At 44.2% G+C, this 131,722-nt stretch overlaps 2 protein-coding genes and 1 long non-coding RNA gene across 3 annotated transcripts; 1 reads left to right on the top strand and 2 right to left on the bottom strand.

Moving 5' to 3' along the window:
• Positions 1-32,321: 32,321 nt before the first annotated feature.
• Positions 32,322-78,884, bottom strand: LOC146174011 (uncharacterized). Its single transcript, XR_014702054.1, has 4 exons — positions 78,616-78,884; positions 46,187-46,219; positions 36,106-36,138; positions 32,322-32,459 (listed from the first exon to the last, which is right to left on the bottom strand). It is a non-coding gene; the product is annotated as an uncharacterized LOC146174011 (long non-coding RNA).
• LOC146174012 (acetylcholinesterase-like) lies at positions 59,309-74,084 on the top strand. Its single transcript, XM_084584248.1, has 4 exons — positions 59,309-59,657; positions 69,427-69,616; positions 71,196-72,203; positions 73,946-74,084. The coding sequence occupies exons 1-4, from the start codon at positions 59,309-59,311 to the stop codon at positions 74,082-74,084; spliced, it is 1,686 nt and encodes a 561-aa protein (XP_084440374.1).
• Positions 78,885-96,590: 17,706 nt separating the features above from the next.
• LOC146174010 (uncharacterized) lies at positions 96,591-118,216 on the bottom strand. Its single transcript, XM_084585695.1, has 5 exons — positions 118,013-118,216; positions 117,512-117,669; positions 116,453-116,535; positions 102,202-102,291; positions 96,591-96,829 (listed from the first exon to the last, which is right to left on the bottom strand). Exons 1-5 carry the CDS (start codon positions 118,163-118,165, stop codon positions 96,675-96,677), a joined length of 639 nt encoding a protein of 212 aa, XP_084441821.1. The 5' UTR covers positions 118,166-118,216; the 3' UTR covers positions 96,591-96,674.
• Positions 118,217-131,722: the final 13,506 nt, after the last annotated feature.

Below are 131,722 nucleotides of genomic sequence, written 5' to 3'. Positions count from 1 at the left end.
AAATTTGGGTCCTTTACTTTATGCGTTATTGGTAAGGAAAGCAAGAAATAAAAAAAATATATATACACGGGTTGAACACTGCGGAACCGATTGTGGAGCGAAAGCTTTGGCTGCGGGTGACCGAGCGCTGCATCGAATACATCGCAGCATTCCGTCGAACGCATCAAAGTTCGCTGTCGTTTTAGGTGGTTGTAGTAAAGGCATTCATTGCATCTAAATATGGGGGAAACGTAAGCTCCGCCGTTAAAGGCATGACGCGACAGCGTACGTGCCTTAGCGACCTATAGAGGAGTAACATGAATACCAGGGTTCGGGCAGGCTGATTGTGACATAACCGTCCTATGTTAAACGAGACACCCAAGTTGACAGCTCCTGCTACGGTGCCACATGAAGGCTTGAAGACCTACAGGAGTGTAGATTTCGCTACAAAATTGCTAGCTCACTGGTATACCTTATCCATGTGAAGCAAAACAGTTCTAGTGCCATCTACATTTTGAAATCGAAATCAGTATCTGAAAGCCATCATTAGGTTTACGACTGGGTAAGAATATTACGACTCTAAGGTTTTGGAGGGCATTTATCGCATGAGCCCAAAATAGCAGCTCTCTAAGAACCTGGATGCTTTTGCCATCTGATTTTGTACCAAAGTAAAGTAAGTGAATTGAATTGAATAGTTGAAAAACTTTGCGCTTTTTTTCTAGTGGGCAGTGAATTTCGCGAACGAGGTATATGACAGGAGATGCATCATTGTTGCAAGCAGCCAAGCACTCGGTGCACGCTAAGCAGCCGCATGTCCAAATGCGGGGCGTGAGTGGAACTCTGTTTTTCTAAGTTGGTTACCCTTATAGTTCTACGTTTGTTTGCAGTGTGAGGGTCATAGGCTTTTATTAGCGTACTCTTTAGTGGCTCGTTATCAGGTCGGCAACCTCACCAAAACCTCGCACCCGTGACTCCATAATACACCATGTGTCTCCGAAACAACTTCTGCCTTGCATTTTAGGGAAGGCTGCATTCATATTTAGCAGAAAAGTTTAAACAAAACGATGGCTGCACAACACTAAGAATGTAGGCTTGGAAGTAGTACTGGGGTTCGCTTTTGGTGCTCTCCTCTACTGAGCATCTACAAAGAATCTTAACAAAGCACGTGCAAAAAATAAGACAATAATGACGGAAGGTCGAGGCTGTTTATATATTCCAATGCTGGCTCACACGAATCGACGCAGCTCCTCAATCAGGCGGCGTTATCAATTTCTAACATCATTGCCTTCGAATTGCTTTGGGCAAAACGTCCTGTAAACGACTTTTAATGAGGAATAACAATCCCATTCAACGCAAAAAAAAAATAAAAACTCATGATGATTCTTCTGATTGCAGGCTGTCTTTTATGAATTCCTTGTTTTTTATTTTAAGTTGGGTTTGACACGGGTCTGTAGAAATAGCATTCGTAGGCTTGCAATGAGAGGCGCCGAGTCGGCGGAGGAAGTCATCAGGCGATGCATATCGGTGCACTTAGGGAACATGCTGAAACATCCGGATGAAGCGCTGGAATGAAAATGGCTGACGATGAAGGCGCATGTCCCTCTGTGCGATGATGAAACGTTAGATGCAAAATGGACAAATGAGTATTAGTTCACTACCTAATGGTTAAATAGCATGAAGACAGTTCCCCGTGGTAAGAAATATTTCCTAATGTAGGAGCCATTGCATCTGCACAGCACTGTCCTTAGGAAGGTGCCAAACCGGCCGCCGGCGTTTTGGCGTGAGAATCGAGGAAATGTTCCGCGAAAGAAAAACGCACATTTGAAAATTGTAGCTGCGCAGTTTTTCAGTTCAGGGGCATCAAACATAAAGAAATGGCAAACTGTGAGCCCTAGTTCAAGTTTAGGATTGGATTTCTGAGTGATTTCGGAAACGCCTAAAGTTTTTGGCCTGCAAGCTTAAGCTTTAATCACAAGGAGACGCCGCTGTGTCTTTCCTGTAGTTGAGCAGGACATATAAGACTCCTTTGCTGCACTTCTCTATGCCCCCCTGTGCTCATGCTTTAGGCATACACAATAGAACTCTTTGACGAGTTATGCTGGCAGGTTGCGTAAAGTTCTAAGAACACGAGAATGCATGAGGAGGTTTCAGAACACATCGAATGTTGTGGACGTAACATATCCGAATTCAGTCATGGTATCCCAATAGACGAAGGACCTTAGCAGCAGTGGGAATACTGTGAGCAATGACCAATATGAATCAATGTGTCCAGTGCCATCCTGTGCTTTAACTCTCTCTATGCCGTCCTTCAGCTCTGCAATTATTATACTGTTAACTGTATCCATAGCCCACGGACCCAGGAACAATTGACCGTGTCGCTTTGAACCATGTGATTGGTATACAAGAAGCATCTGCCACTGAAGCAATGTTGAACATTCTACAATCGATGAATTCGCATCACAATTGCCCTGTCATGTTTAAATGCAATTTCATCTCTGTAGTGCAGCGAAATGCTTGATAAGACTTCCTACATATGTAAGAGTGAGTCGGCGGGGAAATTGTTTCTGCATGGTTATGGAACAGCGCAAAGGATGAGACATAAGAATTGAACAAAAAGGACATACATGAGCGCTATCAGCGGAATTTTTATTTCGAAGTGCAGATAACAATAAGGAAACGAAACGGGGGTGGTAAATCAATAAAAGGGTTGCCTGTCACCGGCACTAAGAGGATAGTCACTCAGTGAGCAAAGCGTGTGCTTTTGAATAAAGCGGTAGTGAAAGTTTACGACAGGGGTGAGAGTGAGAGGTTGTTGACGACCGTCGCAAGAACAACAGATGAACACTAAAGGATGGTGAATTCAATGGTGCCAAAGAGAGCTGAACTCTAGAAGACCGGAAAGCGGCGAGGTGTAGACGACCTCACAGCGAAAAGGAAAAAAAATATCGATCATATTGTTACGTGGAAGATTTACAGTCCCAAAGCTGTCCGCACAACTAATGTTGAAGAGGGCACCGATTTCACAACACTCAGCGTCGTCGTCTTCTCCGAGTCTGTTGCACTTCTTCATCCTCATCACGAACAGCGAATACAGCTAAGTAACACTACCCCCCCCCCCCCCCCCCCCCGCGGGAAAAGCACAGTCCCGGTGCGGTCTATGTTAGCGAAATAGAACGTTGATGGTAGGGCTTTAGACGGGACACATGCACTATTTCGGAGGTTGGAGCTGTGGACGGGGACTTCGGAACCCCAAATTCAACTTCGTAGGTGACGTCGGTCACGGGGCGCAAAACACGGTAAGGGCCAGTGTAACGGGGCAAAAGTTTTTCACACAAGCCCACTCGACGGCACGGGAGCCACAGCAAAACGAGAGATCCAGGAGTGTAGTGGACATCACGGTGGCGGCTGTCGTACCGGATCTTTGAGAGTCTTTGGATGCAGAGAGCCTGGCATGAGCTATCCGGCGGGCATTGTGAGCGCGGGTGACGGCATCACTGGTGTAAGTACTGGTGGCGTCTGCCGCGGGTAGCGAGGTGTCGAAGGGTAGTAACGGGTGTCGGCCAAATAATAAATAAAATGGGGAGTATCCAGCGATAGAATGGACAGATGAATTGTAGGCGAATGTGACAAACGGAAGATGAACGTCCCAATCTCGATGGTCGTCAGACACATATATGGTCAGCATGTCTGTGAGGGTACGGTTTAGACGTTCCGTGAGGCCGTTGGTCTGGGGGTGATATGCGGTGGTGAATTTGTGGCGGACGGAGCACGAACGGAGGGTTTCGTCAACCACTCGCAACAGGAAACAGCGGCCACGGTCAGTTAATAGTTCGCGAGGAGCACCAAGATGAAGAATTACGTTTTCTAGAAGGAAGTCAGCGACGTCTGTGGCGCAGCGTGTCGGGATGGCTCGGGTAAAAGCGTACCGAGTAGCGTAATCGGTGGCGATGGCGATCCATTTGTTCCCTGAGGTGGAAACTGGAAAAGGGCCAAGGAGGGCAACGCCTATACGGGAAAACGGGTCAGTTGGTATGGGTATCGGTTGCATATGACCTGAAGGTGAAATTGTGGGCTTCTTCCGACGCTGACACAGTTCACATGCGGCAATGTACTGCTGGACAGAGCGGTAGAGCCCCGGCCAGTAGAAACGTCGGCGCAGGCTGTCGTATGTGCGAGAGACACCCAAGTGGCCAGCCGTGGGAGCATCATGGAACTACTCAAGGATGGTGGAACGCAGGTGTTGGGGAACGACGAGCAAAAGGTCTGTGACATCTGGTAGCATATTACGTCGGTATAGGGTGTTCTCGTGGAGCACAAATAAGGCGAGAGATGGGTCAGGGCGGTCGGAGGTAAGACGGAGCATAATGGAATGCAGAGAAGGATCTAAGTGCTGTTCCTTGGCAATGTTGGCAAAGGCGGAGACCGACAAGACATATGCATCATCGTCAGAGTCTGTAGGACTAGGGGAGTCGACGGGATGACGTGACAAACAGTCTGCTTCTTGGTGAAGCCGGCCGGACTTGTAGACGATGGAAAACGTGTATTCTTGTAATCGTAGCGCCCAGCGCCCAAAACGGCCAGTAGGATCTTTGAGAGAGGAAAGCCAGCACAAGGCATGATGGTCTGTTATCACAGTAAAAAGGTGGCCAAACAAATAAGGGCGGAATTTCGTAATAGCCCAGACAAGCGCCAGGCACTCTCGCTCTGTAATAGAAAAATTTTGTTCGAGTGTTGAGAGGAGGCGGCTGGCATACGCAATCACCCTTGTACGGCCGTGTTGTCGCTGAGCGAGTATAGCTCCTATTCCATGGCCACTTGCGTCGGTACGGAGTTCAGTATTGGCGGAAGGGTTGAAGTGGGCAAAGACTGGTGGCGTAGTTAGATCAGCAATAAGCTCTGAGAAAGCTGCAACTTGTTCAGGCCCCCAATAGAATGAAACGTCTTTCTTGAGGAGTTGGGTGAGCGGACGAGCAAGGACTGCGAAGTTCGGGACGAATAGTCGGAAATAAGAACACAGGCCAATAAAGCTTCGGACATCGCTGGATGAACGCGGAGTGGGAAAATCTCTGACGGCACGTATCTTGTCAGGGTCAGGCTGAACACCAGAAGTATTAACCAAGTGACCAAGCACTTTGATTTCCCGATGGCCGAAACTGCATTTCTTTGAGTTGAGTTGAAGGCCGACGCGCCGAAATAGCTCGAGAATGGTAGAAAGGCGGGAGAGGTGGCTGTCAAAAGTGGACGAGAAAACAATGACGTCGTCTAAGTAACAAAGACAAGTCGTCCACTTGAAGCCGCGCAGCAATAAGTCCATCATCCGTTCGAAAGTTTCAGGGGCGTTACATAGGCCAAAAGGCATGACTTTGAATTGATAAAGGCCGTCAGGGGTGCTGAACGCTGTTTTTTCACGGTCTCTCTCGTCGACAGAAATCTGCCTGTAGCTGGAACGAAGGTCGATGGATGAAAGTAGCTGGCTCCGTGCAAACTATCAAGCGCATCGTCGATGCGCGGAAGAGGATATATATCTTTTTTTGGTTATCTTATTCAAATGACGGTAGTCAACGCAGAATCTCCAACTGTTATCCTTCTTCTTGACCAACACGACAGGGGATGCCCAAGGGCTACTGGAAAGCTCGATTATGTCGTTCGCTAACATCTTTTCGACCTCCGTTTGAATGACGCGTCGCTCGGCAAGCGAAACGCGATAGGGCCGCCTGTGAATAGGACTGGTGTCACCGGTGTTAATGCGGTGGGTGACAACTGTCGTTTGACCCAATGGGCGGGTACCAAAGTCGAAAAGGTCACTGTAGGTAAACAAAAGCTTGTGCAACACAGCGGCGAATTCAGGTTGCAGATCAGCTGCAATCATGCTGTTAAGCGGATCAGGGCGCGATGTGGATGACGAGGGGTTGTTGGCAGGGACGGCAGTTGTATGATCTGTAGACAGAGCTGAAATGGCACAATCGGTAATCGGGGACAGCGCAGCTAATGAAATTCCCTCGGGCAGAACTTGAGTTGAAAAGCTGAAGTTAAGGACAGGGAGAGTGGTGCGGTTCTGGGAGATGTGAACAATTAGATGAGGAAGGGTGACGTGCTGCTGCAGCATGACATCAGTAATGGGACAAGCGAGATAATCGCCATCTGGGACGGGTGGAAATGGCGACATAGGGATGTAAACGGCTGTTTCAGGAGGAAGGCGGCTAAATTGTGCTGATCGAAGGCGGGGTGAGCAGGAGGGGTCTTCAGAGCAGAGCGCAAGGTCCAAGCGAAGTAGGCCGCTAGAGCAGTCAATAAGGGCAGAGTGGGCCGTTAGGAAGTCAATGCCAAGGATAGCGTCGTGGGGGCATTCATGTAGGACGGTGAACAACACTGGGGCATGACGGTCAGCAATTGTAACTCTCGTCGTAAACATGCCAACCACGGCAGCAGGGCTGCCATTGGCGACGCGAACTGTGGACGAGACGGCTGGCGTAAGGACTTTTTTGAGGCGACGGCGAAATGAGGAGCTGAGAACGGACAGTTGGGCGCCTGTATCAATTAGAGCAGAAACGGGAACTCCACCCACAAGGACGTCGATACGGTTATTTTGTAGGGCAGGGGTCAACAGAGGTTTTTCGGTCCAGGTTATAAATGCTGCGTCACCTCCGGGAGCTGCATTGGCTAGGTTTCCGGTACGTGGCCAGAATATGACGGTGGTGAACTGCGGTGAGGAAGAGGAAAACGCGAACGTCGTGCTTTCGGGGATGGTGAACGGTTGACAGCACGGACAGTGGAACCGGGGTCAGCAAGGGTCTGGTCGGGGCGAGGTGGGGAATAGCGAGGGGCATAGTCTCCGCGGCGGTCGACGTAGGTGTACTGACGAGATGACGTGTACCAGCGACTACGGCAGGGAAGGGAAATGTGGCCAACGCGAGAACAAGTAAAACAGGTGGGGCAATTGTCGTGGGTACGCCCTTTCATTTGGGTCGCGGTAACGATATCGGGGCGAGAAACCGGCGTTGGTTGAGGTGGCAGCAATTACTGGAGGGGCAGGTTCTGTATCCGTGGTGTCGGTGGTGCTGGTAGAAGGGAGGCCCATATTCGCAACCTCTTGGCGAACAACAGCCTTAAGTGGTATGGTAGCGAGGGTGTTGTCGGGTGTATACGACAGCCAGGCCGCGGGAGTCATTGCCTCAAGCTCTTGGTGGACAATGCGTGTCAAAGTGCTGTCGTTAGCAGGCGGTTGAGGAGTCGGAATATCGATATAGGAGGAGCTAGCAGCCGTGTTCGGCAGCCGGTCGAAACGGTGAGATATGCGCCTCTGTTTCGCCTGCTCGAAACGTCGGCACACCTGTAGCACAGTCTACGGTGGAGCAATCCCTGCACAACAGGAGGTTGAAGGCATCGTCGGCAATGCCTTTTACTATATGGCCGACTTTATCCTCCTCAGGCATGCCTTGGTCGACTTTGCGGCATAGAGACAGGACGTCTTGGATGTAAGTGAGATAAGGCTCCGCAGACGTTTGGGCGCGAGAGGCGAGCACTTTTTTGGTGGCAATGTGGCGGCCAATAGGCTTTCAGAATAGGTCGTGCAGCTTCTGTTTGCAAATATCCCAAGATGTTAGCTCGTCTTCGTGAGTTTCAAACCCCACCCGCGCGGTCCCAGCCAAGTAAAATATTACATTCGCGAGCATGAGTGTGGCATCCCACCTGTTGTGCTTGCTCACGCGCTCGTATACGGCTAGCCAGTCGTCTACGTCGACGTCGTCTGTCCCGCAGAAGGTTCCGGGGTCACGAGGGTGGGCCATTACAACAGCAGGTGCGGCGGCTGTAGAGGTAGAGGCGTCGGTAGTCATCGTGGTGGTTCCAATGTGGCGGCCGCTGCGGAGATTCAGCTTGTGACAGGGGATCGAATAGATTCACCTTCACCAAGAGATGTTATGTGGAAGATTTACAGTCCCAAAGCTGTCCGCACAACTAACAGTGAAGAGGGCACCAATTTCACAACACTCAGCGTCGTCGTCTTCTCCGAGTCTGTTGCACTTCTTCAACCTCATCACGAACAGCGAATACAGCTAAGTAACAATATAATTAAAAGCGGGCCACAAGAGGCCAATAGAGCCAAACAGTCAGAAGTTAAACGCTGAACGTAGAGATAAGTAGAGTGAAACAATTGAGTCAAGTGAGTGGTCGAAACTCATGCCTGGATCTCTTAGGAATTTCAGCTTTTTCTCAGGTAAACGGATCAACGGTATACTAACATATTATATTGCTCCTTCGTACGACGGATTTGGGTGGCATGAATTATCTCCGTAGAAGCATGGTGTTGTCCGTTAACAATAATCGCAATTTCATCAAATATTGGACTGCATGCTATACCATCATATTCTTGCACTGTTTGAGCAGACTAAGGAAGATTGCTATATAACAAATATTGCTGCCATGTTATTGTAGCACGATATTAATCTAGCTTCCTGTTTAATCAATGTATTTATTTCCCAGACCAAGGGCACCAAATAGGTGAGTCCGTATGCACAGGAGGGGTTAGGATTACTGTACGTTTGCCCGCGGCAGCGGTGAACAATCTGGTTATAGATTTTCCTGCAGAATGAGGTGAGGGTGTTTGGCAAGGACGAAACCACGAGCACAAATGCTCATTTGCCAGGTTTCTTGAAACAGTGCCCGTCGTAGTGCAGATAGGGTGAAACAACCACTTTTTTTTGCGGTCACCCTTATTAGGCCGCCCTTCTTTATTATACTGCCGGCTAGTGCTGCCAGGAGAGGGAAATGGTGCCCACCGCAAGGCTCAGCCTGCTTATGAAAACAGGTATGTAGAATGTACATAGGCTTTTGAAGGGCATTACAAAAGCCCAGGCTGATATGCCTCGCTTTACTAACTTCAAGTGGGCCGATGGATACGAAAGGAATGCGTTTTACCTCTTGGCTCGTAGGACCAGCACGTTTGAGCAGAACAAAATGTAAGACACAAGGGATGGAATTCCGTGGTAATATCTCCAGGTTATTCACATGTCGATACAAGTACACGAAAAACACCAGTCAAACATAGACTCTACTTCGGGGCGAAATGCATTTTAGAAGGTTGGAACAGTCGTCTACAAATTGAAAGATGGTCACAACGCAAGTACTGCCGATTTTTTCGTGAAGCAATCTGTTGGCAACCGATCGTTGGTTGGAGGTGGAAAAAGCCGGCGGAGCAGACTCCTGGGAATGCAACCAGGAAACATCTCTGAATATGCAATAAAGCCGCCGAAAAATATTAAAGGCCAATACAGTTTTCCCTTCCTTCCTTGTGGTTAATTTCAGTTCGATATTTGAGCTTTTACTTTAAGGAACGTCCAGAATGGGCAGAAATCTGGCTAAAATAATTCTATTTCCCATCAGAGAATTTGCTGACGCAGTAAATGTTCTAACGGTGCATTTTCACCATAGGCAGCCTGCGTAACCTGTGCCAAACGCAGATGTTGCTAAGTCTTTGTTCTTTGTACCTTCGTACAGGCAGCTTTATGAGAGAATACCTGTCAGAAATGCTAAAGAATGTGCTAAGAGAACAGAATAAATTCCTCAAAATGTTCTGTTATAATTTGCGCACATCGCTCTTACTACTTGAGACTCGATTTAAACCTAAGAAGGTGTCCGTGTCATCAACTTTGAATTGCTGCCAGTGCAATGCGCCAGAGACCATGGGAGATTGTTTTATTCCAGGTCGCTTTGGTATGCTCTGCAGGGACATACTACAATGAACACTGCCATAACACAGAGAGTTTTGCGATTTGCAGCCTCTTTAACATGGTAGCAATGTGCACTTCGAAAAAGGCGCATGGCCCTCTAGCCCGCCGCAACACCATGATCGCTAAAGCTAGTGTTTCATCTTTTGTGAACAGTGCTGGGAGGAAGTTTGAATAACTGGCTACTTTAATCCTCCTAGATATTTTATATTCCCAGTAACATGCAGTGTCAATGTATGAAAGAAAAAGAGGAGGGGGACTCATCCGGTAAATGGACTTCAGGGTAAGGCTAAAAATTTCCCTTGTCTCTATTTACGGAACCTCAAAGAAAATAATCGCATTTCATAGGTGTAGCGTGTCTGTGAAGAAACACCAAGGCCTGGGTTAAAATTTGTGCAAGCTATAGTAGGTTTTCTATCGGGAAAATTGACCACTTCCCAAAAGTATTTAATTACTGATGAGCGGTACTTTTTATTTCAAATTGGATACATATTTTATTCACTTTCACTCTACGAGAGACGTAGCATTTGCCCCTGTGTTCTCGGTGTTCGAAATTCCAGCATGGGGTCTTGCGGTTTTCATAAAATGGCCCACTTCACCAATCAGCGTGATTCACTCTCGTTCGTGATCGCCGACGCCGACTTTTATAAGACTCGGGACCCCTACGTTATTGTGTAAAGAGGACACGAAGTTTCGAGCATGAAATAAAATTTATAGCATCCCAGTATTTTTGACAGCCCGATCGATTTTTCGCGCAACGAGAATTGGCGATAGAAATGCGTGAAATGATTTCCTCCCTTTTTATTGGGTAACGGTTTACCTAATGCTGTTTTTAGTGGCTAAATCCATCCATTGGAGGACGAGACACAGCAGGGTTCAGAACACCGGATGATTTTTAGCACCAAGGATTTCTGAAGCTTCTTTGAGATCTTATCGCACTGAAGTTACAAATCACTTCTGTCCACGTGAGCGACAACGCCCGGTTCCTAACGGGATGATCGTGATTATTAGGACCATTTGACGTCTACTGAGGCATCAAGGAAAATTTACGATTAGTTTATGCAGGTAAATTGAAATAAAAAAGTTATAGGAAACTCAAGTTTTGTCATAAAGGCTCCTAATTAGACACATATTTTACACATACATACCACACGATGTGAATGAAATCGCCCGATTGCTATCAGAGTGCATGAATGTACCTTGCATGGCATAATTGAGTAACATTGCTGGCTCGCAAACGAGATGTGCTGGGCTTCAATACCGCCTAAAACGCAAAAGTTCCTCTGAGCGAAATAAATTACTTCAATATTGTAGTTTGCATGAAATACACTGTTACTTTCATTTCGCGCTAGGTGTTAAGTTTCAACCAATTGTCTATACAGGATGGCAAATTTACCCTGATAATTGTGGTGCGCTTGATAATTATGCGCGAAGTCACGTGGATATAACATTATGATGTTGTACATCATCATCATCATCATCATCATCCTGACTATACCCACTGCAGGGCGAAGGCCTCTCCCATATTTCTCCATTTAAGCCGGTTCTGTGCTAGCTGCAGACACTTGACCCCTACGAACCTCTTAACCTCATCCACCCACCTAACTTTCTGCCGCCCCCTGCTACGCTTTCCTTCCCTTGAAATCCAGTTTGTTACCCTAAGCGACCATCGGTTATCCTCTCTTCGCACTACACGTCCTGCCCATGCCCATTTCTTCTACTTAATTTCCACTAGAATGTCGGTAACCTGAGTTATTTCTCTGACCCACTCTGCACGCTTCCTATCTCTTAATGTTACCCCTACCATTTTTCGTTCCATAGCCCTCTGGGTTGTCCTCAACTTAAGTAGAACTCTCTTGGCTAGCCTCCACGGTTCAGCTCCATAGGTGAGTACAGGTAAGATGCAACTGTTATATACTTTCCTCTTTAGCGATACCGGTAAGCTGCTAGTCATAATCTGTGAGTGCTTGCCAAATGCGCTCCATCCCAATCTTATTATTCTTGTTATTTCCTTTTCATGGTCCGGATCTGCGGTTACTACCTGTCCTAAGTCGACATATTCGCCTACTACTTCCAGTACTTCGCTACCTAATGTAAACTGCTGTTCCTTCCCGAGGCTGTTGAACATTACCTTAGTCTTCTGCATATTGATTTTCAAGCCTACATTTCTACTTTTCCTGTCTAGGTCATCAATCATTATTTGCAGTTCATCCCCCGAGTTGCTTAGCAAGGCAATGTCATCTACCCTTATCCCTAACTGCTCCCATTCCAATTCTCTGAATACTTCCTCTAAGCAAGCTGTGAATAGTACTGGGGAGATAGTGTCTCCTTGCCTAACACCTTTTTTTATGGAAATTTTGTTACTTTCTTTATGCAGAACTATGGTTGCTGTGCAGCCACTATATCTTCCAGCACTTTCACGTACGGCTCGTCTGCCCCCTGATTTCGCAATGCCTGCATCACCACCGAGGTTTCAACTGAGTCAAATGCTTTTTCGTAATCAATGAATGCTATGTATAAGGGCTGGTAATATTCCGAGCATTTTTCTATCACCTGATTGGTGGTATGGATATGATCGATAGTAGGGTACCGTTTCCGAAAACCTGCTTGATCCTTTGCTTGATTGCAGTCTAAGGTTGTCCTGATTCTATTAGCGATTACCTTAGTAAATACCTTATATGTAGCAGACAGTAAGCTGATTGGTCTGTAATTTTTAAGCTCCTTAGAGTCCCCTTTCTTATGAACGAGGGTAATGTTTGCATTCTTCCATGGTTCCGGTACCGTCGATGACACCAGGCACTACGTATACAGGGTGGCCAGCTTTTCTAACACGATATCCCCCCGTCCTTCAGCAAATCTGTAGTTATCGGATCCTCTCCAGCTGATTTCCCCATTTTCATAGTTTCTAATGGTTTCTTGACCTCGTCCTTCGTAACTGGTGGAACGTCCGGCTGTTGTTCCCTATCGCCAATCTCCTTACGGTCCTGACTACTTTGGCTACTGTAGAGATCTGTATAGAACTCCTCGGCTACTTTGACTATCTTGTCCATATTCGTGATGACGTTGCCCTCCTTGTCACTTATCGCATACATCTGGTTTTTGCCTGTGCCCAATTTCTTCTTTAGCGCTTTAAGGCTTCCACCGTTCTTTACAGCATGCTCAATTTTCTCCATGTTATACTTCCTTATATCGGCTACCTTGCGCTTATTGATTATCTTTGATATCTCGGCCAATTTAATCTGGTCTGCTGGATTGGAAGCTTTCATACTCTGGCGTTTCTTAATCAGGTCTTTCGTCTCCTTAGACAGCTTACCGGTATCCTCTCTAGCTATCCTACCGCCTACTTCTACCGCGCATTCAGTAATGATATCTCTGAAATTATTGTTCATTGCTTCTAGGGTAATGTCGCCATCCTCGTTTAGAGCTGAATATCTATTCTGTAGCGAGATCCTGAACTCTTCTGCCCTCCATCTAACCGCTAATTCATTGATGGGTTTCTTTCTTACTAATTTGTTGCGTTCCTTCCTCAGATTTAGGCTAATTCGGGACCTCACCATCCTGTGGTCACATGCATCGCACTTTCCCGATTACCTCTACATCTTGCATGATTGCGGGGGTTGAACACATTATGAAGTCAATTTCATTTTTAGTCTCCCCGTTAGGACCTTTTCATGTCCATTTCCTGTTCTTCCGTTTGCTGAAGAAAGTATTCATGATTCTTAAGTTATTGCGCTCTGCAAACTCAACTAGTAATTCCCCCCTGCTATTCCTACAACCAATGCCATAGTTACCTACTGCCAGGTCTCCTGCCTGCTTTTTCCCTACCTTGGCATTGAAGTCGCCCATTAGCACAGTGTACTGAGTCTTTACTTTTCGCATTGCCGATTCTACATCTTCGTAGAAGCTTTCAATTGACTGGTCATCATAACTACATGTAGGTGCATAGGCCTGTACAACCTTCAGTTTATACCGCTTATTAAGCCTAATAACGATACCTGCCACCCTCTCATTAATACTATAGAGTTCATCTATATTACCCGCTATATACTTATTGACAAGGAAACCTACTCCTAGTTGTCGCCTCTCTGGTAAACCTCGATATCACAGTACATGCCCATCCTTCAGTACAGTATATGCCTCATTCGGCCTCCTAACCTCACTAAGCCCTATGATATCTCATTTCATACCCTCTAATTCCTCTAACAGCACTGCTAAGCTAGCTTCACTAGCTAGTGTTCTAGCGTTAAACTTTGCCAGGGTCAGTTTCCAATGGCGGCCTGTCCAGCTGTTGTACACCAATCGGAAATTTCTTTACGTCTTTAAGCACATCACAGGCTATCACTTTGGCTTTTGTCTGACACGAGAAAGGCAACATAGAGTGTAAAACGCATAAGCGCCCTTGCCCAGAAACGTTTCTGCATTATATTTTGCTTCCAAATAATGACTCCGTCCACTATTGTATTTTTCTTCATGATAGAGGCTTTGCAAAAACAATAGTGCTGATCCCCTGGGATTTTAAACAACTCGCAGTGGCTCAGAATTTCTTCAATAGAAAACAAATGTTTGTGTGATATAGTATGAGAGTGCTAGAAAGTAGATTTTGCGCACTATTAGTTGGCACATCAATAAATGCCTACAGTGCGAACGGAGCAGTTCAAGGGTACTTCTACAGTATATATGTGAGCTGTTGCTACGATGCGGTAGACTAAGAACGAGACCTGATCATGAGGCTTGTCTTAGCTAGGATATTTGCTTGTTTTTGAAACCGAAACTGTACGTCCAATGCCAACAATCCCGTCGGCACGCCATAGTTGGCGAGCTAGTACACTTAGACTTGTGTCGCCAGTTTGCTATCTTTGCGCGGTGCCCTTGAAACTCCACTACACACAAGAACTTGAGAAAAAATTACCGAGTTATCTCCCTCCTGAAAAGATCCCTTTAGATTCTTAAAAGGGCACAGGGTCAAGATCATCAAAGACAAAGTTGAAAACACCTTCAAGCAGCACACACTTCCTCTTCCCTCTTACAGGTTATTTGAGGCTGACGATCATCGACGCCGGCTACGGAAAAGCGGAGAAAAGAGGTGCTAATGCTAACAATAAAAATCGCGGCACGACATATTGTAATTCCATTCGTCTAGCGTTAGTGCGCAATTGTTGCAATCTTTTAAATTTCTCCCCTCCACATAACACAAACCAAATGCTCCAGGTGAGCCCGAGACTGGCTTTCTACGTCGTAACATACTAACATTTCAAATCGTCGTACTGAAGTTAAAATTGATAACGAGTAAGGCAGCATCTCCATCAACACAGCAGCAAGCCCTGACTAGTGCTAGAGTTCTAGCAATTATTTTTAATTGATTATAATCCCTGTTTTGCGCACGGTCCGCGAAGAATGACGTTGTTTAGAGGCGTCCTTTCTCCCGAAATCATCAAATGCGACCACTTGTGAGTGAAAAAGAAAAGGGAGCATGCTGGCAAAGAGCATTTGTCTCACGCTGTCTACAATCCGATTTTTGCTAAACACATGCCTGCAATGAACGCCACCAAATCAACGATTGCTAACCCTTGTAAAACGCGAACGTCACTCAACATCGCGAACAGAGCAAAAACGTTTTCAGACTTCATTTCTTGTCACGGTTCTTAGCTATCGAGTTACGGAATTCAATGCCATTCGTACCACTAGTAGCCAAGCTGCAAAACCACAAAGTTGATGAATAATCAAACACCTTCAAAGTATAGAGAACGCGGTTTCTATTGATTTCAGAACAAAAATTCTCATATAACGTATGTCACTGAAGCGGGCGATATTTCACGCGACATAAGATGCCAGAAAACCTTCGTAAAACCTATGAATGCCACTAAGATTACATTTCCTCTAATTTTCAAAGATATGACAGTATTCATTCAGTAAAATGCCATCCGAGGTCGCAAGATAATTTGAAGGGAAAGCCAGAAAAAAAAGTAATGAATATAAACGAAAAAAAAAAAAATTTCCTCGTTTGTTTTTCACGACATTTGGAAGCTTGAGTCTTAACAATTAGTGCATCACTTAACAATGAATACTTTGATTGCTGTTTCGAAAACGCCGGAGAGTACTCGCCAAAAATGCAGGAAGGATGATATATTGCCGTTTGGGAGAGATTTCATGAAGCACCTACAAAGCCCATACAGCAGAATGTTCTCTACAATAGCCTCCCCCTTCTAATGCGAGAGCATTATAGGCCAAATGTGTGTCAAAACAATTAAGGGAACATTTAAGCTTCACCTTTAAGTGCATGATGCCATGGCGGTTCCTCGTTCGTGCACATCTACTCGACATCTAATATCTCTGGAAGGTTGATTCTTGTCCCATCTTCCCACCCCAAAACAGCAACCCGAGTTGGCAGCTCCTCGCAACTTTCTGATATTTGTTCTCATCAAATTGCACGAATGATCGAAGAACCAGGGTCCGTCCATGTCAGCTGCCAGCTACAACCTGCCAAATCCATGTACGTCATTTTCCGCTCCCAACGCTAATGCAGAATTTTCTGGGAAAACAGGCATTTACCACTATCGCGTTAAAACTGTTCATCGTTCTTTAGAGGCCGACAAAGAGAAATTATATAAAAATAAACTAAAATGACATTAACATACCGAGATAATTGTTATAATAACCAGAATTTGGGTTCAGCACGCATCCTACTAAGCCCCCAGATGAAATGTCTAGGGCACAGCAAAATGATAGCTCTACATGCACACGGCGATGGCTCCCGTGGATGCTGGGGGCGTACGGGGCTTAGAAGAAGAGCGGAGGGTGAAACTTCACCATCGCCGCGGCAGATGCGTATAAGATAGCTGAGACTGTGCCGTGCTTCGCCCTGCACTCTTTATTGAAAGCGAGTATAAACAAATAAAAAAAGAATAGAAAAATATTATAGCTTAAGACCCACCTGATGTGATTTTAACGTTCCAACTTATATGTTGCCAACATATCAAATAGTAAATCTTCTTGTAATGTTTTTTGCTCCATTTAAAGACACATGCTTACGCCCCTTCTCCCCCATTGTTGTTATTCGCACTGTTCAAGTTTATGCAAAGTGACAGCCGTATTATATAGGCGGTAACAGGTTTTCCTTCCTTAAAATGTTAGCTGGAGATATTCCACTTGCCCCGCCGGGGTAGTGCAGTGGTAAGACGCCCGACTACTGTGCCGGAGTTCCCGGGTTCGAACCCGACCACGGCGGCTGCGTTTCGATGGAGGCGAAACGAAGAGGCGTCCGTGTGCTGTGCGATTTCAGCGCACGTTAAAGATCCCCAGGTGGTCGAAATTACTCCGTAGCCCTCCACTACGGCTCCCCTTTCTCTCTATCCACTTTCACTCCCACCCTCATCCCTTCCCTTACGGCGCGGTTCAGGTGTCCACAGAGCAAGTGTGACAGATACTGCGCCTTTCCCTTCCTATGAACCAACCAACCAACCAAGATATTCCACAGGTATAAGTACGGGAGAAAAAACGCATAAATTTTTTCGATCATTTGGAAGTGAGAAATTTTGTGTATAATTGAGTGCTCTTCACTTCGAATATTTTTGGATTCTGATAATAGACGGCCAATGGTTATCTCCGCCTCATGAAATGCAAAAAATCGCAACCTTATCATATGCTAGAATTTTTCCTTGGTAAGCCAAAGCCTTTTTTTTTAAGCATTTATCATTTGAACAAGTGCTGAATGCTAAGTTAATGAGCACCTGAATGAAGAAATTCCTGTATAAAAATTAAAGATAAACATTCACTTATCAATTATGATTTAGGCATGCGTTATGGTGAATCGCTCAGTTTCAAGTAATTTCCTTAGGCAAGGACACCATCAATGGAAAGATGCTGTAGGTGGAGATAGAAGGCCACTAGTTCAAGGCCCGGGGTGCCCCCCCCCCTTTATGTGCGCTGACTGAATCTCTAAACTGGCTTTTGGACTGGCTCCACATTGTCACGATACAGACGCGTGACCGCTTTTCGGAGCACGTGAACTGACAACGCGAGTAAGCTGCCAAGGTGTGGAAAAAAAATAATGACTCAAGCTCTTCTATGGCCCGCCCTGTTAAGAGGATTGGCGAAGAATTCAAGATGAGGCGGAATCGAAACGAAGGCGTTGTGAGGACCACAGATAAGAGCTATCAGCTCGTGATCGCCTTGAATTCGAAAGGGTGGAGAAGCGGTCCGCTGAAGAAATCTGACTAGAAAGCGAAAACAATCCTTCCCTTTCTTATACGTCCAAGAAGGACATCAAGGGGCACTCATTCTCGATGCGGCACGTGAGAGTGCTGTACGTCGTCACGTTCAAGGATGTGTGTCTATATATATTACTCCTGGAAGAAACCCGCGCAGTCGCACTGATCTCCAAACTGGTGGTATTATGTCATAATCTTACCACAAGAACGTCACATCATGCAGCGTTACATCACACTCACTTGACGTGTGAAAGCTGCTCTCCGTGGACAAGAACGCCCTCATTAGAACCCATTTGAAGTAAACGTCAAAGTGTTTCCACATCATCATTGCATGCGTACAGGCGTAACCGACGTGATCGAGAATTATCGAAACCAGCTTCCAGTGACGACAAGCAAAATTTGATATTCTAGATAATTTATGAATTTCCGCGTGCCCTCAAGGTCGACGTTCCCTGGTTTTGAAATCCCCCATTTCCCTATTCCCCGGTGTCAGGTACTAGGTAACAGGCCGTCGCTGTTTTGTAATGCCGTGACAATTTTTATTTAATTTCCAAAGGCCATCTTCATTTGATACGTTCTATTTAAACGAGATTTTTTTTTCTGCTTCTTAGCATATTTAGAACTGACAAGACTCGTCTAAGTCATGCACGTTACAAGGCTTCATAGAGATGTGATGCGCTGAAGCGTGTATATATAACAAAGTTATTAGCGGCGTTAGCTGCACAGGACATTAGCTCATTACTTAACAAGGGTTATACCAGATATCGACTTATATCTCTGAAAATTCTAGAAGCTATCCTCTTTTTCGAAGATGCCAATTCTTGCACAGCATGATTTTAGCTACTGTAGAGGACGCTCAAGATGCCGAACGTTCCATGCGTCTGCACTTATTGTATTAGAGAACTAGAGAACCCAGGAGGCAGTGCTTCGCAGCTCAGACCCTGAGCCCGAGTAGGCAGCAATCCAACTGGCCAAGCAGACCGCCGAGAACAACGCATCCCGTCCAGCATGCTCGGATGTGTTGCAGCTCCTCCTGCCCTGAGGCCTAGAGCTTTTGGAAATTAAAAGTGTATTCCTCCTCTTCCTCCTCCTCATGCTAGGTTTATTTCGTTGATGGCTTCTCGCTCACACTTCAAAGAGACTGCACGCCTTGGAACTAGAATGCTTGCTGCGGTCATAATTCAAGCAGCGAGCGTTAATTGCTAACGATTCGACTGACTAGAATAAGAGATTGACCTTTTCGTATTTTGTGTCGTATACAACCGCAACAACGTTCCATGAATAGAAGTGGCCAGCTTTGCTAGACGTGCTCATGCACTTTATGTACATAAAAAGACGTCAGGTACCTTTAGGAAACTATTAAAACGGTTACTGAGATGGAGCTCTGAACCTTTGCTGAACCCAGACGTTGCGAGCCTCATGCAGTTAGGTCCTAGGAAAGAGAGGCAGGGTCGTATTGAAGTATGCATGGAAGTCTCTAAACGCTTCAAAGGGCTCTGGCTAAAGCGATGTTATGTTGCGGAAATCTTGAAGTTAATGGAATCGGAAGGATTTGCACTGTGCGACAGATGGTTTCAGTTTGGTTTGGTTTGTGGGGTTTACCATCCCAAAGCGACTCAGGCTATGAGAGACGCCGTAGTGGAGGCCTCCGGAAATTTCGACCACCTGGGGTTCTTTAACCTGCGCTGACATCGTACAGCACACGGCTGCCTTGCTTTTCGTCTCCACCGGAAAGCGGCCGCCGAGGCCGGGATTCGATTCCGCGTCCTTGGGAACAGTAGTCGAGCGCCATAACCACTGCGCCACCCTGGCGGGGTTGTGCGGGAGATGAATGAGGGTTATTCTTCGGTACGAGGGTTATTTTCCGGTCTTTTCGGAGAGACATTTTCTTCAGGATGATGGAGAACGTACCGAAAAGACGAAAACGCTCGAAGAATGTCTTTGGAAGCTTTAGTGCCAAAAAGCTCGTGTTTCAGATTGAACTAAGCATATCACGAGCACAGCCTGCTATAACTGCCATGGTTGGTTATTTTTTCCGCTAGTCTCTGTAGGGCTCGCCAAAAACAAAAGGTACACGACGCGACGAAGCGCACTTCCGCAATGACGTGCTCGTAGTACAAGGCTTGGTTCTGTATGATTCTGCGTGGCGTTCTGCGCTTTCGGTTGCTGCCATGTGATGTGCTCGCCTCATTGCGCAGAGGCGCCTCGCTCATTCATCCATCCTGACGGGCCTCTAATTTTGTCACCCGGTACGAAGCGGCGAACGTGGCGCTGAGCGTACGCAAGCGTGAGCTCAGCTACTCACACTGGCTTGATAACGCTCTGTAGCCGATTTCCAGAGGGCTTGAAAGGAAATAAATTAGAGGGTGTTTTAGATGCTTCTTAAAGGGCAACTCCGGTGGTGTTTTCATCATTTTGTGTTTTAGTTGAATTATATTGCTCCGCACGTCCTGACTCCAACACAGAAAACCATTTTCCGAAATTCGAATTAGAAGTATTTTTGAAGAAGAAAAAGGCAAATCGAAACCGAAACTGCTTTCACGACCAGAAACAACGTCCCAGTTGACGAAATGGTGACGTCACACTCAGTATTAGAAAAACACTCGTATGTGCGTTGGATGGTCAAAATAAAGTATGGAAATCATGACGCACTGCATAAAATGTCTGAGGTAGTTCAATATAAGCCTCACAATTTCATAACTACGCGAGAAGTGGACAGTAACGCCAGTATACTGTTTGTGACGTCAGAAACTCAGTGTTGTCCGCAGACATACTCGCAACTTAAGCCATGAAAACGGCAGATTTTAAAGCCGTGTTGCGCGTGAACTAATTATCGTACGGCACCCAAATTTTGTAGAATGCGTCAAGACGGAGAGGAGAAGCTATGGTAAAATTTTTACTATAATATTCGAATGCCAAAAAACCTGCGGAGTTGCCCTTTAAGAGGACGATGGCCAAAGTCTACCCTTCCTCTCCTATTATTTCACTCTCATCGGTTGCTTCTTATCGGCATTCGTGCAGGCCGACATATAGTTATAATTGGCTTACAGGAAAGAGAAGGCACAGAATCTGTAGCATTTTCTACGACAATGTGTGCGTTTTGAAAGGTACACCATCGCTCCTGTTACGTGGAGTTTCTTGGCGTTCGTTCAAGTGCGGGATTGCGGATGGGAGGAAAGCTAGACAAGAGCACATCTGGCGGAGCCTCGCGGAATATGGCAGATCTCGCCTACAACTCTCGTGCACAGGATTTCGTTCCAAGAGCCTAGAAAGGCTCTTGCCTTAAAACCCTCTTGGAAGCTGCGTAGCTGTGACTGACACGGTGTACAAAGCACTTCTTCCTAGTGAGTGCTTAATTGTTATCTTCTTGAAGCAGCCGAATGCACCAAACGGAGCGGGCCAATGTACCAACCTGGAATTGCAGTCGTAACGAATGCGTGAGTCGGTCTTGCACATCGCCATAACTCAACTGGCTGAGCTTCCAAACATAACATGTTTGTTTCTGATGGCATGAACTGCTTAACGGCTCTTTATTTTATCACACGAGGTAACCCTACCACGAAAAGCTCCTGCGGTGTCATCTCTGTTGTTGCTGGACAGACGTTGTGCGCGTCTGATTTTGGAAATTAAGCTTTTTGGGCTGCACATAGGACAAAGGTTTCTATGTCGTTCCAGTAAGGTGTTTAAACAAGTACAAAGGAGGCCTATTTCATATTGAAGAATTTCATTGATGACAGAAGACACGAAATTTCAGTGCCAGTGCTGCTATTCTTTAAGAATACAGGGGAAATCGGCAGAAATCCTAGCCGTTGACAAACGTGCTGCCTCTAGAGGCAGCACGACGAAGCGGTTTCATTTTTTGGTCGCGGCTTCGATCCCGATAGTCTGCATTAGTTGATATCTTCGCTTATGATAGAACATTGATAATATAAGGCGCTGTTTTGCCATCATCATCAGCCTGACTATACCCACTGCAGGGCGAAGGCCTCTCCCATATTTCTTCACTTAACTCGGTTCTGTGCTAGCTATTTGTGACTGTGCCCATCGACTTGCTCTTAAAAACAGCAGACACACATCCAACGTTCAGCCGGATTAAGGCCCGGATGGCCTCATTTGGACCAAAAATGCGTATAACGTCTGGGGACGAGGCATTTCCCCTGAATTTAGTCGTAAATGCAGTTTCCTGTTTCAGTTGACTTTGACCTCACACATCGTAGCGCACCCTATTATGTAGGAGAACAACATCGTAGTCAACAGACCAGGCGATGAAGCGATGAATGTGCCACGGGAGCTCTTTATTGGAATGTTTGCGTGGCAAACAAGTGAATAAGTCCAAATCTACAGAAGCGAGCGTGCTTTGTTGTCGTGCTCAATTTCAATAGGGCCAATGAAAATTCGATGTATAGTATACCAAAAGCAGCTGCAACGATGTGAAACATGACTGAAATAGATCTTTTGAAATTATTTCGGGCAGGTATCACGCCACAGAGTCACGAAGCTACTTTAACCGTTGCTTTAGCTAGGTGTCAAAAAATGGGCAAAGCTTCGGACACTACTCTCCTCTTAACGAGCCACTGATCCGGTGCTATAACCAAAAAAAGTACGAAATAAACACTCTGATAATAAAGCCCAAAATGTTATTATACCGTAGAAAATATCTGAAGTGCGCGTGGCGTCGTAGGAGGCTGGGATTCTATCAAAAGTGACCTCACAGTCCAGTTCACTTAATTGGTTGATCAGTGAAAACCTTAAGTTATTCACTGAATCTGCTGCGGCGAATGGCCGTCCAAATGTAAACCCGATCTCTTTTGTTTGTCTCTATTGAGGGTTGTCAGCAGTGCTTGAGCCTGTCCACTCCGCAAAGGGGCGATTTTTCTTGTATCCCGACGTCCTCGCTTTAAAAGCAAGTGTCTATTTCAGCCAATCTTACCATTGCAAATATCGGCATACACCTTTCCCAATGGAACGATCACGCTTGCTTTTAAGAAAACTCTCATTTCTTAATCGGTAGCGTATGTTTTACGAAAGATTTCAAACTTGCTCCCAACAAGAAGCTTCGAGGCTTTCTAAAACAACAACAACAACAGATATAGATTGTCCGATGATGGTGAATCTGAAAGCCTGATAGGGAGCGAGTGGACGAAGAAAAGCATGTGTGTTAACCAGAAAGTTGTTCCGGTTGGCTAGCCGGCACTCGGTAAGAGGAATGAGGGGAATAATAAAGGGAAGAGAGAAGGGCGAGGAACACAGTCCCTATACGACTCAAGTAAGTTCTTTTCAAGTAGCAAAGCTCTTGAAAGCACTGAAAGAAACCGGCTGCTATGCCGCCAGTTCGAGGTTATTATTTCTTTTAATCAGCAAGAATCGAAGCAGTCCAGAGCACCGCGTAGCGCATGTCTCTCTCTCGCAAAAGCAAGGCAGTCACGTAGTAATGGTTCTATTTTCTCGGCGCAGCCATATATTTCGCAAGCAGGCCTGTCGGCTGTTCCCATCTGGAAAGCATAATGGTTAGAAAAAAATTCTAGAGTGCACTTTGGACCACCAAAATGCGATGAGGCGAAAGCTATTATAACATGGTAGGCCGTGGCCCTCCACTAGGGCACCTCGATCTCCCCCTCTTCTTTCACTCCTACCTTCCTCCCTTCCTTGTGGGCGTGTTACATGTGCCCGCGGAGAATTGTAACAGGTACTGCGCCATTTTTATCTAGTAGATCAGCAGATTTCAAATGCTGCTGATTCCTGCTGTACTAACGCCTCCTAGACATCTGGGTCGGCTCCTGTTTGCTGTGTGGTGTGGCGTTCGAGGAAGCGGCATTTGAAAGGCGCCACACTGACTCCTGAATCGAACGCCCTGCGGGGTCAACTTCGTATATGCATGATTGATTGGTTGATTGATTAGAACTTTATTTTCCACTGATTTAGGAAGCCCCCTACTCCCCGCTACTGCCAAGCAAGCATAAGGAACGGGGACTGGGAGCTGCTCAACTAAGGACTGGCGAATATACATTAGTTATTCGTGGCCTCAGCAGCCAGGCGGACGGCTCTTTGCTGGTCAGCGGGGACGTCACTTCGCAGCATGGGTCTCCCAGGCTTCTTTACTTTTAATGTTGTCCCTAGCACCCGGAGACTTCGGGCATCCCAAAGTATATTGTTGAGGTTCCTCCTTGTTTCGCAGGCTTTAAATTTATAATTTTCTCTATCATCTATCTGGATATGCAACAACCAGAAAGGGGTTGGGAAAATTTCGGCTTGTAATCGCCGCCAGGCTATGTCCTCTTTATTATTTAAGCTAAGATCCGGTGGTGGAATCAGACGTCTTCCTAATCTACAATTTTCGACAATTTCTTTATAGGTTTCGTCCATCTCCTGCAATAACTCTCCTCTCCAGCGCAAAGTTCGGTTCAAGGCAATATTCTGCACAGCAATGAAGGCAGCCGGAGCCAACGCCCCGCTAATTGTAACAGACTTCAATGCCTGCCACCAAGAGTGGGGATATAATAGGCAAGATCCGAAGGGCAGAGAGTTATGGAAAGATTTTCACGAATTAGACCGCACCCTGCACGCAGACCAAGGTTACCCGACCTGGTCGGGAACAAATGTCAGCAATGACACAGCCTCAGACCTAACGTTCACCAAAAAGATAGAGAAGCTTAGGTGGAAAAACACAGAGCTCAACTTTGTGAGCGATCCCTACGTCCTCGAAATAACGCTTAAGCGTGGAGTCAAAGTAAGACGAAGAAAGGTACTCAGCGTAATTGAGTGGGAGAAATTCAAACAAATTACGGAATCCTCAAACATAGAAGAAATATTCAAAACATCGCAGATTTGGCAGAAACACTCATGCGCCATGTTAAATCCGCTACCATCACTCTAGAGAGGAACGATGCACCGAAAACAGTAGTATATGTGTAAATCGCCTGGTGACGTCATGACCTGTCGTGATGGTCCAGCTTGCGTCCATTGTAGAACACAACCAGCAGTTCACTAAATGCACCAAAATTTACCGGCATCCTATAATTCGTTTACAGGAAAGCAAAGGCGAAGTATATGTCACTCGCGGAATCCCGCTCTCATCGTCACGGTAGACAAGGGGGTTTATGAAGAGCGTTTCATGATCCGGGGCATGGCGCAGTTGGTAAAGAGCTGGGCTCGGGATCCAAGGGATGCAGGTTCGATTTCCGGTTGAGAAAGGGTTATTTATTTCTAACTCTTGCTCTCGAAAGCTTGACACCCTCTGCCGACAGCTCCTACTGACAACGATTAGTGCTTAAAGACTTTCGCCTTAAATGAACAGCGTGCTGTAGATGGTTTGAAAGTCAATGCCGCAACTTGCGGCGTGAGAACACTGCATGCATGGAAACGAAGCAGCGCATGTTGACCCGTAACCATTAATTTCTGGTCTGGACCGAGTAATCAGGCGGCCACGAGCAGTGTTGGTTTGTAGGCCAGCAGAAGCTGTTGTGACTGTCTACTTTGTTCAAGCCTGTGTTGTGAAGAACACGTTCGTCAATCTCTCTTGCCGGATCTGGGGTTAAAGTAAGCAAGCAAATGTTGACTGAGAATATTTGGATATGCGTGCATCGGTTTTGCTAACACAGGTAATTTTTCTGCATGAAAAGTAGTTCCTCAGTTTTTCACTCTTTTCCCCAGATGGAATTACAAGACTATGCACCTTATTTGTTCTTTGGGTGGTGACTGTATGTTGAAATATAAATCAAAAGCAGGAAAGCACGAGGTATATTGAAATGCTAATCGTTACACATCTAAACGTACCGACCACTTGCTACCGCTTGCGAATTGTACGACGCCACTGATGATGCGAAGTGGCTTTTTCATTATTAAAGAACATTTAGAAGAGCTTTATGCGTTCTCCAAGCGTCTTCATTGTAGAGATCATAAAAATTACTGGAAACTTATTCGATTGACTTGCCTTTAAAAACTAAGTCCGAGCTCTTTGTTCTTTTTGGCTGCGTGGAATGCGCTGACACCTAACCTAGTTTCCTCTATTCTGCTTAATGAAACAAGTTCTGAGGCAGCAGCCAAGGGCTCACTTCGCAGGCAATGCACACATGCAGACATGCAGGAAAGCGCGCACTTACCTATCATGGCTATAAGAGAGCTACGCAAGGACATTTAAACGCGCTTTTTAGCATATAGCATGAAAACATTTTCAGCTCCGCCGAGTGAGGCTAAACTTGCTATTCGAAATTTATGTTCTTGTTTTGAACTGCTTGAGATGACTCTGCTGAGGGAAGAAGAAGCAGGTAGCCCGCTGTCTGTTCCTGCAGTGACTGGATTTATTCGCTGTGTTTCACTTATTATTCGCCTTGAGCGGCTTTTCTCGATGAACAAGGACCTTTTGTAGGGCTCACCCTGGCACGGCCCTAGCTTCGTTGAAGAGCAGGTCGTCCCCGGTGGCCGCAGGCCACAGGGCCTCTTACCAGCGAGGCCTAGCATGGCCGCCTCGAACGAAATCCATGGCCGGTCACCAAGCCCTGCAGACGCCTCTGCTGGCCTAGCCCTGGCGGGGAGCTCTGGCTCTCGGGACGGACCTCTACCACCTGGACAACTGCAGGCGCATCATCACGACGCTCATTCTTCCCTGAACTCTGAGCTGCGGGCTCTATCGGATGGTGCACTTGCCGGCAACACACATCAGTCTTCTCCGGACTCGGCGTCTGTTCTGCCGGACCGTATTCAACTCGGCAGTTCTGCGAAGGCCATGGCCCTCCACGAGGGTATAATGGCAACGATCCTGAACCCACTGCACAAAGTACAGGCCACTGCTCGTGCAGAGCTTATCACGGCCGTCAGCGAGCTATACCGAGAATCATCAAGGTTCTTCGCTGTTGCAGTTGGCGAGCGTGGACGTTCAGATGTCCTTTTCGGCAGTTTACGCGAAAGAGACCGCGAAGTTGAGGCCCTCAAATCATTGGTTGCGGAGCAACGAGTGCGGCTCACGGAGGCTGTGGAAGATTTTCGGGCGCTCCGAAGTAGAACAGCGGCTCCTCGATCCTTTGCGTCCATGGTGCGCGAGCAGCCTACTCAGGACACTTCGGATGCCGCCAGCTGCGTCCCTGTAACTCCGTCTGCTGGTCCTATTGACTCTTTTGACACCTTGTCCTCTGTGATCCCCAGTCCTGATCACGTCATGTTTTTGTCCCCCATCCAGCTCTCCGACTCTGCAGGCCGTGATGTGGACACCGTGCTCAAGGCTAACATCGATCCTGAGGCTGAAGGCATCGGAGCCGTCACTCTGCGACGCACTCGGCGCGGAGTCACAGTCGTTCCCAAAGATCGCTCAGACCTCGAACGCATTAAGGAGGCGATCAACCGTACTGAGGTGACCCGCACTTCGATAGCTGTTCGAGTGCCGCAGCAGAGAAATCCTCATGTTAAACTTGCCGGAGTGGACGCGGGCGTTGGCACGGACGACCTGATTGCTGCCCTAAACCGCCGGAACCCACCACTGCAGCTAAACCCTGCCACTTGTATGGTGCGTGTTTCGTATAAAGAAAGAGGCGGAACTTATGCACATATTATTGAAGTGGACCCGGCTGCGTTTCGCCGTCTGATGACAGCCAGAAGTGTCATTGTAGGCTGGACGTCAATCGCAGTCTTTGAGGATTTGCACGTTCCCCTTTGCACGCACTGCTCAGAGTATGGTCATGGGCTGAGCCGCTGCCCGCATGCGGACGACCTCTCAAAAGCTGTCTGCACACGCTGTGCTGGACCTCACCGCATCACATCTTGCAGTGTACGTGTGCGGGACTCCGCTGTTTGTTGCGCCGCATGCCGTGAAGCCGGGCAAATTTCGAACCATCCTGCTGGCCACGGAACGTGCTCAGTTTTAAAGGATAAGGTAGCCCGCGTTCGCGCCCGAACTAATTATGGCGGGACACCTAAAGCACAAACGAAAGTCAAAAAGTGCACCGCCGGCTTCTACCATGGTTGCATGGCAGTGGAATTCCAGAGGCTTTCGTCAGAAAAAGGCAGGTCTGCAGCAACTCGTAGAGCCTCGCGGACGCAAACCAGATGTTATCGCCCTCCAAGAAACGAACTGCGCACCAACACTCACAGGATATTCAACATTCACGCAACAAATATTGGATCCCTACGAAACACCACGCGTAGCCATTTTGGTTAACAATGATATAACCGCGATTGATTGCTCAATGACACAACACTCACACATTTCACACATTTTGCTCGAGCTCCTGCCTAGAGAAAGAGGCCATTGCAGTGTATTTGTGTTGAATGTTTACAGTCCTCCCAAAAAGGGCAAGGGGGACGTATTTGAAGAACTCTTCATGACGCCCTCAAGATTGTGAAGCCACGTGAGAACTCTTTACTAATTATGGGTGATTTCAACGCGTCCCATCCTTCGTGGGGCTACAAAACCGAAACTCCCAAGGGCCGTAAGTTGGCCCTAGCTATTGCCCGCACCCAACTGACTCTTCTGACTGAAACCGACCATGCCACCCGTATGGGCAACAGCGTGAACCGGGACACTAGCCCGGACCTGACACTAGTTCGCACGCAACATCCGTGCTCGTGGACCAACCTAGAAGAGTCTCTGGGCAGTGACCATTTTATCCTTGAAACGGCGATGCAAGTGCGAGTGGGCCGCGTGTCTGGTCGTAAGCTGCGCCCCACGGACTGGGACGCCTTCCGAAAACAATGACTTGCTTTGAAAGAAGGCGAGCGACTCCCTTTGGCTGAATGGGTGAGACAGCTTCAGATGGATTTAAAGAACGCCACCTCCGTAGTGAAGGCCACCGAAAAGGCACCTGAGATCGACCCGCACCTCCTCCATCTGTGGGAAGCTCGAAGAGGACTTGTCCGAAGATGGCGGAAGCAGGACACAATCGCAAGCTACGAAAACGTATAGCGGAACTTACAATTGCGGCAGAGCGCTATGCGGAAGAGCTCACGAGTTCCACCTGGCACAGGCTCTGCACAAGGCTGCAGGGAACACTCGGAACGGCCAAAACGTGGTCACTCCTCCGAGGCCTTCTCGACCCATCCAAGACCAGAGAGGAAACCTCTAAAGCGTTTGCCAAACTCCTCCATAAGGAAGCGAAAGATAGCACTGCACTGCTGCATGCCCTGGAGGCGCGCTATATACTGATGGGTCCCAGACCGCAATATAGAGACTACCCTCATCAAAATGAGTATTCACCCCTGGATGAGGACATCACGGAATCAGAGGTTCGAGCAGTACTCGCGAGCCTGAGAAGGAGCACTGCCTCTGGGGCGGACGGTATTACATATAAGATGCTCCAGAACCTTGACAACGAATCAATAACTGCCTTGACCAGTTATTATAATGACGTATGGAAGACCGGTACACTCCCGCAAGAATGGCGTCATACCGACATAAATTTAATTCCGAAACCAGGCAAGCAGCTCGCCCTTCAGAATCTTCGACCCATATCCTTGACGTCGTGTGTTGGGAAACTGATGGAGCATGTAGTGCTCCGGCAGCTGCACCCACACTTGGAAACCAACATCTTCTTCCCTGACACCATGTTCGGGTTCCGGCCGCATCTCTCTACTCAGGATGTTCACCTTCAGCTTAAAGAGGAAGTGATAGATCATCCCGGCAGGACCCAGGCCCGTGCTGTCCTGGCCTTAGACCTGAAGGGGGCCTTTGACAACGTGTCGCACGATGCCATCTTGGAGGGCCTAGCGAGTTCACATTGTGGTCAACGAACTTATGATTACGTTAGGGCTTTCCTCATGGATCGAACTGCTACCCTGGGTATCGGAGACGTACGCTCTGAACCGATACGTCTCACTGGTCGCGGCACCCCACAGGGTTCGATGTTGTCGCCCACATTGTTCAACGTGGCGATGGCAGGACTTCCTCCGCTGCTGTCGAGAATTCCTGATCTGCATCATGCGCTATATGCTGACGACATCACGTCATGGATCACCAAAGACTCTGACGGCCACATCGAAGACAGCCTTCAAGAAGCAATTGAGAGGACACAGCAGTGCGCAAGTGAGCGCGGGCTTATATGCGCGGATGGGAAATCAGAACTGCTTGTGATTCGTGCACGAGCGAGGACCCAAGTAGTCGACCGGGAAATCGACTTGCATCTCGAAGGAATTCCCATCCCTAGAGTGGATCGACTAAGGGTACTGGGCCTGTATCTGCAGAGAAACGGCAGAGCGACCTACACTATACAGCTGCTGAAGAAGCAATTCGCGCAGGTGGCGCACTTGATCCGCCGTATTTCTAACAGATGTGGGGGGCTCAAGGAAAGGGATACCATGCAAATCGTGCAGGCGCTATTACTCAGCCGTATGACGTTTCACGCCGCTTATCACAAGTTCAATCGAACTGAACTCAATCATCTGAACATCTTTCTACAATCGGCAGTAAAGACAGCCCTCGGACTTCCCCCGTACACCTCGACGCATCGCCTGCTTTAGCTTGGCCTCCACAACACCGCAGAAGAGCTGATAGAAGCCCAAAGGAATGGCCAACTCACGCGCCTTCGAAACACTAGAGTGGGCCGGACTGTTCTCCGTACACTAGGCTACCCGGAGCCGACAACACCGCTGCAACAGAGGTACCATGCCATCTCGCCCAAACTGGCCGCTAAGATCAGGGTCGCGCCAGTCCCAAAGAATATGGACCCCGCACTCCACACTGGTCGTAGGACCGCTAGATTCAAGGCACTCCTGCGCCAGTACAGAGGTGTCCAAACTGTTTTATATGTCGACGCGGCGAGATATCCATCGGGCACAGACGCTATGGCACTAGCTGTTACGGACGCCAACGGCTCAATTAAGATTACGGGCTCCGTTCGTGGCAGGAACTCGAGCACGACGGCTGAGGAGACTACCATAGCGGTAGCACTCGCCTTCATACACTACATGGATACATGTTACAAACATCCCACCAGTCCGACATACAAAATATTCACAGATTCACAAGCTGCGTGTCGCGCCTTCGCGAAGAATACATTATCTTTTGAGGCTTCACGCGTGCTCTCACCTATAAACTATGATACCTTTCCGATTGTTAAAATTGTTCGGACTCCTGGTCACTCCTCCCTTCCTGGCAACGAGAGTGCGCACGCGCTCGCCCGAGCAGCAACCTTCCGGGCGCTGTCGACGGAAGCGGAGGGGGAAGTAGACACAGAGGACGCCAGCACAGTTATACAGTCTCACACCCACATTACACTATATTACCGTACACAAAGAAGAACTCTGCTACCGCCGCACCCAACACTCACCAAGACCGAAGCTGTGGCATGGCGACAACTGCAGACTCACACGTATACAAATTTGTACCACAAACATTTGTTCTTCCCCACCCGCTACCCAGATAAATGCCCCACCTGCCAACAACACCAACCTAAACTATATCATTCTGTTTGGGCCTGCCCAAAGCCACCCGGCGGCATTCCTCCTGTACCCCACCCCACCCTCTCATCTTGGGAAGATGCCTTGTCCCGCACGGAGCTGACCGAACAACGCCGGCTAATCGAGCGGGCCGAGAGGATTGCCGTTGCCCATGGGCTTATGGACTGATTTGTATTTATTTTTTCTGAGACCGTTTTATTCGCAACAACCCGCAAGACCAGCGACAGCTGTTCTGGCGGGCCTGCTGGATTGAGGCGGCACATGGAGCCCTGGACTGGGGGCTCCACTCAGGAAGAAGAGGAAGTTTATATAATAAATGTTTTTCCTCCTCCTCCTCCTGCTTACTTTGCACTTCTCGTAGCCAATATAAATACTGAAATTTAAACCTCGTACCATGCATAGTCTGCTTGATCAGATTGGTACTGGTACTGTATAATTTCTGTAGCCGTGAGGTTCTGAACCGCCTTCAGTGAGAATAAGTCTATCACCTTAAAAGATTACTAGGTTATTGTTTCGAGACCCTAGCAATGTTAAATGGATTTATACGGACGATGCTGACTCTATTCAAGATCGCAAAAAAAGATCGCAAAAGGGAAAAAAAGGAAGGAAAACGTTCGCATGTACAACTTTCCAACTTTTAATGTCTAGTGCTACGTCGGCAGCATGGCGTTTAACACCTCGCTCATCCTAATCAAGTGAATTGATAGGTAGCGCTATCACTGCATTCGAAATAAAATAACTTGGTTAAAATGCAGGGCCCATTAGCCCCGACTTCTCAGCCATAGAAATCGCGTATATACGTGCCAAATACCATATGAAATCAGTAATGTCAGTGGACAAGTTTAGAACAACGTTAATGTATACCCTCTGTGCCTCTGAATAAAATTTAAGGTATTATGTATGTTCTCCGAGTTAGCTGCGTGTAATTTGTGATATTTTTTGCACAGTTTGCTTTAGCGCTGTTTTTGTTTTTTAATTTCAGTTTTGTCAATAATTGAAGTGCTCGAAAAATATGTATATTATGCTTTCACAAATGTCCTTTTTATTCTGGGAAACAGTGCACAAACTGAGAAACATGAGGCAGAGTCATGCCGTCGATTGAATTTGCTGAGCCGCTCTAGGATCTTGCCCGATAACATGGCATTATTGTAGGCATCCTGCCAGAGTCCTGCAGATAGCAAGAAACGAATTTAATGACAAGAAAAGGTGGAGTGCTGGTTTTAGAGACGTGCATGTGAACGATAAGGCATCCAGAATGCTATTACTAGAAGACACGCAAATTATGCGAAAAGGTTTGGTGCCATGAAAACATATGATTAACAGCGCATAACGCTGCTAGAAAGTATGACTTCAATCATGCAATTCGCAGAATTTTTTTGTACCACTTGACGTTTCGAGTTTTTTTCCTCTCTCGAGCGCGCCCTCTTGATTTCCGCACACGCCTCGTGTTTCCTTCGCGAAAGTAGGCTTTGAACCTCCGTGCGTTTAATCCTGAACAACTGCATCTAGCCATGCCAGAGCTATCACGCGACTTTTCCGTTTTTGAGGGCGGACTCCGAAAATCGTTTCATAGACCCCCGTTTCAGAAATAATGAATCTGAGTTACGGGTCCTGTCGTTGGAACACCACTGTCCATGCAATCTGCTTACATACCATTCCAAGGGCGTGCTCCTTACCTGGACAAACTGTCCCTTCATCTACGTGTTTTCTCTAAGTTTAGAAAAGTCACCCCTGGATCCAAGGACTCGTTTCTAAACCTAGGGATATTTGTTCTTAGGAATGATATCACATAAGGTACGACGTCACATCCGTTCACGCATTTAGCACACAGCCTTCCCTTTGCAGGGTCCTGTCACTGCGCTCATCAGGCAAGGAAGGCTTTCGGCTTAAAATTTGACGAATGCATGGCGAGATTCGAAAGGTAACACTGTCGCACCCGAGATTACGCAGAGGTCTCAAACAACGGACAACTACAGCCATTACGTTATGGTAACATCAGTATATTTAGGGCATTAAAGCATGTCAAGTCCTCGGAGAACGCATCAGAGTACGCGCTTCATGACTGCCGCTGCCACTCAATTTTCTCAAATTTTTAGCTGGAGGCCTGCTCGCCCTCTGCCCATTACTTTTACTCTGCCCGCTTGTTGCGAAATCTATCTGTGTAATCCAGAGTCCATTCTGCTCGTATTCGCATCAGGTCCTCATATTATGTCGAAAGTAAGCTTTCTTGAGCAAGTAATTAACAGGCAGTATATCATCTCATGTTCAATATCATTCCCACGCTTGCAGCTATGGTACCTACTTTAGCGGCACATGCTGACGTTCTTTTATGTACATGAATTTGGCCATTCTAGAGGTGCATTTCTCCAACGTAACGATGTGATCCAACGATGTGCGGTAAAGATGTGCGGTGGTTTGTGCGATTTAACATCTCAAAGCAGCTTACGCTATGGAAGACGTTGTAATGAACAAATGAAATTTCCACCACATGGGGTTCTTTTACGGGTACTGACATCGCACAGCACACGACCGCCTTGCTTCTTGCCTCAATCGAAAAACGGCATCCGCATCTGGGATTCGATCCCGCATCCTTGGGCACAGAGGTCGAGTGCCCTAACCATTGCACCACCGCAGCGTGTAGAAAGAGAATGTTTTGCTTTTTCACCAGGAACAATATTACTTGAAAGTGGACTTGTGCTTATTTGTGATTCTTATTTTCCTGTTATTATCCTGCCCAAAGTAATTTCTTTCTAGTCTTCACCGTGCTTTTGTCTTTATAGCCAGCATCGCTTTCAGTTCGTGGAGATAAGGCTTCACACTCGCCCTGCGTTGTTAGATATGCTGCACATAGATGAATACGCGTTAGCTTCCCAACGTTTCCACTGTTGTGCTTCCGCACGGACAAACAGACGTGGACGCACAGAGTAAAAAAGCAGCTTTCAAAACGAGAGTCCTAAGGTGTCACCTGTCTTTGGACTTGTGTACCTGGTCTCGAAGTAGTTCCGGTGGCGGTCGACAGGCAGCACCACTAAGCCTCCTCGACGGAAAAAGGAAGTCGAAACTTCATCTCACTACCGCCTAATCCCTATTTCAATTAAATATTAGCATACAATCGCTAGTTACCACTTAACGACAAAGACATGAGGCACCATTACGCATTTACTACAGTCCCTTCACTTGAGGAAATTATCCTTCGTGGTTTATGTGCGTCGCGTGTCCTTCTCGTATGCAGAGCTCTTGGGTCATGAAAAAATGAGAGAAAGGAGGTTCAAAGTCTCAAAATGCTCAGCATGAAAAGTCAATGCTTGATGGTGCTATTCAATCTTCAGTACACCTTATATGGCGTTGACATATTTTAACACAAAAATCCTCCATTGCCTAAAGTGCCCGTTTTTCAGGATTGTCAACAATATGACAGCATATTGTGTCTGCCCATAGATGTTGAAACCGAACCTGCAGTTAAGTTAAAGTTAAATTGGTTCACAGGAAGGGAAAGGCGCAGTAACTGTCACACTTGCTCTGTGGACACCCGAACCGCGCCGTAAGGGAAGGGAGGAAGGTGGGAATGAAAGTGGAAAGAGAGAAAGAGGAGCCGTAGTGGAGGGCTACGGAGTAATTTCGACCACCTGGGGATCTTTAACGTGCGCTGACATCGCACAGCACACGACGCCTCTTCGTTTCGCCTCCATCGAAACGCAGCCGCCGCGGTCGCGTTCGAACCCGGGAGTTTTAAAATTTTGTAAAAAAAAAAATATCATCTTAACAGTTGCTACTTCTCGCATGTAACGCAGTTCTAGCTCTCCGCAACCAATCTTTCATTTGAGCGAAAAGCTGCTGAACCAACAACAAAACGGGAGTAATTTTGGCCGGCGATTTTAAGTTGCCGGATACTGGATGGCTGTCATTAAAGCGGTATTTCAAAAAGCATCTTTACACTGTTTTTCAGGAAATGGTTACCGCCCATACCTGCTTCAATTTGTGAGCATGCTTAGGCAGAATGCCCCGCCGGGGTGGTGCAGTGGTACGACGCCCGACTACTGTGCGGAGTTCCCGGGTTCGAACCCGATCACGGCGGCTGCGTTTCGATGGAGGCGAAACGAAGTGGCGTCCGTGTGCTATGCGATGCTCACGCACGTTAAAGATCCCCAGATGGTCTAAATTACTCCGTAGCCCTCAACTAGGTCTCCCCTTCTCTCTTTCCACTTTCACTCCCACCTTCCTCCCTTCCCTTACGGCGCGGTTCAGGTGTCCACATAGCAAGTGTGACAGATACTGCGCCTTTCCCTGCCTGAGAACCAATTATCTCTCTCTCTCTCTCTCTTAGGCAGAAACGCTGCTCTCCATCAAATGTACTTGATATAGGCACCTCGTGTCATATATTATCGCATGGCCCAGGATCAGCAACCATGATATCGTTAATCAAACTATCCTGTTCAGTTAAAACCCGAAGGTCTACAGGACTACGCAGAGAATTCTTTTATAGAAAGGGTGAATACGCTTCGCTGTCAAGTGAACTTGAAGCATTTATCTCTCCCTTCCGCTAGCGTATTCCACGCCTAAATACTAGTGGGCTGTGGAAAATGCTTGAGAGAAATGTTTTATCGTTAACACGACCTTTCATTCCTTCGCCTTTCATATCTTCTAAGCGCCGTAGTGATAAGCCACATGTAAAAAGAGAACTTCGCACCCTGATAAACAAAAAGAGCAGGCTGTTTGGAAGGCATTGCTTGTTTTCTAATCGAAAGTTGCGGTCAGAAGTGAAAGAGCTCTTGAGGGTAATAACAAAAGAGGTGTGCAGAGAACAGAGCACGTACCTTTCAAGTTTAGGGGACATACTTAATTCCGACCTAAAGGAAATGTGGAAATACACCAAAACAAGATAAACACCAATGCAGCAATTCCGGATGTTATCGATAGGGTAATCTACAACACCGACAAAAAGCTAAAGCTGAAAGTTTTATGCACATTTTCGTGCCGCTTTCTCACAATCAGTAAGCGCTGTGATCGCTTCGCGAAATATGTTTGGCTTCCAAAGCAGAAACCTGTATAATTTTCCTAACGTGTCATCCTCTCTTTCCGCTCTGCCCGTGGTCCATATGAGATATCGAATTTTGTCCTGAAGAATCGCGATTTATCTGCTTCTCCTTTTATAGCACTGCTCTTTGAAATGTCACTAGAACAAGGAGCCTTACTCTCTGAACTGAAAAACGCAAACGCCATTCTACTCAACAAAAGCAGTGATATTATATAGAACGAAAATTAGCAGCTACAGGCCTATTTTATTACGTGTATCATGTAAAATGCTTGAGCATGTCATTTACACTCACCTATATAATCACCTACAGAGTAACTTCTTTGCTCCGACACTGCATGTATATAGGGCTGGGTACTCTTGTGATACGCAAATAATTGAATTTATTCACGATATAGCAAATGCGATTAATAGAGGTATGCTGATTGACTGCCTATTTTTAAACTTTCGGAAGTCATTTGATGCCCTCTCTCAAGCTCTTCTGTAACATAAAATTTCCCTCCTCAATATGCCGGCAAATCTGTTGACATGGATTGAAGCATACCTATCTGGTTCTCGACGGTGAGAGCTCGTCAAGTGTTTCAATATTATCTGTTGTCCAGTTTTCGGCCCCTGCTATCCCTCATTTCTATAAATGATTTTGGTGGCCCTATCACTAGCCGTGTAAGGATGTATTCTGATAATTGCTGTATTTACAACAAAGTTGCTTGTAGAGGGGTGCCTGGGCTCGGGTTCGGGCCCGGGCCTGGATCTATTTGCCATGGGCGGGGCGAGCCGGCCAGATATATACGCCAATCCCGAGTACACGCAACTTTTGCAAACGCGCGAACATAGCCATTGTGCGCTAGGCGTTTCGAATTCAGCAAACCACCCAAGGCGATAGTGTCCGATGGAATTCTCACCCGACGCTGATCCGCCTGTCCCCTACGCCCCCCCCCCCCTCCCCCTCCTTTGTTATCTGACGTTTCATGTTTCATTTTCCGCTTCGACATTTACACCATGCAGGCCACCGGTGCGGCTTGCAGAAGAGGGGCAGAACTCTTATAGTCAAAGCATCCGCCGTGCTTAAGTTGCCTCGTGATTTTTCAGCATAGTCAATGCAGTCTTGATGCGCCTTGCAGGCCACGTAAAAGTATATATCGGTATAAATATAGTGAGCGAGATGATGAGGTCATCGAATACTAGGCCACAGAATTAACACATTGCTCATAGTTATAGCTGTGTGCTTTAAAAAAAAACAAACAAGATGTGTACGCAAAACATGTTCTTGCTAAGAACGCGTTAGTCATCCTAGCCAAAAGTTAGAGCAGCGAGGAAGACTTCGACGTTGCTGGATTCATGATCCGGACTCAGGTCAGGCCATGTCTGGGCGCTGGCCTTATGTCACAGCCCCAAGTCGGGGTGGGCCGGGCAAAGGTCTTTACAGTGTCAGTCGGGACCGGGCTCGGGCTAAGAATTTCGGCCCATGCACACCGCTAGTTGCTTATACGGAGGATAGTTAACATTTACAAAATGACCTTTTTTATTCATCATGGAGAAAATCTTGGAAAATCGATTTCAATATGTCCAAATGTAACTTCATGAGGCTTACAAATAAAAAAATCTGCAAATGCTAAATAATTATGACATAGAAAGAACGTACCTATTCTTTGCATCAGGATAAAAATATTGGGGGTCATTTTTCCTGCCAATCTGCCATGAAAAACTCACTTTTGCCACATAAAATTGAAGGCGTGTCGAATAATGAATTTTCTCTGAAGAAATTTTAAGTAACCACCAGTTAATCCAAAGCAAGCGTTATTTTCTTTTGCAAATATATATGCTGCTGACCTTTGTACATGAGAGTACATAAGGCAAGGTGATATTTCGCGGTTCGCGAGATTCTAATGCCGTACATCCAGTATAAGAAGTTCGGCACCACGCTAAATCTGATCATCTCATAATCATCTCACAAGCGCATTATGAAAGGATCATAATTTTTTTGGTTCGGCTTGTGATAGTGCTATATTGATGGCGTAATTATTACCACCGGAAGTCTGATAATACCCTAGAATTTGTATACGAATTACTCTCCTTAATCAAAAACAGACACTAAACTGATCTTTAATGAGTAACCTAACCACTGTCCGGATATTCGCGGGTGTGACACCTTTTCGTTAAGGCACCATCTTCCGGCTTTAGCTAATCGGCTGAAGAGTTTGTCCTATATATATTCGGTCTTATAAACATATGCATAAAGTCATTCACTTTCGATTTCTCAATACGACTGTTTCGATGCGCCAGATTTTTTGGTAAAGTTTAACCCCATGAAGGCCTGGTTTTAAGCTGCTGCATTTGCCGGTGTTACTGGCTGGCCAATGATCAGATTATAGCGCACAACCAGTATTTTGACTTGGCTGTGTATAACTTGAATTGCACTTGTTTTTTGCCAGTAATTGGAAGGTTTTTGGCGCTTAACGTCCTAAAGCCACTAGGGCTATGCGAGGCGCCGTAGTTGCGGCTTTGGAAATTTCGACCACCTGGGGTTCCTTAAAGTGCACTGACATCGCACAGCACATGGGCTCCTTGCGTTTCGCCCGCAACGAAAAGAGGCCACCTCAGCCGCGGGATCCGATTCGACGTCCTAAGGTCCAGCAGCCGAGAGCATTAACCACTCAGCCACAATGACACTGCTCCTAACATTAATGAAAAAAGAGGGACGGCAGCCGAGATGAAGCAAGACAAGCAATAAAAGTAACGTGTGCACTACGTAAAAGGAAAAACAATTGAGAATGCTAGAGATGTGGCGCTGAAATTTTTTCGGCAGCGTTTTACACTTTCTACAAAGCAAGGTTCTTGGTCAACGCATTCATTATATAAAACTTTACATCAACGAGAAAATCATTTTTCTTATTTCAGATTAACTGGAACAGGACTGACGTTAAAGTTTAATTTGCTCAATCTATTTACATCCTATATTCCTTCTCTGGTCATGCCCCGCCGTGGTGGTGTAGTGGTTTGGGCACTCGACTACTGTGCCCAAGGTTGCAGGATTGAATCCCGGCCGCGGCGGTCCGCTTTTTGATGGGGCGAAAAGCAATGCGCCCCTTTGCTCTGCAATATCAGTGCACGTTTAAGATCCCCAGGTGGTGTAAATTTCCGGAGCCCTCCACTACGGCGTCTCTCTCATAGGCTGAGTCGCTTTGAGACGCTAAGCGCCACATAACAAACGAAATCTTTGTTGGCCACGGTGTTTGCTTGATTGCTTTTCAACCTTCACCTAAGAGAAAACTGGTCTTTAGTTTATGTTGTAGCGAACCGCATGATTAACAAAGTTTGTACCTGTTATAGAAGAAGGAGGGCCGTCACGAGGCCGCATCTAGCTGTCTTTACTCCAACGATGTCTACCCGGCTATCAAATATGGCTACATGGCACTCAGTGCTCTTCGCTCCCCCATTCCCCAAACCTCGCCTTCTTCCTCCCCGTTCCGCTTACAGATGTCTGCGCGAATCTGCAACAATGGTGGTCTCTGAACAGAATGTTGCAGGACACAGATACGCTGACGTCTGGTTTATATACATTTTAAGACGTAAAATTCACGTAGCGAAGTATCTACAGTAAATGTCTGAGCACGTCCCCCCCTTCCCCCCTCCCCCCCCGCCTACCCCTCTAACTTCACTGCTAATTTCACATTTCCACGCTGTTCCGGGAAATCGCCATTCTCACATTCGCGCTCCACCTCTCTGCTCCCTACCCTTGGTATTCACATCATGTGAAAAACACTGCCAGCCCCATCCACTCCCAGAATCCAATTCAATCTCAACTCTCAGAAACGTAAACAAACAAAAACAGCGCCCCGCCATGTATTCTGTAGGGGAGATACTGCCGATGGCCGGCGTGCCGGCGTCGGATGACCACCACGAGCGAGATATCCGATGCGCAAGAGAGAGAGAGAGAAATAACATTTATTGCACCCGTCAAAAGGCTGGTGAGGATCCGAGGCGAAGCTCTGTCCCAACCATGTCCTCCCCCTCAGCCGTCGACCTGGATCCCTTGGATCTTAGCAGCGGCCAGGGCAAGACGGATGACTTCTCGTTGCCCTTTTTCGTCCTGCTTGAGAAGTAGTGCCTCCCAGGACTCATCTGTTCGGTCAGGTTCTAAAAATCTAGGACACGTCCATATCATATGGATCATGTCAGCTATGACATTGCAACGTTTGCACCTGGGGCTAAAAATTTCCGGGTGCCACTTGCTGTAAAGCTGGGGGTCCGGAAATACTCCAGTCTGTAGCTTACGCCACATAACCTCCTCGCTTTTGGTGAGTTGCTTACACGCTTTTGGTAGTACTGATCTGCCTAATTTGTAATGATTTAGGATTTAGGACCCAAAGAGTAAATGGCCGCTGTCTATAGGCGGATAATGGTGCCGAAAGGAAAAAAGACTATCGCAAACATGTTTAGACAGCACGCCGAGTGAAAACGTCGACAGCGGCTGAGCAGCGAGAACAGACTGCCTAGCAGCCCGCCGTATACTTCTATGCCCGATTACCTCGATCCAGATACACTGCTTTCATTTTTCTGTTGCGTGAAAGTATGTCGTAACTTCGGTCCCGTTTCGAGAAAGCGCACCGCCCAATCATCTTTTCCGCTAATTTCGACGTGTGAATGGGGGACGCTTGCTGATGATTGGTGGTACGCTAATTCATATCGTATAAATAATTTATCGGTAGCTCTTACTGGTAAACTGGGTGCGTAAAAGCAGGAGCGAGAAACGCTTCGATAGCAGGACCTCTTTTGATGCCGTGAAGCGGAGACGCTGAGGGCGACGCTCTACCCCCTCCCCCCCTTGCTGTCCCCCTGCTGTCAGCACAATCACTCATCTAGTCGTAGGGAAGCAATTTCCGGTGTGAAGCATGCCACAAAACTGCATCAACATCATTGTAGTTGGCTATAAAAATATGCCTTAAGGAGACGAGCGGCGGCGGGAACTTTCTTATTTAATTTCTTCTCTTTTATCGCGCGTCAAAGCTCGTTTACAAGGAGTTCAGCGCCTGTTCATTTTATTTTTAATAAACACGGTAATAAGCTGCCAACTATCCCAAAGTGTCGAGAAGGGCAGATATATATGCTTTATGGGCAATCTATGTGACCGTGGAATAACTGCGCCTCAAAACAGTAACCATTAGCCTCTCCACATTGCAAGCAAGGCCAGACATCGACATAAGCTACGCAATAAAAAAGCAAAATGTCATGGAAAGATACAGTTGGTTTGATGATTTCTGGGGGTATTAATTGAGCCTGCTGCCTGTTAGGGTCTTGAGTCTGGGCACCCGGATGGATGGATGGATGGACGGATGGAATGTAGGAGTGTCCCCTTTGAAACGGGGTAGTAGCAGTAGCTATCATGCTCATTTTCTACCAATATCTTAATTATTGATTTAGATTGGTTAACTAAACCATCGTTCTATTTATTAAATGTTTGTTTCTACATTACTAACATTATGTCACTTCTCTGCTTTTAAGCCACCAATCTTCCAGTCGTTTTTTGCTAGTTTCCACCGCCGGTTTATTCACCCGGCCACTGGTATCTCTAATCCCAGAGCTTCAGGAACAGTGACTGCGCCTGCATCAACTTTCGGATGGATACTATTACATTCGAGTATAATATGGTGAATGTTTTCCCTTGAGTTACCACATACAGCACATGCGTCATCTCCATTGCTAAATTTCTTTTTGTAGCTGCGTGTTCTAAGGCACCCTGATCTAGATTAAAAAAGTAGGGCACTGTCTCTTGAGTTATCAAAGAAATCTTCCTTCCTGATCTGCATTTTCCACTTTCGGTATAATTCCACACTCTGTTTCTTTTCCATCAAATTTATTCAAATTTTACTTTCTGTGTTTTTCACCGGTTGCTTAATGCTCTTTATTTCTCCGTCCTTGTAGCTAGCATACTTACTAGTTAGTTTCCTAGTTTTGTTCCTCCATTGTGAGTCAACGCTTTTTAAGTACAGGTATTTAAACACTTTGGCTACCCATCTGTTACTGTCCAATTTCCTCAGGCGTTCATCATATAATATTTTACTCTTAGCTTCCCGTACTTCGCAAGATGCCCAGCCCATATCCCAGTACCGCCTCATTTGTGGTTTTGCCGTGGGCACCTAGTGCCAATAGTCCGGCGTGGGGCACTAGCGCCATCTAACGAATACACTCGAAGCTACTTCGAGGGAAGGCTGCAGCGGTAGCGGGAGTTCAAACAGCGTCAGATGTTGAGTACGGCAGCAAGCAGCACTTGGTGCACCCCGCCCCGCTTGCCATCGTTAAATTGTCGCTGGACTTTATGGAAAAAAACAGCGCTGGTAGACGAAGAATGAGAAGAAAGATATACAACTGCGCTGACACAACGATCAAGGTCAGCCGCAGGAGCTGTAATCGCCACTGCCGGAGCATATAGACAAGGTCCGATGGCGAACTTGGGGCCACACTGTAGCAGCTGCTGGACGTCCTTAGGGCATTCGTTGGCACAGCCCAAAAAGTGAACACGATTGCTGGCCGGCACGTGTTTCTTTGGCACGAACGTTCGTAGACTTGGAATATCTCGCTGCCACAGAAATTTGGTGGTCCTGTCAATTACGAGTGCGAACTCGCGTGCGAACTCCTTGCATTGGGCGTTGACGGAAACGAAAGCGGAATTTGAAAATATTGCCAAAGCAGTCGGGATTGGTGTTGCCATTCGGAGCGTAAAATCTTACAAATCCGGTTTCCATGGGCGGCGTAATGGCCAGGACCACCAAATTTTCGCTTGTGTTTCTGTTGTGATTGCAGAAAAGTTTAATGTTATTACCGAAATTTCTGTTGTCACAACAACTTTTGTGTTAAAAACCGCACAGAAATTCTGCCGTAACAACTAAAAAGTTACTATAGATTTTTTCCGACTGGGATGACCTTTGATGGGCCAATTATAACCTTTTTCTGGGATGTTACGCAGGACGTTCAGAGCTAAGGGACTGGGATTGAATGATGGCTGCTAGAATGCGCGAAAATGAAAAAAAAAAAATCTTTTTCGAAATATTAGATCATTACTGATGCGATCGAACAGGCAAGTCTCCTTAGTGAAATTTGCTCTTTGCAATGCAGGTTCCGATAGCCATGCTTTGCACTCGTTTTTTTTTAGTGCTCTTTACCAATAATAAAAAAAAATCTAAACGAACGGCATGTTTGCTAGTATCGCCGGGTAGAAGGTATACGTGCTCTGATTTAGGCGCGGAAATATATGGCATACGGCATACGGCATACGCGAAGCTTAACTCTCACCTTCGTAGTGAAGCTTTTCGCTTCAAACTTCTAGAGAGCACCTTGGACCACTAAAGGGCGATGTGGGGTAAGACTCCCGACTACTGTTCTGGAGTACCCGGGCTCGAACTCGCCTCGGCGGCTGCGTTTCGATGGAGGCGAAACGAAGAGGCGTCTGTGTGCTGTGCGATGTCAGCGCACGTTAAAGATCCCCAGATGTTCGAAATTACTCCGTAGCCCTCTACTACGGCTCCTCATTTTCTTTTTCCACTCTCACTCCCACCTTCCTTCCTTCCCTTACGGCGCGGTTGAGGTGTCCACAGAAAACAAGTGAGACATTACCGCGCCTTTCTCTTCCTATAAATCAATCAGTTTTTTGTGCTGTATAAAGCATGCCATTTCAGCGCTTGTAACTAGTGGATGGATGCTGAATCAGAAGGAAATGGTATGATACCCACGTGAACTTGTCGCAAAGAACAATTGCAGAGCAGTTCCCCGAGAATGCTTTTCGCAATTCTGGGTTACGAAGACGGAAATAACTTTTCGACCGAACAAACTATATACACTTCGCGTAAAAACGTGCATCTTAGAGGACACAGTTACAAGCCGGTATACAGCTTCCTTGCGTCCCATTAAGTAGAAGCAATGTATGACTGTCACTTCGGTGCAGCAGGGTATGACAACAAGAGTTGCAGACATTCTAGGTTCTGACAAGAATGAGAAAAACGGAAAGCAGAGTTAACTGAACACGCTTGGGTGCATTGGCCGCGAAATCATTTGACCTACCTGCCTGAAGGCGTTACTAGTTGGTTACTGCAAAGATTAAGTGGAGAAATACATCACGAATGCGCGACCTATAGTTGGCGGTAAGAAGCCCTCCCTTCGCTTATTTATATAGCATCTGAGCGAACCCATACATAGAGAAAGGAGAAAGCTATTGCGGATAAATGTTAGGCTCTTTCTTCAAATATTGTGCTAATAAATGTTGACATTGTTCAAATGAATGCAGTCCCACTATTTTAACAATAGAAACTCGGCAACCTTACATCATATAAAAGTACGCGTGATAGACTACTGAAAATGTGTAAAAAAAAAAATAAAACATGTCAGGTAGCAAGTAAGGTCACAAGCAGGTTTACATGTTATGGAGGTGTTAGATCCTTGAGCCCTTGCATCTCAATGGGCTCATATGTATATTTAGGTTATTGGCGTGCTTAGGGAGCCGTTTAAAAACCAAGCATATTAGCGAAAGATAAAAGGGTCGGGTAAATGTGCTATTTCGGGTGCAATTTGTTTTTTACTGTGGGGTTGCGCATGAATTATTTTGCGCAGTCCAGACAGCGATGCCTACGAAAAAGCCAAATGCTATGAGGAGGTCACATTTGCGCAAGCGTTTCTTCGAACGTATCGAGAATGTTAATCTCGGCTAGTTGATTCTTTCATTAACTGCAAGCAGAGCAACGCAACGCAAAGTGAACAACTTATATGAAATCAGTGCTGTACTGAAGAGAATCATCAAAGCGACGCTGAATAATTTTTATCTTGTAGTGTGAATAGAACAGGCTTCGGAGATTAGTCTGAATTTTTCTCTTTGCATCCGCTAGAACTACGATTTAGCTCCGCTTCGGTCGGCATACTGTACATTATTGCAGTGAAGATCAATACTGCATGTACAGTAATGAGCGAATCATTGCCTTGTTCTGTCTGCTCTTTCTCGCCCTGTTTTATTGCAAGACTTAGTCCTGTTCAGGTCCTAGTATACTCCATTATCCGGTTATTAGGCCATTGTACTTGGTTTGTGTCGTTTGTGCTGTCTCTTAATACCGTGCTTATTCGTCGTGCTAATTGCTTTCCGAGTTGAAAGGCCGTCGAAAGGCATCTGCCGAGGAAAATCTCGCTTTATGTCGGTATTACAAGTGCACGTGTTTGTTCTGCCAATTTAAGCCGTAAATGTAGTTGGGCGGCAGGTGTTCAAGCGAGGAGGAAGAATTTTAGAGCATGGTCACTATGGCCCGTGAGCGCACTCAAGCGAGTGTATTTCGGGCATGCAGATATCATGGCCGGTACTGTATATAGAACATCGATGTATGCTCGAACACTTCTTAGTGCACTATAAGAGAAACGTCTTGTAGCTATGCGAGAAATGCTTGATTCGAAAAATGGTGCTCCCACTCCTCTGTTCCTGCTATGAATAAAATATTAAGTAAAGTCATATAGCTCACGCAATAGTGCGGAGACAATTGTTAATAGGAGCCGATAAGCGAGCGTCAATTAAAAAAATTTTGAAGTGCAAATAATTAGAAACCGGGCTAGAGAAAACAGTTTAAAATTTTTCATCACGATAGAATCAGTTATAGTGCTGTTTTAAAACTAGCACTTAAAGTGAAATTTATTACTGCTATAGAAACAAGCGGCTCCATACTTAAAGTAACATGTAAATATATATGTAGCTTAACGAGTATAAACACTGCATTTTTGGGTTTGAGATTTTCGCCTATGTTATTAAGCATAGGAGGTTACTGTACACTCAACACCACATGACATTCGCGTATGATCGAACGTTTAATACTTTGTAATTGAATTTCACTTCTCACCTGTTGGTTTCGGGTTCAACAGCCGAGCGATAACTGTGATGTCAAAGTCATGTCCAGGGCATGTGAGGTACGAAAAAAAGAACAACAATGTAAACGTTCCTCGTCCGTTTGAATTCACTGGCTGCTAAATCCACTCTGCTATATGAACAGGAGTATAAGCGACGAGTCAGCGATTATATTGTTGGTTGTCCATGCCACGCGGCCTACACTTGATTGTGATTCACAGCCATCTCTAGGCATGCTGTAACCAAAAACCAAAACGGCCCAGGAAAGCAAATTCAATTATAAAAAATTCAGCGGTGGTAGAGGTAAGCCACGTGGGGATTAATACACAGGAATGTCTGCCGCATTATTAACAAGAAAAAAAAATGCCATCAAATGCTGGAATCTATACACCTTTAAACAGGTATATTCGCGTAAGCTATTGCTTCCGACTAAAATGTGGATGAGCCAAAATTCTGAGTCCGGGCCTGCCCCCTACCTCCGCAGCTCTCACATGGCTTTTGCCAGAGCTGGCCTTATGCGCAGACGGCCCGCCCGTTCTAGTATGATTGCAGCTCAAGCGATGACCCATAACTATTTCGGGACGATGGGTTTATTTAAGAATTCGAAATATTAAGTTCTCGTGTTTAATGTGACATACTTGTACAGCGTATTGAGGCACGACGCATACACAGCTAGAATAATATTTCTAAATGCTAACACAAGCTTTGCAGCAATTAAGGCTTGATGTGTTTGCAGCGATGTTGGATCATGAACACGGGAGCGCTGAAATTCCTTTCAGTGCTCCACCTTGCTGGTAGAGCTACTAGTACGCGCTTAGCAAAAAGAGCAAGTACTTTTTTAACAGCTTGGTTTTCCCAAGAACGTGTGAAGTCCAATTATGGGCAAGGGCGGACACTGTGACCATGCACTCAGTATGCTCGTCTCCCTCACCGTGTGCCTTTGACGGCACCAGAAATGCGGGCCGCCATGACATTGTCTGGTCTGAAAAATGATGAGATGACTGTAGCGCTACGGGTGCTTTACTATAGGTCTTATGCACCGCTTCCACTGAGGCTACGTCTAGGACAGGAACAAACCACAACTATGACGTATGAGAGGGAAACCATTGGTGTGAATCTGGAAACGTTCAGTATAATGTCTCTGTTGACTACGAGGGCGCATGAGCTAGAGACGGAGCGACGTCGGGGGAGAACTCAGATGATTTCGCGTTGGGAGAAAAACATTTAATGTTGTGAACTCGAGACGCCTAGCGCAGCGCGATCATTAGCGCTTTAGAAAAAGTCGCGTATGCTCGGCATCGGCGTGCCCGGCCCTGTCCAGCCCGAGCCCTAGGCAGAGCACTCACGAGAGGCCGAGTCCGTGCATACCTCAAATCGGAATAGCCAAACTGTGCGCTACCACAAATCACACAAAAGTGGTCGAAACGAAAGCATGGCATGTAACACGTTTCGGGTAACTTCATAAAGCATCGTATGGGCTAATGGATGGTGCGTTTCTGAAATCGAACGAATAATTTAAGCCCTACATAAACATTAACGGAGAAAAAGTGTCACTAAAGTCCAGCGAAGAGCTGCCTTGTGAATAATGCAGATAGCTATGAAATTTCCCCCGAAACTGCCTTTGTGCAAAAAAATAAAGAAAATATAATCTTCCATGGCTCTACCTGCGGCCGCCTGTTCCCCAGAGAAGTTATTCTATTAACGTAGCTAATCATAGTGTTTATTATATGGTAAACTAACACGAGAACTAATCATCAGGTTGAAGTTGGAATGGTTTTTTACAGTTCTCGCATGAAGCATGCAGACCAGATCAAGAAATCGCTAAGCCTCGATGCGTTCTCATTGACATGTTCCTTTTACTTAATGGCTTGAAACCATATCTAACTTTTTTTTAGTTTGTTGAGAGCGCGATCTTACATTCAATCATAAAATTAAATAATAAACGCTTCTATATCAGTTATTCTTCATTGCCTCCGACTATTCAACGGGTTGGTATTGAGAAAAAGCTTTCAGGCGTCGTGTGCTGGATTTTGGGAATAGAAATGAGTTAAAATAAGAAGTTGATCTAAGACTGCGGTGCGCAAAACCATTACAACTCTGTGGGTAGAATTTATTTGCTTTATCAAAACCAGAACATCGCCGTTCGTTATCTTTGCTTTGGTGTCAAAGCACGTAGGCTCGCCAGGTAAAGGAAAACGAATACAACTGCACCTGAGAACCACCACAGTACATGATGCCAATATGACTGCGTCCGATATACCTACCAGAACGAAGACTATTTCAGGTTAACCTACTCATCGAAACACAAAGTTAAAAAGAAACACTTAAGGCCAGTCGATGAACTTTCCACAATTATGTGGCCTTTTATGGCTTCATTAGACTCGTGTAGGTTTCCGGCAGCAATAAAAGGCGCAGCAATTGCTATAGAAAGGCACATGTAAACAAAAAGAGCGTTTTCCGCCGCTGAACTAAAACCCGCATGTAAAGACAAAGTAAAAGTCTCCGTTGACTCGGCAATATACCAGCTTTATTGAGAAACAGCTAATAGCAGCCACAATACCCTTGTTGAAAGTTTTGGTTTGGGTTGCGCGTAAAAGATTAGTTTCGAACAGAATTAGCTTCTCTGTACTGACAACCGGTATACTGAGACAATAAATTAAAAAAAAACGGGCTAGTTCGAGTAGTTTTGCTTTACTTGTGTCGACCTTTCGTTTTATCGCAACTTCGTGCACACTAACACAATTTTATCACCGGGTGCACAGAGGGAAGAACAATTACACTACCAGGGATCTGAAATCTGAAGGACTTTACGTCAGTATATCAAAAATTTAAACATTTTCGACTGATGGACCGAAATGCGATAGCAGCAAAAAGATCCCGGAACGAATGAAAGCTAATAGGTGAACAAGGGCTAGTCAATGATCAGATAGATGATTATTTTTCGTCAAATGTGCATATGATAACGACTGGCAACTTTGGAATACTTGCTTTCATTCACACCCTGATTGAGGCTCTCGAATTCCACTTCCCCTCATCACTCATCGTTGATTTATTTTTACGGATAATTAATCTTCGGTACACAAACAATGAAGTCATAGTGGAGTAAAGAAACAACATAAATAGGCACAAAAATGTTAATTGGTATATTTGCAGATGTGAATTATTTCTTTTCATATTAGAATGCTGTGTTGCAGAAAAGATTTCGATTTTTCAGTTGATTAGGCGGACGCAGCTGCCATAGGACTGGGCCTGCAGTAAGTGTTGTGTGAGTAGGACGATGATGACGATTATTGTATTTTAGATAACGGTAGGTGCGGGCGTTCATTTAACCTTCAAGTCATGTTCGCCTAGTTCCACAGCGCACAAAATAGGTTCCTTTAATTCGATATTTCTTATTTTATGCCCGGCATGTTATATTGATTATAGAGTCGTGGCTCATGATTTCGTAGATTTCCTTCAGTGTCTCCGGTAAAGGTGCGTATTGTGGCGGATTGAACTGCTTAACACTACTAACACAGACTAGGAACATTAATCGGCCCTGAAGTCTTGTTTTTTGCTCAACACTTTGCCGCCCTCGTGCCTTTTGAGCGTTTTTCTCATAGGCTGCTGATAACGAGAGAGCGTTCACCTACTCAATATCAGCACAAAACATCACTTACCCTACGTCTGCGTACATCTAAAAGGTTACTAAATGGGCTGAAGGGGAATAACTGTAATAAATCCAGGGATCAATTTTAAAGTGACCAACATCAGCTGAGCGCAAATAAAACAACCAGCTAGAGGAAGAGCTTCAAAATGTACTAGAAACAAAATGTAAATGTGATCTTCTTGATTGGATTGAACTCTGCATTGTAAAAGCCAGTTGTGAATTTTTTAATTTTCTGTTGCTTTTATAATTATCATACGTATTATAATAACAATAAACAGCTAATAGTGGACGCTTCACGTCCATGCAGCTCTCTGGTCGTTTATGGCGATAAAGTTCGGTTTTGTGAATAAAGAGCAAGGCGTTTACTGGCGCTTGGCGGTTTAGAAGGTGTTTAGGTTTGTTTTAAAAACGTATATGACGACGTCTTACGCAGTCGATAAACAACGCCAGATAAGCTTTTGAAACAAAGAGAAACACACACCAAATCCAGGGAAGTATCAACTGAGGGACATGGAAAACTCACGGTTGTGCGTTAGTGGCGCAAACCATCACTGCGTTCAGGTAAAAGCGGAATGTGCCAGAGATGCACATAATTTCATTTAGGTTCTATCACTTGAAGGGTGGAAACAAAGCTTTCTGATCCTAAGCATATATTGCCCTGCGAGACAGAAAAAGCTGGCCTTATAGCACCTACACCAGCCCGGAGTAGCAATAGGGGGGAATAACCCGATAACTGTAGTGAGGGCTTCAACACCTCGCGCATGGTATGAGGCTATCGCCACAACAGTCTCAAAAGGAACATTCTATATGACAGCCACAGCCACCACTGAAAAAGGACTCTGGCTCAGAAGTTTCAGATTATCCGTCCCGCACAGGAAACAATATCACAAGAAACACGTGTCATGACCTTACATTTATAGAAAAAAAAAAGTCTCACAGATGCCTTAGAACAACCTGGAAGAGGATTTACGAAGTGTTAACCAGATGATTAGCCTCTCAATCCACACTGCGAGCTGCACCCGCCAACTTGCCCAGCTCACCACAGGGCAAATTCAGAAAGATGCCACCCCGAAGGAGCATATAATACAAATGACTGAATGGGCCAAACACGTAATGGGGGTTAACTCCCACAACACTCAAGCGAACCAAAAAACCGAAGAAACGCCGGCAATTGATCGCATCTCCCCTACCCGTGGGAGACTCGAAAAGGGTTACCACAGGAGCAAAAAGCAGTCACCCAGGAGTCGATTCGCATTGCTTCACTGACAAAGCAGGCACAAGATTTTGTAACACAGTCATCGCGGAAGAAATCGGAAGACTTCTGTCAATCTATAAAGGCTACATTCGTTTCAATACAACATGAAGAATATTGAACTATATGTTGAATCAGGCAAATACTAAACAAGCCACCAACATGACATTCTTGAGGGTCACCCACAATGTTGACTGCGCAAAAGATCTGCTGGAATCTCTCAAGAAGGGAAATTTCGGACCATACGTACCCCCCCCCCCCCCCCCCTTCCCCCTATAACGCCGATGACACTTTAATCAGGCGTTGGATGCATTGATAAAGATAGCAGAGCGCTACGCAGCAGCGCGGTCAGCCACACGAATCAAATACCCAGGAGCGATTCGCATGACCATTTTCAAAAGATGAGCAACGGACATCTTGAAGCCGCCCTCACATAATCATTGAGAAGTTGTGCGTAGAAAGGGAAGTTCTACCAAAACGGCGACGCTGTAGAATAGAACTATGCCAAAACCAGTCTATTCCTCGCAATCACGACCCTTCGTCCGATCTCGATAATATGTAGTTTTAGCAAGCTATATAAGAGTCATTAACTCTCATTTGAAAATGGAAGTGTAGATCAAAGACTTCTTCCCTTAAGCAATGTTGATATGTCGTAGAGGGTTATTTGGCACAAGAAGATCCTCGAGGCACTGCAGATGAAGTTATGTGATGTTAGGAAGATAGTGAGAGACCGGAAAGCGTGGCGTGACATGGTCCATAGGGTCACGAAGAGTCGGACACGATTGAGCGACTGAACTGAACTGAACTGATGTTTTGTCCGCAGAAGGGACGACGAGGTGCTGAAATTCCCAAGCACATAAGCACTGAGAGCACCTTCTAAGAGACTTAGACTTAAAGAAGGCATCTGAGAGCGCACAGCATGAGAATTCCTACAAGCGATGAGGACCCTGTACTGAGATGAACAACTCTTCAGCTATGTAGCAAAATTAAGACTCTTCTAACGAAGGGGACAGATAGGATGTATGGAGGACACGTGCGCAGATCCCCCACAAGTACCCAACCTAAGTGCCCCAAAATGAGCTATTATTCCGTCTGCATTGTTCAATATTCTGAACAAACTCGGACGAATGGATGACGTTTTATACGGAAACGACATCAGAGTTTACGCAACCGAATTCTTACATGCACCGAAAGGGAAGCCCTATAAGAAGTGGCAGATAAGATGCCCGATTTTGCAAGCATCAGTTAACTCGAATTCTTTCTGGAGAATTTGACGGTTATGCAAACCAAGGAAAAATGCACCTTACTTCAGGGTAGCTTCACCTCTGCTTGGCATGTCGCAGAACATCAATGGTGAAGAACGGTCCTACGAAGTTGGTCGTGCACATCATGCCATCCAAACTACCCTAAGTAACATTGAAGTAATGAAGGCGTGAGATAGAGACACTGTTCGCTTAGGGAATACACTAGCAGTGAGTCGTTACACCGAAGATGTCCTGCTCGTATGCAAGCTAAGCATAGCCCTTGCGCAAAGCTTAAAGGTGGCTGCAGACTGTAATAAAACGCGTAAGGGTAGCGGTGACATCCGAGCGCTCAGATGCAAAACATTCAAAGCTAACCTCTACGAGCACAACCCAGGTGTCCATAAAACAAAGTTCACCTATTGAATACTCATAGAGTTACTCTTTCCAATGTTGCAACTGCCGTCATCTATGTACTTCTGAAGCTCATTGGCCATGCCGGCGACGCAGGGGCAGCAGTTACATGGGAAATGTTGAAGCCGCTGTTCAGGTGGCCATAGCATCGTGTTGCAATGCGAGATAAGCAATTCTTTAACGAGCATCGACAGCAGCACGACCGCTATCAGTAATAGAAGCAGGTAACATTTTCTCTGCTTCGCGACATGCTGAGGACTCTTGTAAGGCCCATCCTTCTGAAATGTCAACCCTCGATGCCTTCTGTTGCGGCTACCAATCTATTTAGCGCCTTCCCCGCAAGGTTTCTCGCCAGCGCAAATGCGCATATGAATGTTTCTGAAGAGCGAACCAGTCCCACTATGCTCTGCAGGCAACGAAGGCTGATCACAACCTCATCATCATTTTATTGTGTTAGCGCTACTGGGATTATTTAAGAGCTTCGCGGTATTGCGCTATACTACTGCACGTAGTACCTCATGAATTCAACATATGGCGCCACGTACTTGTGCAAGGCTTTTTTTTTTTTTTCATCTCGTGCTGCGCAGCAAACAGCGTTATCTTCGTCTAGTTCTATGCAGCGAACATCGTTTTCATCGTGCCCAAGCACGAGAGCCGCAGCTGATGCCTCCTCATGTAAGACTACAACACACTCTTGCGCTGCTGCAGTAGTCACAGTCGTCTTCGTCGACATCCAACTGTAAAGACCTCTCGCGCTGTGGATTAAACATCGCCCCGTCCATGGTGATGATGGAGGGAGATTGCCAAAGAAATACGATGAGGATAGAACATGTTCGGTATGCACTCATATATTATGACTACCAGCTTAACGGTGTCGCTCAGGGCGAAAGTATAAAACAGTTGCACCTTACCTGTACTCACCTGTGGAGCTGAAACGTGAAGGCTAAAGAAAAGAGTCCTACTTAGGCTGAGGACAATGGAGAGAACTATGGATTGGCAGGTTTACGGTAAAAGATAAGAAGCGTGTAGATTGTCTCAGCAAAATAACTAGTCCTATTTACGTAGTTGAAAGCAAGAAGAAATAGGCATGGGCAGGGCACGTAGTGTGAAAAGAGGAAACCGGTGGCCGCAAAGGGTGACAGATTAGATTCTACGGGAATTAAAGCGTAGCTGGAAGAAGCAGAAAGTTAAGTGGGGAGATGATGTCAAGAAGTCCGCAGGAGGCAGGTGGATGCAGATTGCAGAGGACCAGGACAGGGTTAATTGGAGGAATATAGGATATGCCTGTATTCCCTCCTACATTTAACATATGTAAGTGCGCCACAAACTAGAGCCACGTCTCTAACGGCAGGGCATAACCGTATCAAACAGGCTATCAAGACAACTGACCAACGAGGAGACTTACAACCACTTTCCAAGAAGTCTACCAAGCGTGGAAGCGAGCTTAGTTCGATGGGGCAGCAGCGACTACTGAATCGGCCGATGGCCAAAGCTTATAAAACTTGGTTCAATGAGAGTTTAATATCTAGGAGTTTTTGTTGAGAGTATGGAGCGTATGGAGCGTAGCCAAGGTCAAATGGCGATTTCTGTGCAAAGTAAAGTGCAAGCCAAAACCACCTTACCCAAGGTCTGCGTCACCACAAGGGCCGGCTGCCGTCAACCCTCTAATCCGTAGTCATGAGCTACTTGAGGTATAAGTCCTACTGTGCTCCTAAGGTAAGAAACTCGAGTTACAACTCTTGCTCTTCTCAGATACGATATTTATTAGCAAACGACCATAGACAAGACCACACGTTAGTGTGTGATGTGGGGTATAGAGTAGCATGCAAAGTGGTGCGACAATTCTGGTGGTCACGTATGTAGTGCATGTCGAATTAAATCTGAGACGATCGATGACGTGCAGCCTCCTCATGGGTTTGTTTGTACCGTCCTGAATACTTAGACTTTCAATGTAATGTATGTATCAACTCATATTTAACCTTCCATTCACAGAAGCGTTAGAGTAGATTGGTCTTATGTCACCTTCAAAAGTGCTGTTACGTTGGCGGTGACAAAAACGAACAACACACAGAATGCGGATTCAGTGGAGACAGAATCACAGCTCCAAATTCTTGCGCGCCAATAATTCGACGCCCAAGTCTGCGGAACGATAACGCACAAGTTACCAGTATCAGGTAAAACTCCCTCGAAGGTGACGTTACGACTGACCTTATGCAGGCATGCCATCCCCAAGTTGTCATTGCAGGTGTTTCCGTAGACATGGGGAGGAGTGACCATATTTTTATATTTATTACTCGGAGACAACAAGACGAAACTGTTGAAAGATACGGCCGGTCAGTGGGATCTAACGGACGTGTTCCGGAAGTCGTTGGAGCGGACCTCTGAGACCCTGATGCAGACAAAACCAGATCACAGCTTGACTTAGATTCTAGAGCACAAGGGCCAGGCGTAATGTTTAGCAACGGCGTTTTGCCTGGTAAAGGGGGGCATGCCTTGTCCAGACTTTCACTTTGCTAATTTTTCACAGCAATACCTAGATGTCTTGCTAAAGTACATAACAAAAGGAAGAGGACCATTCCTAAGGCACTTTCCGAGCTTTAATACGAATGAATGAAACGATTATGGCAACACATTGTCCTCGGATTGCTGCATGACGTCTGCTCAAAGTTTATCGGTAATGCGAGTGCGCAAAACATGTGGCAGCTGTTCCGTATCCGACCAGGGAGACAGAAATACCGTACATCGGGAGAAAACAACTGCTTTCCGCATGTGCAGAACAGCTGGACAATTCGGGCTGACGATGTGGTTTTCCTCAACCTAGTAATATACCTTAGTTCCATTTACACTAAAGGCTCCAAATCTCAAAATATACCAGGTTACTCTGCACAAAGGCATCAAGGCGACGATCCACTTTCCGATATGTCTGAGATGCACTCATTTTATCAAGTGCAAACACCTCAGGCTCATCATGGAACCAGACGGCAGTACAGTTTGGGACGTAGCAACCTTATGGAAAGCTATATTAGATCTCCTCTTCCAGACAACAAGCAACGTTTGAACGATGGTTAGAATGCCCAGCCCCTGCCTTGCATCGCTTATAATTATATTCCTTAAGTCGGGAAAGGCACACAATGAAGTTAGCAATTTTTGGTTGATATCACTGTTACTGATGCTAAGCCATAGGCATAATCGAACGCTTTTTCTATGCAGGCCGAAGTGCCAAATTTTATGGCCGTCGAGCCCAAATGAACCAGCACTCGCCTCGGGCACCGAGGCTGTGGCTGGCTGCGGCCTAAATGAGAGCTTTAAATGAAGGTGTGTTTCAATTAAATGAATCAATAACCTCAAGCATAGAGACTTAAAAGATATAGATTCCAGGGCCCGCTTGCACAAAACAATCTTAAGACTGTCTTAGCTAAGTCCAGACTTAACTGGAGTCTATAGAATAGGCCACTAGCATGGACGCTTAAGACTGGAGTCAAGACTGGGCTTTAGTGCTGACTTGAATAAGTCGCTTGTATGATTACGACTCTAGTGCTGTCTTGGTTAAGACACAAGGACGCCAGGTGTCTAAGTAGAGAAATTAGGGAAATACAGGGATGCGCTGGCACTGTCCCTGCTGTAAGATGTACACATTCCGTGAATTTTGCGTTGTGTAAAATCCGTGCTATTGCTTTTTGCGGCTTAAGATTGTGTTACGAGGAAAAATGCCCCAAGTGGTTTGAGGCCATTCTGGGAAGCCACTCTGGTGAACATGAACCCGAAGCGTTCGACGTTCGGAACACGAGCCGTCTTAAATAAGCTTGGTCTTTCTAAAGACACCATTTAAGTCTGGACTTAGCTCGGACTTTATCGTGCAAGCCGGCCCAGGAGTATGTACTCCAGACTTCAGAGAATGTCAAGTCATTAACAGAAACACGGAACAGCTAACAAGAGATATTAAGGAGGCAAGACAGATAAAAAGCCTGAAAAGCAATTGTTAGAGCATGCCTTCTGCATCACTATCAAGAAAATAATTGTTCTTTTTTTATGGTGGGAACGAAACCTAGAATATGTAGCACTACTGATTGCAGTGTGATATGATATCGAGATGCCTTCTGATGCACACACCTTGTATAAAAAGATGTCCGGCATGTAATAAATATTAATTTGAAAGTTAGCGCATGTGTTGTCTTCTTCGTGTTGTCCGTGTTTCCGAGCGCTACAGTGTTCGTTATATAGATGCCCTTATTAAGGAATTCTTCAAACCTGCTCAAGAATTCCGCCTCGCTACGAAGACAAAGATCTCGGCTCTTAAACATCCCGAGTGGAGGTCCACATTCTTCGAATATTTAACACAGTTTAGGAGGTCAAAAAATTTTGTTTACAACTCCAGAAAAAGCCTCCTTGCGAGAACGTTGCTCTGCAAGGTTTTCCAGTTAGGACGCAATAAAGCTACCCATGGTCAACCGTGGCTACTATTACACATCTTTGACACCATGCCAGTGGCGCCCATATCATATATACCTAGACGGCAGGGATCTCACGCACCACATTTGCAGGCTTCCAGGCGGATTGTCGCTATCTCACAAAAGACTAAGTGCCGGCGACCATATTGGCTCTTCTCAAATCTCCCAATACTAAAACGATTCTCATCTCATATAGCTTATAGTGATCATTCGACATGAAGGGGTCGAGGGAAGCGAGGTAGTGCATGTCAAGGAGGATATTAGCTCGATGGTTTACCAGCCCCAATTATACCGCTTTCGTTAACCAATTCACATCGGGATAAACATTGGCAGAAACGTATCAGGTCAAAGTTCCGGAGGCCTCCGCACTGACGCCGCACAAAGTTTTTCCCATGCGCGGTTTCCTTGGCATTCAGACTATCTGATTCTGGAAACAGGCAAACGTCCTCTGCCACACAGGAAACTGCCACACGGAGTACCTGACTAGCGCTTCGCACGAGCTAACACATGCATGTCATGAATGAGATATACTGTATTTACTGCACATAACCGTTTGCCTCTTAAATGACACCTGCTGCACTTTGTCACATTACCTAGGTTAACAGCTACTTGCCTCATGCAGAACGCACATACATACGAGCACTGGAGGTGGAGCTGTTGGGCGATGCCGTGGTCGTTCATGGTAGAATCGTCCACCTGGTATGTAGAGCAGTAAAATTTAACGGATCCTTTCACTAATGGAGCTCACCAATCTGTTCGTCAATTTGCCATTTCCCATAGGCTTCCTCCATCCTAAAACATTATTTTATCTTCGAAGGCCCCAACATGAAACTCATTTGATGATAAGCATGCAACCACCTTAATGGACTGCTGTAGTTATTGACAATGTATAGATAACACATTTTTCAACGAACCACATTGGCTAAGGTTAAAATTAGGCTGTGGAAAGCTTTATTTTCTATTTTCGAACGTACTATTGGCACGTTGTTTTTGGACTGATCTCATGAGCAGCTCATTTATTGTTTAATGGCATCGTCACCGGTTATCGTCGACAAGAAAGCACCTGGCGCAGCGAATCTAGTAGTGAAAGCAAATGGTTTTAGGACACTTAAGTAATTATTTATATAATATTTCCCCTGCAGTCGAGAATGAGTGTAGCCCGTTATACTTAGTGACATGGACGAAGGCATAATATTTTCTATTACTTTTGGGTAGCCTTACCATAATATATGTAGTGCGGTGGTAAAGAAGGTAAAGAAATCGCCGGTGACCAACCAAATTCGCTAAGGACCGATCGACGTAAGCTACCAGAATGTTGAAAGTCCTCGTTAAGCGTCTTGAATGGACGCCAGCGCCGTGTAGCTCTGGCCGCTGTGTTCGAAGCAGTGACATTCTGTTTTGAGTCTCTGGTCCCTAGTGGTTTCTTTATTAACTGCTGTTTTGCCACTTGTCCTAGTTCATCACGCAGTGCACATGCAACCGCCCTGGCTATTTCGCAAGACCTACAGCAAGGCTAGTTCTGCAGCTTGGCATCCTGATATCAGGTTCTTGCTTTTACGCGCCACTACTTCGTAAAAAGAAGAAACCGCCATAGAGAGCAAAACATGGAGAAACAGCTATCTCTAGTTGGTATATTATCAGCGCTGTTAGGCCAAAGATTGGACAGGAAACGCCGGCTACTTTCAGCTTTAACGAGTGCATCGTTCCAAAGGTCGAACGCGTAAGAGCCAAAGTATCGCTCTGCCTCTCGCTCTCATCATGCGAAGCTACGCGTTCAATCATTCCTGCCATTTTCGGACAACTGTACACAACCTTGGAAACAAGCATAGGACATGTGCACGGCTTTTTTACCGGTGTATTTTGAGCAATTCATACTTCCGCCATAGCTGCAGGTGCGAGCAGTGCTGAGCCAAACAGTTTCCTCTGAGCTATTATAATACTTGTTTTTATCACAGATAGACTTCTAGCTGCGGTGGAATCCAAATGCCGAGCATGGTAGCGCAGTGGATGCAAGTGCGAGCAGTGCTGAGCCAAACAGTTTCCTCTGAGCTATTATAATACTTGTTTTTATAACAGATAGACTTCTAGCCGCGGTGGAATCCAAATGCCGAACATGGTAGCGCAGTGGCATTGCAGCCTGTTTCTCTGGGCTTGCTTGATTTTCGAAATATCGACAGCGTCTAAAATCCTCTCGAGCATTGCTGGAACTGTCTTAGATGTTCCAGTTGTGAATCCACCTGTGGGGAAAATACGCGGATCAAGGCGCATAGTCGCAGCAGGAATTGAAGTTTACTCCTTCAGAGGAATTCCTTTCGCCCAGCCACCCACTGGGGAGCTGCGATACAAGAAACCACAACCTGTGGATCCTTGGGGCGACAACACGATTGATGGCACAAAGATTCCGCCCTCTTGCATGCAGGTCGACGTATTTAACCCAAGAGACCTATTGTGGATGCCCTACGGTAAGTGAATCTCTTCATATATTGCTCCTGTCATGTCAGAATTGGAGCATCAATATTGTAAAAAGAATGAAACAATATTTGCGTTTTCAAAGAGGCTCGTTATTTTGGTTATTGATTATCTCCTCAGTTACGAGTTTGAAGCAGGCTACCTTCAGTTGATTCACAAAAACAGAGATTTAAGCCATGGCCTTCGACTGTGTTATTGTTTTCTCAGTTCTAATTGGAGCAGCCGCCTTTCAATGCAGGCAAAAAGCAAGGCGCACTTAAATTGTGTGGTGCCAGTCAACGTTAAAGAACCTGAGCTGGTCGAATCTTCCGGAGCTTTTTAATAAGGTGTTCCATAGCCTGAGTGGCTTGAAAACAATACCCGGGATAAGTAAACTATGAAACATGTTTTTCACATCTTCAGTGTGTCAACTGGCTCACCTTGAAAATAAAACATAGGTGGAGGTACAACGGGAATCGATGGAGGGCGAATGGAGGGTGAACGAAAATAGAAAAAGAAGGGAACTGCCAAAAAAATATCACGTCGTTTTCTCCAACATGTTGGTGACAGAGAAGTCCCTGCGAATAGCGCACGGCCACTGAGGTTAAAATTTGGACCGTGTGCTCAGCTGACGATGGAACATTTCAGTAAACAAAATTCATGAACACACAAAATTACATATCCGCACTTCAGGGCAGTGCAGAAGGCAAAAGTGCAACCCCCCCCCCCCCCCTTCCCATGATACCTCTCAACAAATATATTCGAAAAGAATGTGTACAGCTAAATCACACAACTTCTTACAGAAATCATTTGTGTGCGCAACCCAAGCGAACTTTCCTCGAAAGCCACTTTTTGCTCATAATGCATTGCACAGCCCACTGATATGAGGATTAATGCCTCCTCTTGGTTTCACTGCCATAAAGGGTTTTCTGTGTTTTATTTTTTACAGACTTGCACTTTAACAACTAGCAGATATGCCTCGGTATGCTCCGTTATGGTTGGTTGTGCAGAAAGGTGCACATCAGATACGGTACAGAGACTAATATTTAGACGATCTTTTAACTTAAAGCAACTGTTAAGTTTTCTTGTTTTATTATTTTCCGCGGCAATATTACATTACAAAGCTCAAGGCCTTTCACATGAAATGCGACACCCTCTTTTTAAATTTCTTAAGAGGCAGGGCGGATCAAAGCATCCAGATTTAAAAGTGTATGTATTGGAAAGCTCGCTACGTTTTCTCTGACGCTATGAGAATTAGTGACATGACGTGCACTGTATATATAGTACGTCGAATAGGGCGCCGCTTGCGTAGTTGACCATACAGAATTTACCATGACTATAGCAACAATACGGCGCTCCTAAATACATTTTATAAGTGTGCAATTTCTGAACGGCGGATCAATGAGCTACCAGAAAAGCATAACAGCTATAAGTGGTGATAAAGACAACGTAAAAAGGTAGTCAACATTTTCTTGATATTTATAAATTTAGCAAAGTAATGTTCAGACTAAAAATAGCACTGGTAACTGATTTTAGTTATTAATTTCTCCATACATGAAGGTGTAGAATGTCCATACTATTCACTATGCGGCACTCTCACACACATGTATCGCATATAGGCATATCTTGGAGTTTTCGAAACGAATACCTGTAAACATAATAATAATTGCCTGCTACTTATAAGTATTTTCCTCCTTACCGTTCAATGGGTAAAAAGGGAGAAATCCAGCAGTGGCTGCAGGACGTGGTTTCAAGGCGGAGAGGGATTAAGTGAGCATGAAAGCAGTGTCTAATATTTTCAGCCACCATATCTTGCAGAGCCCGGGAAAATGCAATGCGCTGTGTGTGCTAGTAACCTTGAATAATCGTCAAATTGGCAAACTTATTATCGATACTATTTTTATGACCTGGCTTGGCTGAGGGCTGTGGGAAGGAGAGAGTGCAAGGAAGTAAGAATGAGGAACAACATAAGGGATAGCAGCAGTTCGTCAGCGGGTGCGCGTGAAGCTAGAAAACAATTTTGAACTCCGTTTTTTAAACACAATATATTGCTTCCACTACTTCAAACTTCATTGTCCAACCCTCGGTGGTATAAGTACATACGAGGACACATCATATATCTCAGTAATAATGACTGTGCAATGGTATCGAATTTCGCATTTTTCCGCCCACCTTGACTGCAGACAAGCCGCATTTAGAGGTTAAACTGATATTCTGTGCCATATGGCTCGCGCAACGGCTGGCGCAGTTCACTTAAAGTGTCGCGTCGTGTAACATGTGGCGGATAGTGACTGCGTTCCTAGACAGATGCTGTGTCTTTCCTTTTCTGTAAACGAATTATAGAACGCCGGTAAACTTAGACGTACTCGACATGGAAGCAAAGGAGAGTTTAGCTGCTGAGGAACGGTGCCGAAGACTGGCGAAATCATCATCCTCTGATCCCGCGGTAGTCACTGCTTTTTGGTACGTATATTCAGGCATAGCAGAGCTAAGCCGTGTTTAATTTCTCACTTGTCTCTGGCATTTCTCAATGCCTATATAATGTCGCGTTTTGGATATAAAAGTCCATGATGATTGCAAGGCAAAGTGTGCTAAGAGCTGGTATTTCCCTGATGGGGCCAGGACAGGTAGGTCACCGCCGCTTGAAGCGGGGGCTAGCCTGCCATAGAATTGATATTTGATGTCAGCGCACGTTAAAGATCCCCAGGTGGTCGAAATTACTCCGTAGCCCTGCACTACGGCTCCTCTTTCTCTCTTTCCACTTTCACTCCCACCTTCCTCCTTTCCCTTACGGCGCGGTTCAGGTGTCCACAGGAACAAGTGTGACAGATACTGCGCCTTTCCCTTTCTGTGAACCAATTATTATTATTATTATTATTATTATTATTATTATTATTATTATTATTATTATTTATTATTATATTAGCCGTCATTGCACCCGCCACCTTTACGCGCACCGCAACAACAGCCGTCATTGCACCCGCCACCGTTTCGGTACAGGGCACTGTAGTTTTGGTGGCGGATGACGGCTGGTGTTGTGGTGCACGTCTTTCTCTCCCTCTTCTTTTCTTTCTTCTCTATTTTTTCTTCTGTCTGCACGAGGCAGCGGATGTGGCTCCGCTACAGAGCCAGTAGCAGGCCCGTGCATTTCTTTTCCTTCTTTCTACAGCCACAACAACAACAACAAGACAAAGTGTGTGCGAGTCTTGTGTTACCCCTTGAGTCAGGTCTTTCTTTACTTTGCTATGTCTGGAAGGAATAATATTGTCACTGAAAGAATGGGCACTTTTGTAATTGTACATATGTAAACGTAAAGGACTTCTCTGAAAGCAGGAACAAGAAAATAAGGGTAAGATCCAATATTAGGGCTTAACTTGCTGAAAGAATGTCGATGAACGGAGAAAGGAAATGAGTTAATACCAGATATTGTAAACATATGTGAAGCAAACGCAGTCACTAATCAGTCATAGTGACACTTATGTAGGGTGCCCATATGAAATCCTTGTGCCCTGCTAGCTGAGCCCAGGAGTTGCTGCTTTCACATCTATACTTAGAACGGTGCGAATTCAAGACAGCTCATCAGTGTCAAAGATGATTGTTGTCTTATTAAACAATGTTCCAAGCCACACAACTAGTCTCGGAGACGCATCAGCTTCATCAATAATTGGATGTGGATATATTGACTTCTCTTGGGGTCGTGTTTTGTTCTTTTGACACCCTATGCACAAAACGGGTTATCATTATGCACCCAAATCTTTCTTACGTAGTGTCAGTGCTCACAAAGAGGTGTTCATTTCCGCCAACACAAAATGAATACAAGGAACAACCATTTGTTGACGAAGTGAATGTTTAGAAATAAGCAGACGAAGAATGCGTCGTTGGAAGGAAGGAACGGTTGTAGGGCATCTGTTTACCTGCGTTGAGGTTTAGTTTAACGCAAGTAATTTTGAAGCTCATAAAAACAGTCTATCTTGATATCCAATATAATTAGTTCGCAGGAAGGGAAAAGCGCAGTATCTGTCACATGTGTTTCTGTGGACACCTCAAGCGCGCCGTAAGGGAAGAGAGGAAAGTGGGGGTGAAAGTGGCAAGAGATAGGGGCAGAAGGTAGGGGCTCTGGGGTAATTTCGATCCCCTGGGAATCTTCACTGTGCACTGACATCGCTCAGGACATGATGCCTGACTGGCGAGCGTAACAGAGCGAGCATAACCTTCGAAATGAGACCTATTCAAGAGTCAGGCGTAACAGAGCGAGCTTAACCTTCGAAATGAGACCTATTCAAGAGTCAGTGGAAACACACAGAAGGTGATCTGACTCGCATTGCTAAACATAGATGACCTCAACAAGTTCAGCCAGAGAAACGTACCTCTCAGTACGGATATCCTGGCATAGCTAAGCTAAGCCACTGCCAATTTTTTTGGCCGTCTACCATTCAACCGAAACATTAAATGTGAGATTATTGCAGATTTTCGCTGTAATAGTGATGTTTTGCTTATTTGCTAGATACTACGATTGGATAGGAAGTACGCTATCCTCAGTGGAAGGAATGACGCTAACGTTTTCAAACTAAAGACTTGCTGTCTAACAAAGCCGAGAATGTGGCACCACAACGGGTTGCAATAATGCCGGCTGATGGACAGCTCGCTTGATACAAAATAAAGTGAAAGAAAGTTTGGCTTATCAATAAAATTTTTAATGTTAAGAAACTGTCAAGAAATCATAAAGAAGTAAAGAACTACTCGCAAATTTAAGAATTGTTGAAGAACAATGTTGATATTCACCAACATTGTTTCACACACAAAAAAAAAAGATTAACAATTTCCACGGAACTTAGACTTTTCCTCTGAGTTAAGAAAGAAAACAAGGAGGAGGAGGAGAAAACATTTATTATGTTTTCTGTTGTTTTCTTTTTGAGCTTCTGTCTTGAAGTCTATGAAAGGAAAATTTTTGGGTTGAGTGAAATTTGATATTATTTTGTGCGAGCCATTTAACAAAGGTTAGCCCTTGGAGTTTGCATCGTGCCATTTCTAAATTTTCATTTTAAGTTGTTTTCAGGATTACGATATATTACTAGTACTTACATGAATGTGAATTACAGAATTAATTTCTCGTATACTGTTAGTACGTTGAGGATGTAGTCGTTTAGAAACGAAGCGCTTGGGCGGAAATGGTTCCAGAATGCTGCCTATGCGGTGTAAAGTTTACCCATTTTTGGGAAGACTTGCTCCGCATTAGGGGGAAAAATTACACTAGTTCATTTGGTTTGTGGGGTTTAAAGTCCCAGAGCGACTCAGGCTATGAGAGATGCCGTTGTGGAGGACTCCGGAAATTTCGATCACCTGGGGTTCTTTAACGTGCACTGACATCGTGTGCAATACAAGGGCAGCTTTTTTTCGCCTCCATCGAAAAGTGGCCGCAGCGGCTGTGATTCGATCCTGCGTCTTTCGGCGCAGTAGTCGAGCGCCGTAGCCACTGCACTACCCCGGCGGGGCAATTACATTGGTTCAGCGCTGCTGAACATTTGGCTGCGGGTGACCGAGCATTGCATAGAACACAGCCAATGTTCTGTCGAACGCATCAAAGTTTACCGGCCTTTTAGGCGATGGTGGTAAAGGTGTTTATTGCATCTATATGGGGGACAGCTTAGCTTTAAGGGTATGACGTGAGAGCGTAGTCCTCCAGCCCACATATAAACCCCCGCTTTAACCAAAACATTATGAACGTATCTAGGTCTACAGGGATAACATGAATCCCAGGGTCCTGGCAGGCGATTCTGACATACCGTTTCATGGGAAACGAAATACTTAAATTGGAAGCTCCTGCCACGGTGCTACGGTGCCACGGTGCCACGATGTCACTTCGATGGCTTGAAAATCAGCAGTAGTGTAACTGTCGCTACAAAATATGGGGACATTAAGCCCCACCGTTACGGATTAGACAGATAAAACTCTTTGTTAGGTTCCAAAAGCCATGATGGGTGGACTTTCTAGTTCCGCAGTCCACTGGCCTTTAGCGAAGCTTCAGCTCTGTTCAGTAGCCTTCGCTGGTTTGTGGGTCATCGCTGCACAGCACGGCCTTCCACTGCTGTAGGCTAGCCCGCTCATTGTTTCACTACACGAACAATGTATTTGGAGCGCAGCTTTCTGGCGGCCGTTCCTGGGTTTCCCGTCGTCGTCGCCGGCGGCGTTGTCCCTCGTAACCAACTCCACTTTCAGTCCCACCTTCCTTCCTTCCCTTACAGAGCGACTCTGGTGTCCACAGAAACAAGTGTGACAGATACTGCGCCTTTCCATTCCTGTGAACTAATTATGAAAGGCACGCTTCAGATCTCATGTGGACTTTAACTTTCCTTCCTTCGCTATGCAGGTGTCCACAAAAACAAGCGTGACCGATACTGTGTCTTTCCATTCCTATGAAACAATTATGAAAGGCACGCTTCAGAGCTCAAGTGGAAGTCGTGACCACGCATGATGCACACTGCAAAATTAATAGTTCATGAATAATTGCGAGCGCCTACACCGAACTGCCGGATGACACGTGCAGTAACCGAGAATTCACGCACTCACAGAGAAAAGCATGACCCCACGCACTGCCTCCCGCAACCTCCCGATAACTTAATTGCTCTTTTCCCTTCTCCGACGACAAATCTACATAACACTCAAGAACAGTTAGTGGAGTCTTTCTTGAAGGACCCCGCCGGGGTGGCGCAGTGGTTACGGATCAAATACCGGCCTCGGCGGCCGCTTTTTGATGAAGGCGAAAAGCAAGGAGCCTGTGTGCTGTGCGATGTCCGTGGACGTTAAAGAACCCTAGGTGGTCGAAATTTCCGGAGTCCTCCACTACGGCGTCTCCCATAGCCTGAGTGGCTTTGGGACGTTAAACCCCACAAACCAACCAACCAACCATCTTTCTTGAAGGAATATGTGGGAAAAAGAAAATATTTGTTACTAATTGTACATACATGCCTTGCTCAAAATCTTTGCCTCAGTCTATCAAAAAAGATGAAACAGCTGATGAGCTACGCTCAAATTTCGTATTAGGAAGAAGCGTAATCATCGGTGCCAATTTTTTTCGTCATTTTTTTATTTTATTTGTCTTATTTTTCATACACCAATGCTTAGACTCAGCAATATAGTGGCTTCCCATTCTCAGCACTTGGACACTTTTGAGAGCATTTTTCGTCCTTCAATTGCTTCAAGTAATCAATTGATCAATTATACAATTAAAATTTTCTACCAGACTGTCCGGGTTCTATCCCGACCGCCGCTGGCTGCGTTTCGATGGAGGCGAAACGGAGAGGCCTCCGTGTGCTGCGATATGTCAGTGCATGTTAAAGATCCCCAGGTGATCGAAGTTTTAGAACCGCAGCCCTCCACTACGGCTCCTCTTTCTCTCTTTCCACTTTCACTCCCATCTTCCTCCCTTCCCTTACGGCGCGGTTGCGGTGTCCACAGAAATCAAGTGAGACAGTTACCGTGCCTTTCCCTTCCTATAAATATAAATAAATCAGTTCAGAAGCAGCGGATGAGTACCCGGTTTCGAACCCGACCTCGGCGGCTGCGTTTCGATGGAGGCGAAACGGAGAGGCCTCCGTGTGCTGCATGTTAAAGATCCCCAGGTGATCGAAGTTATAGAACCGCAGCCCTCCACTACGGCTCCTCTTTCTCTCTTTCCACTTTCACTCCTTCTTCCTCCTTTTCGTTATGCCACAGGCAGGTGTCCACGGAACAGGTGTGACAGATATTGCTTCTTTCCCCTCCTGTGAGCTAATTAATATTATTATTAAATAGCATCTTCAGACATTGGATTTTTTATTCGTACCATTTTTAACGGCTCTTAACCCCGTTTTTTTTTAATTTTTTCATTCAATATTTCGTCAAATAAGTAATTCAATAAAATAAAAATCAATTCTTTACAATAACTGTATTAACTCGAAAGGCGTCTCTAGCTAGAATGCCAAATTGAAATAATACGATTTTATTACGCAGCCCCCATCATTTACAACACGCGGTGGCCGCACCACCCACAGCTTTTCGACCGACGGGGCTGTATCGGATATCGCTGAATAAGAATAATCGATACCAATTATTAGAGCTATTGAAGCCTTATTTCTGATCCAAAATAAGTGCAGTTAATTTAATGGCGCGTACATCCTGATTTCGTATTGCACTTACCTTTTCCATCAAATCCTAATTGCACTCAGATAAATTGCAACCTAGAGCTTTCCCCGTCGGCGACGGGCTGATAGGGCGCTGAAGACGATACAACGAGCACATGTCATAAGAGCTCGGAAGTGTGCCATGCGGGGTTTGCCAGCTTCTGTGATGTGTCCACGAATGTAGACCTCAACAACTAAGCAAAAGCAATTGCTGGGTTAGTATGCGCATACTCATAAAAGGAAAGATTCACAGCGCTAACAGACACTCACAATAGACACACAGGACAGGCGCTTTAAAGCTCAAGAAGTGGGACGTTGTTGTTGTTGTGGTTGTAGAAAGAAAGAAAAGGCACGGTTCTGCTACTGGCTCTGTAGCTGAGCCACACCCGCAGCCTCTTGCGGACAGAAGAAAAAGAGAGAAGAAAGAAAAAGAATAGGGAGAGAAAGACGCGCGCTGCAACAAGTGTCGTCGCGTCCACCACAGAAGCGATGGCGGGTGCAGTGACGGGCTACAACAGATAAAAATCGGTGGCAGGTTAGCCCCTGCCACAAGCGGTGGTGACCTACCTGTCCCAGCCCCATCAGGGGTCGACACCCTAGTCCCTGGGACGTACGGAGGAGCTGTCGAGCATGTAAGAATCGAATTCTATTAGGGAAGGGAAGGCGTGGTACCTATCACAATTGTACGATTTGCAAGGCAAGGAAGGTGGCACCAAAAGAAGAGAGAATCGGGTCCCGTAGTCGAGGGATACGGAGTAATTTGGACGAATTGGGGATCATTGTACACTCAGATGGAGCTGTCAAGCAGCTGTTAATAAGGAGAGAAATGAATGCGAGGAGCTGCTTACTTTTGTGAAATCTATGTTCCCTATATATGCATTTTTCATAATTTCACGTAATTGCAACGAGTGCCCCGCCACGGTGGTGCAAGCGTTAGGATGCCCAACTACTGTGTGGAGTACCTGGCTTTGATCCCAACCGCCGGCTGTTGCGTCTCGATAGAGGCTTAGGAAGAGGCGTCTGTGTTTTTTATCAGTGAATGTTAAAAATCCCCAGGTGGTAGAAATTACTCAAAGCCCTTCACTACCGCTCCCCTTTTTTTCTATTCGCTTTTACTCCAACCTTCCCTACTTCCCATACGGCGCGATTCAGGTATTTACTGAGCATGTTGGGATAGATACTGCCCATTTACTTTCCTGTGAAGCAATTATAATCAATAGTAACGAGAGGCGCACTTTGTCGCTTCTTGAAGTATGACTTTTTTTCCGAAATGACCGGCAATTAAACGTACTCAAAGCTTATTCCAGCTTTCAGGGTTTGTATGTGCGCGACATTTATCATGGCATTGACTAAGTAATTTTTGGTACCACTTTCTGGTACCTTCTGTCTCTGCAGCATGCATAGCTTCTCGGGAGTGTCAGTAAAAAGCTGAGCCTGCATGTCTGTTGTTTTGCTAGAATTAAATGCATTACCAAACGAAATACTGTGTAAATGGTGCAGTTTTCATCCAAGGCAGGAACCCTTGGGTGAACTCTGTTTAACAATAGATATCAGAGAAATTTCCGCGGATTGAGCTACCTTACATTTTTAGCCAGCCCTAATGCAGCATCAGTTCTTTTTGCAGGTCGAACAAAGAGTGAAGACTGTCTCTACCTTAACGTGTGGACACCGACGCTTGACGGATCGTCACGGCTCCCAGTCATGGCTTTTCTTCATGGCGGAGGGTTTCAAGTAGGATCCGCTGCCATGCAATTAGATGACGGTTCCGTATTGGCAGCTCTTGGACGTGTGGTGGTTGTCACCATTGCCTACAGGTGGTCTCCTATTTGTTAACGTTGTTATATTTGCTCTAAGGTTGATGCTCGTCATGATAATTTCTTGATAGAGAGACAACGACATTTAATTGTGTGAAAGTTTGAAGAAGTTCACGAATGTGCCGCAAAACGTTTGTTCTTGAAAGGAATTGACACCAAGTTTGAAAAGTTGAAATAAATACAACACCGAAAGACAACCTCAAGGCGTGCGATTCTGCAGGAGGTTTTCAAGCAATTACGCCATTCACAGGGATCTAATTTGAGTGAAAGAGCGTTGCAACAAAATTACGAAAAAACCCGCTTTCGCGCAGCGTTTATTATGCAAATACTTGATTGATAAAGAAGTCTTGTACAAGGTCTCTTGGCGTTACGCACCCTAACGACCAATTATCCCTGAAACAATTGAAACAATCTTTTGACGCCATCAACCTCAAGGTCATTCAAAGAGAATTCGTTGTGTTGCGACTGTAGGAAGAAGAAAAAGAAAATGCACAGGCCTGCTACTGGCTCTGTAGCTGAGCCACCTCTGCTGTGTGCAATTGGTTAGAGGAGTTATGGGATTGCGTGATGCCCTACAATGTAAATCCACCGCACTATAGACTGCGGCAAGACCTAACTAAAATGAAGACCACCAATTAGCACTCATCTGCGGCCCCATAAGTAGCACTGCATCATTGCTATACTAATAACATTGTTTAAAAGCAGTGCAACTAGCCCGTGCTACAGAGGAGTAACAATTACCACTTCTGAAAATGGCGGCGAAATAATTAGTAAGAGTGATAACTGCTCAGGTTCACGACGTTCGTGAATCAGTGCTCTGGAATCTACGTCACGTGTTATGTCAGTGTCAGTTGAAAAGTTGTCGATACCATTTCGCATACACTGAGGTAGATTTCGTGGAAACATGGGGCATTTTTTTCTCTCAGAAATAATTTCATGGAAGCAAGAAGAACAAAATTGTCCCATGAAAAAACGTTTTCTAGGGAACATTACTCAAGAAAACGACGCGGGGAAATTTTGCTTGAAGTCTTAGAAAGAAGACCTACTTGCGGAACGCTTCTTGTTGGTACAGGGCCAGCTGCAAGTAGACGATGCAAACTCGAGAATTGGTCAGCCATAAACTTGCAGCACTGCTTAAAATCACTTCTTCTAACATTTCACCCCTCTAATCTTTTTACCGATCAATTAATTCCTTTCTACCTCTATGAGGATTATATTCTGGTCTTTGCCGGGATTAGCAGTATATAACGTCACTGGTAAGCCACAGGCTGTGGTCAATCAGTGCCTATACAAGGGTAACACGCGTGCAGCGGCTGCTAGGAGGGCCTTTTCTTTATAGTTCCAAGCCAGTTAGAAGAGTAAACGCTCCCTTTGCAAAGTTGTAGACGTGTATCATCATATTGTTGAGTAAAAAGTGTGGCACAAAAGAATGCCTCTAGTATAATGCTTCCGGTATAAGACGACACTGTTTTGTTGGGTTGCGTGTTAGAATCTGCATATGGATTCCGCATTTCAAATTTGAAATTATCATTGATAAATTGATAACAATAGCATATTTATGTTTTGCCCCATCGTTCAGGCTACAATCATACGGTTTTCTCTACGATGGCACAGAAGAAGCTCCCGGCAACCAGGGTCTCTACGATACAAGGATGGCACTACAGTGGATACAGGACAACATCGCAAGCTTCGGTGGTGATCCAGCGGAAGTGACGTTATTTGGATGGAGCGCAGGTGGCATAGCTACAGGTTTTCACCTCTTATCGCAGGAAAGCCAAACTTTATTTAAGCGAGCTATCATACAGAGCGGGCCACCAACAAAACAGGACAGGGCGAGAAAGCGTTCTTTGATGCTCAAATACACCAACGATTTTGCGCAAATATTTGGTTGCAGCAGCAATACCAGCGACAGCAATACGTCATCAGCATCTGTCTCGTGCCTGCGAAATGTGAATTCGAGCTTAATCTCAGCCGTAGAGCAAACATTCGTTGACGAAGGCAGTGGCATGTTTGAACCAATTTTCGGGGATGAGTTTCTGCCCGTGGAACCAAGCAAAGCAACATTTCCTGGTGACAAAGATATCATAATCGGATATGTTGCTAATGAAGGAAGCATACTTCTTTACAATGAATTTAGAGACACCTTTTCTCAAATTCTCCCTCCTAGAGAAATAAATAAGGCCGAAATGATTCACTTCCTGGGAGTGCTCTATACGGATCTGTCTCTGCCCGACATAATCAAGCTCCAGCAAACATATATGGGGGACATAGGAGACTATGACTACGATCAATTAAGACAAGCGCTGGTAGATATAAAGGGAGACGAACATGTTGTTTGCCCTACTTACGACACTGCGACAAGGCTGGCCGATGCCGCGGCTTCAGCTAAAGGAGGTAATAGCGTGCACGTTTATCATATGGACTACGTGTCGGCTTGCAACAAAAGAAGACTTTGGTTTGGTATGTCGCATGGAGACGAGTTACCTTTCGTGTTCGGGAGACCATTTGACCTTAATGGTGGATGTGCAATGAATATTCCATTCAGCAGCACAATCATCCAATTGTGGACCAGCTTCGCAAAAGGGAGGTGAGCAGATTCGGGCGAGGCTTCGTCTCACACTTCTTTAACCTTCTTTATTACGTAGTGTGTACTAGATTAATGCCTTTTTAATGGTGCACATTGGCTTTCACATGAACAATACGCACACAAACAACGTTGAAGATTGAAATCAATACGCATATTCCTTGAAAATAATCTTATTATATAAAGTGGCAAACACTTTACAGTTGCACTGAATGGCTGTTATGACAAAATAGAAAGATAGTTTTCAAACTGCCAATTTAGTTAAGAATTTAGTTGTAAGATCAGCAGATAACAAATTTTAAGTTTAATTACAAAGACGATAACGTCTTGATTTGGACTTCCAATTTCGATATTGTACACTCTTCCCGCCAGCAGCAACGGCGACAAAGTTGGTGCGGAACTGTGCAGTGTGCAGAGCGTAGAAAGTATTACACCCTTACAACTTCTCCATAGCTACCTCTCTAACCGATTGCAAATCGTTAAAGTAAATAATAATATGTCCTCTGCAAAGTCAGCATCCATTGCAGTTCCTCAATGATTTATTCTGAGTTCATTACTTTTTCTTATATATGTTAATGATGTGCCTAACTTGTTGAATCATGTTAACTGTACTTTCTACGCCGACGACACTACAATTTTCACATCTGATAAAACGCGACATTACTAGAACAAAAACGTAACGCTGATCTCAATAACATTTATTATGCTGCAAGAGTAAGCTCCTACCTATTAATCCTGCAAAAACTAAGTTCTTCATTTTTTATCCACATCAGATTACATTTCCCGCGTCGACATCGCTGCGTCTTAACTAGCACTCTCTACTGCCTTCAGACGCAGCCATTTTTCTGGGTGTAGTTCTAGATCAAAATACGAAATTTAATCTGCATGCTCATTTTTTGCTGAAAAATTTGCTTTGGCCTTCGTATAATTGTCAAAACCCGCCACTAGTCACATATCGTATCACTGTATAATGTCATATACATTGTCATCTCTCGTACTGGTTATTTTCTTGATGTAACACATATTATACACATTTAGATCATATTCAGCACTTTCAAAACCAAGCAGTTGTAGAATAACGATATTTAGACCATCGCTCTCCCCTTCAGTCCCACTTTACCGCCAGTTACGTATCTTGACTTTCCACCTACTTTTGTAAGCTTTTGCTCATAATCTACCTATTAATGACTCGCAATATTCCGCTGAAACGTTTTCTATCGGTGAATTAAATAGTAATAACGCCACCAGATTTTCTGACTGCTAGAGTTGCCTTCTTCCCAAGACTCGCACTAACAATGGCGAATTTAGCACTAGATTTGCTGGCATATCATTATAGGACACTTTATCCGTAGAAATTAAATCATTACGTGTCATACATTCAATTCAAAGTCACAATAAACAACACTATACGAATATATTGATTGATACCTAATGTAATATTCAAAGTACAATTACTTAACCTGGGTGGGTTCATTTGCTTGCTATTACTAATTTATTATTTATAGTATTTGTATCACGGGATCACTGCTGTTTTTGCATTAATATGGTATGTTATCAGTATTAGGAGGCCTCCAACAGGTATTACTTTGGGGCCTCCTAGTGTGATCGTGTTGGGAAACATTACTGTATGCTTTATGAACCAAAAACCCTGGGACCTGGAAACCTGGATAAAAAATGTCCGCGATATTACAAGAAAAAAGAGTTTTCTGCATTTAAAAAGTGTTATCATTCCTGCTATTTTTCAGGTCGCCTAAAGATATTGAGTGGCCACCGTTTTCTTCGGAGTCAATGTCAGTCCTCAACATTCCCAAAAAGGGTCCCAGTGCTGCAAGTGTCAAGATGGACGCTAGATGCAGTGTACTGAAAAAACTCGGCCTGTATTAAATTCAGACCATGGCGATTCAATAGGCAGCGAACGTCGCTATCTCGAGCTGCTGGAAGTTTTCAGGAATATTATAATAAATTACTTTTCATCCCAATAACCTCAATAAGCTTTCAATGTCAATGAAATATTACATAGAGAAAGATTATATTACAAGCAGTTTAGAGAGGCGGTCTTTGGTATTTTTCGGGTCAGATTTGAAAACTTTACACGGGTCCGATAATTTGCAAATAATTTTTAAAAAGTGGGTATGGCTGCCCGTCGGATCCGATTTCGGCGACAAATGGCCGCGCGTAGGCCTCCCCATTGACGCCGGTGGGGCTGCTCGGCGCGTTCGCTCATTTGACGCTCCCAAGTTTGGCGAGCGGGATGGGACGTGCTGGGGTGCCATCGTGACTGGTTTTCTTCCTTTAAGGAGAAAGCCTTTAATGGCTCATGTTGTCGTGGACAAAATGTGTCCCGCTTTTGCGGTGGCTCTGATTGGCCGAGGCGGGTAACGTCATAGAGGTCTCAACCAATCACAAAGTACAACCACAGTATGCACGAATGCATCCCTTATATGGCCATATGGCAATCAATGATCGGGTAGTAATTAATGATATATAATAAATAAATGAGTAATTGGGCAGTTGCCAATTATTTATTAATCAAGTAATTCGTTAATAACTAATTATTGACTAAATATCTACTTATCAGCTGATGACTAAACATTAATAGCTAAATATTTAATTGCTTATTGATTATTTAGCGAACTACTGATCAATTCCAGTTGCGTAGCAGAATGCGAAACTCAGGCTTTCGCTTGTCACTACTTTTGTCACTAAAGTTCCTCGTCATTGTTTTTTCTTGCGTGCTAGCGTGGGTTGAATTGAGTGGAAAGAAAAGGAGCACCATTTTTGATTGTCATATTATTCGTTGCAATGAAGCTACCTTAGGATTTTTTGCGTTGGAGGGAGGATTGACGAGATACCGATCGCTAGTGCTCATTTTGTAATTATAGCAAATAGCTTTTCATGAGCCTTTTCAAGGAAATTTCAGTTTGGTGTTTGTGAATTGCTGCATCGATAACAAATAAATGTTATTATCGAACGATACGAGATGTCTACACTGCATTGAGCAAACACACGAAACATGAAGGTGCAATCATGAATTGTATGACATTTATTATGATAATCATTCAGAATGCCCGAGTTCGGAGTACGTGCATGGCTCTGTTACCGAGGTTAATGAAGGAGCAGCGAAAGTGGAACTATATGAAAACAACTATGTACAAAGCACAGCAAGACTTTGTGTCACAGAATTGCATAAAGACAACGGTGTTTTCTGCCCAGCAAAGACAGTCTTTCTGTTTTACTAGGCGTGACTATCTATGATGATATTATAGGTATCTATTGCAAAGACAAGATAAGGATGCTAGCTAGCGGTTACTGGCTGCCTTAAAGACAGGCAAGCTTAGCACGGGCGAAAGATGACGCGAGCTGCTGGCCGTAGCGCAGTGCTGGTTAGCGCCCTCGTGGTGTGTGGTGAGCGGCCAATGTGGCGTCCGGCAGCCCGTCGCTGAAACAGGTTCGCCGCTAACGTAGGCAAATATATATTTGCGCGCTCTTCTTGTTAAAGAGAAGCTCTTGTATTAAGAAGTTTCTTATAGCAAATCACCAATACATCGCAATATTTCGCAATTCCCTTTGAGTACGATATTTCCGATTTTCACAGGCCTACTCTAAAAACCTGTGCTATTTCTGCAAATACGTAAACTACAGGAACATTCAAGGTTTGTCAACAAACGCATTTAAAACCTAATTAGAATATCGAGTATTGAATTTTCAAAATGGTGAATGTTTATATGTTGCACATTAAAAGTGTTTGAGATGGGTGTCTTTCAGTAAATGCGAACATGAGCAGATTGAGCAGGGCATCTTAAAGTACCTGCCAACATATCTGGGTTCCGTAAATGCTTTGGTGCTGCCACGGTGTCTGCCTGCTTCTTTCTCAGAATTATTTTAATTTTACCGGGAGTGTGTGAACTGGGTACTGAGTAATTTAGTCACTCTAATTTACGAAGTTTAAAATTAGCATAGTGATAAAAAACACGAAATGACTTCTTTTACCTCGTATGAGGTGTCGTCAGGAAAAAAACGTTTTGCACAATAAATTCTCTTTTACACTTAGAGGTGCTGGTTATTATCGGCAATAAGAAAGACCCGTCGCTTTGCGGGCTAGAAGCAAACTGAAATTTATTGACACAAATTACGTATAGAGAGAGAACGGACGCATGTATTCCATAAAGTATTTTCATTACGATCATAACCTTCTTTGTAGAAACGCAGTAAACAATAATTTGAACATTCAGCAATTGTTTTTTATATAGATTGTAATAATCACCTATTCCCCTTCCGCATAACGAGGGTGGTATTGCCGATTTTTGCTTTAAAATTCTGTACAAGGACTTTCTGTTGTCTATGCTGTAAAGCTAAATCATCGATTTTGGTCTCTATGGATATCGGAGCTGTAATGTTGTTGAATAGTCTTTAGATTTAGAGGCAGCTAAGTATATGGCGCATTCGCTCAAACTGCGTAGTTTTCCTGGCAAACACTAGCAACGTGTGGGGTTTTCGTAATGAGCCAACTTGCGACCATAGTAGCCAAATGCTGCATGACGTCATCACTATTATAGCAGCTCGATGATCTCATCAAATTTGAAAAAAAACAAATATTGCAAAACTCTCCCCTTTCATTGTCCACGTACAGCTGAACACAGATGTCACATACGCATAATGCACATGCAGGGCAAGCAAATAACAAATATCATTTATATTATCTGATCGAATTCTGGCCTCCACTCCCTGCGAAAGGAGAACGATGTAATGCATACTACACCTGTCCTCGTTTATTAAGACATACTGTTATGCCGTATCGAGATTTCACTCCTAATATCACAACGTATTGTATGAATTAACCTTGTCAGATATATGGATATGTAGATGGAGATGTTATGAGGCAGTTCAGCTTAGGTCCCTTGAGGCAGTTGGTATATTCAGTGTATGCATAATTACTAAAAAAAGTTATAAAATTGGCCATGAAAATTAGGCTTTTTTTTCTTTCGGCAGATAATGAATTGAGAGTCATTAATCGCGTCTGGAAAAAGTCAGGAAATCATGACGAGAGAAGATTTTGTGCAATCAATGGCGATATTTTTGCCATTGGTTCGGTACAGTTTTAACGCAGCTGCCTTTTTGAGCTCGTAATGAAAGCAGAGGAACTGTGTCTTAATTTAGTACCAATTAGTTGTTATGAGCACAGTCCCATTCCACAAACTGGTTTTGCGTTCCGGTTTAAAGAGTAAACAGGGCTCCATGGGTTCATCGTCATTGTTCTAGCAGCAGTCACGGAATGTTTGAAAGCGAACATTAGACTTGAAAAATTCCATCATCATCATCATCATCATCATCATCATCATCATCATCCTGATTAAACCCACTGCAGGGCGAAGGCCTCTCCCATATTTCTCCGATTAACCCGGCTTTGTGCTAGCTGCATCCTCTTGAAAAATTGGATGGAAGTGGATTGAAAAATTTAGTTTTTTGAAAATTCGCTCAAACAAGAAAGAAAGAAGGAAGTCTACGTTAGTGTGCTAGCATGCTGTCGCTGTCTTGAAAGCGCCATTCCGTGTGACGCCACCGCGCGCAACAGCCAAATATCAGGCCATGCGAAATGCAGCGTATATATGAAACTGTGTCTGAGCCACATTGGAAGTATCCGTTTTGAGGCATTTACGACTAGATAAATAAGCTCTTGAACTTCATGAAGATTGTGGCAATGTAATTTAGGGTTGGTGTCGTGCACGCTGCCCTCTTTAGGCATAGAACGGTCAGTGCTCTAACACGCATCAGAGGGAAAAGTGCCTCGTAGGATGGAGGTTTCTTTCCTCTACGGCAGAGTGTATGTACACACACCTGCAGGTGTTTGAATGTACGTTCTGAGGAGAAGAGCTTTTGTTTTTTATTTACAATTTATACCGTTTTTGGTGACAATGCAAAATTAGTAAATTTTGTTTCGTCGTTCTGCATCATATCATGCTCGATTAGCATTGCTAAGAAGAATTAGTAATATAATTTAAAAAAAAATAATAAACACAGGAATGCAAAGCGGTAGATATACCACAGTAACCTCGTTCATTTGGGACACAAGCAAAAAAAATTTAAATATAAATTAGACTCAACTAAGAACTTCCTGCAATTAAAAAAAAATTAATTAACATAAATTATCCATTTGACAGTTTGCCTTTTTTATCATCAGCGATCACTGCAGTTTTTGACCATTACGGCATGCATTTATGTTTTACTAATAGAGCTTACGAAAATTTTTTTCGGTAAGAATTGTGGCGCCAGTTCTATCTTTGCATCAAATTTGTGGAAGCTGTGCTATCAATCTTCTTTATAACATTATAAATGAATGCCCCGCTGAACACTGTTCTAAGTTAAGACTAAGTGCAATCTCGTTTCGACGAATAAGTGAAAAACAATGTTGCCTCACAAGCCTTGCATTTTGGCGGGGAGAATTCCTCGGATTCAACTCATATGGAGTAGCAAGAACGATGCCTACTGCAGACAGCATATATAATACCAAAGTGACCGCTAGCATAATGCGTTGTGCTAGCCGAAAAAGTACCTCGTATACTTGATACTGATGCGTGTATAACATTTAAATTATAACTCGGTACTCCGTATTTAATGAAACACTTAGGGAGACAAAATGAATTTAAAATATAAGGCCTCCAATAAAGGCAAAAACATATCTAAGCAATGCCTTTATGTTTGAATAATCATCTAAGTTACAAGAAGATATCCATACCTCGAACTTTGGTATGTATTCTGTGCTGCTTAATTCATGCAGCAATGCTGGTGAATAAAAAAAAAATCCCGCATATACATCTTTGTGTCATGAAATCTCCTTCATTGCACAGAAAAGCTGAAAATGCTAATTTGGTGAACTATACTCTAATATATGACGTTGTTTCTTCAGAACCGCAATAAGTAAAAATCGATGAGGTCATATCGAACGCTCAGAAATTAACATGCTTTCCCCACCAAGAGGAAAATGATAATATAGAAGTGAGGTTCATGATTTTTGTCGTGCGGCTTCATTTGTACAAAATTCAAGTAAATCTGAAAAACAGAAATGACATGGTGTGACGGATTTCTAAAATGGCAATTTAGGATGTCCTTATTTTTATACCAATGCCAACGCAGTTGGTATGAGGAATGGCAAAAACGAAGATGTACATTTAACATTCTAGAAAATAGCATTATCGCGAACGTTTACGCTATGTGCCACTTCTATAATGTACCTTTTATGAGGTACTCGTGCGATGACGAAGCGGTTATTTAAATTGATGTCTTCTCTTTCTTTTTTCTGCTTTTCGACTTTCATTGCTTTGTGAAGACGCATTTACAGTTTCGGTATTAAGCAGGAAACAGGGTACTATTTTTCTAGTTATGCAAAATGTATCTATTGCCTTTTTATATTACTGAATATAAATACGTAACGGTATAGCAATCAAGGATATTAAACGTAGTTCAGCAAAACACAGCATTAAAGATTTTGTGCTAATTATCGACTTTAGCATTGCATTTAGGATTATGTTCACTACAGACAACGGGCGTTTCCTTGTTCCAATATGCAGATGTACATTCCTCTTTATTAAGACATTATATATACATTAGGCTATTTGAATTGAAAAAGAATAAAAGAAAAACTGCAGAATTTTGAACATGCTTCAAAAAGGTGGAGCAGCTACACGGAGCAATTGAACAGCAATAATCATGCATTAGCCTTATCTTATTATGCAGAAATCTTTTCGAGCAATTAAGAACCTTTCATTGAGAGAAATCTGTTAGGATATCTTCTTTTTTGCCAGTCGACATAAATGTAACTTCAGCCTTTATAGAATGTGTTGCATGTGACATCGCATTATATTCTAAAACATCAGGTCCTTTCAAGGCAATTTCGGGTATTTCTTTGATGACACCTAAATTTAACAAGGAATAGAAAGCACAGCCGAAAATTGTAGGCGAATTGCGAGGAAGAGCTTCCGAATATTTTCCACGTACAGGCAAGATGATAGCAGACAACATAACCTCATATGATCCCGCGGTGTGTTCGAGGCTGAGTGTCCTTTGTTGCTAAAAGCACTAAGACCATTTTCCTAACGAATGCCTAACTACTTGGGTAACGGCAGACTGAAATATGGAAGCAATATTTTGGTTCTGATGAGAATCTGGACCAATGGAATCAATATGCTTTTAAAGCGTTTCAATTCACGGGCATATCTTTAGGATTCGATTACTAAAAGAATGCCTCTGAAGTTTCTGTGGCTTGGTACCAGTACTGTGAAACCATTTTAAAAACTACATTTTGATTTATGTAGGTATGTAGGTACATAGCTTCGATCATAACCGTTAACAGTTGCATTAAACAGTTGACCCAGAACTGAAAGGGGAACCAGAAATCTTGATGATAAACGTCTGAGCATGTCGAAAAGATAAGCGCCACTCGGTGTTTTAATGAGGTAAGTCATAATTTTCAGAAAAGATAATCATTTGGCAGCAATCACATTTTATCAAAAACCAAAATTGGCAGTGGTCAATCATAATTTTTTTTTGGAAGCTGATCAGCAAAGCCAAGAGAATATATTTCAACAGAATCTTTAGCTTGTTGCTGCCAATAAGCTATTGTGTATTTTGAAAGAAAATTATATAATTCCTCTGTGTTCTACTCTGAGGGGTGCCTGAGCGCACTGCCTAATAAGAAATGTATTCTTTGCTTATCATATTTGAGTTCGAAAGCACTAAAACGAAAAATTTCCTTACAGGAAAAAAAACCACGCCTTTACTTATTTTGGCCACCGCTGAAAAATAAAACAAAAAAAGAGATTATATAAAATACGTACTGGCACTGCCTTCCTAGAACACATTCTAATTTGAATTGCAGCTTCTCTATCTGTGCAGAGTTTCACTAATATTAAAGCGGAAAGTTGTAAAAAAAGACATTTTCTAAATAATCGAATAACTTGACTACATATATAGTAACAACAATATTCCAACTGTACATGCACGTACATATTCTGCGAAAGTGTTTTCCCCTGATTGTTAGAATAATAACCGGCCACCTGTAGGCCTATTTAGGTGTTTAACCTCTTCTGACACCCCAGACATAAAGGCACATTTGAGTGATATCAGATCAGAATTTATCATGCCTATTTTCTGCCTAGTTTCTGTAATTTAAATACAACTGCACCTATTTCTATTGTTGCTTAGGAAGATTTTTGTAAAAAACCTAAAGTATAAAACAAAAATTTTATTTCAAAACAAGTTTTGAAATGCTTTACCACAGTTTCTAAAAATCAAAATATACAAAATTTGTAAACTGCCTGTTTGATGTCTTTCTTGCAAAAAATGATATTTATTTAGAACATTAATTATTTTTTTCCTTGTAATAAATTTCACTGCACACTTTGTACGCGGAGGGTTTTGCTGCTTATATAACTTTCGAGATGCGATTGCTCAGAAATTTACTTTGCACTTGCTGCTAGACCCAGTTGGAACGAATTTTCTACATTTCTAATAAAGACCTCAGTGTTTTACATTCCGAATTTTTGTGCTCGTGAAGGGGTTATTCTGTATAAGTCAGTGGTGTGGAGTTTTGTGTGTGGTGTTGAAAATATGAGAAGCAGCCTTTTCAGCTTTATATATATTTAGTTGGTGCTGACATTATGCAAGTTTCAAAAACATCTTGCATTACTTGATAACATGGTGTAAAAACCTCCTGGCTATCAGGCCACCAAGTGCTGCGGCTCAAAACTGCTTGGAAGCGACGTGCATGTGGTGTCACATGCACCGCTAATATTAGTGCGTTATCAATAATACTGGTTGCAGGAGTTCACTGTTTTTTGCATTAGCTCTGCTCATACTAGGCAAAAACCTGAAGTTAATAGAGGGTGCTATTTTGACCATTAAGTCTCGCGCTGTGCAGCGATCTTCATTGTCTTCGTCGTCATTCCCAGAAATCTAGTGCTGTGTATTTAACATTTTCGACTTCTTGAAGCTCAATATGTACCGCTGCTTCATTTAGCCTAGGTAAATACGCCATACACATGCGCCACCTCGCTTAAGACAGACAGAAGCAGTACCGATTGGTTGTCGAGACCACCGAACGTTGAGAAACCTAGCCCGTCGCCGAGAATGTTACAAAGTTTTGAGGAGACCCAAGATCAATACAGTAGCAGCTTCGGCATATATGAATAGCGCTCATTATAAATTGTTCAAGGATAGCGAAACATCCAAAATTCTTTTTCGGCTGCTCCTATTTACTCATTCATTTCTCTGCAGACCTCTGGCATGTGCTAGCTCACCACTGACATGACCAACATAGTTTGGTCCTACGAATGGCGTGCGCGATGCAGGTTGACGGCGAAATAGGTTAGACAACGCGAATGATTAAGCTTAGCTGATTGATCGCCAGTTTGTGCAAACTGAAAGATACCTGTCTCACTTGTTAGCCTCATGTGTAAGGACATCGAACACGTCACCTTTACTCAGTTTTACAAATTCTTATATTCAAATTCTGTTTGCGATTATTTCCAAACACAGGTTTCGACAAACATATTTTGCTGACCCAGATTCTCCCTTTACACACTGTCTGAAGTTCTTTCAGGATCGGTCTGTAATGCAGACTTTATATACCTCGATTTTTAAAACCTTCGATGAAGTATCTCTCCAACTACTCCTTTTCAGAATGAGTAATCTTAATTAGTGAAAAATAACTAGTCATTGACTTTGTAGTCCTTATGTGTTAGTGCACTGCGTTAGATTTTGCTGCTTGCCAGACTGGTTCTCAAGCAAACATGGCTTTGACATGTCTCAACGTGTAGCCGATTTTCACATTTTTAATAAGTGTTATTATTATTATTATTATTATTATTATTATTATTATTATTATTATTATTATTATTATTATTATTATTATTATTATTATTATTATTATTATTATTATCTCGACATTGATGTTATTTTGCAGCTGCATTCTTTCCTCTCCAATCTTTTCCATTATTGACTCCGGATAATCCTACTTCACATTCCTCTTTAGTTGGCACAGGTGTTCCTCGGAGTTTTTGTTTAGGGTTGTTATTGTGTGTCATTTATGTTAATCACGAGTCAGAAATACCCCTTATTTGTTGGTGGTCACTGACGAACGAGTATCTATAGGGAAAACGAGCTGGAATATGACGTTTTCGCTCTTTAAACCTACATTACCCTAGTTTTCACATAACGTAAGTTATAGCATAAGCAGTCAAAAAATGATAAATATAAACACATGCGTGCTGGACTTTCAAGTATCGTGCCATACACTTATCAATACCCCTCTGGAAACTATTCCATACAAACACCTCAGTGTGCACATATCTTGTAACCTGTCTTGAAACCCCATGTTGAATTCCTTGTAACATTCTAACGGCATGTTGGGTTAAGTGACTTGTAGTTTCCCTCCTTCTTTCATTCCTGTTAGACCACTATAAAACATGTTAGACCACTATAAAACATTTCATCGGGCCTCTCATAGGCAGGTTTTGTCTGAGTTATGCATTTCTCAGTGTACCATCTACAATGCCATCGGAAGGTTGCTGAGATTACTACACCATTAAAACTAGAACCGCTCATCTTTGCCACGAAGAGATTTGCTAGGGTGTTGCAACTACCCTTCTGTTGCAGCTTATTTGCAAGCATTATAAGTGGAACCACCTTATAGTACCATCCTTAATTACTACTAATAATAAACCATAAATCTGGTCCGAATGGCCTGTTAACGAGCTGCGAGCCTAGTGTTGAAGCCTTATGTAAAACTAGCCAGATGCCATCATGAGGTTGGCTCTTCCTCCTTGCTTATCTGCGCGTATTTGGCAGGACCTTCAATGTCAGGCGCCAAGAGGACCGGGTCGCGAAGAATGGTTGCGTTTATTCTCGTAGTCATTAAAAAATCCACTGAAAGTAGCATCCTCTTTCAAAGTGAATCCCCGAAAGATTCATTTTTAGGGAAAAGTTGCCCATCGGGTTGTTTTATAGCCTTTTCTTGCGGGGACGTCTTTTCCGGGACTGTAGCTTAGGGGTCATATTTTATGCGGAGGGTTTCTTCTATATCTGAGTCTGTACCTTTTGCTCTCCATGCGACTATAGACTTCATACCAGACTGGGCAATCTTGTATGAGCTGTATACTTTGCTAATATTTTGCTCCAGAGGTGTTATACAAGACGGGATCGATTAAATATATATTGGACACGTATGTCACAGTAAAATTCGCTCTATTTCAAGGTGGGATTTTTTATTAGGCGCAGTATGTGAATTACGCTCTGAGCATTCAGTGCTGATACTGGTAATAATATTGAACCCCTCGAAGGCATGTCACGATATGCTTTATATGTGAGCACAATGTCGGTAAAACGTGAGTCGAAGTTGTTTATAATAACGGACCTCGCAGACGCTGCCCGATAAATTTGATTTGATGATTTCAATTTGTGCAACCCGGAAACTTCTCTCTGAGCACCACATTTTCCAAGTCGTCTATAGTTAGTGCTGTTGGTCGAACAGATTTGTAGGGTCATCGTCTTCAGAGTGGCCGAAATTTCGCACACCCAGGCCGCAACTCAATTTTTAATTCGTCATTTCACTTGAACAATCTTCTTAACAGACCAGCAGTTGTGCAGTATGCAGCATAATCCGCGGCAAAAATGGATGAGTTCTCTTTTTCGTTTTTTTTGCGTTGAGAAGTCAAGGTGCTTCATAAATAAGCTTCGCGTGATTATAAGTCTGATTCTTTCTGAATGCAGTAGCATTGAATACTCAACACTAAGCAATATTTATCTCTGAGATTTGCATTATATCGATATATCGAGATTTTCTGAATATCAGTGCCGTGTCGTGTTTTACTGCATCGAGCGGGAGCATTCATTCCAGAACGGGTAGTTTCAACACTGCATTCCTGTTCAAACTCATTTAGGCACTGCACTAAATATCGATTAAAAATTGTCCTGTTTCTTTATTATTTCCCCTCTTGCAAGAGTGCCGTGGATATCAATCGGTTGCTATCCTTCCCACTGGTTTCAAGGTGCTGTTGTGTTTTCTTCTTTATTTATATTTTGCCTAAACTGTGCTTCGCAATCTGGAAGATCTGCACTACTCAAAGAGGCAAAGCGCTCATGAGTAATTAATTTGTGTCATGTGCAAGTAAGCTAATGTGCGCCACTCATAAAACGACTGATATTGTACTCCGATTGCATCTCCGTACAGTTATTGAAAACGTGTGGTTGACCTTTAAGCTCAACCAAAGTCAAACTGGGTGTCGGCCTGTCTGGCGGCAAGCCTAGCTCAGTATAATGTGCTAATGGGAACAGGTACAGTTTTGTTGAATGTTAGAGATAAAGGAGTTTTCTTTTCAACACATTGCGTGGCTCGCAATTCAATCTTACTGTTCTAACTCTACAGAAGGTAATCAATGATTTTCCTACCTTCTCCCACTCGAAAGACTTCCCGAATGTGAAAGTAGCGCCAGTACCGTGCTCAAAAGGTGATCTCTTGCCTCCATACAATTTACAAAAGCCGATAATGACTGTATGAAAACTGGCTGTTTATGTCCACATGACTTGCCAAGTTCTTTACAAATAGCGATTGGTACTTTATTTAGGCAGCCAATTAGTTGCGAACACGTATTGAACATTTCACTGCAGCATCATGGTGCGATGAGTCATCTTCGCCTTCCCATAAAGTCTTGTGCGATTCGGCAGCAGCTCAGCGATAGTAGCTGCCACGAACACTTCCCGTGAATCCCTCGTGTTGAGTAAATGAACATCCCTGCTATGCATAGTGGATGCTCACCCTATGTCCATGATGGTGCTCTGTCCCGTTGCCTCAGCAATGTTAATATTCGCACGTCTCTCTTCCCGTTCTGTCAAGGACAATCAATCCGATCCTCATGCTGCACCATCGCCAAGAATTGCTGGAATTGCTTCAAACTAACCAAGCCATTTTTGATGCCATTTACCCACCACTGGGGCGGACTAGGGTTGCACACCACCGCATCATTAGGGCAGGTAACTCGATCTTCGCCGACGGCCTTCGGGTTTCTCTGTCGGAACGAAAAGTAATTGAAGAAAATGTCAGTGACATGCTCCGTCGCGATATTATTTGTCCATCAACAAGCCCATGGTCCTCCCCAGTAGTAAAGTTTAAAAAAGCACGGATCGGTAAGATTTTGTGCTTATTATCGCGCACTGAACAAAATTAAATTGCCCGCAAAGATGTCTGCCCTATGTGGCGAATTGATGACGCCCCTGGCTCTTTCCAAGGCGCCGAATATTTCTCGACCTTGGACCTCCGCTCAGGTTATTAGCAAATACCTATGCAAGAGGACGACAAACAAAAAACCGCCATCGCTACTCGAGATGGACTTTACGCGTTTAATGCAATGCCCTTCGGGCTTTGTAACCCACCAACGACATTTTAAAGAATGATTGATAATGTACTTCGTTGCCTAAAATGAAGAACCTATTTATGTTACATGGATGACATTGTTATCATTCGTCAACTTTTAACGACCATCTCATGCGCCTAAATGACGTCCTCAAAAGTCTTTCTTCTGCGGGCCTTCAGCTCAACACCAAGACATGCCACTTTACACAGAAGGAAATTAAAATAATGGGCATCTGGTTAGTCATGACAGCAATCGTCGAAACCCTGAAAAATTTATCGCGGTTTTGAACTATTCTTGTCGCAACGGACTGAAGAATTGCGCAGTTTCCTCGGCTTGGCATCCTATTTCCGGCGTTTTATAGGGAATTTCGCAACTATTGCTGCTCCACTTCATGAAATACTTAAAGCGCGCAGCCCTTTCGTGCGGATTGAACAGTGCGACATTGCTTTTAACGACCCACGTATACTCACATCAGATCCTGTTGTTGGCCACTTCAGCGACAGCCTCCTACCATCCTGCAAACTTATGCTAGCTCTCACAGTATTGGCGCTGTACTTCTGCAGCGTGATGCAACTTCGAGTGAGAAAGTGATTGCCTTCGCCAGTTGGACCATGACTCCAGCCGCGAAAACTACACCATTACCGAGCAGGAATGCCTTCCCGTTGTCTGGGCTGTTTAAAAATGTCGACCTTACCTATAGGATTGGCACTTCATAGTTGTGACCGATCACCATGCTCTTTGCTGATTATCTTCGCTGAAACATTTGACAAGCCGACTTGGCCGTTGGATTCTACGCCTACAAGAAAACCGTTTCGACGTCGTTTATAAATCGATCGACACAAATAAAACGCCGACGCTTTTTCTTGTTGTCCACTTTCAAAATAAACCTGCTGCTGTTCTTCGCAATGAATTTTCACCTCTGCCCACAGCCGACCATCTCTTACCCCGACGCATATCACAACAGTTTCATTTAACGACTCCGAGAACAAACATGATCTCCGTTCGCAGCGATTAGCCGATGCCTACTGCCGTCCCATCATCGACCGCCTTATGGGCGCTTCGAAATCGCCAAATGCTACACTTCGCCGAGAGCTTCGCAATTTCAACCTCGAGGATGCCATCCTACGCCGCTACGTGTTATCCCTGATGAAACTCGCTGGCTCCCAGTCGTGCCGCGTGTGCTTCGCCCACGTATACTGGCGGCTTTCCAAGATGAAAGTACTGCCGGTCACCTTGGTTTTGACAAAATACATGACCGCGTGAAAAGAGGATTCTTTTGGCCTGGCATATCTTCCAGCGCAGCTAATTACGTCGCTTCCTGCCATCTGTGCCAACCTAGCAAATGGCCGACTTCTTCGCCTGCTGGCCTCTCACAGCCCCTTTTCTCTCCCGCCATGCCATTGGACGTAGTCGGCATCGACTTATATGGTCACCTGCCTCTCTCCGATGGGGGTAATCATAACAGCAGTCGACCACTTTACATGCTACACTGAGACAGCACATGTATTTACTGGTTCCGCTCAAGAGAGGCTAATTTCTTTTTGCAATCAATTGTATTGGGTCATGCAGCTCCTCGGGTGTTTCTGAGTGACCGCGGGATGGCTCTTATCGGCAGTCGTTGCCGAAGTTTTTCATGCGTCATCCACCCTCCATAAGACAACTTCAAGCTACCATCCCCAGACTAATGGTCTGACAGCGATTTCATCGCACATTATCGGATATCATATCGATCGGATAGTGCCCTATCGAACATAATATCATATCGGCTGGTCATGTACATCACACAGGATCACCGAAATTGGGGCACTATTCTCCCATTCGTCATATTGGCCTATAATACAGTAGTACAGCGGACTACTGGTTACTCTACATTTTTCCTCGTGTTTGCCATCCTCCCACTACAATTCTCGACATTTCCTTCTTCTCTACGCCCGACTACTCTTCCTCAGTACCTGCTCAGTTCTTATCCCGTGTGGCCAGATGCCGTCAGCTTGGCCGCATCAATACAGAAGCATGCCAGGAAGACCGCAAGTGTCGCTACGACTCTACGTATCGTGTGGTCTCGTTTCGTCCTCTTGACTAAGTACTGCTTTATACGCCACTGCGCACCGCTTGCCTTAGTGGCATGTTTCACCGACGCTATCTTGGTCCCTACAAGATCATCAACCAAACTCTCTCCCAGTGAACTACCAAGCCACACCTTTTGATCCCACAGCAGATCGACGCCACGATGGAACTGAAATTGTTCATGTCTCTCTCTTGAACTCGTTTGTGCACCGCGGTGCATCAATTGGTTAGGAGCGGCCAGGCTAGTCGCTTCCGGTCTCCCGAGCACATTGTGTAAGCCTTCCATATATCTTTTTTCATTTGTACATATTCATGATCACGTTTGATTTGTACATACCATCCTCATCGTCCCACGGCGCCAGCTTCGGCACGCGCTTTGGTTCGCCATCGGATTAAACGCCAGACACGACATACCTTGCCTTGCCATCACGACCTTGCCGTCTCGACCTGACCTTATTTCAGAATATACATACATATATAGCAGCAGACTTTATTAAAGCACAATATTTAGGCCTGTAATACATCGATGTCCTACAGGACGAGCATGCGCTGTTCTTGCTCACCCTCAGCCCCAAGCCAGTCCCCCAGGTCCAGATAGTATGGGAGGATGTAGGAAAGAAACCCGATTGCAATGCAACCGGGCATGAAAATAGGCAGTGGGAAAGGTTGGCATAATGGGAAGGGCATTTGTGGCGTGACGGATTACGACAGACACGATGAAACTGAAATTGTTCATGTCTCTCGCTTGAACTCGTTTGTGCGCCGCGGTGCATCAATTGGTTAGGAGCGGCCAGGCTAGTCGCTTCCGGCCTCCCGAGCACATTGTGTAAGCCTTCCATATATCTTTTTTCATTTGTACATATCCATGATCTTGTTTGATTTGTACATACCATCCTCATCGTCCCGCGGCGCCAGCTTCGGCACGCGCTTGGGTTCGCCATCGGATTAAACGCCAGACACGACATACCTTGCCTTGCCATCACGACCTTGCCGTCTCGACCTGACCTTATTTCAGAATATACATATATATATAGCAGCAGACTTTATTAAAGCACAATATTTAGGCGTGTAATACATCGATGTCCTACAGGACGAGCATGCGCTGTTCTTGCTCACCCTCAGCCCCAAGCCAGTCCCCCAGGTCCAGATAGTATGGGAGGGTGTAGGAAAGAAACCCGATTGCAATGTAACCGGGCATGAAAATAGGCAGCGGGAAAGGTTGGCGTAATGGGAAGGGCATTTGTGGCGTGATGGATTACGACAGAATTTGTACAGATATAGCTGGGCAGGGTTTATAAGGCTATTCAGCTGTATCTAGCAAAGGACATGAGCCTTCCGAAGGAAGAGATCGGGATGAAGGTCGGGGCAGAGTTTGCGGTTTCAGAGAGCAGCATTGTTACATTTGTCGTTGGTGGGGCGTAGACATAGTCTTGACCCGCCCTCCAAGGACCTTGGCCAAGAGATGAATGGTGCCCGGTTACGAGTTTCATGGACAAGCTTATTCGCCAGCTCCTTGCCCTCAACCCCCGAGTGTCCACGTATCCATCTGAGGAAGAGGGGGAAGGGTTGCAGTGCAACAAGTGCGGCCTCGAGCTCCGTGGACAGATGAGATGTGAGAAGGAGAGTAGCCGGGCCAGTTGGTAACGTTTTAGATTGAGTGGAACGAATTACAGCCTGGGAGTCAGTGTATATAATATACTGAGGCAAAGGGGGCAGAGGCTGGAAACTGAGTGGCAAGAATAATGGAGGACCTCAAGCGAGATAATATTCGGAGGGTGGAAAAAGGGGCCGCTAGTGTGAGTGACAAGGGCTGATAGACGAGGATGAAAGAGGACCTAGCTTCCGGACCCACGAGGATTCTCATAAGAGGCATCCGTGTAAGCGACTCGATCGGTATTGAAGGGCGGCCTATGATGAGAGGCAGCAGCATGTCGGCGTCCAGCATGTAGGACTAGCGGCATATTGGCTGGAAGAGATAGTATACGAAGGTTAGTAGCCTCCAGTGGGGAAGGAGTTGGTAGAGGGGTTGACTGGATGGGGTAAATATTAGCCTCGTTGAGAAGCCAGCATCAATGAACTGTGCCGGAGAGGCGAGCTACCTGTCGGAAGTGGTGAAGGGAAAAGAAAATGCGAAGAAGATGAAAAATCCCGGTGGCATAAAGCTTATCGGTGGAAGTGGTTATGGGAAGACGAAGAGCAGCTTTATAAAGGCCATGAAGAGCTGTTGCAAGTGTATCTAGCTGGCTCTGGCTAAATGAAAGATATGATAAGATGTAAAGGATTTTTTTAAGAGACAGAGGGTGAGCCAGTCGACTGGTGTGAGCTCCCCTTCGGCAAGAGAGCCGCCTCACCACTTGGCGAAGTAAATGGGTCACAGACCTCCAGGTAGCAACAGCCGCATGGAGGGCCGGGACATTTTTAGAGGCATGCAAATGCATACCAAGAACGCGACATTGAGAAACTTCGGGGATTAGGGAGCCGCCTAAGGTAAAAAAGATTACTGAGTTGTGAGCTCGTTATTAGGCAGAGTCACAAGTAGAAGTTCTGACTTCTCAGGCACGGGAGACAGGCCTGCATGGTCAAGAAAGGAAGAAATGATATCGAATTCCTACTCAATGGGGTCTTGAACATGACGAGGAGATACGCGCAGGCACCACAGTGTGATCTCGTCGGCGTAACAAAAGTGCTGAATATCGTGATTAGATAACTGAGCCGCGGATGGAGCCATGGCGATATTAAAAAGTGTGGATGAAAGCATGGGTTCTTGCGGGGTACCGCGGGTGAGACGGTGGGGTGCTAGAATATATAGGCTGGTAAGAAGGTGGTCACGGGAGACGCAATCGAATGCAGTGCGGACTTCGACTGTGGCCTGAGCGGGAATGTGAGAGCTACCACAGGTAAAGAAAGTATGCTGAAGTGTGAGGAAAAAGCTCTGTGCGGATACACGGAGACGAAAACCAATGAGGCGAAAACAAAGTCGCTTTGCGAGTAGAGGACGAAGTCGCCTGAAGAAGGACATTAGTCTGCTCCTCAGAGGACGGGAAGGAGGCACAAAGGTGGAGACAGCGAAAGACATGCCAGTCGGTATGTTGAACGCGCTGCTTGCGGATGAGGTCTGCAGGAATATGACCATACTCTAGCCTACAAAAGTAATCGTCAATAAAACCTGTTAGTCGTGTCATTCTTTGTCAACAACGACAAGTGAGGCAGACTTTGAAATATGTTTGGCCTTGCCTTCCACGCTATTTCTAAACACAAAGACCTTCCGTTGAGAGCAACAAAATGACCTCACGTTGCAAATGTTTTTTTTTTTGCTGTGGGCATTCATCATGCAAGACGGACTCCTGTACATGAATTACTCGGCGGAGGATGCAGCCCTCCTTTAGGTTTTCCTGGAATATATCCGTTATTATCTACAGCACGCCATTTACGGTGATATCAGATCGGGTCGCCTTGATTTCTCCTGTACATTGCACTGACTTGGCCAGCCTTTTACTGCCCGAAACTGTATAAGTTCACAAACAATATTTATGGAGATGTGACCAATGTTAGCGCTTCAAGACTCGCAATACTCTCATTTCAGGCCTTCTGCAACGAGTAAGGCCACCATATGTGCCTTTTGAAAAAGTTGGCATCAATTTGCTCGCCCCATTTTCAAGTCTGCAGAAGGATGCCGGTTGGTTATAATCTATAGTGGCATATTTGACAATGTATGAGGAGACTGCAGCGCCTCTTTCCGTTAAGGCAAGTGACGTCACGGCGTTTATGCTCCACATGATTGTTCTCCATCACTATTCTCCCTGTGTTATGATCAACGACGGCAGACAACACCTCACTGCTGACATTGTAAATTAATTATTTTGTCTGTGCGGCTCCAAGTACAGTCCCTCCAATCCTTACTACCACAGACCAACGGTGTGACTGATCGGAAAATCCTCACCCTCCCCAATATGCTCCCCGGGTATGTCGCATCGGACCACCGGAAAAGGGACACCGTGTTGCCATTCTTGACATTCGCATATAACACCGCGAAGTACGAGATCACTGGCTATTCCCCGATTAGTTGGCTCTACGTCAGGATGCCTCGCATGCTTTTCGATACCATGGTCACCTTCTTACCTCATGGCGACCCTACTGTCAGGTGGTATATTGCACTGAGGAAGCTAGTCACCTGGCCCGCTTGCGCAATTTCTCTTCGCAGCTCCAGTCCAAGCAACGCCATGCCAAAGTGGCACGCTGAGGCCACTTGTGTTGCTGGAGATTCGTGTGGCTTCGGACACCTTTACGAACGCGCGGATTTTACTTGGATTTCTTCAGGTACACTGGCCTATTATTCTTGGTTTGTCGATTAAGCTATAGTGAACTATGGGATCGGCAAAGTTACCGCCCACAGTCGGCGCTCCCGAACCACCCAAGTAGCCCATGTGGCTAGTTTTAAGCGCTGGGTGCGTCGTACCACGTCATTTGCTCGAGGACGACCTCTCTCTGCAGCGGGGGAAATTTGTCACGCGCTACGCAGCGACTGATGGGAAGAGATGTGAAAGTGTCGGTGGTGAGTAGAAGAGGATAACGAAGTGCGAGGGATGTAGTCCTTGCTGCCTATTCTGCACTGAGTCCATCCCCTGCATCTTCGTTAATCTGTCAATAAACGCCTCCCATCCATATTATTATCATTGATGAGAAAAAAATTGCCCTTTTGCTACAGTTGAATCAGTGTTTTGAGGGCGTAAAATTACATAAACGTTCTATCGGTGAAGACGAAACAGAGAGATGTCCTGGCGCCATACTCCACGACGTTAGTGCGAACTAATGATAACGGGCTGGTCAAAATTAGTAAGTTGTTTTGAGGAAAAGGAAGACGCTGTATCTGTATTAAATGAAATATATTCTGAAGGAGCAAGACGAAATGTGATTTTGCATATTACGTATTAGAGCTTCCACTACTAAACCACATGGTAAAATATACTTGCATCCGGCTCTTGACATATTCAGCGCAAAAACGTTTTCCCAACGAGAAGAACCTATACGGATTTTATAACGCGAGTAAGATATGTAAGCCGGTTCACCTGCTTCGATGGTTTCAGGGACTTCACAAAATACTTATAATTTATGCGATTGAACAAACTACCGTCGTGTAATTAGTTCAGGTGTACCATAGGCAACGTGCAGTTTCATTAAGCATTTGTTATTCTCTTAATAACTTCAATCAGAGCTTCCATGAAGCATGAGTAATATTGCACTCGCGTCAGCTGTCTGGATGCGGAGTTGTTTAGCCTTCCATATAGACAGCTGTATTATATAGGCAGCATACATTATGCAGGAACTGATGTCTGAAGAACGGTAGATAGAATCCTAGCGCTAACGCAATTTTAATTGTTTGTCTTTGAGTTTCCTAATAGTTGCAGCGTTAATATCTACAACCCTAAACTTGTTTCATATGGTATTCATTAAATTCTCTTGGAAGCAATGTTTCAAACTCATCCAGGAAGATTTTGTGCGACAGCTGCCCCAAATTTCACGATGATTCATGTTGTGTAATGTTGTGTACTGTGGTGGTATATCGAATCATGTATATTATGTTTAGCAGAAATTTTGGCAGAGGAAACGTTACTAGTAATTGGAAAATGTTTTTGCCGATAGTAATAAGGATTCCAGCAGAGTCACCTCAGTTTAAATCAGTTTTTTTCGTTAGCGGCCGTTAGGTGCTGTGACACTAGTAGAAACGATTTAGCAGTGACATCGCACGATGCCACAAATGTTTAAGGGCTTAATGCGGAAATTGCCGGAGTGAATTTGTTCCGCCATTTGGTTTTGTAACATTAAGCTATACAGTGCAATGGCTTGACGCCGAGAGGGCGATGGCTTCTTTGGGCAAGCTGCTACATAGCCTTGAGCATAACTATTGCAAACGATCTAGTATTCAGTGATATTGAATCTTAAAAGAACGAGGAGTTTACATGCCAGCCTCTTCCCTGCGGCAAGTTTTTCCAGGTCCAAACAAGATTGCCTGAATCTTATGTAGGGCGCAAATCTGACACACCAGTGTTATTTGTAACTTGAAGAAGGTTTTCCCGGTACAGGTTAGAGCCCGTACAGGATATGCTGAGAAACCCGGCGATAAAACAGGTTTCACCACTTTGGTTCACATCTCGCCATCAAGAAAGCGCTTTTGTTCACAGCTTAAACAAATAAAGCTACTATAATTATTCTTGCGACATCAACAAGCGCAGCTTTTTCCTTTTTGAAATAATTTTACAGGAAACACAGTCGATTTTAGAGCTCAAGGTCAGTTCCACGACGACCAAGGTGTGACCACGAAGCAAGTGCGATCAGGGCGAAGTGGCTGGCGTGTGCAGCTCTGGCTACAAAGAGCCGCACTGTAACTGCATACACTCTACATCACTTCTGGGAGGGAAACGAAATGTTCAGTTTCTCCACGCACTCCATTCACATAGCAACTTGAGTAATCATCACACATGCCCGTTAAGGCATGTGTTTTCCTGTTTTCCCACGTCGGTAAAGATGTAATTGTATGACCGATAGCTTACATTCGGTAAAATATGGACGGTAAATATATGTTGCGGCGCCCTAATTATGACTACAGTGCATTTGGAAACAGCTACTACATCTACTAAAGCACTAGGTGGCTCAAAATTGATGCGCCTAGTGGAGCTATTATCTTTCACATTATTGCACAATTGCAGAATTTTCCGATAGACTAACCGATGATACGGCCGCGATTACACTCTCATATTACTTGGTAGTACCGTACTCGATTGGACAGGGACACAACACAATTCGTATTGTATTTTATACCGGAGGTACACTACTCAGGTTAGGTTGGGCTAAGAAAAGGTTACAATTGCACGGCCCTATTTGAATGACGTCTATTCATTATTATAAGTGAGGGACTGTGATGGCTGCCACACACTTCGCCTCATGTGTGACATGTGTTCAATGATATTTGCTTTGACTCGACGCGGTGGCTTAGTGGAGAGGTTTCTTAACCCCTGAACCACAGGACAAAGTCCCGATCTCAATAGAGCTGGAGTATTTCGATGGAGGCGAAAAGCAGAGTTTAACATTGATCCGCGTTGATGAAGCGTAACCGCTCGAAATATCCGAGTTCCCAATCCGACTTTTCGCATAGCCTACGTCGCTTTGATATAAATCTGCGGAAATCTGAGCAGCCAAACCATTTGCATTCTACTGCAACCTGTATTGGCAGTGTTGGCATTTGTGCCTGTTGGTTTCTTTTTTAATTGCATGTTTGTTAGTACCAAGAATGTCTTCTTTTTCTAAAACAAGGAGATATTATCTATACCCACCTAAATTTGCTGAAACAAATGTATTAAACAACGTTGGCGAGGTTACAAATCTGCGTATAAGGAGGCCGGTGTTCATGTTTGGTCGATATGCTTAAGAATGAAGCGTTAGCAGTGAAAACGTTTAGTGCACTTGAAAGACAAACTGTCTGATTTCTCTTAAGATAACATTCGTGGCGTCAATCTACAAACAAGCAAAGCCACAGCAAAAGGCTTTGGGATCGTTAACGTTGAAGAATTAGAGAAAGTTTAGAGCAAAAACGTGATGGCATCAGCCTCTGTACTGGGCTGACTGCATTCGCAGATGTGTCTACAGAAATCATTTGAACAGTAGGCACTTATAAAGCAAGTTTTTAAGCAACAGGGCCCTCGACAATAAATTTCTCCTTTATGGTTGTTTAACCACTGAGCAGAATATGGACAACATGTCGACAGCTGCGAAGTCACTTAACTGCCTTTCAATGTATGCACTGCCATTCATTGAAATAAAGATTCGACCAGTAAGGATTCATGTGTGACGCCATGAAGCCAGAAACATAAAACTCATAAAACCCGCACATAGACTCAAATCGTTTAACCGATACAACAGCAATCAGTAAAAGAGCAATATTCGCTTATTTTATTTGGTAATATTAACGTCAGGAGGATGAAACACAGAAAGAGCAAGATAAATGAGATTGTCATTTGCTTCTACTGATCATGTACTGGATCATTAAACGGCAGTTCCGAGTGTAGATAGTCATTGAATCTCCGGGGCAATTGTTCCTGTACACTCTCATACAGTCTTGTGGTACCTCGCGATCCACAGTTTTGGCTGTCTGAAGAAGGCGGCAAGCTGCGTAAGAAATTTTTTTGAATGATTATCAATATAACAGTCAAACGGCAGCATCGTAGTCGTGAATCTAATAAAGGAGTATAGTTGGGCACTAATTTTCGCAAAATTTTGCTTGGCGTGCAATATAACCAGATAATTAAATTGCTATTCTGAGCAGTCTAAATTTATCAGCAGAGAATTTTAGTGACTGCAATGCCAGTCTCCGCAGCATAAATGTAGGTAGAAAGTTCTTGCAGGATAATTTCACATTGTACTCGATTAAAAATTTGAGATGTGCAAAAGAACGCAATAAAAAAGGTACCATAAAGTAAGCATTGCTTTGCTCGAATACAAAACCTAGGCGAGTCACCCAAGCTGTTTTCGATAGGTAATAGACACAGATTTATATTTTATTATCTCAATCATGCTGCTTCAAAAATTCATGCTAGGAAATCTTAAAGATAAACATTAATCAACCGAGATCATCGGTGCTTTGTTTCGTAAAACAGCAAGATTTCATAATAACAAAATATTCTTCACTGCGATCGAGACAGAATATTCTTCACTACGTTCGAGACTCATAGTGTTTTGCGATCGATAGTAAATCATGCAGTCAATTGGCTCATCAGCAGCATTAGAAATTAAACAGTGGGAGCGGATTGTAAACTGTGCAGCTAGAGTTTTGTGCGCCGGAATTGCCCCTTTCCCACAAATGGTTTAATTCCTCTTTCAACAACCCAGTTTGAACACAATAATAAGTAACGGTAATTTAGACGGGGCTTCGCTCCTCTTTTACGTTTCAAGCTCTATCAGGAATATTTCAATGAAGTGTAAATGAACTTCAAAGGGTGATTTAAATGCCGCGGGAAACCAATCGTCTTTTAACACATGTGCCACCTATTCCGAGCAAATACAAAAATAATCTTTACTTCTCACCCGGTTGCGGCGTTCATGCTGGCACTTTTGATTCTCGCGTGTTATCAAGAGTATTTGAATCAAACTGTGGCTAGTAATGTCAATATAAGATTACGTTATGTAAGATTTAATGAAATACATGGAACCAAAACGGGAAAATCCGGTACATGAAAAATTTCTTCTAGTAATTGCAGAAGAAGACACCTTTGCAAAACTTTTGGAATTGATAGTGAACTTGAAATGTGATTTAAAAACTCCGACAGCACTACAGAATCTGCATTGGAGAAATTTGAAAGCCTTAGCGTTGTTTTTGCACATGTTGCATCATCCGCCCCTTGTAGAGTGTGGGCTGGTGGCACCACAGTAGAAATTTCCTTTTCTTGGCGTGCGTTTGTTGCATAATCCTATGAGATTATGAGATGTATGAGATTAAACGGTACGCACTCACTCCTGTCATCTTCTTCTTCTTAGCGCGCATTTGTTGAAGTGTAAAATTGGGGGTACTGCGTCAATTAAATCGCCTAGCATTATCCAGAAAAGGAACTGGGTTCGGGTCTGTATTTATGTGTATCTTCCTCCGTGCTATTGCTTCCAGTTTGCCTAACTTGGAGTCTGATGAAGGTAGGACTCTCCAGCTTAGCCTGTAGTGCGCTGTTATGTCGCTATAGCTAATAAGGTCATCTTGTTTGCCTTGCTCCGTTGCCACTCTTCCAGCCCAGTGTGTGAGATCTCGGTTAGTTTGTGCGCCGCTTCATTTCCGGGCACGTATCCGTGGTCCAGCGTCCAGACAAGAGTAACGTATCCTTATATTAGCTTATGATCGAGGATTCTACCCGCGATCGTCGCTATGACCCTGCGGTGTAGCTCTTCATTTTGCTTTTGCACATTATGTAAACAAAGGGGATCCCTAGATCCCATAATATTGGAGTGTGTGATGTCACCATAGCACACTGTCACCACCGATGTCACCAGTTATGGTAAACTAAAGACATATGGGAGACCATTCTGCGAATCTCTGACCCAATAGCACAAAGCGAAATTGTTCGACTGGCCGAAGATGCCGCAGAGTCCAAGAACTACCTGCCTGCAACTAAGGAGACTGTCCCACCTTCCGGATCAAACCCCCGAAGAGTGGGATAGTCCTTCTGTTGGAAAATAATATTTCTCTCTACTTCTCTCTCTCCAGAAAAGGGAAAATAACGTATGTTTCTTACTTGCTCGATAGCGTAATTAGCGGGCTCGTCGGGTGGTCGGAGGGTTACAGTGAAAGAGAGAGAAAGGGGTAGAAAAATAAATTAAACCTTGTCTTCACTAGGAATCTAGTCTCCATCCCTTGGATTCTCCGCCGCGTACTTTACGAAGTGCACCATAATGACAAATTATAGAGTAAACGCCCCGAAGCGCGAAATGTTCATCATAATTCTCCTTTCCAACCATGAGGAAAGCAGAAACCGCGAATGACAGATACTGCGTCTTTAATTTCCTGTAAACAAATTATAGAACGCCTATTTACTTTGATGCATTCAATGGAATGCTGGTCGTATTGTTGTCGCGGCTATAGGAAGAAGGAAAAGAAAATGCATGGGCCTGCTAATGGCTCTGTGGCTGAGCCATCTCCGCTTTCTGATTGATTGATTGATTTATAAGAAGAGAAAGAAGCGGCGCGGTATCTGTCTCAATTGATTTCTGTGGACACCGCAAACGCGCCATAAGAGAAAGGAGGCAGATGAGAGTGAAAGTGTAACGAAAGAAAGAGGAGCCGTAGTGGAGGGCTACGGAGAAATTCGGCTACCTGGGGATCTTAAACATGCGCTGAGATCGTACAGCACACGGACGCCTCTACGTTTCGCCTCCGTCGAAACATAACCGCTGAGGTCGGGTTCGAACCCGGGTACACCGGCACAGTAGTCGGGCGTCTTACTTTCCGCTTCCTCATGCGGACAGAAGATAAAATTGAAAAGAAAGGAAAAAGAAGAGGGAGAGAAAGACGGCGCCGCAGCAACAGCCATCGTCTACCACCGAAGCAGTGGCGGGTGCAATGACTGTCTACAGCAGATAAAATTCAGTGGCTGGCTCGCCCTCGCCGCAAGCGGCGCTGACCTACCGTACCGCGCCGTAGGGCCAGGAACAGTCACCCTTCACCACCTCTAGTCGTGTTTTACAAGGGGTTAAAGATCCCCAGGTGGTCGAAATTACTCCGTAGCCCTCCACTACGGCTCCTCTTTCTCTCTTTCCACTTTCACTCTCGCCTTCCTCCCGTCCCTTACGGCGCGGTTGCGGTGTCCACAGAAAACAAGTGAGACAGTTACCGCGCCTTTCCCTTCCTATAATTAAATCAGTGAGTCATGTACTGACCGGACTGGTCATGAAATCACCAGGTGATTCATGCATGCACGAAGCTGACCTCGCCGGGCGTTCGATCCAGGCATAAGTGCGGCGCCTTTCATTTGCCGCTCCCTCGAATGCCGCATCACACAGTAATGAGAAGCAGACCTAGATGTCTAGGAGGCATTAGTACAGCAGGCACCAGCGGCGTTTGAAACAGACTTACATTAAAAAAAAAACTGCAGTATCTGTCACAATTCTACGCGGACGCATGTACCCCGCCGTTGTTGTGGCTGTAAGGAGGAAAAGAAAATGCACGGGCCTGCTATTGGGTCTGGAACTGAGCTACCTCTGCTGCCTGATTGCTTTAGAGGAAGGGAAAGGCCTGATTTATTTATAGGAAGGGAAATGCGCGGTAACTGTCTCACTTGTTTTTCTGTGGACACCGCAACCGCGCCGTAAGGGAAGGGAGGAAGATGGGAGTGAAAGTGGAAAGAGAGAAAGAGGAGCCGTAGTGGAGGGCTACGGAGTAATTTCGACCACCTGGGGATCTTTAACGTGCGCTGACATCTTCAGGCCGTCCTTGCACACACCACTGCTGGTGGTGGACGACGGCTGTTGTTGCGGCGCGCGTCTTTCTTCCCCTCTTCCTTTTCTTTCATCTCTTACGGCGTGAGAAGTGAGACAGTTACCGCGCGTTTCCCTTCCTATAAATAAATTAGTTTAAAATTAGTTATCTGCACGAGGCAGCGGAGGTGGCTCAGCTACAGAGCCAGCAGCAGGCCCGTGCATTTTATTTTTATTCTTCTTACAGCCACGACAACAACAACGCCGACATCGCACAGCACACGGCGCCTCTTCGTTTCTCCGCCATCGAAACGCAGCCGCCGAGGTCGGGTTCGAACCCGGGTACTCCGGCACAGTAGTCGGAGAGAAAGGCCTCATACGGACAGAAGAAAAAATAGAGAAGAAAGAAAAAGAAGAAGGAGAGAAAGACGCGCGCCGCAACAGCTGTCGTCCCCTACCGAAGCTGTGGTGGGTGAAATGACTGCCTACAAAAAAAAATTTGGTGGCAGGCTAGCCCCCGCCGCAAGCGGCGGTGACAAACCTGTACCAGTCCCATCAGGGCCCGGAGCACGTCGCCTCTACCTCGTCTTCGAGGTGTGTCGTAGCAAGCCGTAAAGGAAGGTGGGCGTGAAAGAAGAGAGGGAGATTTGTACAAACACCACGACCAACTAGCCGGGGAAATCATCGAGGCGTATAATGTGGCTAAGAAAGAAAGATTGTCTGTCAGCAAACCTTCCCTGCTCCTGCGTGACTGCGAGGTTGCATATCTGGACATCACATAGGAACACGTGCGTTCTGGTTTTGGTGTTTTATTGTTTCTGTACCTTATATAAACATGTTTCTTGCGATTAAACTTTAGTTCAGAGTCAGCGCTTGTTCCTGTGGTTTCTTACGGTCGTCCCCGTTTGTTCGCGCTGTTTTTTGGATGATGTATCACTAACTCGCCCGCTAAACTATCTTGTTGAGATAGAGGCACTGTAGTGGAGGGCTACAATCCACCGCGCTATAATGGCTTTCTCCTCATCGCACTTGAGCGGTCCAAAGTGCCCTCTAGAATTTTTTCTTGAAGGTTAAAGCTAGCTGCTGCCATCACGTCCGGTGATACACTTAGCGGACGCTCCCGGCGTTGACAAAGCCAAGTGGCTCTCGCTGTAAAAACAAGCACATATATTGACACTTGCGCCACGATAAATCTTCTCTCATTCCTCTATAATTCATCATATTTGAACAAAACATTCGAATTTAAGGTTGCATTGTAAGCCGAGAATTGTAGGTAAATATACTTTAAATGCCTTTAATAAGGGGGGCGAGAAGTGCTGTCTTAAGCGGTGCTTTTTCTACCATTCACATCGATTTGCCTGCAACCAAAGGTTTGAAAAATAACGTTTAAGTGGGTCAGTATTTATACTAATAAACACAATTCCTTCGGTGCAAAGTAATGATGTGAGGAAAGCGTGCTTATCCAATATTAGGGGAATCTTTGCAAGAGTGGTGTACAACATGAAGAGTTGTCTATGGTTGCAACATGAAGGGCTTACCATAAGGTAATACTTCATAGATAACAGGCCGGTTACATCAAAGCTTACCTCTTCCGTACGATGGGCTCTTAGTGACAAGGATGAAACAGCCCTGTTCCCTGTCAGCGTACATGACCTTGTAATGTCTCACGGGACCATCTAGAAGTTATAAAGGTAAAAAAAAACAATGTTTTCATATAGTACAAAGGATTTCATTGGGGTTAAGGTGTTTACGGGCAAAAAACTTGATGCGCTCAATAAATAGATATGAATGCCTCTTCAAAAAAATAAAATGTTCCTGATACTATTCGGGGCCAATAACGTCTAAAGGGTAGAAAAACACGCTTTATAACGTATTTCAAATTATTGTCTTCCAGATAATTGTAACGGAGTAATACATAACAATGAAGTGTTTTCTTCTTTTTTGCCTGCGGTAGCACTGTATAGGAAGTAGTCACGCTGTGTGTAAAAGAGCAATACCTTTGGATAGAACTGATTAGAAAACAGCGTAGCATATGCAGCTGAGTGAAAGTGCGCCGAAATACCTCAGATACGTTTTCCACTTAAAGATATCATATACTATTGAATAAAAAAAAGGGTCCGCTGCACAGAGACCTGGGAATGATTGAGTTCACCAGCACGACGAACGGTACCTCGGGTGCATACAATATTCTCCACCTCTCTGAGCATTGCAGATTACGCAGCTCCCAAGCCGAAATATGAGTGTCGCCTGTTTGGATGTTTCAGATATTCCAATTAACGTAGTTTTACTGTTGTCGCTTTCCCACTTCATTTCTGTAGAAATCATATTTAGTTTCGCGAAGAGTAGCGCGACGAAAAAAAAACGCACTAAAGCGAATGTTGTAAATGTTTGTCCAATCAGACTACCTATGTAATATATACCACTTCGCTCTCCGAAAGTTCAGGAACCAGTAACATTACCACTGAAAGGACACCAAACTTAGACATTTTCCAATTCGTGTTACAGGCGAATTGTTTTTCTCTCCTTAGCATTTCTTAACATTCCTCGCATAATTTATACCCCAACTGTCATAGAAAAGAGGTAGCCAAACGTTGAAACCCTTGATAAATAATAATTTATTTTATCAGCCATTAATCGGACCAAATCACGTGTCTTCGCTTGACTGATTTACGCTCATTACCATCCCTTAGAGGAGCAAGCATATGGCTTATATGACACATGCATAGCAGAGTGCAGTGGAATATTACACAATTAATTGTCATTAGGTTTCTATAGGTTGAACTAAAGCGGGTGCTTTGCACTGAAGGTGGAGTCAGGTCGACTGAGACTGCATAACGATGAAATATGCTGGAGTGGGTGGGTGAAGATCGGTCCCGGTTGTATCTTCTATGCGTCGCAGACCATGGTGGTAGATTGCCTTGAATTTATTTAAAATATACCAAATTACAGGGGAAAGAGTGTAATATGGCTCTATGTGGTTAAATGTATACTTTCATTTGATGTGGTTATGAAGAAATGATGAATATTCACTTTGAAAACGTTGTCCTGCTATTATAACAGCACAATATGACCGATTAGGATGCATCAGTATTAAAGTGGATTGCAACTGATGTAAGACGGCTTTGCTTCATTAAGTTAGATTAAGATCGAATACTGTGAATTTGAATGAAATCATAAAATTACTGTCTGTAGTAAAGAGTTGTGAATGTGTATTTACGACGTATAGTTTGTCTTATGTATGCCCTGTAATATTTTCTTGCTTCAGTACCTCACTTCCAGTTTCTTTGTGTTAATCTATTCATAGTCGCGGTGGAATGCTCCAGCTCAGAAGAAAATGTTTTCTGCATAAGGAGTCTCCGTTCAGTATCACCGCGTTGGTCACAAAAAAATCACCCACGATTACGTTACTTCATAATGTGAAATTTGAGCGCAGCTCATCAGATGTTTCACCTTCTCGCTAGATTGAGGCAAAGCTTTCGAGCAAGACACATACGTACAAGTGCAGACAAATTTTAAAAAAAAATTTCTACACGTATTCCATCAAGAAACACTTCACTAGCGCTTCTTGGCTGTCATTCAGTTACCGGAAGATTGCGAGAAGCAGCGCGTGGGCCCATAAGAACATTGCGCGACGAACTGATTTATTTATAGGAAGGGAAAGGCGACGAATAGATAGCAGCAACTGACTGATGCCGCTGATGCCGCTAGCGAGTGAAGCTAGTAAGAACGGGATGCAAGCACCGTGATCCGCCAACACCGATCCGCTGTTAGCGAGCCGGGGTTTCGGCAACTGGGCAGCTCTGTCGCCGCCACGCAGGTAGAGGGGAGACCCCCTCCTCCTCTTTCTGTATGGCGGCGACGTGTCATCTGGGAATCTTTGCCGTCAGCGCACGTTAAAGATCCCTAGGTGGTCGAAATTACGCCGTAGCCCTCCACTACGGCTCCTCTTTCTCTCTTTCCCCTTTAACTCCCACCTTCTTCCCCTCCCTTACGGCGCGGTTCAGGTGTCCACAGAAACAAGTGTGACAGATACAGCGCCTTTCCCTTCCTCTGAACCAACCTAAATTACTCCGGCCCCGCCGGGGTGGTGCAGTGGTAAGACGCCCGACTACTGTGCCGAAGTACCCGGGTTCGTACCCGAACTCGGCGGCTGCGTTTCGATGGAGGCGAAACGAAGAGGCGTCCGTGTGCTGTGCGATGTCAGCGCACGTTAAAGATCCCCAGGTGGTCGAAATTACTCCGTAGCCCTCCACTACGGCTCCTCTTTCTCTCTTTCCACTTTCACTCCCACCTTCCTCCCTTACGGCGCGGTTGCGGTGTCCACAGAAAACAAGTGAGACAGTTACCGCGCCTTTCCCTTCCTATAAAATAAATGTTTTTTCAAAAATCAAATTACTCCGTAGACCTCCACTACGGCTCTTCTTTTTCTCTTTCCACTTTCACTCCCACCTTCCTCCCTTCCATTACGGCGCGGTTGAGGTGTCCACAGAGGTGTCCACCCCCCTTCCTTTCCTCGTGTTCTCCAGGTGCTGCGCGCGCTCGTGCCCCCATCGTTTGAACCCCCCCCCCCCCTCTTTGCGCGAGGCTCCGGTTGCCGAAGCGCCGGCTCGAACTGGGGGCATGAAAGGGGGATGGAGCTGGTTACGAAGCCGACGCGGCCGACGCCGACGCGAAACCCAGGAACGGGCGCCAAAGCGCTGCGCTCTAAAAAACATCTATAGCCCTGTCGGCGCCAGGTTTACAGCGCTGCAACTATGTGCAGGGCGTCCATAACACTCAGTAAGATTGTAACAACGGTAGACAAGTTAAAATTATTTCTCCGCTGGTGACCAAGAGCAGCAGCCATCGCCTCGTATACAACTTGCAAAAAGGACATGTCAACTTTCGGAATCGCTGTCTCGATGTGCCACAAAGGCTTGATGCAGTGCGCCGTAATAAATCTAATCTAGTTGGTTAAGCACTTAAATAAATTTATTGCTGCGCAAACTCCACCTGCGGCTGCACAGCGTGGGTGTTGTCGCGTGGGGCGTGTACTGGCTGCTTGCACTTGTGCAGTCATGACTTCAGCCATGCGACGATTTGGGCTGTGGCCTGCACAATGGCCAGCACTCCGAAACGAGTACGAAACAGTAAAAGTAACCTCTAGTCACGGAGAAATTTAACTAAGCCGCAGTCTGTTATTTGAACTTCTTTGAACTGGTTCATATTTAAGCAAGCATATCCAGTTTCTTTCTCAAAGAATCTTCTACAAGTGACCCATATTGCCCTGAAAATAAACCCCCCGTAACAAAAGAAAGAGTCTGCATGCCATTATGCCATGTTTGTATGCTATTTTAGACGTTTATTTTTGTACGGAAGTACTCGGAACGCTGCGCAAGGAACGGTCTTGAGGACCAAATCTGATACGAATATGATAATAACTGGTGCCACACTGACCTCCGCCACGGATGACTCCATTGCTCATGTGATCGAAGACGTATCCCGCTGTGGGTAATTAAAATTTACATCGCACCCAAAAGAACAAATAATTTATTACGGAATGGGGCTGGCAGCTTAGGCTCAATAATTTCGCTTTAAAATGTATGGAATGTCGACTAACGTGAACAATTCAAAGCTCAACTGCAATTGGCAACGAAGACACAGGTTACTTATCAGGACGTTGGTGAATACCAGCTTTTTGCTTGGTCTAGAAGTCTAGAAATTCTTGGTCTATTTTTATATTCTGACCGACTTAAAAATAAGTTAAATTGGTTCACAGGAAGGGAAAGGCGCAGTAACTGTCACACTTGCTCTGTGGACACCCGAGCCGCGCCGTAAGGGAAGGGAGGGAGGTGGGAATGAAAGTGGAAAGAGAGAAAGAGGAGCCGTAGTGGAGGGCTACGGAGTAGTTTCGACCACCTGGGGATCTTTAACGTGCGCTGACATCGCACAGCACACGGACGCCACTTCGTTTCGCCTCCATGACCGACTTGATATGTCTAATTTTTGGTGAATTTTCAGTGTAGTATTTTTATTTCAAAAAATGCATCCTATTTATGGTGCATTTGCAGTAATTTAGAAGGGTGTTACCAATCGATACATTGGACGCATTATGAATATACTTTCTGCTAATGTCCGTCGGAGTGGCGCTGTAGTTACGGTGCTCGATTACTGCTCCCGAAAATTCGGGATCAAATCCTGGCCTCGCTAGCAGCTTTTTCATGGGGCAAAGAGCAAGGTTCCCGTGTGCTGTGCAATGTCAGTGCACGTTACAGAACCAAAGGTGGTCGAAATATCCGGAGTCCTCCACTACTGCGTCTCTGAGGGTCCCCTCTGAGGGTAGCTTTCAGAACATTAGTGTCAACGCACGTTGTTGCGACTAGAAAGAAGGAAAAGAAAACGCACAGGCCTGCTACTGGCTCTGTAGCTGAGCCACCTCCACTGCCTAATTAATAATTGGTTAACAGGAAGGGAAAGGCGCAGTATCTGTCTGTGGACACCTGAACCACACCGTAAGGGAAGGGAGGAAGGGGGGGGGGGGGATAAAGTGGAAAGAGAGAAAGAGGAGCCGTAGTGGAGGGCTACGGAGTAATTCCGACCACCTGGAGATTTTTAACGTGTGCTGACGTCGCACAGCACACGGACGCCTCTTCGTTTCGCCTCCATCGAAACGACCTCCGCTGCCTGATTTATTTATAGGAAGGGAAAGGCGCGGTAACTGTCTCACTTGTTTTCTGTGGACGCCGCAACCGCGCCGTAAGCGAAGGGAGGAAGATGGGAGTGACCCCTCGTAGGCATAGAAGAGAAAATAGAGATGAAAGAAAAAGAAGAGGGAGAGAAGGACGCGCGCCCGCCTGGTGTGGCTGGGGCAGGGGCAGGTGGATCACCACCGCTACCGGCAGGGGCTAGCCTGCCACCGAATGTTTATTTGTTGTAGGCCCTCATTGCACCCGCCACCTATACTGCCTAGAAGGTTTGAACTAATTAAACTAATTTATTGATAGGAAGGGAAAGACGCGGTAACTGTCTCAATTGTTTTTTGTGGACACCGCAACCATGCCGTAAGGGACGGGAGAAAGGTGGGAGTGAAAGTGGAAGGAGAGAAAGAGGAGCCGTAGTGGAGGGCTACAGTGTAATTTCGACCACCTGGGGATCTTTAACGTGCGCTGACATCGCACAGCACGCGGACGCCTCTTCGTTTCGCCTCTTCTAGGCACTATACGCCACCGGTTCGGTGGTGGACGACGGCTGTTGTTGCAGCGCGTCTTTTTTTCGCTCTTCCTTTTCTTTCTTCTCTATTTTCTCTTCTGTCTGCACGAGGCAGCGGAGGTGGCTAAGCTACAGAGCCAGTAGCAAGCACGTGCATTTTCTTTTCCTTCTTCTTACAGCCATAACAACCACAACAACAACAACAACGTTGAGATCCCCAGGTGGTCGACGTTACTCCGTAGCCCTCCACTGCGGCCTCTTTCTCTCTTTCCACTTTCACTCCCACCTTCCTCCCCTTCTTTTCGGCGTGGTCGAGGTGTCCACACAAAACATGTGAGACAGTTACCGCGCCTTTCCCTTCCTATAAATTAATCAGTTTGGGACATTAACTCCCACAAACCAACCAAATTTCAGCTAACATGAAAAAGATAATGTGTTCAATTGCAATGCTTTGGAAGTGCAGTGTCAGTCAATTGGTGGAACATTTTCTATCCCCGGATAACAATCCGACTGTGTAAAGTTCCTTTTAATATGATAGAAAAAAGTGGTCACAAAATGTACTTTAAACAAGTATCTAAAACGATTGCATTGTTGTAATCCTAGTTTTATTCTAAGGTACCTATTCTCCATTATAGGTATGGGGCAAAATAAAACAAAATTATTCGGAAATTCATGTTTTTTTAACTATTTACCCCAGCCTTTCTTTAAGTGGTCCCCTGGATATCTCAAGAATATAGCGTAAAATATGGTTTCACACTTCAATGCAGCCATTTTATATAAAGCTTGCACAAACAGGCGAAATTAAATGAAAAGGGCATTTTATGAAGTCACATAAGCCTCAAGCAGCTTCTCCGACTTCAGAGCTAAAACATTTTTAGCAATACAAAACAGTTTTCGCCTAGCTTTCGCAGATTCTAGCCAGAGTAAGGATCAGAGCCAGAAGTAGCAAACAATAACAAACTTTTATGCACAGCAAAATATGATACAATGAAACTCACACTAACGAATTAAATACACAGACGAGAGGTTCACAGAAAGACATTGCTACGCATGCAACTAAAGGAGCACTCAGTACCACAGATGCTTTCCAAACTGAAAAATACACGAGAGAAGGCCAAATTGTTCACTGGGCACTGTCGCAGACAAAAATCTGAATAGTGACGATGTGGCCGCGATGTAATACGACCGCTGCTCCCTCGCAGATCAGTTGCCTCGCATAGCAGTGGGTTGACCACTGGAGCTGAGTCGCACAAGTGGCGCGTCCTCAATAAATAGGACGCTTCGCAGCTGTCTGTTATGACGCGCCAAGGACGGAGCGCGCATAAACTTCGCTCTTTCTAATGTCCCTCTTTACCCCTGCCGAGCCACGCGTCATTGTTTAGAAAGGGGGGATGCGGGGCTAAAATCGCGAGTTTAAAAGAAAAAACGTGTTTTTTATTTTTTGCTGTTTTGGATCCTGCATTTATCAAAGAAGCTTCTCACCAATTTTGGTAGCCATCAGCGCCGTAGAAAATAATAAAATGAATTTTTTTCACGAGGTGGTGGAGCGCGTTCGCTGCCGAAAGCGCCCATGAACGCTGCTTTCAACGCGCGGCCGCAAAGCGGGCAAGAAACCGAACGCGGAGTGGAACGCCACATTAGAAAGTTTGTTTTTCGCACTTTCTAGCCAAAGATGACCTGCTATCGAGAGTACAGCGCACAACTAAAAAAAAAAAAACGGAAAGCCTTATTTTGGGCCGGGCAATTGCGGATTGGCTGGAAAACCGAAACTGAAGCTTGGATTGGCCGAAACAAGACAAGTAACCTTCGAACGCTGTTTTTGCGCCAAAAGTAGCCTGGCTAACCAGACTACTTTAGTAAGTTCGATGCAGCTTGTTATCTTTCTTGCGCTTCTGCAAGTTTGTTGCGATCAGTGAGTGGTTGATGGTGGGATAGGAAGATGCCTGCAACAAAGTCTTCGACGCGGAGAAGCTTTGGGAAGCGAAGCAATCGCCACATAGCAGCGTCGAGTTGAAGAGGAGGGCCCTATGTATGCAGCAGGGCACTTTGATTAATTATTTTTGGTCCGAAAATTAAACAGCATGTTCCGAAATGTTTGAACTCATTTTTCTAAGTTCGCACTTTTTGCGAAAACACAACCTTAGGAAAACTATCCTTTCCAAACTCTTTCGCTATAAGCGGCTTTCCAGGTGATCTCTGGACTATATTTTTGTCGGGAACAAGATAAGGCACTTTTTAGATCACTAATTACTCTCCAATTTAAAAAAAAATGAGATATCTGACATACAATGACAACAAAAAAAAATGAAGTTTGTTCTTTTCCAAATGCAGAAATTTTTACAAAAACGCCATAAAAAGCCCGCAATTCTCCTTATCCTGCTCGATGAACTATCTAGAAGGTATTCAATCACAAAAAAAGTAGTATACCTTCTTTGGTTTTGAAATGATAGTTTTCCTAAGCTGACACACTTCTTTGTTCAGTATAGCAGCTACACGTTATTACCTATTTGTGCTAGGGCAATGAAATTTAGAATATATTCTAATAAGAGGAAGGTAAGCCACTCCAGAAAATTTTATGAAAATTGGTACAGCCGTTCAAAAGTTGACCCTTTAGCCTAGCATCCCCCATTAGGTGCGGCCGAAACATCTCGAGACTACTCGCATCTTCCGGTTGGCTGCGTCATCATTGCTGCCGAGTTAGGAGCAGGCAGAGTCACGCCGACGCGTGCAAGAATATGTACTCTCCTCACGGAGGAGAGGTTTCCGGAAGTGGCGGAAGGCTCGAAGCTAACGCCGAGCTGGCTTCCTTCGCGCCGCGCTGGCTTAATACCAATTTGCGTCGATTTCTTGAAAGCTGCCAAACATTCTACCATAACCTTTGTACATAGGTAGCTGTTTAGCTAGTTCGAATGTAAATTCATTATTAATATAAACAGCGCGAACACGAAGACAAAGGACGAGATACACGAAAGCCACAGTACAAGCGCTGACTCACAACTAAGCCTAAGCCCGTTACTCCAAGGCCCAGAAAAAACAAACATGAAGAAAACGAAACGGTCACGTGAAACAACCCCTGGGTTCACCTACTGCATAAAAGATTACTTTAAAAAATCACTTGAAAAAGACACCTCTTTGCTTGAAAGAGCAAGAGAAGTCTTGCTGACACAGTTATTGTCCGTTGAAATAAAATATGCTTCCACTATCTCTCTCGTTATCTTCTCTTTGTGGCGATATAAAATCCTAACAGTGTCAAACTTAGGAGTGCACTTCTTCTTCTCCTTCTTCATTATTTCACATGACTGGCAATGTGATACCAGAAACGTTTTGTCCTTTCCACTTTCCAAGTTGTTCCGGTGTTCCTGTAGTCTCTTATTAATACATCGTCCTGTTAGTCCTATATAACTGGCTCCACAAGAGAGTGGAAGCCTATACACAAAACCTTGGGGTGAAACATAGAAGGTGAAACATAGAAACCCATATGTTGGATGCAAGACAGGTGTTGTGTATAGGCTTCCACGCTCTTGTGGAGCCAGTTATATAGGACAAACAGGACGGTGTATCAACAAGAGACTACAGGAACACCGGAACAACTTGGAAAGTGGAAAGGACAAAACGTTTCTGGTATCACATTGCCAGTCATGTGAAATAATGAAGAAGGAAAAGAAGAAGCGCGCTCCTAAGTTTGACAGTGTTAGGATTTTATATCGCCACAAAGAGAAGATAACGAGAGAGATAGTGGAAGCATATTTTATTTCAACGTACAATAACTGTGTCAGCAAGACGTCTCTTGCTCTTTCAAGCAAAGAGGTGTCTTTTAAGCGATTTTTTAAAGTAATTTTTTATGCAGTAGGTGAACCCAGGGGTTGTTTCACGTGACCGTTTCGTTTTCTTCATGTTTGTTTTTTCTGGGCCTTGGAGTAAAGCGCTTAGCCTTAGTTGTGAGTCAGCGCTTGTACTGTGGCTTTCGTGATCTTGTCCTGTGTGTTCGTGTTCGCGCTGTTTATATTAATAATGAATAAGTACCAACTCGCCCAACAAAGTATCTTGGTTTGAATGTAAAGTTTTCAAGTAAAAGATTTCATAACAGAAAAACGTGAAACAGCTGAAGAATTCAGTTCAGTCGTGTCTGACTCTTCGTGACCCTATGGACCATATCACGCCACGCTTTCCGGTCTCTCACTGTCTTCCTAACATCACAAAACCTTATATGCAGCGCCTCGAGGATGCCATCTAACCATCCCGTTCGCGGCCTACCCCTTCTACGGTGACACTCAACCTTTCTCAACATCAAATATTTCTCCAGCGACTGCTCTCTACTAAATCAGATGGCCAAAGTAGCTGAACTTTCACTTTAGAATTTGACCCTCCAATGAGCAGTCAGGGTTTATGGTCGACACTATCGACTGATTTGATCTTCTAGTAGTCCAAGGAACTCTCAAGAGTCTCCGCCAGCTCCACAATTCGAACGCGTCAATTCTTCGGCGGTCAGCCGTCTTCACAGTCCAACTCTCGCATCCATACATCCCAACTGGAAATACCATAGCACGAGTTATACGGATCTTGGTTGGCAGTCTAATGTCTGCTCTTTACTAGGCGGTCAAGGCTAGCCATGGCTCTATTTCGCAGAAGCAGGCGTCTCCTAATTTCATGGCTGCAGTCTCGTTCCGGGCTAATCTTGGAGCCCAAGAAGAAAAAAAATCTGTTACAGCTTCCACTTCTTGTCTCTTGATACTCCAAGACTTGGCAGGGCAAGACGCCATGATATTTGTCTTTTTAACTTTCAGTGTAAGCCCAAACTTGTCACTCTCTTCTTATATGCGCATCAAAAGTCTCTTGAGTTCCACTTCACTTTCTGGCATTAAAGTGGTATCATCCGCATATCTAACATTCTTGATACGTTTTCCAGGAATCTTCACTCCAGCTGAAGACTCGTCCAGACCGGCCTTCCTCATGATACACTCAGCATATCGGTTAAATAAGCAGGGCGGCAGTATGCAGCCTTGTCTCATTCCTTTCTCAATCGGAAACCAATCAGTAAGACCCAGTTTTGACTGTGGCCTCTTGCTCTTCATACAGGTTCCTGAGGAGACAGATGAGGAGAATTGGAACTCCCATCTCTTAGAGAGCTTGCCACAATCTGCTGTGATCTACGCAGTGAGACGCTTTCGCATAATCATTAAAGCAGAATTAGATGGGTTTCTGGAACTCTCTTGCTTTTTCCATCATCCAGCGAAGATTGGCAATCTGGTCTGTAATTCCTGTGCCCTTGCGAAACCCAGCTTGCACGTGTGGAAGCTCCCGATCCACATACTGCTGCAGCCTACCTTGGAGGATGTTTAACATCACCTTGCTAGCATGCGAAATAAGCGCGATCGTGCGGTAGTTGGAACAATCTTTGGCACTGCCTTTCATTCGAATGGAGATAAAAACTGACCTCCTCCAATACTGTGGCAACGGCAGGGTTGTCCAAATTTGCTGACATAATGTATACAAAACGTTAACATCTGCCTGATTGAGGGTTTGAAGCAACTCGGATGGAATGCCATCAATTGCGCTAGCTTTGTTTTTAGCAAGGCTGGCTAAGGCTCATTCACCTTCACTCTTGAGGATGTCCGGCTCGAGCTGAAGGATAGCAACTCGAATTTTGGGGCTGGAGAAATGTGGCAATTGATTTTATGTTGCAAAAACAATAAACAACGATTTAATAAATGCATGCTCGTGTAATCACCGAAGCACTCGCCATAAACTATTATTGCTTTGTCGTGCTTCTATTCATAGAAGTTACGAATTTATGTTTATACTAAAGCCTTAGTGCGAGTTTAGAATCCCCATGGAGCTTTCTTCTGATATCTTGACAAAGTTGGTCTAGCATTAAGCGTCTAAAAGTGACTTTTTATGGATTGTTTGGGGAAGTCTTTTCATGCTTTTTTGAAATTAATTTAGAAGCATATTGCAATCAGGCCTAAGGCATTTCAATCTTGAAATATACGTACGTTCCCTCGACTAGTGTTGGGTATGCGACTATTCTTGACGCAGCGCTGCCAGCCCTCGCCGGAACACCGGACATGTGTACATGTGCTTCGTTCCCGCGCCTCTGCAGCCGTGTTCTGAACGCCGGGTAAAATTGAACATGAGACACCATATGAAACCATGCAGACAACACTGCCCCGCTCGCACGGACTCGCGCGCCTTTTTTTTCTCTACCAAGTTCCCCTTTCCCTGTAGTAGTCTGGTGCGAGCTTCGTGGGTTGCTTGCCGCTGCTTCGCTTTCACTGAGAAAATAAATATACGAACCACCGACAGCCTCGTCCTTTCTATATTAGTACTGTCTGCGTCTTATTGCGATACCACTGGTCGGTTATGTTAAGATATATGTTTGTAAATGAACAGGTGCTTGGAGCATTTCTAGCTTTATTTGCCTGCTAGGTTGCTACATTTCCCCGCGGGGGAAAAGGCACAAGATCATTGGGAGGAATTCCTGCATGAGGATCTCCTTTTGAACTGCTTCAGCTGACACCGCAAGCAAAACTGCTGGCCGAAAGCTAATATACGCAGTTTATTAACGGGCAAATAACGATCTTGTCATTGACTATCGCATAATGGTAGCAACGCCAACTTTTACAGCTCACGAACACTGTGGGCAATTTGTATTCAGAACGAAGTGCATAACCATGCAGTATGGTTTTATATTGTTGTTTTTGCTAGCATGTGTTTACTGCAAAAGAAAAAAGGTGATATGAAACCTGATCAAATATATATCAAAAAGGCCTGCTAGAAGATACTGTCCGTAGAAGTAGAACCAATAGTAAAAAGGCGCGTGCTCGAGATGCTTTCCTGGCAGATGCCAGAAGCTGCCATTAATGGGTGTCTTCCTCAAGCATGGGATCTACCGACACCTTGTCAGGGGTCCCAGATGCAGGTGAAGTCGTAGACGTCTGGAGAGTCAACCTAGGTATTCTTCATCACGATGTACTGGAGGCGCACCAAATGCAACTGCGCACCTAAATACCTGTGCAACGAACTATCTGGCTTTATTTTGTGTGCATGTATACTTTCACCATGTTGTGTATATATAATTAGCTGCAAAAAATTACTTGCGGAAAAGCGAACTGAATCTTGTGTTAGGCGATTGATGGCCTTATTTGTTTCTGCACCAAATACAAATCTTGGATTGGGTATAGGGCCAAACGCAACGCCATTATTGCACTTTTATAGGTGCCGTGTTTTCCCAATATTGGTGGCGGCCTATTGACGGTGTACTACTTTGGACGCCCGTAATCATATCGCTTAGACGCATCGTGATGCTGAGCATAAAAATGGCCAAAAGGTTTCACACGATATAGAAAGAGACTCCTGTGTTTGCACTAACGACAGGGGTATGTCTGAAGTCCCATAGGATCGCTCGCTACGCAGAGCTGCGCATAACTGATCTCACCCCACGTTAGTAGGTATGCTGAGTCTCAAGTCGCCAGCTCTTCTGCATGCAAGGAAGAAAATACCTTTAACGGACGAGTAAAATGAGGTAGTCACTTGTGTAGCATGATATCGCAGCCCTGAATAAGCAGTTTGTAGCGTATGCGACAGAACATCGACGACCTACTTATTTACTGTGTTTCGACGCGAAAGCTTAATTTCCAATGCATCAGCCAATTTCAGCCGCTTCTGACGCTTTCTTTTCAACTTACCAAAATCCACACTGGGCTATATAGCTGAAGCATGGTATTATAAATATGGCGTATTACCGCTTGATCTTTTACCTTGAGATTCGAACAAAAAATTAACTACGCTATGTATTAGCCAAGGGTAACCTCTCCGTCTGCGTCACCTTCGAAGAGCAAAATCTAACAGTCAGGCTATATGGCGCTTAACTATGGTGCCACCTATGATGTGCACCATTTGACCTCTCACTATCTACGCAGATCTAGGCATCACGATCTCCGTCTTGTAGCTTAGGGCATTCTCGACTTCTTTGTTATGGAAAATTAATCGCTGTAAAACCTTCTGTGTTTATGTCTAAGCAGAGCTAATTAGAGCAAACCCATGCAAAACCACGGTTTCACTGCGCCTAAATACGGTTAGTAGGATTGGTCTTCGGATATTTTTAGCGTTCGGTGTACAAGTTTATAAATAGGTTTGGGATACATTCTGCATTGAATTACTAAAAGGGGGCATTGGAATGACGATGGCCTTTCTGTATGGCACCCGATTAATTCCAACGAGTGAGGCACCTGTGTGTATTCGTGTGTATGTTTATGTCACTGCTTGTATGTGCGTGGTGCGCGAATTCCAGCGCTAGAGAGTGTGCAAAATTTTATTCAACGGAATATTTCGAGGTCAGCACAATGTCAGGACTGTAATGAGCTCTCGAAAATTTGTCAACTAAGGCATTTAGCTTAACGCTGTTGTTTCATTACAGCGCGTTGTGGTTTTCTAGCTTTCCCACACTTCTTACTTTATGAGCCCATCTCCACGGTATGTCATGAAGCTTAACGCTGTTGTTTCATTACAGCGCGTTGTGGTTTTCTAGCTTTCCCACACTTCTTACTTTATGAGCCCATCTCTACGGTATGTCATGAAGGCCGAAACTCATGGAAGCTAAGAAAGCTGTAACCTTTCTTCTGTCAGGCTTTGCTTGACATCATCACTTACCTGGTAATGTTTGATAAGTTACTGCGTTGGGCAGAATATGGCTCACAGTTGTTGATGTAGCCAGTGTTGAAATAAACACTTCCCTAGGTTGAAATGTAAATAAGAAGCGCAGTATCATATTACAACTCAATGCTTTCCTGCTTGTAAAACATTTGTTAAAATCTACTGGGTCTTAGCATTAAGTACACCACGAAAATGAGCGCTAGCCACTATTGAGTTTCAAAAATATATTGTGGTCGCAACAACTGAAAACTAACGAAATGGAAAGGAGAAAGGAAGACGCATCAGCTTTGTGCGCTAAGCCATTTAGAAAAACGTGAAAACAACTGCCCAGAATTAGAGAATTATATGCAATTTGAAATGAAAGTCAGCTTTCTGGACTATATTTACTGGCACATTAACAACTGCGTTATCATACCGATGCGAACAGTGTAAGTTCTGAGTGACTAGTTGCATTTCTTTTAATATTTTCCCATTATAGCAACATGTAGTTCGGATTGCCACAAAATACTAATATGGTGCGTACTTGGGAATCTACACCGGAATACCAGTGTCCGGAAGGCCACCGGATGTTCACTCTGATCATTCTGTTGTGACAACAAAGAAAAGCACACGGCTGAGCAGCAGCGTCAAATAAGTACGCAAAAATAGCGCTGTGACAAAAAGTAGACAGAAGAAAATGCACTTGCAAAATACAGCACAGTAGTGAAGCATAACTAAGAACATGAAACAACAATCCTAATGAACCGCAGTTTTGAGGCAGCGGGAATCATCCTAGTCATGACCGATACAGGTATAAAGAACGCTTAGAGTAGCGGCCCTTGTAGAGAGTAAAACTACGCTATAAAAGTTCAGGGACGGCATACTTGTCTAAAGTCGGGCCTCGCAAACGTGATCCCCTATGTGAGCCCAAATCCACTCGTGCCTGTTGAAGATTTTACGTATGGTCATGTTATTTGATATTCAAAAGGTGCTTCATTTACCGTCACGCGAAACCGTTAGAAGGCAGGCAAGCATAAGCAACTCTGGCAAAGGAGTAAGAAAATTATTTATACTTACAACGTACGTGATACGGTGTCAGTGTAGTAAACAGAGTACTGGAATAGGCCGGCACGTGCCTCTCGCATCTTCATAATTGCCTGGCATCGAGTAGCCGGCACTAATGCCCTGTTTATAGTCTGCCACTTCACGAAAAGAGTTTCGGCGACGCTAGTCATCTGAAAATGTAGATTATGTTAAGCTTGTCTAGGCAGGTAGATTTTTCATAGAAATGCTGACGCCTGACAGCTGCAACATTTTCTGTCTTGCACATTACTGTCCACAAAGATCCTAGTGTACATGAAGTGGTTATAACAGGGAGTACACTTAACGCCAAACACAAGCTAATTACAGCCGAAAAAGTAAAATTAAAGCTTTTTCTTTCTTTAAAAGAACACACATACTCAGCTTTATGCTTGCTACTAGGAATAATATCGTTAAAGTTTCGCTGGAATAATTCTTGCTTCATAAACTGCGCACTGTTTTAAGCTAATTTTGAGCCCAAAATATATATCGTCTCACAAGCGTCGCATGTTGGCGATTAGAATTCCGTGGGTTATCTTCATAGAGAATTGCAGCCGCGATGGCTAGTGCAGCTAGTAGATGGCTGGTTACTGTGACAGCCTGCATAATGCGCTCTGCGTCTTCAAAATGCACACTGCAGCACTGGTACATCTGATGTGTGTGGTACGTTTCTGTCCCCGCATATCGCACATTTCAAAAAGCCAGCAGGATGTCTTAAGGCAATCGCTATAGTGTTCTAACAAATATTCCGCATATTTTTAATTCATTAACAATTTTTTTTATTCACGACATATGCCGTCAAGTATAAAAGGCAGTAATTATGAAATATTAATGGCATGATTTCGTGCATGGAATAATTGATGTTTTGAAATATCGCTAAAAATAATGCAAATTTAGGGCAGTCTGTTGCTAAATGTGGCTTAGTTCTTGCGTGTACCACTTCGCAAAGCCAAATGTTCAGACAATGTTCAAAATAAGTTTGATGTTTGGATGGGAATTTGTCTGCAAAGGAGACCACTGGACATGCTAGACGGAGCATGCGGAGTAAGCACCATGATAAACACATTGCTGGATGCCATCTACATATATGATTGATTGATATGCTTCATATTCCGGCGACAAATTAAACTAATAGTACGGTAGCAACAGAATTATGAGGCAGTCGTTAAGAATGAAATTCGTATGCGCGAGAGGAAACATTACGATGTTGCCAGCCACGTTTAACAGCAAGCAATAGGAATCGCTTAATTGATCTGTGCTTATGCGCAGAGTTTGGCACAGCAGTTGATTATCAGCACTAGTTACGGCTTCAAGTAGGAGGCACCCGAAATCAAGAACTAATTACAGGGAACAGTGATTATAATATCACGCTATCCAATGTTTGAATAGAAGTGAAGGTGTGAAAGATTCGGCAGTTAGCTGGCGTACAATAAAAAAAAAATGCACAAAACGTTTCTCATGTGAACAGTGTTAATCACGTACGCGGCTCCACTCTATTTCCTTTAGTTTGACTTCCTTTGCCTTTATTATTCCGCGTTGTGCGACTCAGTGCGGCTTTGTCACTGGTATTTAAGTGAATGTAATGCGGCTCAAGTTACGTAGTGAGTTTATCTGGTTATATGACTTCTTTCTCGACACCACGTAACATGTAGTAATTACTTTATTTAGTAAGCTGCTGTATTGTGACACCTTTCTTCAGTGTATCGAACGAAAATGGCAATTTCTTTATAAAGTGCGTCAAATTTTTTATACGGGAAGCGAAAGCCAGCTTAACGGAGATATAGGCCTCTTGAGGCAAATTACCCTTTAATCTCTTTCCCGAATGATATTTTCTGGAGCAATATGATTTTATTTTATTTTAGAAAAGATGACCGCAGCCTCAATCACCCGTTGTGCGGATGAATACGCATAACCCTCGAAGTTATATTCCCCATTTACGATCAGACGCCCACCATTACTGAGCCAGGTTTCATGCTTCATAGATTAACGGCATTGAGGTACAGACGGCAGCAGCAGGCTCATTCCATGACACGTTCGTATGGCTATAGTGCCCTCAACTTTGAGGTATACAGGACCCTAAATCGCTTTTAGCTAACAGTGGAAATATAAGAGGCTTAAAAAAAAACACAGCAGAATGAATATATTTGCACTCGCTTTGATACAAAAAGAGCTTTGCCAGTAGTTCCTCATGGTTTCAAATTTAAGATTTTCTTTTTCCAATTCCTTCAGTGGTATACCTTTATATGCACACATTTTAGAACCGACACGGCAATGCTCACTTAATTGTTCAATGTTTTGAAAATAATAATTGGTATGGAATAAAAGAAAATGACAATGACTACGTTTGTTCAAGTTACCAAAAATGTGTTATTAATATGGCAAATATTGTTTATGTTTTATTCACTTAACCATAGTAATCCCTTGAAAATAAAATTATATTCTTGCACGTGAAGTTTATTGCAGAAGCACTAAACTGCAGGAGAAGGCAGAGTTCAGCTGGTCTTGATCTTCTTCGTCGTCTTTAGAACATACAACCAGCAGAGAACGGGGATTGGGAAAAGTGTAGTGGCGTATAGAAGGAAATTTGCCGAAGCCATTAATACAACAACATTGGCGTTTACTCACTATTTCAAGCTTGTAGCGAAAGAAGATGGCAGAAAGGTATTTGAATTAGAAATTACAAACGTAACATTCTGGGCAAAAAAGGCCTTGAAGAGTTTTAAAGCGTTAACATTGCGTCCACTACCTGCAATTATCTAAATATCTGACAAACTGAACCCAATGAAAAGCTTTTTTGTGCTCTCACTCAATCATGATAACACTGTTTGAGGCAAGGTGTACCCTAACTTCGAGAGGTCCTCAAGGTACATGTTTATTTTAGGAGCGAACTTTTTCCGGCTGCAGAGAAAATCGCTGTGGATATAACTTACCACTGAGTCAAATATATTTGTCGGTGTCCACCTACATCTGCATAGATATTGCTTCAAACCTGAGATCCTCTAATGCAAGAACGTCGTCAACTCATACAATTCGACTTTACATAAACGGAAGTCCCACATTTATTCCTAAGTGCTGATAATAGCTGGTCTTTAGTATGGGGCGGATAGCCAGACTTTTATTTTCTCGAACCTCTCTCATCTAGACATCGCCACCGACGTAATTTAGAAATGGAATATATCACTGCTAGTGCGAGGACATGGATATGGCCAGAGACCCAGATAAAACGACACTCTTCCTAAGCGCTTGGAGAAAAATCGAAGGAACGAGCAAAAAAAGTATATCTCTGAAGTTTCAAATGAGAATGAAACAGTGATCGCTTTGGTGCAGTTCTAAAATTGCGCATTAGTGAAAAGTATGTTCTCAAAGTGTTCGCACGTTTGTCACGAGCTTCCTGTTGATATTTCATAAAATGTAATAATATTTGACTTCTTGATGTGTCGCTATTCGGTTGCTATTGTCTTGTGAAGTCATATTATTAGTGTGACATATGGACAAATTTTGGAGCGCCCAAAAAGACGGTACCATGAATGTCAACGTACGGACAAGGTAAGGACGATTAACAGCTGATTTTATACTTAGGTTTAATCATGTTCAAGGTGAGATCTGTTCTCAAGCAATAGTCCTTTTGTAGTGAAAGCTTGATTACGCAAGGTTTTCAGGCCGTCGGCGTGGCACCATGTCACCGTGGAACCGTGGAAGAGGAAGAAGAAAAAAGGAGATGAATACGAAGAAAAAGAAATAAAAGACGAAGAAGACGACGAAGTAAAAGAGAAAAAGGAAGAAGGAAAAGGAGTAAAAGAAGCCGAATAAAAGAAAAAGAAAAGGTCAACGAAAAGAAAATAACTAAGAACATAAAGTAGAAGGAAAAACTAAAAAGAGCCAAGAAGTAAAAGAAGAAGAAGACAGATAACTCGGTAATTTTAGAGGCGAACAACAAAAGATTATTAGAAGATCATTTAAGAAGCCTTTCTTCTAGTTTAGTTGTAGCTACTGACGCATCTCAAAGTACTGAAAAAGCGGGTGTGGGTATATATTGTCCACATTTAGACTGGTCTTTTTCTGTCCGGCTTCCGGACTTCACCCCAATTTTTGAAGCGGAGTTTCTGGCGGTGGTACTCGCTTTAAGGAAATGAGACTCCTCTTTTTCTAAAGTGGCTGTAATTTCCGACTTTCTATCCTTGTGTTCATCTCTCTCTTCGTCGGTGGTTTCTGCAATAGTAAAACCTTTGTCTGCCCTGATGCCTATACATCTGAAAATTGTACATATGGTATGGGTACCAGGCCACAGCAATGTGACTTTAAATGAATATGCTGACAATTTGGCAAACGAGTCCCTTAATGGCCCCGTATTATCTATCCTTCCGGCGACAGCGTACATCACCGCAGCGAGGTTTCGAACAAACGTTCTATTAAATATGAAAAATGGACATCTTTTAAGATCTGATGACTACCTGCATCTAAATTATTCTTGGAATAGAAAATTATGTCATTCTCGGCAACTTGAGATTTCCCTAACAAGGCTGCGATGCCGTATCTCACCCTTAAATTTCTATCTTTACAGGTCTGGTTTGCCCTGTCTCCCGTCTGCGTATTTTGCGGTGAACAAGAAACATTAGATCACTTTTTATTGTTTTGCCGCCGTTTTACTACGTTGAGAAAACAGTTAATGGAAAGGCCATTGCAACAGCTTGGCCTTAGTTTAAGCAGGCCGACATTGTTATCATTTGGCGCCACCATCCTTGGGCACAGTCACAGGTCTGTTTTTACCGCCATACAAAATTTTTTACTGGACTCAAATCGTTTGCCTTGCTAAATATTTAAACATCACTTGTTGTACAATTGTAGTGTCAATCTCCCGTAAGTGTTACCACTTTTCATTTTATATTTCACTTATTCCCGTTTTGTTTCCTTTCCTCTACCCCTCAAATAATTTTTTTATGCAAGTATACTTAAACAAAAAATCTTTGCTTCCCAATTCTTGGCCGATCCCCCTCTGTGGGTATGTGCCATATGTTATTTGGACAACAACAACAACAACAAAGTTAATCGCCCTGTAACTCAGCGACTTCTCAGTTGAAGTCATTTATCAACTATAATAACTTTCAGTTAACGTTACGCTCTAATCTTCAGTCATTGAACAACAAGGATGAAGAACACAAATCAAAACGCTTATGCTGGGTGATAGAGGATTCCCGTAAGAAGTCCGAGATCTTGGTACGGAGCTTAAAGGGGAATACTTCAGCTGTTTGGTGGAATGCTGATTGTTCCGGCGATTACAGAAGTAGAAAGGCGGCATGGAAAAAGCTTCTCCACAACCAGTGCCCGAAAAACTGGCAGGATTACAAGTTCATTGCAGCTACTTTTAAACGTACAGTTGCAAAAGCGAAGGACGAGTATGATGCTAAGCATTTTGATTTCCTCTCTAAATCTGGCAACCAAACTGCTCTTTTTGGTTTTTTACGCTCACGGAAAAAGATTCCGCAAGCATAAAATGTACATTCCTTAATTTTGACTCCCCATGAAGCGATAGACGCAATTGAAAAAATTGCCAAAGGACTGGAGAAGCTTTTCTCGTCTGCACTTCCTTCGTGCTCGATATTTGTAATGCAAATGAAACCAGTTATTTATGATCCTCAAATTTCCGTATCTGAGCTTTCTCCTATAGTTATGAGATTACCAGCCGCTGCTCCTGGTCCTGACAACGTAACTTTAAAAATTATAAAAATTCTTTTTGACGAGTCACCTGAGACGTTATTAGAGCTAGTAAATTATTCCATCAAACATGCTTGGATACACCCAGACTGGAAACTTGCCAAAATAATTCCTTTACTTAAGAATAAAGGCGGTGCCTTGTCAATTGATAATATTAGACTAATTGCATTAACATCAAACATTGTAAAATTAATTGAAAGAGTAATACTTATACGTATTTCGGAATTCATGAATAAAGAAAATATCCTCAACCCTTGCCAAATTGGTTTCCGTCAAAAGTGTTCCATCTGGAATGCGCATGTTGATCTCGAGAGTCGAGTTCTTTTATCGCGGGGCCAAAAAATGCACGCTGCTTTGATAACGCTAGATATAGCCAAGGCCTATGATAGCGTTGAGCATCTATTGCAAAAATTAAAATCTCTTCAGTATCCACATCATTTAGTAGCCTGGATATCTGAATACCTCCAAAACCGAGAGTTTTACCGTGCATTAAATGGCGTTCATTCTGGCAGATATAAGAAAACCAAGGGGAGTGCCGCAAGGAGCAGTCCTTTTACCAGTCCTTTTCAACATACTGCTCAGCTCAATACCTGTTAATCATGACGTTCGCACTTACGTATATGCGGATGATATTGCGTTTTTTGCAACTGCATCGGATATTCAATCTGTTTATCTCCACTTGCAAACGTACCTAAACTCTATTGAGAATCGGTTGTGTGGCTTGCGTCTCACATTAAATGTGAACAAAAGCGCAGTCCTCGTATTCAATATAAAAGATTCTGTAAGTCTGTCTGTAATGTATCAGGAGTAAATAATACCACAGGTTAAATCATTAAAGTATTTAGGGGTCACTTATGATGATAATCTTTCATGGCAGCCACACATTAACCATATTGCTACTAAAGGGGCTCGGGCCGTGGGCATGTTGCGCCGAATTAGTCGTCCCAGGAATGCGGAGAGATGTCCTTTTAATGGTTTATGTTATGTATGTGCGTCCAATTTTAGAGTTCAGTTCAGTCTTGATTTCTGGATCAGCAGCTTATAAAATTCGACCGCTTGTTCTCTTGGAGCGAGAAGCGCTTCGGTTGTGTCTTGGACTTCCAAAATTTATTGCCAACAATGTGCTCTACCTTGAAGCTCGGATTCCACCCTTGATATATAGATTACAAATTCTAACCGTTCAGACGTACTTAAGGATATATGAATCAGAGTTTCACCGATTTATGTCTATTTTTTGCTGTCAACCGACCTCCTTTTTCGGTGTCTATTGGCCTAAATTTCGCACCCCGCAGGTTGTTATGGTCAAAAATTTGCTGGACCCTTTAAATGTTTCCTTTCCTAGTATTCTACCCATACAAACCATCGGTTCATCTATTGAAATTGTCTTTGACGACATATTCCCGAATAATGCTAAAAACTTATCATCCGTTATTTTAAACGGATTATTAGAAGATCATTTAATAAGCCTTTCTGCTAGTTTAGTAGTAGCTGCTGACGCGTCTCAAAGTAATGAAAAGGCGGGTGTAGGTATATATTGGCCACATTTAGACTGCTTTTTTTTTTCTGTCCGGCTTCCGGACTTCACCCCAATTTTTGAAGCGGAGTTTCTGGCGGTGGTACTCGCTTTAAGGAAATTAGACTCCTCTTTTTCTAAAGTGGCTGTAATTTCCGACTCTCTATCCTTGGGCTCATCCCTCTCTTCGTCGGTGGATTCTGCAATAGTAAAAACATTTGTCTCCCTGATCCCTAGAAATTTGAAAATCGCACATATGGTATGAGTACCAGGCCACAGCAATCTGATTTTAAATGAATATTCTGACAATTTGGCAAAAGAGTCCCTTAATGGGCCCGTACTATCTATCCTTCCGGCGACAGCGTACATCACTGCAGCGAGGTTTCAGAGAAACGTTCTATTAAATATGAAAAATGGACATCTTTTAAGTTCTGATGACTACCTGCATCTAAATTATTCTTGAAATAGAAAATTATGTCATTCACGGCAACTTGAGATTTCTCTAACAAGGCTGCGATGCCGTATCCCACCTTTAAATTTCTATCTTTACAGGTCCGGTTTGGCACTGTCTCCCGTCTACGCATTTTGCGGTGAACAAGAAACATTAGATCACTTTTTACTGTTTTGTCGCCGCTTTACTACGGTGAGAAAACAGTTGATGAAAAGGCCATTGCAAAATCTTGGCCTTAGTTTAAGCAGCCCGATGTTATCGTTTGGCGCCACCATTCTTGGGCACAGTCACAGGTCGGTTTTTACCGCCATGCAATTTTTTTTACTAGACTCAAATCGTTTGCCTTGCTAAATATTTAAACATCACTTGTTCTACAATTGTAGTGTCAATCTTCCGTGAGTGTTACCACTTTTCATTTTATATTTCAATTATTTCCCGTTTTTTGTCCTTTTCTCTACCCCTCAAATCATTTTTATATGCAAGTATACTAAAAAGAAAAAAAAATATGATAAAAAATAATAATAAAACTTTATTTGCTACCCAATTCTTGGCCAATCCCCCTCTGTGGGTATACGTGCCATAAGTTATTTGGACAACAACAACCACAAAAACAACTACAACAACAGCGAGTTTCTAGGACAAAATGTTCGTTAGAATGCTGAGATGGATGTGCCCCGGAGTTCGACGTAGAGACAATGTCATACCACTAGGAGTCTTCTACCTCCGAATGGGAATGGTCAACGACGAGACGCAAGGGGTGCTCACACGTAAAGTGATTCCCCTAAGCCATACATAAAGCTGAAACCGCAGAGTAAACTACTATGCGGAGGTGACTATGGCATTGGTTCTAGGAATAGCAGCGGGGAGTACGATAGTTGAGTTTGCAGTGCGTAATAAGTTAAGAATCGTGAATACCTTCTTTAGCAAACGGAACAACCTGAAATGGACATGGAAATGTCCTAACGGGAGACAAAAAATGAAGTTGACTTCATACTGTGTTCAACCCTCGCCATTATATAAGATGTAGAGGTAATCGGGAAAGTGCGATGCAATAACCACAGGATGGTGAGTTCCCGAATTACCCTAAATCTGAAGAACGAACGCAATAGATTGGTAAGAAAGAAACCCATCAACGAATTAGCGGTGAGTGGGAGGGCAGAAGAGCTCAGGATCTCGCTACAGAATAGATATTCAGCTCTAACCGAGGATGGCGACATTACCCTAGAAGCAATGAACAATAATTTCAGAGATATTATAACTGAGTGCGCTGTAGAAGTAGGCGGTAGGATAGTTAGAGACGATACCGGTAAGCTGTCTAAGGAGACGAAAGATTTGATTAAGAAATGCCAGAGTATGAAAGCTTCCAATACAATAGACCAGATAGAATTGGCCGGCGCAAGGTGGCCAATATAATGAAGTATAATATGAAAAAACTTGAGCATGTTGTAAAGAACGGGGGAAGGCTTAAAGCGGTAAAGAATGTTTTGGGCATAGGCAAAAACCAGATGTATGCGATAAGGAACAAGGTGGGCAACGTCATCGCGAATATGGACAAGATAGTCAAAGTAGCCGAGGAGCTCTATACAGATCTCTATAGTAGCCAAAGTATTCATGACCGTAAGGTAATTGGCGTTAGGGAAAACAGTCAGACGTTCCACCAGTGACGAAGGAGGAGGTCAAGAAAGCATTAGAAACTATAAAAAGGGGGAAATTAGCTGGAGAGCATCAGATAACTACAGATTTGTTGAAGGAGGCGAGGATATCGTGCTAGAAAAACTGGCCAGCCTGTATACTCAGTGCCTGGTGTCATCGACGGTACCGGAACCATGGAAGAATGCGAACATCATCCTTGTTCATAAGAAAAGGGATTCTAAGGACCTTAAAAATTACAGACCAATCAACCTACTGTCTGTTACGTATACGGTTTCTAATATGGCAATCACTAATAAAATCAGGAAAACCTTAGTCTGCAATCAAGCAAAGGATCAAGCAGGTTTTCGGAAACGGTACTCTATTATAGGTCGTGTCCATACCATCTACCAGGTGATAGAAAAATGCTCGGAATATAACCAGCACTTATACATAGCATTTATTGATTACGAAAAAAGCATTGGGCTCAGTTGAAACCTCGGCGGTGATGCAGGCATTGCGAAATCAGGGGGTAGACGAGCCATACTTGAAAGTGCTGGAAGATGTATATATATAGTGGCTGCACAGCAACCATAGTTCTGCATAAAGAAAGTAAAAAAAATTTCATAAAGAAAGGTGTTAGGCACGTAGACACGATCTCCCAAGTACTATTCACAGTTTGCTTAGAGGAAGTATTCACAGACTTGGAATGGGAGCAGTAGGTGATAAGGGTATATGGTGAATACCTCAGTAATCTGCGATTTGCGAATGACATTGCCTTGCTGAGTAACCCGGGGGATGAACTGCAAATAATGATTGATGACCTAGACAGGAAGGGTAGAAAGGCAGGCTTAAAAATCAAAATCCAGAAGACTAAGGCAATGTTCAACAGCTTCGGGAAGAAACAGCAGTTTAAGTTAGGTAGCGAAACACTGGAAGTAGTCGGCGAATGTCTACTTAGGACAGGTATAGTAACGGCAGATCCGGACCACGAAAAGGAAATAAAGAAGGAACTATAAAATCGGGATGGCGCGCATTTGGCAAGCACTCGCAGATTATGACTAGTAGCTTACCGGTATCACTCAAGAGGAAAGTATACAACAGTGGCATCTTACCTGTACTCACCTATAGGGCTTTAACGTGGAGGCTAAACAAGAGGGTTCTACTTATGTTGAGGACAACCTTCCCGAGGAAGCATTACAAGTCCCTGATAAACTCAGAGCGTTTTATTTAACCCAACAGTGGAAGAGTCACAGAAGAGATGGAGCACTTCTTTCCTCATATCTCTATTATATGAGCGTTGTTGGGTAGGAGGGGTGGCTCTGGAGAATGGCGTAGCGCTAATAAATGGGAACAACTCAATTCAGCAGTCTGTGGCTGGCTATAGCGACGAACCGATGAGCGCATGACTGCTTATGAAGTCACAAGCAAATTTAGCGAAGTTGTCCCCTAGGATACTTTCCGAAATTACTTAAAAGCATAAATTCATGTTAAATATCAGCACGGCTTTCGCAACGATTTTTTTTAGCTACACTGAGCTCGCTGAATTTACAGACGACTTGTTTCTTTAAATGCCAGAATTCAAGTTGATGCTCTGTTTCTGGATTTTCGAAAGCAATTTTTCGTTTCCCTACCTAGAACTAAATCTCTAGCTATCACATCTCAATATTCACCCTCAGGTACAACTGTGAACCAGACTTGCTTTATTCTAACGTTCATGTTCAATTATATTATTATCTCTAAATCTGTAATGGCCTGAGTCACACATTGTGCACCCCAGGTGTGTGTGATAAGTCCACTGGTCTTTATAATATTTATTATTACCTTACCAAATTGAGTTTCTTCCCAAATTATACGGTTCACCGACGACTGTGTTGTTTACCGAACCATTTCAAGACTCTGACCGCCTATTTTCGCCAGCTAACCTCGGTTCTATTAACTATAGGTGCCAGTTGCGGCTAATGATCTTTAGCCCCTCCAAAACAAAGCTAATCTGTTTTACTACGAATTGTCATTGCATCCCATATGAATACTCTAATAACAATGACCTAACAGTTCAGAGAGCTTGCTTTAAAAAGTTTGAAAGAGCTCACCTTCAGTCAGGTTTAACCTAGAAATATCTTATTACTTCATTAAAGAAGCTCAAATCCACGTAAAACCGCGCGGCTCGTTTCATTTTTCAGAGTACTTACGGTTTTGTATTGTCACGACATGAAACATTCGTGCTGGGCTTGAACACCTTTCCTGTCATCGAAAACTAGCTCGCTTAATATTATTAAAGTATATTATCATCCGTTTCTTCAAGATAATTTCTTACACTGACACGCAGCAGTTTTGCCACAATGTGACCATCCTTTCAAAATGAAATGCATCACATGTCACACTTAATTCTTGACCAAATATTCATTACCAAAGCTATTATTGATCAGGACCAGCTGCTTTCATAAATTGCAACTGAAACCAATGCGACATCACTTCATAACATTTTAGAAATGAAATCAATAGTAGTTTTCTTCTAGTTTGTTTACTCGCGTTTTCTGTTCGTGTTTTGATTTTTCTTTGTTTTTTTACGTTGTTTTTTCCTTAAGTTCGTTTTCCGTTTTGTTGTTTCGCCACATTTTTGATAGTTTTTGAGTATTCAGTTACTGCACGCTTCTTTTTCTGGTTTTTCTTAGTTCCTCATATTAGACGCTCCTTCTTGTATCTTAATGTTTGAATTTTACCACTGCATTGTTTAATACCCTCATGACGTGGGTCTTTAGAGGTTGCTCGAAATAATATATACAAATTATGCCTACGTCATTTTCAACGTTGCAAAGCTTTCTAGTTTTCACGATGAGCTATCCGAAACTTAGCAGGTGATATACAGTGCATGTTTTCAAGGCCTTGTTCAGTGGAATGAACACTTTTTAATTATATTACCGAATCTTACGTGCATTTAAGGAAATGATTTCACTTACATGGTTGCAAATCTTTCCATTGACTTGCCAGCTCGCATATATTAACCTTAAATCTTCATTCACCACGCTAGTCTTTTTATTAAAAGCAGCTTTTAGTTGTCTGCACATAACGACGACGCATACTACAAAGCCAAAATTTTTTTACGGAAGAAGGAAATTTTATTTGTATTAGCACAGCGGGCCGACAGTTTGAAGGCTGTGATAGCCACCGCTTCGGCATGATGTCTTCAAGAAGAGCCTCGAAAATGTCACTTGAAGCACTCTTTATAGTTGACTTATAGAGCTCAATGGAGCTTTTTTTGGAAATGCTTTTCAAAAATCTCAGTCTACAGAGAACTTGTTCCTCAATTCTAAGGAAGTTAGGCCCATTCACGTGGCCTTCTGAGATGCCAGTCGTCGGCTATCTCGACGCGCATTCAGCAAAAAAATATTTTCGGAAAAGAAAATGACATTAAAGGACTGTCAGCCGCTATCTTGTTAGCCGCAGATTTAAGTTATTGCCCAAGCGGCTGCGCCCCCGCAATTATCGCGATTTTAACTCGGTAAGTGTACAATATTTCCGAGCTCTGATGTAGTTCGCCTGCGTAATACGAAACTCATAACCCGGGAATAGTGCCTAACTTTTAGGGGCATAGGTAGTCTTTGTCAAACGTGCAGAGCTCAAGAGGCCGGCTTCTACAACACTTCGTTGGACTTGTAATACATATCCAGTCTTGCGACCCTCTTGACGGTAAGGTTTTTGTACCACTCTCTCCAATGGGATTGAGTTCCACTAAATGCTAAATCAGAGCCACTGCACAGCTCTGACGTAGACACCAAGGCTCAACTGGTTTGACAAAGGCTGTACGTGGTTAACGCGCGATGCACATTCCAGTGGCAGAAAATCCGTCCTTACGGATGCCAATGTATTCACCGTGGAAATTTACTAGCGAATATCAACAGCAACGCAAATTCAGCTAACCATGTCATCCGAGCATGGGACGCGTTTATCACGCGGGTTCGCTAACTCGGTCTTAGGTGGCATAACAGCGTTTTACCAGATTTTTGTAGCATAAATAAAAATTTGTTCACTGCAGCACCCTTTGAAGGTATTAGCAAGACAGCAGAGAATACCTAAGCGATGCTATGGAGCAAGTGCAATTCTGTCGCGGTACATAGTGCGCATTTTTATCTGATTGGATAATGAATCATCGTGGCAAAACATTCCTGCTACCACACGAGGAATTACTGTTTCCTGCAACTTCTATTGTCGGAACTACCACTCTAATTCTTACATGATTGGAAGTGTTTTGTTTGTGGTCCCGATTTCCACAAACAAATCGAAATGATTGAGAAAACATTTAACATGTAATAGACGCAAAAGAGTTCATTATAGAGCCTTGCTTCTGAACTTCTAAGTGCGCAAGTTGTACAAGACAGCATGGTATCATCCAGGAGCGCTTTTAACCCAAAGGACAACGCGTCGCATGCCATCTGTTATCTCGTACAGCTATTATTAAATACTTCGCGTGCAAAATTGACTCCGCGTTTATGATTCAATGCATCGTCAAATAAGGAGGAGAGCGAAGTTAGCCTGTAAAGGACGCAGAACGTCATTTAGAGTGAAGGCAGCCAAAAGATATGCACGACATAGTCTCTGACGGCATCTCACCGTTCGAGACAGATCGAGTGTTGAACACTTTAGTCATGGCCGCCTGCAAGCTGGGGCTCCCTTTCGCCACTCGCGGAATATAGTAGTCACGTTTTGCATTGAAACTCCCGCTTTTTTCTGCCTGTGCGGACATTCAAAACAATAACCCGTAAAAACCTAAAAATATTCGTAACATGATCTCTTAAGTTATTCGAAATAAGGAACAGTCTGGCACGATTCCGCTCCATGTGTTCTCTGTTCGCGTTAAAGTGTAGATAGGAATAACAATGACCGATAGGAATGACCGACGATT

The sequence above is a fragment of the Amblyomma maculatum genome, chromosome 11 (genome assembly GCF_055883805.1).
Source record: "Amblyomma maculatum isolate TAMU_Amacu chromosome 11, ASM5588380v1, whole genome shotgun sequence".
Classification (NCBI taxonomy): Eukaryota; Metazoa; Arthropoda; class Arachnida; order Ixodida; family Ixodidae; genus Amblyomma; species Amblyomma maculatum.
Note: the sequence above shows the minus strand (reverse complement) of the source record. Positions and strands in the feature narration are given on the sequence as shown.

Coding starts and splice junctions, on each gene's coding strand:
- LOC146174012 (XM_084584248.1), top strand. CDS start 59,309: ATGGTAGCGCAGTGGCATTGCAGCCTGTTTCTCTGGGCTTGCTTGATT. Junction 59,658..69,426: donor CCTATTGTGGATGCCCTACG/GTAAGTGAATCT, acceptor TTCTTTTTGCAG/GTCGAACAAAGAGTGAAGAC. Junction 69,617..71,195: donor GTTGTCACCATTGCCTACAG/GTGGTCTCCTAT, acceptor CCCATCGTTCAG/GCTACAATCATACGGTTTTC.
- LOC146174010 (XM_084585695.1), bottom strand. CDS start 118,165: ATGTACCAGTGCTGCAGTGTGCATTTTGAAGACGCAGAGCGCATTATG. Junction 116,536..117,511: donor GACACCGTATCACGTACGTT/GTAAGTATAAAT, acceptor ATTTCAACCTAG/GGAAGTGTTTATTTCAACAC. Junction 102,292..116,452: donor AACTTATCAAACATTACCAG/GTAAGTGATGAT, acceptor TATAACTTCTAG/ATGGTCCCGTGAGACATTAC.